Source organism: Mytilus galloprovincialis, chromosome 2 (genome assembly GCF_965363235.1).
Source record: "Mytilus galloprovincialis chromosome 2, xbMytGall1.hap1.1, whole genome shotgun sequence".
NCBI lineage: Eukaryota > Metazoa > Mollusca > Bivalvia > Mytilida > Mytilidae > Mytilus > Mytilus galloprovincialis.
This window is the reverse complement of record NC_134839.1, coordinates 23248114-23392292: the sequence shown is the minus strand read 5'-3', so window position 1 is coordinate 23392292 and position 144179 is coordinate 23248114. Positions and strand designations below refer to the sequence as shown.

Below are 144179 nucleotides of genomic sequence, written 5' to 3'. Positions count from 1 at the left end.
ACCATTTTTTAAAGGGACTCCTTTTTTTCAAATTTTTCAAATTTCGAATTTTGAAAAGTTTCAAGAAGAAATCTTCAATTGCACAGTATTTTGCAATAGATTTGTTAGATCTTTGACTACATTAATTTTGTGACAAAAACCTATATTATGTCAAAAATTTGATCACAATCCAAATTAAGCCAGTATCAAGATTGAATATTGTGACCAAATTTGCCCCAACTGTTCAGGGTTCAACCACTGGGGTCGTATAAAGCTGCGCCCTGCGGAGCACCTGGTTAAACTTTTAAATTGATAAAGATGTGTAGAATTGAGAGACAGAAATGTCAAGAAAATGCTTGAAACTACACATTTTCGTCTGGATACAGAACGATACGCAATTATATACAAAATTACAAATATTCTTTAATTACCGATATGTAATGACATTTGATACAGGAATTATAATTTCCAATCGAGTTGAATGATGCGGATATTTACAATAAATATATGAAATATCATTTCTTCTCACATGAAAAATTACAAAGACATCTGCTTGCATAATGTAAAAGAGGGAAGAAAGGTACTTGAGGGACAGTCAAACTCATAGATCGAAAATAATCTTTACGCCATGGTTGAAAAATAAAAAGACAAACAGACAAATAACAGTACGGAAGACACAACAAAGAAAACAAAAAACTAAGCAACACGAACCCCATCTAAAACTGACGGCGATATCAGGTGCTCCAGAAGGGTAAGCAGAGTCTGCTCCACATGTAACATTTATTTTTTTGCAATGTTTCAATCATGTTTTATGAAGAAGAAAAAAGCAAGTATAATAAATGGCTCTCGGTGAATGTGTTTCACAGACAGAGAGTGTTTATTTAACTATATGACTATCAGTATACACATTGTTGACATTACAATAACAATCATAGCAAATGATATAACAATAAACATTTTGTCTAATATTTTAGACATCTGTTTACCAGAAATGTCATCTTTATATACAAAAGGTCGTCTATCAGCTACTTTTAAAACTAATTTATAACAATAAGATATTTTCACTTCCTCTTCATAGTAAAATGCAGCTGACATTATCAGAAGTATAATAATGATTCCACTGACAAATATGATAGCGATCATTGCCACTAACAAGTAACAAATTGGATTTGATGTCGCTGGTATCGTCGATGACATTATGGTCAGGAAAATTGCATATGATAACAAAATTGAAATCGCTAGAGACATACGTTCACCTGATTCTGTTGGTAGTAAAAAGACAAGAGGATTTAGAATACAGAACAACATCATAGGCAATATAATCATTATAACATAGTAAAAAGAATTTCGTTTGATGGTTATCGTAACCCAGTAGCCGCCTCCATCATTAGCGTATGTCTCAGTGTTTATCAACTTCCAATCAGGATTGTCTACATAATATTCAGTTCCAGCAGAATTAAAATGATTTAACAAAATCAAAATATCAGGTGCTATTCCCCAAGTTACAAAATTTAGACTACATGTTTGAACATCAAAGGGGAACCGAGAGACATCTGTATCACATTTTGTATTCATTACACCTCCAGGCGAGTAAGAAACGGTTCCATCGTGAAATATTAAAATAACATACTCAATGTCCTCTCCAACAGATTTTATTTCACCTGGTGTATATAGCAGATACAATAGTGGCGTCCATATTTGATCGGACGAAATGTATAGTCTATCTTTGCCACCATATAAATCAGGATCCCATGACAACGACGGATCTTTCCATAGTATTTGTAGTGCCGCTGTTACAAATATTCTTCCTTCAACCTCATTAAATGAATCAATTGAAAATAAATGAAAAAAAATATGAAGATTCAAAGAATCAGTTTCATTTTGTATGGGAAAGATGTCCTTCACATATCCGTCTAAAAGATGTAAACGCAATTTTTTAGCATCAGTTATTTGCCAAGCTTTATAATGAAAACCACACAAGATAAACATAAAGCATAAAAATTTGAACGCGTCTTTACACATTTTCGAAATAATATCAATGATAACTGGAAGTTCCAAACATTTCTTTTCAAAAAGTGTAAATGTTTATTAACTAGCACCATTTGATTGGATATTTCAAAATTCAATTGTTCTTTCTGTGTCATATCATTTGGTTAAAATTATGGTTTCCTGTTTAAATGGTTGTATTGTTTTACTCGTTGGTCAATTGTCGTTTCCATTCAAGGTGAAAAATTAATAGCAAAAAAGCATTTGCAGTTGGTGAAGAAATTAGTCCTGTTCGGTTTGTTTCCGGAAATATCTAAACATGAAACATTTAGTCGGCATTTATAATATATATTTTTTTTATTTTAAATTGTAAGAAACAAAGTCATACATTGTCATTAAACTTTACTTTAAAATCTATTTATAAGCTTGCTCTTAGAAATATCTACGGTCCACAATCGTAAAGACTTATTTTAGTTATTCTAATACTTGTAGGACACAATGAACACTAAATAGAACATTATTAATTCTACCCACTTTTTTTTATTGAAGTTAACCGACGACGACAAGTAGCTTGCAAATAAATTTACTATGAATGAAGTGAGATGTAGTCTTAGCGTGAATGATGCATATCAATACGACATCACAAATAAAAATTTGTACACACAAAGTGACGAGTTCTAATTCAATCTAATTCAATCCGACAAAAGGGTTCTGGCCAAATAAAATAAAGTAATCACCGATCTAGCATTAAAAAAAATAAAAGATACATAACAAAACATTTTGTCTAAGTGATAAAAGACAAGCACTAAAGAATGGAACATGCACATTTCATATACTTAACCTGTTCCTTTTAAAGTAGGATTAGTTAAAAAAATCTTACAAAGCAACATGAAATAAAAATCTGTAAAGCAAAAGTAGAACAACAAAAAATAGAGTTTAGTTGAGAAGAGAAATGGGGAATGTGCAAAAGAGACAACAATACGACCAAAAATCAGAAAGCAGTCCAAAGCCACCAGTGGGTCTTCAACACAGAAAACAAATTTCGTACCTAGAGGCGGCCTTCGGCTGGCCTTTAAACAAACATGTTAACTAGTTCAAATAAAATTACGTGTTACAGTGTTGGATCTTGAATAAGCATTGTACCCCTTTTTTGACTATTTGACCTATTATGTTTGTTTGTTTTCTTCACATATCGTTGTCCATATAATGGAAAAGTATGTGACTACCATACGAGTGCATGGTTTGACTTGCTATCAAACCAGGTTTAGTTAATCATTTTCAAAACTAGGAAATTCCTTTACCAAATCAGGAATATGACAGTTGTTTTCCATTCGTTTGATGATGTGTTTCAGCTTTTGATTTTGTCTTTTGACTTTGCAGTTTAATTTTCCTTAGAGTGCGGTATTTTTGTTGCTTTACTGTTTATAGATATAGAAAGATGTTGTATGAGTGCCAATGACAACAACTTTCCATCCAAGTCAGAATTTTTAATAAGTAAGGCCTTCAACATTGAGCCGGGGCTCAAGCACAATCCCTAATAGTATCCTCTTCATGGGATATATGAGAAAAACAGAAATAAAGGCAGTAGTAGTATACCGCTGATCAATCAATAGTCGATTTAACTGGAACAAATCTAGATCACAAACCAAAACTGAGGGAAACACATCAACTATAAAAGGAAACAAAACAGAACAACATAAACACTGGACTGTTACGAAAACAAACGCCAACATGTATAAAAAATGAACAATGTGATAACAACTGCCATATTCCTGACTTGGTACAGATCATTTAAAGAAAAGTGGGGGATTGAATGTAAAAAACAAGAAGATATGCTATGATTGCCACTGCGACAACTATCCACAAATGACAAAAGGACACAGAAATTATCAGCTATAGGTCATGGAACGTCCTTCAACTATGAGCGGAGTCCATACTGCATAATCAGCTATACAAGGCCCTGAAAGTCAAACGAGAGATCCTGGTTTTGTGCTCGTATGACTGCAATAGTTGCAATTGGTGTAGTTGGTATCGACTATGACATAAAGGTTAGCAAAATGAGTTTAAAGATTGAAAGAATGAGTATCATTTCGTGTGGGGAAAACTTCTTTCACGTATCCATTTAAAAAGTGTGAATGCTATTATTTTTGTGCTTATCATTTTATAATTAAAACCATGTATGATAAACATAGTAATGTAACCCAATGTCAAAACTTGTACACATTTTTTAAATTTAGTATTAACTGTCGACTTGAAGTTCTAAGTAAATAGTTTGATTTTTTTTAAGTGGTCAAGTAATACTTCTAACTTTTTAATTGACAATTCTGTTATTTTGCATTGTATTGGATAGAAATTTTAAATCCTGTTTAAATGGATGTATTGTAATAGTAGTTAAATTTACGAACTTGTCGTTGTTATTCAAAATACAAAATTTATTAAAATATGTATTTGCAATTCCTTAAAATCAATGTTTTTCATTTGCAACACAGATTTGACTTAACCCAAACCTTAAGCCAGCTATAATTGTATATTTTCTTGAAATAATAGGCAGTTTGAAAGACTATTCGATAGTGAAGCTTTTAAATCTATTTACTTACTCTTAGACTAGTCAATACATCATATCATCAAATAACATAACCTTAATGACAATAACTATTGTCATTTTAATACCGATACATTGTACAATTGGTATCTCCCTTTATGGAATTTTAATATGAGTTAATAGAGTGCTGATTTGACATAAATGATACAAACAGCACAAGCACAGTAAGAAAAAAAAACCAAAGTATGTCTGGGGTTAAAATTCATCATTGTTTAATAAATCAAACATAAGATTTTTCAGAAGTAACTTCATACTGTTGTTCACATTGCAGTGACAAAATCAAAACCATCAGCACAGCTATTGTCAACTATAAATAAATCTAAATGCATTATACTATGGATGTATAACCACTTGAATAGATAACAGCAACAATATTTGTCTAAACCTTCGAATGCTTTAACTTAGCTACAACAAATATATTTGTAGGCAATTTTTTTACATGACCACTTACGTTACTTGTTTTTATAACAAATCTATCGATCTAACAATGAAACCTTCGGTAAGTTTGATCCTAAATGCTCTTCAATTTCGAACTTGATATCGACTTTATGGAGTCTAGCGTAACTGGTGAATCTTTTGAAAATGCTTATTGTATTAATTTAGTTAAGTTCCTTTTTGAAACAATGTTCGGGCGTTAGTTTTTATATCCGTTGAGTCCTATCTTATTAATTGTTCAAATGAACATAACAGTTAACGTATGTCCACTTTTTTGTGTCAATGCGAAATAGGTGTAATAAATATTTTAAATATAAAAAAAATCTGTTACTGATCAAACTAGTTTTGTAGTCGACTTCATGATTCTGCGTATGACATTCAAGGTAGATCCAGGTGTATCATTCAACCAAGTAGAACGGAAGTGTAGTGCAAATACTGATCTACAGGTGACGTTAAGACGTTAGAGTACAGTAAATAACAAGTAGATAAGTGTTCGATTTGTTTGAATTCAAATAAGAAATCGCTCTGAGGTTTCTCGGTCTTCTTCGGTCGTCTCATTGTCAGATCAATAAATTTGGTATAAAAACAAGTAACGTTAGTGGTCGTATGGACAACTTGCTTACAAATATATGTGTTGTAACTATGTTAAGGCATTCTTCTCTAATGCAAAAGGTAAATATGCTAGATATACTTATTAGAGGTGTGATCACGTGATTGAAGCTCTTAGGGTTTTCATTGATAACATTTATGTACGTTTCGACAGGTTGTGGGTATTGATTCCTATGGGCACCAATTTTGTCCCTTTAATAGCAGACTTGTTATTGTACTGTTATGAAAGAGGGACGAAAGATACCAAAGGGACAGTCAAACTCATAAATCTAAAACAAACTGACAACGCCATGGCTAAAAATAAAAAAGACAAACAGAAAAACAATAGTACACATGACACAACATAGAAAACTAAAGAATAAACAACACGAACCCCACCACAAAGTGTGAAGTTTAAATGTGAAGGACCGTCAGCATCAAGTTGATAAATTAATCATTATACCGATATTTTTTCGTTGAATCATTAAGAATATTTTGAAATAACTGCTGAATTTACACAAAGAAAAAATAACGGGATAGACTGTGGTTTCCTAGATTACGATATTTCATTTCACGGGAAACTATACACAAAAATTTAGGACAAAGGGAAAGACTTTAGTGTTAATGTTATTTCTTTTCTTTTCTGAACGGAGATGTCTTTGATACCATTTTATAGTCATTAATATATCACTATTCTTTCGATGTCTGTAGCCGCGGTTTTTTTTCATTTCAGTTAACATTATCTATGTATTATTGGTAAATTATTAATTTAGGGATTTTGGTACAAATTACTTAAAATATTCACTGATAGTTACAAAGATTTGGTTTAGAAGTTTGGCTGTAACTGTAAAAACTAATTTCAAACAATATTGGACATTCTAATGTTAGTGTAGATGTTGTTTACCGATCCCGGATATTTAAATACAAACGAATAAACTTATCGATCTTTCAAATAAACTCATTGTAAAAGGTTACCATTTCAACATTGTAACTGTTTCATTGAATATTGTATTTATTGGTATAAATATTGATTTTTTTTATCAGTAAATTAATATCAAACTTTATATCATTGTTATATATACATATGTACAGTCACGGCTCTACAATCTGTCGATATCTCCGTATTACCTGTCATTTCGGTGTGTTTTCTAGCTTACGTATGGATTCAATCAAATCAAATAATGGTAATTACGCCATTCGTCTTTGTATATCTCTACCCCCCTTACAGGCTGTTTGAAACTAAATTATTCTTCAAAACAATTTTCATTTCAAACTACATAACACCATTACAAACAGAATTCCATTTTAGTATGCTAATGATTGTAAGAAAATACACAAAATCACACCATTTCAAACTCGATACTAATTAAATAGTCTTCTTTGTGTCAATATAACAATTAAAATATATTTTATTTTTAGAAATTCGTCTGTATTTACATAAACGTCTCAAAAAATACGCAACTTCTTGTATCGTTGATCACTTCCTGTGACACGCAGTTTATACTTTGTTTGTTGTGTCCTGTCGTAAATTAGCTAGAGATATCTGTTATTATTATTCTGCTGTTTACATGTTGTAATTAACTATTATATTACTAGTATGTATTTACTTATTTCTCTGTGCTGATTGTTCTTGCATTTGTTTTTTTGTATTCTTGTCGAGTAGTTTTTATATTTTAACGGTAGAATTAACATTGTCATATACTTATTTCCTTTTTGTTGTCAAAACACACAAACAAATTACCACCACAGTGGAACATTACAAGACTATACGAGAAATACAAATATACAGATTCCACCTCAAACATTAAACAAATTCATGCACCTAGGGTGTACCTCTACTAACTTGGGGTTTAAAAATTGCTTGAAACATTCATAAACAAAGAATTGTGTTGGGAATCTATGCAAATATATTCTTCTAGAAGCCAGTCAATAATTTTAAACGGGATATCACATCCTCATTTTACGGAGATGTCGTTAAAAGTGTCCTGAAATTCAGCAACGATCCTGGTAAACTTGTCGATCCTTTAAATTAACTTATTCTAAAAGGTTATCATTCAACACTGTCATTAGATCTTTGAATATTGTTTTTATTGGTATTAATATTGATAGTGTTATCAGCAAATGAAAAGCAAACTAAATATTATTGTTATATGCATATGCACCTTCATGGATCTATAATCTGTAGATTCCTGTATCTTGGCATTGCACAAGGTCATGTTTTTTCTGAAGGTTTATGACGTCGTTACACTAAATCCAGTGGATGTTGGATGTATATACTAATTGATAATTTAATCGCAGATGCATGATTTGTTGTATCAGATTGGCTTTGAACGAGCTGTCAGTAACTTCGAGTACTCTCAGATTTGTACTTATTGTCTTTTTTATGTTGTAATGTAAAAGTTGCCGGACACGTCCACTCTGTGTAATTGTTAAATATATTTCTATTTGTATCCATCTGATAAGTTAAGCCTTTTTCAACTGATTTTTATAGTTCATTCTTATGTTGTTTTGTTACACCACTGTCCCAGGTTAGGGGAGGGTTTGGATCCCGCTCATATGTTTAACCCTGCTATATTATGTATGTATGTGCCTGTCCCATGTCAGAAGCCTGTAGTTCAATAGTTGTCGTTTGCTGCTGTGTTACATATTAGTTTTTCGTTCATTTTTTTGTGCACCAATTAGGCCATTAGTTTTCTCGTTTGAATTGTTTAACATGATTATATTTGTGATTTCGGGGCCTTTTATAGCTGGTTATGACATATGGGCTTTGCTCATTGTTGAATGCAGTTCGGTGACCTATAGTTTAACTATGAGAGTTTCTTAAAAAGGACAATTGCATACTTAAAAGGTGGATGTCAAACTGGCTATTAGATTTGTGTTATGACATTTTGTGTTTTAGAAAAAAGGAATCGCATATTTTATCGTATATGCCTATATGGGTTAACCAATATTTCTTTAATTTAGATTTGAGCTCAAACACAATCCGGTCAATGAAGTCCGTTTATTATGAACATGAACTTTCTCATTTATTGAAATATGATAACATGTGCACCATTTAAGGAAACAGCTGGTTTGTTTCTGCTGCTAAAAGGAAAGTCAATATTGGAAAGATGTCTTCTTGATAATCATAGGTTCAAGTCCTGAGTCGTTCATTTTAGTCAATTTTGAGTACTAGATCAAAATATGTATCAGACCTTCTAGTCAGCAATATCCCCGATGTCAATGTAAAGTAAACATATCGTGCATGATTACAAATAAGACAACTCTTAACCAGAGACCAATTGATGTTTGGATAAACAAATATAGTTCAACGTTCTGCTTTCAGCAATTATCAATACACATTCCGCATAGCAAACGATAAAAAAAACCCCCAAAATTATGAAAAACCCAAACGAGAAAATAAACGATCTAACTGATTTATGTAAGAAACAATGCCCAAGTCAGAATCATGCAATTCAGTGGTTGTCGCTTGTTGTGCCAAAAGTCAGGTCGTGACTTTTTTTTTTTTTTTGGTGTTTGAATTATTTTACATATGTCTCTTTGATGCCATGTATAGCTGACTATGTGGTATGGGCTCTGCTCATTGTTGAAAGCCGTACGTTGACCTATATATTTTAATTTCTGTGTCATTTTTCTCTTGGGAGAGTTGTCTCATTGGCAATCAAACCACATTTTCTTTTTATACCATCATTGAAATAAATAACAACTAACTACTGAAATACAGGTACCTGACTTGGATTAGGCAGATAAGGATGTGGCGGGATTACATACCTCAAAGCATAACAAAAAACAAACTATAAAAAGCTAGGTTTTGAAGGACTAACTAAATGCAATAGAGCAAAACAAAGTCAAAACAACCCCTATACAGACACCAAGTGCAGATCTAAACATGATCGTAGTAACTCAAAGCTAGTTAAAGCCAATGACAAATGATACAAAAATCATGAATTTTAAGACTGGAATATCGTTCAGTACACATCCAGCTAGACACAATTACCAGACAGAGAAAAACACAATATTGTGCAATGCTATAATATTGTTTTAACAAGAATGCAGAACTGTGTATGATCATATGTTTATAGCAATACTACCTAGTTGGTTTTATGTTTACTGTGATTATATGAGAGTTAAGAACTTAATGAAATGGGAGTTATTGAGTGAAAGAACATCATCACAATACATTTTCATTATAAAGAGTCCATCACGTTTATGATATTTGGGTAAATTTGTTGTTGGAATTATTTCGGTTCCTCATAAGAGAATTATTTTTCTCTGATTCCCATTTTTGATATAAAAAAAAACAAACTCTTTTATTTAAGACATTTTAAAAGTCGAATTTAATTTTTATTGGTACATCTGGTAGAAAAAGGAATGGGGGTTATCATGTTAACAGGTCCTCAATCCTCCTCCTCACCTTGGACAATGGTGTATCAGTATATAATAATCAGTTGAACAGGGCTAAACTTTTTATGCTTTTTTTTATTACAAAGTTTTTGATCTTTATATATATATTTAATCTTATTTCATTTCTTTCTTTTCTAACTAAATCAATATTACTAAATGGATGATTCTATGGTTAAAAAATTATTCAAAAGTGTTAACTTCTATTTGTGCCAGATTTTAAACGATATTTTATAGGTTACCTCTTGTGAAACATGTTTAAACATTGATAGTGTGGTTATTATCATATCTCGAAAAATTAAAAACGAATACTGTGAAAGACTTGGATGAGTGACATATCTGATCTTGATGTTGTTAAACTTTTAAATTTATAAAGATATGTAGAATTGAGAAACAGAAATGTCAAGAAAATGCTTGAAACTACACATTTTAGACTGGATACAGAACGATACGCAATTATATACAAAATTATAAGTATTCCTTTATAACCGATATGTAATGACATTTGATATAGGAATTATAATTTCAAATGGAGTTGAATGATGCGGATATTTACAATAAATATATGAAATATCATTTCTTCTCACATGAAAAATTACAAAGACATCTGCTTGCAACATGTAAAAGAGGGAAGAAAGGTACTTGAGGGACAGCCAAACTCATAGATCGAAAATAATCTTTACCCCATGGTTAAAAAATAAAAAGACAAACAGACAACCCCGCCACATTATTTATGTATGTGCCTGTCCCAAGTCAGGAGCCTGTAATTCAGTGGCTGTCGTTTGTTTATGTGTTACATATTTGTTTTTCGTTCATTTTTTTTTTTTATTTACATAAATAAGGCCGTTAGTTTTCTCGTTTGAATAGTTTTACATTGTCTTATCGGGGCCTTTTATAGCTGACTATGCGGTATGGGCTTTGCTCATTGTTAAAGGCCGTACGGTGACCTATAGTTGTATAATGCGTCATTTTGGTCTATTGTGGATAGTTGTCTCATTGGCAATCATACCACATTTTCTTTTTTTATAAATAACAGTACGGAAGAGACAACAAAGAACACAAAAAACTAAGCAACACGAATCCCACCCAAAACTGGTGGCGATATCAGGTGCTCCAGAAGGGTTAACAGAGTCTGCTCCACATGTAACATTTATTCTTTTTCAATGTTTCAATCATGTTCTATGAAGAAGAAAAAAGCAAGTATAATAAATGGCTCTCGGTGAATGTGTTTCACAGACAGAGAGTGTTTATTTATCTATATAACTATCAGTATACAAATTGTTGACATGACAATAGCAAGCATAGCAAATGATATAACAATAAACATTTTGTCCAATATTTTAGACATTTGTTTACCAGAAATGTCATCTTTATATACAAAAGATCGTCTACTAGCTACTTTTAAAACTAATTTATAACAATTAGATATTTTAACTTTCTCTTCATAGTAAAATGCAGATGATATTATCAGAAGTATAATGATGATACCACTGACAAATATGATAGCGATCATTGCAACTAACAAGTAACAAATTGGATTTGATGTCGCTGGTATCGTCGATGACGTTATGGTCAGGAAAATTGCATAAGATAACAAAATTGAAATAGCAAGAGACATACGTTCACCTGATTCTGTTGGTAGTAAAAATACAAGAGGATTTAGAATAGAGAACAACATCATAGGCAATATAATCATTATAACATAGTAAAATGAATTTCGTTTGATGGTTATCTCAACACGGTAGCCGACTCCATCGTAAGCGTATGTCTCAGTGTTTATCAACTTCCAATCAGGATTGTCTATATAATATTCAGTTCCAGCAGAATTAAAATGATTTAGCAAAATCAAAATGTCAGGTGCTATTCCCCAATTTACAAAATTTAGACTACATGTTTGAACATCAAAGGGGAACCGAGACACATCTGTATCACATTTTGTATTCATTACACCTCCAGGCGAGTAAGAAACGGTTCCATCGTGAAATATTAAAATTACATACTCAATGTCCTCTCCAACAGATTTCATTTCACCTGGTGTATATAGCAGATATAATAATGGCGTCCATATTTGATCGGACGAAATGTATAGTCTATCTTTGCCGCCATATAAATCAGGATCCCATGACAACGACGGATCTTTCCATATTATTTGTAGTGCCGCTGTTACAATTATTCTTCCTTCAACCTCATTAAATGAATCAATTGAAAGTAAATGAAAAAAAATATTAAGATTCAAAGAATCAGTTTCATTTTGTATGGGAAAGATGTCCTTCACATATCCGTCTAAAAGATGTGAACGCAATTTTTTAGCATCAGTTATTTGCCAAGCTTTATAATGAAAACCACACAAGATAAACATAAAGCATAAAAGTTTGAACGCGTCTTTACACATTTTCGAAATAATATCAATGATAACTGGAAGTTTCAAATATTTCTATTTAAAAAGTGTAACTGTTTATTAACTAGCACCATTTGAATGGACATTTCAAAATTCAATTGTTTCTTTCTGCGTCATATCATTTGGTTAAAAGTATGGTTTCCTGTTTAAATGGTTGTATTGTTTTACTCTTTGGTCAATTGTCGTTTCCATTCAAGATGAAAAAAATTGCAGTTGGTGAAGAAATTAATCATTTTCAGTTTGTTTTAAGAAATATCTAAACATGAAACATTTAGTAGGCATTTACTTTTTTTATAAATTGTTATTTGGATGAAGAGTTGTCTCATTGGCACTCACACCACATCTTCCTATATCTGTTTATAATAGATATTTTTTTTATTTTAAATTGTAAGAACAAAGTCATACATTGTCATTAAACTTTGCTTTAAAATCTTTTTATAAGCTTGCTCTTAGATATATCTACGGTCCACAATCGTAAAGGCTTATTTTAGTTATTTTAATACTTGTAGGATACAATGAACACTAAACAGAACATTATTTATTCTACCCACTTTTTTTTAGTGAATTCCACCGACGACGACAAGTGGCTTGCAAATAAATTTACTATGAATGAAGTGAGATGTAGTCTTTGCGTTGATGATGCACATCAATACGACATCTCAAATAAACATTTGTTTAAGGGTCAGCTGAAGGACGCCTCTGGGTGCGGGAATTTCTAGCTGCATTGAAGACCTGTTGGTGACCTTCTGCTGTTGTCTTTTCTATGGTCGGGTTGTTGTCTCTTTGGCACATTCCACATTTCCATTCTCAATTTGATTTGTACACACAAAGTGACGAGTTCTAATGCAATCTAATTCAATCCGACAAAAGGGTTCTGGTCAAATAAAATAAAGTAAATCACAGATCTAGCATTAAAACTAAAAATAACAGATATTTCGTTAAAGTGATAAAAGACAACCACTTGAGAATGGAACATGCACATTTCATATACTTAATCTGTTTCTTTTGAAGTAGGATTAGTTAAAAAAAATCAAACAAAGCAACATACAATAAAAATCAGTAAAGCAAAAGTAAAGCAAAAGTAGATAAATAAATAAAGTTAAGTTTAGAAGGGAAATGGGGAATGTGCAAAAGAGACAACAACACGACCAAAAATTAGAAAGCAGTCGAAAGCCACCAATGGGTCTTCAACACAGCAAACAAATTTCATACCTAGAGGCGGGCTTCGGCTGGCCCTTAATCAAAAATGTTAACTAGTACTAATTAATTACGTGTTACAGTGTTGGATATTGAATAAGCGTTGTACCCCTTTTTTACAATTTGACCTATTATGTTTGTTTGTTTAATTCGCATATCGTTGTCCAAATGGAAATGAGTGTGACTACCATATGAGTGCATAGTTTGACTTGCTATCAAACCAGGTTTGGTTAATCATTTTCTAAACTAGAAAATTCCTGTACCAAATCAGGAATATGAAAGTTGTTTTCCATTCGTTTGATGATGTGTTTCAGCTTTTGATTTTGACTTTTAAGGTGGTACCTAACACTACAGGGAGATAACTCTGTAAAATCAGCAGAACGTTTAAATGACGTTGTGTTGTTAAGGGAATATTAAGCTTCTCAATGATCAAAATAAGTGTTTGTCAAACTGCTATATAACCAGTGTAATTTTTCTGATTAAACGGTTGGTTCAATTTTTTTGAATTTTTTATATTTTTGTCCAAGAGTCAAATTAAATACTTTGTCAAAAATTTAAGAAAATTAAACGAGCCAAATTAATTTTAGTTAAGGTGTTGGGTACCACCTTAATATGAGACTTTCCAATTTAATTTTCCTTTGAGTGCGGTATTTTTGTTGGTTTACTGTTTATAGATATAGAAAGATGTGGTATGAGTACCAATGACAACAACTTTCCGTCCAAGTTAGAATTTGTAATAAAAAGGGCCTTCAACAATGAGCCGGGGCTCAAGCACAATCCCTAATAATATCCTCTTTATGGGATATATAAGAAAAACAGAAATAAAGGCAATAATATTATACCGCTGATCAATCAATAGTCGATTTAATTGAAACAAATCCGGATCAGAAACCAAAACTGAGGGAAACACCTCAACTATAAAAGGAAACAAAACAGAACAACATAAACACTGGACTGTTACGAAAACAAAGGCCACCATGTTTAAAAAATGAACAATGTGATAACAACTGCCATATTCCTGACTTGGTTCAGATCATTTAAAGAAAAGTGGGGGATTAAATGTAAAAAACAAGAAGATATGCTATGATTGCCACTGCTACAACTATCCACAAGTGACAAAAGGACACAGAAATTTTCAGATATAGGTCATGGTACGTCCTTCAACTGTGAGGGGAGTCCAAACTGCATTATCAGCTATACAAGGCCCTGGAAGTCAAACGAGAGAACCTGGTTTTGTGCTCGTATCATGCCAACAACTTAGTTTTATAATAAATGTGATTATTTCTGATGTAGACACCATATAAGTTCATCAGTTTTAATACCTAATTATGCCATCTTCAATGAAATGGAAACAGTATCGTAAATATAAGACTTCTGAATATGTTTGTTTGTATAGAATATTATCATAAAACATTGGATGTGAAATACCTGAACGATTTTGTTCAAATTGTTCATTCATTTGATCTCTTGAGATTGTAGTCAAAATCATTGTGAACCAAACAATAAGTAAAACTCAACATATATGACTGCAATAGTTGCAGTTGAGAAGTAATATTTTCGGTTTGATGAAGTTGGTATCGACTATGACATAAAGATTAGCAAAATGAGTTTGAAAATTGAAAGAATGAGTATCATTTCGTGTGGGAAAACTTCTTTCACGTATTCATTTAAAAAGTGTGAATACTATTATTTTCGCGTTTATCATTTTATAATCAAAACCATATATGACAAACATATTAATGAAACCCAATGTCAAAACTTGTACACATTTTTGAAATTTAGTATTAACTGTCGACGTGAAGTTCTAAGTAAATAGTTTGATTTTTTTTAAGTGGTCAAGTAATACTTCTAACTTTTAAATTGACAATTCTGTTATTTTGCATTGTGTTGGATAAAATTTTTAAATCCTGTTTAAATGGATGTATTGAAATAGTAGATAAATTTAAGAACTTGTCGTTGTTATTCAAAATACAGAATCTATTAAAATATGTATTAGCAATTCCTTAAAATCAATGTTTTTCATTTGCAACACAGATTATACGTAACCTAAACCTTAAGCAAGCTATAATTGCATATTTTCTTAAATAATGGGCAGTTTGAAAGACTATCCGATAGTGAAGCTTTTAAATCTATTTACTTACTCTTAGACTAGTCAATACATTATATCATCAAATAACATAACCTTAATGACAATTACTATTGTAATTTTATTTAATACTGATGCATTGTACAATTGTTATCTCTCTTTAATGAATTTTAATATGGGTTAATAGAGTGCTGATTTGACATAAATGATACAAACAGCACAAGCACAGTACAGCCAACAAACCAAAGTATGTCTAGGGTTAAAATTCATCATCTTTTAATAAATCAAACATAAGCTTTTTCAGTTCTCAGTAGCTTCATATTGTTATTCACGTTGCAGTAAAAAAATCAAAACCATCAACACAGCTATTGTCAACTATAAATAAATCTAAATGCATTATACTATGGATGTATAACCACTTGAATAGATAACAGCAACAATATTTGTCTAAACCTTCGAATGCTTTAACTTAGCTACAACAAATATATTTGTAGGCAATTTTTTTACATGACCACTTACGTTACTTGTTTTTATAACAAATCTATCGATCTAACAATGAAACCTTCGGTAAATTGGATGCTAAATGATCTTAAATTTCGAACTTGATATCGACTTTTGGATTCTTTATACGTAACTGGTGAATCTTTTGAAGATGCTTATTGTATTAATTTAGTTAAGTTCCTCTTTGAAACAATGTTCGGGCGTACAAAATTGCATTTTTGTAAGTTTTGAAATCCGCTGAATCATATCTTTTTAATTGTTCAAATGAACATTACAGTTAAAGTATGTTCACTTTTTTGTGTCAATGCGAAATAGGTGTAATAAATATTTTAAATACCAAAAAAAAATGGGAATTGGTGAAACTAGTTTTGTAGTCAACTTTATGATTCTGCGGATGACATTCAAGGTAGATCCAGGTGTATCATTCAACCAAGTAGAACGGAAGTGTAGTGCAAATACTGATCTACAGGAGACGTTAAGACGTTAGAGTACAGTAAATAAAAAGTAGATAAGTGTTCGATTTGTTTGAAATCAAATAAGAAATCGCTCTGAGGTTTCTCGGTCTTTTTCGGTCGCCTCATTGTCAGATCAATAAATTTGGTATAAAACAAGTAATTTCAGTGGTCGTATGGACAATTTGTTTACACATATATGTGTTGTAACTAAGTTAAAGCATTAATAATATGCTATATATACTTATTAGAGGTATGATAACATGGTTGAAGCTCCAAAGTTTTCCTTGGTAACATTTGTGTACGTTTCGACAATACAGTTTATCGACAGGTTGTAGGTATTGATTCCTATGGGCACCACTTTCGTCCATTTGATAGCAGACTTGTTATTGTTCTGTTATGAAGTGTGAAGTTAAAATATGAAGAACAGTCTAAATAGCATTTAGTTTATACATTCATCACTTATCGATATTTTTTCGTTGAATTATTAAGAATATTTTGAATTATCTGCTGAATTTACACAAAGAAAAAATAACGGGATAAACTGTGATTTCCTATATTTGCGATATTCCATTAAACGGGAAACTATACACAAAAATATAGGACAAAGGGGACATTTTTTCATTCCTTTGTATTAATTTTTCTTTTTTGAACGGAGATGTTCCTTTGGAACCATTTTACAGTGTTTATATAACACTACTCGTTCGGTATGTCTGTGTCTGTAGCCGCTTTTTGTTTGTGGGTTTGTTTTTTTGGGAGGGATTCAGTTACCGTTATCTATACATTACTGCTAAATTATAAAGTCAGGGATTTTGGTACAAATTACTTAAAACATTCACTGACAGTTATAAAGATTTGGTTAAGAACTTTGGTTGAAACTGTGAAAACCAATTTCAAACAAGATTAGACATCCTAATGTTAACGTAAATATTTTGTTTACCGGTCCCGGATATTCAAATACGAACGAATAAACGTATCGTTCTTTCAAATAAATCCATGGTAAGAGGTTGCCATTTCAACACTGTAACTGGATCATTGAATATTGTAAATTATTGGTATAAATATTGACTTTTTTCCCTCATTAAATTAATATCAAACTTTATATTATTGTTTTATATACATATGTACAATCACGGTTCTACAATTTGTCGATACATCCGTCTTACCTGTCATTTTGGGGTGTTTTATAGCTTACTATAGGTATGGGTTCATTCAAATCAAACAGTGGTAATTACGCCATTTGTCTTTTTATATCTCTATCCACATTATGTTCTTGTACTTATGATATTGTTAATTGTGTACTTATGATATTGTTAATTGTGTGTTGAATGATTGGAATGAAAGACAGTCCAGATTGGGGGGAAAGATAAACAGAGAGTGTTGAATGCTGTGCACAGATTACAAAAAGGGGGAACAATAAAATGTATAAATGGGAGGATGACAAGAATATAAAAAATGTATCTCTATATTTTTATTTTGTCGCAGATCTTATTTTATCACAATGACATAAGTGAACATTATATGAAAGGAATCAACACTTAAGTTTAAGATCTATGCTTCCAAATACTTGAACATTTGACACACATTTAAACCTCTACAGTTTATACTGTAATGGAATATCAAATTTACAGCTTTTTTTCTTTTCTTTTGTGCTTAATATATGCAAGCAGTTAAATGTAAAGGCCATATTTTTTTTGAATGATAAAAAGGAACATTTTAATAGTATGTTTTCTATGAAATAGGTTTCAGGGTTAAATAATTTACATGTGAATGTCTAAACAGATATAGTTTGGATATTCAGTATCAAAACAAGATGGTGATTTATGATATGCATGTGCGTAGTGTGAGTGATTTGAAAAAAATGAGTACTTTAGTACTATATAGTACCCGAATTTGTACTATTTCAACTTGCCTGGTACATGAAATTAATTGTTTAGTTCGAATGTACATATTCACTGGAGTATGTTGAATGCATGGTTCAGCTTGGCTAATATGAGGAAAAGTTTTTAACTGTAATTTTTTTTTTAATTTTATGCAAATTGAAGACATGTTTTAGAATTGCTGTACATTATTTAATTTTTTTTTAAAAAGTCAATTTATTTATATAACTGTAATAGTATAAAATACAAATGAAGCCTTACAAAATTTACATGGCTTTTAAAGTTCTTATTACTGTAATTTCAGAAATTATTGCAAGCATGCGTTATTGTGATTTTTTTTTAATTGAACTAAAATGCAAGATTAATCATTGCGATTTCTGCAAAAAATATTGTACCAGATATCAGAAATGGGAGTTCTCATTTATGCAACCTTCATTCATTCACAATAATTTCTGAATTTACAGTATTCATTCTGCTAACAATGTATGAGTAAGTAAAGAACATCAGATATTCTAAATATAATGACTACAGTTTTAGAAATGGTGATTTTGGTTGTAAGTGAATGGAAGTGACATTAACTATAGTGTACCATGTTGGATGGAAGTTTCATTTTTAAGTGTATGCATGTTTATGGTTTGGTGTAAAATGTGTGTATCAATGTGCTTTATATGTACAATCTTGTGTAATTTAGATATAAATTCACTTTGGTTTGAAACTATACCAATAAAACAAATCTAACCTTATGTTGTCCTTGTTATATATTACAAAAGTAAGGTCTGTAATTATCTTGAAAAAAACCCATCTCATTTGACAGTAGTAAAAATAAGATAATATTGTCCAGTTTTAGACATGACTGTATTGGTACAAAATGATGTGGCATCATTTCTTTGTTTAAGCTAGTGTTCATACTATTGGTAACTGAAATGTGTGATATAAGGTCTATATACATGTATAGACAAAGTTTGATGTTTGTTGCAAGGTTAAACTGAAATATGTGATATAAGGTCTATATACATGTAAAGACAAAGTTGGATGTTTGTTTTAAGGTTAAACTGAAATATGTGATATAAGGTCTATATACATGTAAAGACAAAGTTGGATGTTTGTTTTAAGGTTAAACTGAAATGTGTGATATAAGGTCTATATACATGTAAAGACAAAGTTGGATGTTTGTTGCAAGGTTAAACTGGTTTTTCCCAACCACTTTAACCAAGTCAGGAAATCTAGACATGTGTTGTAAGTCTATCTTTGTAATTCTTTTTGAGGAGAAGTTTGGTGGTTGGTTTGGCCTGTTATACTGGTCAATATTTTTGATGTTATCTCTTATGTAATATTCACAGGAAAGTAGTTATCAAAGGTACCAAGCGTATAATTTGTTACGCCCAACATGCATTTTGTCTACATAAGACTCATCAGTGACGCTCAGATCAAAATAGTTAAAAAACCAAACAAGTATAAAGTTGAGCATTGAGGACCCAAAACTCTAAAAAGTTGTATCAAATAGGGCTACGGTAATATATTCCTGGGATAGATTTAAAAAAAATTTATAGTTGTGCTAAATAGTTTTGGTGGCTGTTGATTCTATTTAGATTGTTGTTGCAATTTACCTGAACCAGGCAGATTTTTTTCTGCTATTAGATTTTATTAATACAAATCTTAATTGTTCTGATGAAGTAGCTTGTGTGAGAGGACATTAAGTTTTAAGTAGCTTTGTCCTATTTATACCTTAGATTTTATCAGCTTGGTTGAAAGATATGTTTTACTTTATATACTAGTATTCAAGCCAGAAAACCACTGATCATTATTCAAACTGTAGACAAATAAATTTTTTTTTATCATTTCAGAATATAATTTTTTTTTTTTTTTGGATATTTTTTTATATCTTTGTGAAAACTTAAGCTAGTATAACTAACATCTTATTTAAAAACGAAATTTAATTCCGTAATTTTTACATGTAAGCTGTATACCAATTAGAAATCCGTTTAAATGGTTCAAATACAGTCATTTGAGATAAATATCAAAAATTTAATCATCTACATGTGAAACCATGTGCTCTTATCAAGTGGATAAACATGCATCGCCTTAAAGCCAAGCCAATCATATATTGTGATAGATACATGCATTATCTTTGTGGTCAAAAAGGATGATAATGGACATGGTAGTTTTGTGTCAAGAATTAGGTGTCTCAAGTTCAATTAAAGATACAATGCATTGTACCGATGCGCCAATTCAGGTGAGAAGATGCCATATAAGCAGCCAAAAAAACAAGAGGCTCTCAAGAGCCTGAATCGCTCACCTTGATTCTTTTGGTTAAATCTCTCATCAATGATTATTTTGGCTTTTCAATTTATTTAAATGTTTTTTGGATCGTCCTATTTTCTTCAAAAGCCAAAAAAAATAATCATTTTCTCCTATGTTCTATTTTAGCCATAGGAGCTATGTTTCTTGACATACAAGGAAATAAAATATAAAATTTATACTAGATACTCTGAAACTCATTTAGCCTAAGTTTGGCTGAAATTGATACAGCAGTTTCAAAGAAAAGATTTTTTAAAGTAAGTCAACATGATGAACAAATTGTGAAAAAAGTCTTTAAAGGGCAATAACTCCTTAAGTGGTCAATTGACAATTTTGGTCAATTTGACTTAATTGAAGATCTTACTTTGCTGAACATTATTGCTGTTTACAGTTTATTTCTATCTATAATTATATTCAAGATAATAAACAAAAACAGCAAAATTTCCTTAAAATTATCAATTCAGGGGCAGCAACCCAACAACAGGTTGTCTGATTCATCTGAAAATTTCAGGGCAGATAGATCTTGACCTGATAAACAATATTACCCAACGTCAGATTTGCTCTAAATGCTTTGGTTTTTGAGTTATAAGCCAAAAACTTCATTTGACCCCTATGTTCTATTTTTAGCAATGGCGACCATGTTTGTTGATAGATCATAACTTCGGATACAATTTACAAACTAGATACCCTAAGGAACATTCAGTTAAAGTTTGGAAGTATTTGGCCCAGTAGTTTCAGAGGAGAAGATTTTTGTAAAAGATTACCTAGATTTACGAAAAATGGTTAAAAATTGACTATAAAGGGCAATAACTCCTAAAGGGGTCAACTGACCATTTCCGTCATGTTGACTTATTTGTAAATCTTACTTTGCTCAACATTATTGCTGTTTACAGTTTATCTCTATCTATAATAATATTCAAGATAATAACCAAAAACAGCAAAATTTCTTTAAAATTACCAATTCAGGGGCAGTAACACAACAACAGGTTGTCTGATTCATCTGAAAATTTCAGGGCAGATAGATCTTGACCTGATAAACAATATTATTCCATGTCAGATTTGCTCTAAATGCTTTGGTTTTTGAGTTATAAGCCAAAAACTTCATTTGACCCCTATGTTCTATTTTTAGCAATGGCGACCATGTTTGTTGATAGATCACAACTTCGGATACAATTTACAAACTAGATACCCTAAGGAACATTCAGTTAAAGTTTGGAAGTATTTGGCCCAGTCGTTTCAGAGGAGAAGATTTTTGTAAAAGATTACTAAGATTTACGAAAAATGGTTAAAAATTGACTATAAAGGGCAATAACTCCTAAAGGGGTCAACTGACCATTTCCGTCATGTTGACTTATTTGTACATCTTACTTTGCTGAACATTATTCCTGTTTACAGTTTATCTCTATCTATAATAATATTCAAGATAATAACCAAAAACAGCAAAATTTCTTTAAAATTACCAATTCAGAGGCAGCAACCCAACAACGGGTTGTCTGATTCATCTGAAAATTTCAGGGCAGATAGATCTTGACCTGATAAACAATATTACCCCATGTCAGATTTGCTCTAAATGCTTTGGTTTTTGAGTTATAAGCCAAAATCTGCATTTGACCCCTATGTTCTATTTTTAGCAATGGCGACCATGTTTGTTGATAGATCAAAACTTCGGATACAATTTATAAATTAGATACCCTAAGGAACATTCAGTTAAAGTTTGAAAGTATTTGGCCCAGTAGTTTCAGAGGAGAAGATTCTTGAAATAGTTTACGACGACGACAGACGACGACAGACGACGGACGACGACGGACGCCAAGTGATGGCATAAGCTCACTTGTCCCTTCGGGACAGGTGAGCTAAAAATGTAAGTTAAAGAAAAGATAACTCTGTACCATCACCAAAAGAGAAAAGTCTTGCGATCACCTGACAGCTCTCAAAACACTACAGCAAAATGAAGATTGAGTATTACAAACCACCAAAAGATTTCCATGATGTCAAAGTGGGGTTATGAACTAATGCAGACTGGTAAATATCTCCTATCAATCCTTAAAGAGGCACTAGCTAAGAGATTAATTAAAATTAGAATTTGTTTTTGTTTTTGTTCAATCGTTAATGAAAGTGACATAGTGAAATAATATTCACTTTTAGCAGCCAGTATGGTTCAATTTTGTAAAAATAAGATCAGAAACATTGATGATGGAAACATTGATGATGAATTTGCAAGTGAATAATTCGTATTCATCTAAACTTCAATTTAACCCCTTAGCTAGAGATAAATAACGCATGCATAGTGCGTGTACAGTTATTTAAAGGAAAAGAATCTCAACATTGAAAGTGAAATAAAGGTGAGTCATATGATTGAAATATTAGATCCACAAAATATCATTTGTATACAGGTTATAAACGATGATTTACATATATTTTAAATCTATAAAATGAAATTTAACAGACCTAGAAAAATCCAATTGCACGATTTCGATATCTATTTATATCTATATTTATGTTTGTATCGCTTGTGTGGTCATCAGAGGTCGTCAGAGGTCAACTAATTAGTTAATTAGATGGCTTCTAGACTAAAATACACACGAAACGAAGCTAAATATAACTGAGCCCATGTTCTGTAAATTGTTTATTTTATACTTTTATAATTTGGATAAATGTTTCAACATTGTTATAAATCAAATATAAGAATTTGAGTAAAATCGGTGAACACGAATTTGATAGCTAGTGACCCTTTAAGACATTGCTGTGTTAATTATTCATTGATACATTTGTGAATGCGTGTACCAAGTTAGGAATATGACGTGTTTTCTTTTCGTTTGATGTGTTTCAGGTTTGGAGTTTGACATTTGATAAAAGACTTTTCGTTTGACTTTTCCTTGATGTTCGGTATATTTATTATTTAACTTTTTACAGATAAACTCTATCCCTAACACATGATTGTGAAAAGTTTGAAAATGAAAACAAAATTTGGGAACGTATCTATATATATGAAAACAAGGAGATTTAGTACGACTGCCAATAAGACAATTAAGCACCAAAATTTTACAGTCATAAGAAACTTCAAATTAAAAAAAATCATGCATATGTTTTTTATAACTAAATGGATAGTTTTCATTATACAACTTATGTACATATACTTGTTTCCGAAGAAAATTCTTTAATTTGTCCACATTTAGAAGAAGTTTACTTATTTTTAATTGCTTGCTTCCAGGAAGCAATTCGCCGACATATTTTCCGTATGCATAGTGACCTGAGCGTAACCCTCCTCGTAAAAATCCGGTGATCGCAATACGCATGGATCTGTCATTAAAATAAACAATTATCTGATTGTACCTGTTAAACACGTGCTCAATACACATGATTTTTGTTATGTGTTTACTTTAACTATGTGAGTTCGTGGTCTAGTGGTTAAGACCGATGTCTACAGTGCTGAACGTCCCGAGTTCGATTCTCACTGGGGTGCTAAATATATCAGTACATCAGAAGGGCAATTTTCACCCTCTCACACACATCTCTGGTACCCAGACTTGAGTTTAAACTAGAATGGGTACTTTGTGGGCCTCGGTTGGTCAAAGTTGTCCCTTACTTTGATCTGGAGATCAATCTTCTGATATCTCTCTGGTTTGTCTGTTTCCACCGAGTGGCCCGGTGGTTCTCTCCGAGTACTTCGGCTTCCTCCACCATAATAACAGACTTCCCGGTGTCCTACACGCTCCCTTGGGCGGTGTTGGGTGGGGATTGTTCTGGTGGTGGGAAAATATTGTAAAGGACACATCTCCATTAATCCTTAGGGAGTGTACATGGATCCACTGTACCCTTGCAGTCAGTCAGGGGGTGCGTCTATATTGGCGGAATCTCGAAGTACATACATATAAGGTGACAATCGGTAAATTCGGCTTTAAAACACGGCATTTAATGAGCAGCCATATTTGTTAAATCATAACAAACAGAGAGAAACAAAAATTGACGATTATACTATATATTTGCGTAAAAAATGACAAAATCGTGCACAGAGTTCTAAGTTTATGATATATACATGAATTGGTTCAAGAATTGGATAAACATTATTTCTCACCACTCACTAGTTTCATATGACTTTAAACGAAGTGGAAGTTGGCGGCCACTAAAGTCAACCATACGGCTTCAATAACAAAAAACGCTGTGAAGTCATCTATAAAAGCCCCGACATGAAAATTGTGACATAATTCAATAAAAAAAAACCTAACAGCATATTTTAAAGCAAACAATCAACGAAACAACAACTGAACTACATGCTCATGAATCACATAAAAAATGTGGGATCTTAAAAAGATGTTTGTGAGACTTACCATCCCCTCAGCTCGGATAGTGGTGTTGCAGCACAACATAAGAACATACCAAACATCCCAAGCAATTGGCCTTACTCAAAAGATCGATAAACTGGAAAACTCAACTCAAAGCACCGATGTAAGAGTCCTCGCTGTTTTCGAAAGCTAACTGTTATTCAATTAGAACTGATAAATTATTTGTCCTTTATACACTAAAGTAGCAATCAGTATGCATTCAACGGATTTTAGGGTAAAAACGCCAGAAACATATTGAGAAATGCACAGTACGTATAAAAAAAAGGATCAAAACAAATATTGCCTTGTCATTGACAGTTGTAGAAAATTAATCCTACATTTCATTGCAATACAAATATTCTGAGTCATAAAAATATACCTTGGGTATTTCAAATCACCATGTTTTATTTTTTTGGTGCTTCTGTAGATAATTTTGGAAACAGGAGTACGTGGTTACTCAGTAAAGCTTACAAACAGGAGGAAATGGGGCTGCACATTTGATTGGTTATCTTGTAATGTAGTACTGGACAGGGCAATTCTCTACTCGTGCCTGGTTTTTCTGTGTTTGAAACAATGGTAGAAAGACGGAAACAATCGGCGGTATTGCACCTTTTTAGGAATTTCGGTGACCACATAATGTATCTTCATACCTATTCCTTTTACAATTTGGAGATTCCATAATAGATAGATAATAATAATAATTAATGAACGCAAAGATATTACGGACAATTTGATATACAGGTAGATAAATCTGGCTGAAATCGTCAACTGATCGCTTATATAAGTTATTGTCCTTTTGCCTATAACTGCATTTTTTGCCGAATCCATAATTTTGTACTTTTCCGAAATTATGATAATAGAGAAACATTCTCTTTTTGAACGAGCTTAACTTTTGTTCGTACATTAACATTGCAAAATCAGGTTGCAAAATCAGATCGGGAGAGATTGTACCTTATCTATATCACTATCAGTATAAACAATGTTAACATGACAACAGTAAGTAATGAATAGGAAATCCTAATAAATATTTTGTCCAGTATTTTAGAAATCTGTTTCCCTGGCAAGTACTCATTATTTGACATGTGTCGTCTACCAGCATATTTTAGAACTAATTTATAGCAATTAGATATTTTCACTTTCTCTTCATAGTAAAATGCAGCTGATATAATGAGAAGTATAATTATGATACCGCTGACAAATATGATAGCGATCATTGCAACTAACAAGTAACATATTGGATTTGATGTCGCTGGTATCGTCGATGACATTATGGTCAGGAAAATTGCATATGATAACAAAATTGAAATCGCTAGCGACATACGTTCACCTGATTCTGTTGGTAGTAAAAAGACAAGAGGATTTAGAATACAGAACAACATCATAGGCAATATAATCATTATAACATAGTAAAAAGAATTTCGTTTGATGGTTATCGTAACACGGTAGCGGCCTCCATCATTAGCGTATGTTTCAGTGTTTATCAACTTCCAATCAGGATTGTCTATATAATATTCAGTTCCCGCAGAATTAAACTGACTAGACAAACTCAAAACGTTTTGTTCTATTCCCCATGTTGTAAAATACAAAACGCAATTTTGAATATCAAAGGGGAATTTCGAGACGTCAGTTTCACATTTTGTATTCATTACACCGCCAGGCGAATATACAACGGTCCCATCGTGAAGTATTAAAATAACATACTCAATGTCCTCTCCAACAGATTTTATTTCACCTGGTGTATATAGCAGATATATAAGCGGTCTCCATATTTGATCGGACGAAATGGATAGTTTATCTTTGCCTCCATACAAATCAGGATCCCATGACAACGACGGATCTTTCCATATTATTTGTAGTGCCACTGTTACAATTATTCTTCTTTCAACTTCGTTAAATGAATCAATTGAAAATAAAATAAAATTAATATCAAGATTCAAAGAATCAGTTTCATTTTTTATGGGAAAGATGTCCTTCACATATCCTTCTAATAGATGTGAACGCAATTTTTTAGCATCAGTTATTTGCCAAGCTTTATAATGAAAACCACACACGATAAACATAAAGTATATAAATTTGAAAACGTCTCTACACATTTTCGAAATAATTTCAACTGATAACTGGAAGTTCCGAATGCTTTTATTTCAAGAAGTTTAGTTTAGGATCCCTCTATGTATAATCACCTTGATATATGATGTAATATGAACATTCATCTAGACAGGAGAACCAGTCTAGTTTAAGGTTAATTCATTCACATCATTTGATTGGATTTTCTAAAGTTTTAATTGTTACATTTGTTAAATGCATTCACTGAATCATATAAATCTATAACTTCCTGTTGTAATAATTTGTATTCTATCACACGTGACATTTGAAGAACTGTCGTTACGATTAAACAGAAAAACTATCTAGAGAAAACAAAGTAACGATTGAAGAGGAAATCAATGTTTTTTTTTATTTGCATAATCTCTAAAAAAAACACATTAAGCAGGCATTTATAATATATATTTGTGCCGGTCGATTCTCCTCTACAAACACTCCTGTACCAAGTGGCTATTGTTATATAATAGTTCGTTACTGAGGGTGTTGCATTTAAGTGTTTCTGTTGTGTCGTTGTTCTCCTCTTATATTGATGTGTTTCCCTCAGTTTTAGTTTGTAACCCGGATTTGTTTTTTCTCAATCGATTTATGAATTTCGAACAGCGGTATACTACTGTTGCCTTTATTTATATAAAACAGAAACGTAAAGATGTTATAGAGATTGGCGAGTTCTCTTTTTTTTGTGCTATGACGGGAACAATAGTTTGAACAAGTCAAATTAAGTAGCAAACAAACGACTGACACGGAAACAAATTTGTTAACAAAATAATTGATAGATTGTTGATTAGTAAATTACGCCACTTTCAGTCCTTTTTGGCAATTTCGTGGCGGTAAGTTTTTATTAGTCCAGGAGGTCAAAAAACCCGGAGAGACGACATAAATTTTGCAGTAAAACTGACAATCCTAGTAAATCAGATTAGAGTTACGCACACTTGCCACATGGGGATTCCGAAAAAGTAAAATCCCCGAAATATTGAACTCAGAGGAATATTCAAAACGGAAAGTTCTTAATCAAATGGCAAAATCAAATGACAAAACAGATCAAATGAATGGATAACAACTGGCATATTCCTCACTTTGTACATGCATTTTCTGGTGTATAAATGGTGAATTAAACCTGGTTTTATAGCGACCTAAGCCTCTCACTTGATTGACAGTCGCATAAAATTCCATTATCTCAACTACCATCAACCTAAACAAATATATACACAAACATTTACCACGGCACAACAACACAATGACGGGATATATAAGTGCAGAGCCACGTCATACGTAACAAAAAAACAGACAAAGCATATTAGCAAAAATGAAAGATAAGAATACAAAAATTGTCATAGAACAATGAAGGGATGTATAAGTACAAAACAACGTCATTGTAATAAAGAAACACTACAAGACATATAGACAAAGCACAGTAGCAAAATGGTAAACAAGAATACAAAAATTATATTAGAACTACTCAATGACAGGATGTTTAAGTACAGAGCCACGTCAAACGGATACTGCTGCAATGGATTGCTGTAAATTACAGACATTTAAAAAGGTATCTTAACTATATCCTCACACTCAATACAAACACAGTTTTTTCTTCACAAAATAATGTAACAACCTTCTAGAAGATGCGAGCGATAATGTGTAAGGGTTTATCACTGTTTTTTAAGAGATATCTCAATTTCTCCAACGTTGCTCAAACTAATATCCAACGACATTGGAATAAAGAACAAGTAAAGTTCTCTTTATATCTTAATTGATATTTAAAAATGGACAATGAGGGTAACTTTCTATGTAGCAATATTCCAGCAACGCCTGCTTACGGAGAATATACTTCCCAGTTGACACGATATCCCAGGGCTTGAATTTCCTATCATAATTTCCTTAAGGATGTACTTAGGTGAGGTTAGGTGAAAATTTATAAATCAAGAAATTAAAATTGATACTTGAAGCCGGTAGAGCATTCGTTAAGGATAAAAATAAGCTAAAAATATTGATAGGTCATGGACATATTTTTTCGAGATATTTGAGATTTAAAATATGGTGGGAAAAGGCTGACTCGGACTTTTACCTTATGTTTGCATTGGTATTATTTGGGTCTCTAAACAAAACAAAGAAAATCCAGAATCTTCTAAAATTCTGTTAAATGACCTTTCATGAGCTATTAAGTCGTATATGAAAAAATAAATGGGTGTTATGGAGCAAAATATTTTACCTTGTTTTGTAAGGAAAAACACTAAGGAGTCCGAACATTTGACACAAATTCCAAAACCTCACATCCTAAGTACATCCTTAATAAAGGATTGCTGTTCACAAGGAAGCTTACAAACCAAGAGTTCCAAGTAGTGAAGTTGAAATCCACCCTTAGTACATTTTTCTGTCCTCATCATGAGTTGTGTGAACGTTGTGTTAAATTCGTTTCACAGATGGAGAATGTGTCAAAGAGATAAAAAAAAAAACCCGACCATAGAGCAGAATATGTTCCAATTTTCGTAAATTGGACTTATCACTGGGTTTTCATTAACAGGAACAACAAGATAGGTTTCACATCTGGAGCAGGATCTGCTTACCTTTTTGGAGCATCTGAGATAACCCCACTTTAAGTTGGGTTCTTTAACCTTTAGAATCTATGTTGTGTTGTTTGTATTATTGTTGTCTGATTGTCGTTTTCAGTGTTAGCCATGGCGTTGTCAGTTTATTTTCGATTTATCAGGTCGAATATCCGTTCGTTATCTTTCGTCTAATGATTTCATAAAAATTAAAATGAGAAAATTGAAATTAAGCCTATGAGAGTTTCTTAAAAAGGACAATTGCCTTTACAAGAGCATACTGAAAAAGGGGACGTCTAACTGGCTGTTAAATTTGTTTTATGACATTTTGGGTTTTAGAAAAAAGGATTCGCATATTTCAACGTATATGCCTATATGGGTTAACCAATATTTCTTTAATTTAGATTTGAGTTCAAACACTATCCGGTCAATGAAGTCCGTTTATTATGAACATGAACTTTCTCATTTATTGAAATATGTTTACATGTGCACTGCACCATTTAATGAAACAGCTGGTTTGTTTCTGCTGCCTAAAGGAAAGTCAATATTGGAAAGATGTCTTCTCGATAGTCATAGGTTCAAGTCCTGAGTCGTCCATTTTAGTCAATTTTGAGTACTAGATCAAAATATGTATCAGACCTTCTAGTTTGCAATATCCCCGATGTCAATGTAAAATAAACATAAATGGTATAATTACTAACGAGACAACTCTTAACCTGACACCAAATAATGTTTAGATTAGCAAATATAGGTCAACGTTCTGCTTTCAATAATTATCAATACACATTCCGCATAGCAAGCGATAAAAAACACAAATTATGAAAAAATCAAACAATTAAGAAAACGCCATGGTTAAAAAATAAAAAGACAAACAGACAAATAACAGTACGGAAGACACAACAAAGAAAACAAAAAACTAAGCAACACGAACCCCACCTAAAACTGGTGGCGATATCAGGTGCTCCAGAAGGGTAAGCAGAGTCTGCTCCACATGTAATATTTATTCTTTTGCAATGTTTCAATCATGTTCAATGAAGAAGAAAAAATCAAGTATAATAAATGGCTCTCGGTGAATGAGTTTCACAGACAGAGAGTGTTTATTTATCTATATAACTATCAGTACACACATTGTTGACATTACAACAGCAATCATAGCAAATGATATAACAATAAACATTTTGTCCAATATTTTAGACATTTGTTTACCAGAAATGTCCTCTTTATATACAAAAGGTCGTCTATCAGCTACTTTTAAAACTAATTTATAACAATTAGATATTTTCACTTTCTCTTCATAGTAAAATGCAGCTGATATTATCAGAAGTATAATACTGATTCCACTGACAAATATGATAGCGATCATTGCAACTAACAAGTAACAAATTGGATTTGATGTCGCTGGTATCGTCGATGACATTATGGTCAGGAAAATTGCATATGATAACAAAATTGAAATCGCTAGAGACATACGTTCACCTGATTCTGTTGGTAGTAAAAAGACAAGAGAGGATTTAGAATACAGAACAACATCATAGGCAATATAATCATTATAACATAGTAAAAAGAATTTCGTTTGATAGTTATCGTAACCCAGTAGCCGCCTCCATCATTAGCGTATGTCTCAGTGTTTATCAACTTCCAATCAGGATTGTCTACATAATATTCAGTTCCAGCAGAATTAAAATGATTTAACGAAATCAAAATATCAGGTGCTATTCCCCAAGTTACAAAATTTAGACTACATGTTTGAACATCAAAGGGGAACCGAGAGACATCTGTATCACATTTTGTATTCATTACAACTCCAGGCGAGTAAGAAACGGTTCCATCGTGAAATATTAAAACAACATACTCAATGTCCTCTCCAACAGATTTCATTTCACCTGGTGTATATAGCAGATATAATAGTGGCGTCCATATTTGATCGGACGAAATGTATAGTCTATCTTTGTCGCCATATAAATCAGGATCCCATGACAACGACGGATCTTTCCATAGTATTTGTAGTGCCGCTGTTACAAATATTTTTCCTTCAACCTCATTAAATGAATCAATTGAAAATAAATGAAAAAAAAAATTAAGATTCAAAGAATCAGTTTCATTTTGTATGGGAAAGATGTCCTTCACATATCCGTCTAAAAGATGTGACCGCAATTCTTTGGCATCAGTTATTTGCCACGCTTTATAATGAAAACCACACACGATAAACATAAAGTACATGAATTTGAAAACGTATTTACACATATTCGAATTGATTTCAACTGATAACTGGAAGTTCCAAATGCTTTTATTTCAAGTAGTTTAAAGTTTAGTTTATGATCCCGCTATGTATAAGGTGGCAGGTACCAGTTTTGGTGTACCAGAACATGTGTCCCACGCAGAAATTTTGTTATAGTTAAGTATTGAGGTATATAATTGCATCATGTGGACTGAAAAAATAAATGAATGTAAATTCTAGGCTATTGTACTACACAAGTAAGTAGTTGCATACACAGGTTGGGGATTTCCTTCACATATAGGTCCAATCAGATGTCAAAATTGTGGTCTCCTCACTTGACGGCATCCAATCAAAGTGGGGGAAAAATTCAGTTTTATGTAAACAAAAATATCTTGAGATTTTGATGGTAAGGATAGGTTCGGACAAGGCTCTAATTCACTGAATATCCTTTCTCTCTTGAATTTTGGCTAAAATTCTTGTCGGCTTTTAGCAGGATTTCGCAGGTGAGGATTAGATTGGTATCAGAGCATCACATTTTTTGCCTTATTTGCAATGCATTTATAAATTTTTAAATTTCCATGCTGGACAGACACCCAAATTTAAAGGTTTTCTATATATTAACATAAGCACGCACACATCTTAGTTCCTTGAAACCATACATTTTATTTGTATATAAGCTTGAATGAATTTTCAAGAAAATAAAATCATAAATCCATGAAATTCTAAAGATTTATTGTAAAATAACTGGTTTCTGCCACCTTAAGCCTAAACATGATTTTAACATATCACAAAATGTGCCTTTTTAAGAGTTCTACAGGTGTGTGGTAATATATTTCTTTTATTCACAGTCAATGTATAGGTCTGTTTGCAAGCAAATAGTTTTTACATGGATTTTAAGAATTATCAAATATCAAGACAGATAACTCTGTATCCCAATACAAACAATGACATTCAATTGATTAGTTTTAAAATGATTATGTTCACCAAACAATGATTTTATATCATAAATTATATAGAAATAGCAATTACAAAGAGAGAAAAAAGTAAAATAAGCCTCAGCATAGTACAAGAAAAAGCTGATTATACTGTATATTACCTGTTATAATGATTTATTTCATATGATATGGACATTTTCTTATTTATTTACTTTTTAACTATGAATATATGAATTCTTCTTTTTTTATAGGTCTACTACATAGTTGATACTGTAGGACAGGCTATAGAAATAAGAAAACTGGTCTCTCTCATCAGCAATAGTGTGGCAATTCTAAAATTTCAACATGCGGCCTACACAGCTAGCTCATGTGGAGAAGAGATATGAGACTGATTGCGAATAAATGTACACTTAGTTTAGTGCATCATGGATCTACAAAGTGAAACATATGTACCAAAAATATTAGTTTATTCATAACTAAGCCTTTTTCAGCACTGCAGTCAACAGAACAATGATAGTGACAAGAATTGAGACTATTTAATACCTCAAACAATGGGAAAATACTTCTTGAGATCAGTTGTAAGTGGTTTTATATCATGCATGAAACAATAAACTTAAGTCGTTTTAAAAACTGTTGGATAATTCATACACTGTACCAGACAACTCACACAATAAAATTTATTAAATATGAACACAATCATTTTTTTCTAATTTTTTTGCATTCAAAGCAGTTTGACGGCAAAAGACGCAAATAATGCTTTAATAAATTTGGTCTTACAAAGCCTATTAATGTTTTCTTTTGTGCTGTAACCATATAAAATGCATGTATTTTTAATGGTAAAGGACTATAGAACTCAATCAGACTAAAAAAATGGAATTATATTGTTTTCAATGAGTGGTTAAAGGTGGCAGGTACCAGTTTTGGTGTACCAGAACATGTGTCCCACGCAGAAATTTTGTTATAGTTAAGTATTGAGGTATATAATTGCATCATGTGGACTGAAAAAATAAATGAATGTAAATTCTAGGCTATTGTACTACACAAGTAAGTAGTTGCATACACAGGTTGGGGATTTCCTTCACATATAGGTCCAATCAGATGTCAAAATTGTGGTCTCCTCACTTGACGGCATCCAATCAAAGTGGGGGAAAAATTCAGTTTTATGTAAACAAAAATATCTTGAGATTTTGATGGTAAGGATAGGTTCGGACAAGGCTCTAATTCACTGAATATCCTTTCTCTCTTGAATTTTGGCTAAAATTCTTGTCGGCTTTTAGCAGGATTTTGCAGGTGAGGATTAGATTGGTATCAGAGCATCACATTTTTTGCCTTATTTGCAATGCATTTATAAATTTTTAAATTTCCATGCTGGACAGACACCCAAATTTAAAGGTTTTCTATATATTAACATAAGCACGCACACATCTTAGTTCCTTGAAACCATACATTTTATTTGTATATAAGCTTGAATGAATTTTCAAGAAAATAAAATCATAAATCCATGAAATTCTAAAGATTTATTGTAAAATAACTGGTTTCTGCCACCTTATAATCACCTTGATATATGATGTAATATGAACATTTATCTCGACAGGTGAATCAGTCTAGTTTAAGGTTAATTCATTCACACCATTTGATTGGATGTTCTAAATTTTTAATTGTTACATTTGTTAAATGCATTCACTTCATTATATCAATCTATAACTTCCTGTTGTAATGATTTGTATTCTATCACAATTGACATTTGATGAACTGATGTTACAATTAAACACAAAAACTAGAAAAAAAACCTTTACGATTGAAGAGGAAATCAATCTTTTTTCCATTTGCTTCACATAATTTCTAAAAAATAAACATTAAGCCGGCATTTATAATATATATTTCTGCCGGTCGATTTTCACATGATTTTGACATGAATATCAATCATGTGGTCATTTTTATAAATTTCCTGTTTGCAAAACTTATATTTGGCACAACTTTTTGGAATTTTGGATCCTCAATGCTCTTCAACTTTGTACTTGTTTGGCTTTATAAATATTTCGATATGAGCGTCACTGATGAGTCTTATGTAGACGAAACGCGCGCGTCTGGCGTACTGAATTATAATCCTGGTACTTTTGATAACTAATTAAACCACTGGGTCGATGCCACTGCTGGTGGACGTGTCGTCCCCGAGGGTATCACTAGCCCAGTAGTCAACACTTTGGTGTTGACATGAATATAAATCATGTGGTCATTTTTATAAATTTCCTGTTTACAAAACTTAGAATTTTTTCGAAAAACTAAGGATTTTCTTATTCCAGGCATAGATTACCTTAGCCATATTTGGCACAACTTTTTGGAATTTTGGATCCTCAATGCTCTTTAACTTTGTACTTGTTTGGCTTTATAAATTTTTCGATATGAGCGTCACTGATGAGTCTTATGTAGACGAAACGCGCGTCTGGCGTACTAAATTATAATTTTTAGTTTTTTATAAACAAACATTTACCACGGCACAACAACACAATTAAGGGATATATAAGTGCAGAGTCACGGCATACGTAACAAAAAACAGACAAAGCATATTAACAAAAATGAAAGATAAAAATACAAAAATTATCATAGAACAATGAAGGGATGTATAAGTACAGAACAACGTCATTGTATGAAGAAACACTACAAGGCATATAGACGAAGCACAGTAGCAAAAATGAAAGACAAGAACACAAAAATTATATTAGATAGTTATCAAAGGTACCAGGATTAGAACTACACAATGACAGGATGTATAAGTACAGAGCCACGTCAAACGGATACTGCTGTAATGCATTGCTGTAAATTACAGACATTTAAAAGGTATCTTAACTATATCCCTCACACTCAATACAAACACAGTTTTTTCTTCACAAAATAATGTAACATCCTCCTAGAAGATGCGAGCGATAATGTGTATGGGGTTTATCACTGTTTTCTTTTAAAGAGATATCTCAATTTCTCCAACGTTGCTCAAATTAATATCCAACGACATTGGAATAAAGAACAAGTAAAGTTCGCTTTATATCTTAAGTGATATTTAAAAATGGACAATGAGGGTAACTTTCTATGTAACAATATGCCAACAACGCCTGCTTACGGAGAATATATATCCCAGTTGACACGATATATCAGGGCTTGAATTTCCTATTATAATTTCCTTAATAGAGGATTGCTGCTCACAAGGAAGCTTACAAACCAAGAGTTCCAAGTAGTGAAGTTGAAATCCACCATTAGTACATTTTACTGTCCTCATCATGAGTTGTGTGAACGTTGTGTAAAATTCGTTTCACAGATGACAATGATAAAATTGAGAATGGAAATGGGGATTGTGTCAAAGAGATAAAAACCCGACCATAGAGCAGAATATGTTCCAATTGTCGTAAATTGGACTTATCATTGGGTTTTTACAAACAGGAACAATAGGTTTCGCATCTGGAGCAGGAGCGGCTTACCTTTTTGGGGCATCTGAGATAACCCTTTTTAGTTGGGTTCTTTAGCCTTTAAAATTTGTTTTGTTGTCTGTATTATTGTTGTCTGATTGTCGTTTTCAGTGTTAGCCATGGCGTTGTCAGTTTTTTATTTTTTTATTTTTCAGGTCGAATATCCGTTCGTTATCTTTCGTCTAATGATTTCGTAAAAATCAAAATGAGAAAACTGAAATTAAAACTATGACAGTTTCTTAAAAAGGACAATTGCCTTTACAAGAGCATACTGTAAAGGGTGATGTCAAACTGGCTGTTTTATGACATTTTGGGTTTTAGAAAAAAGGTTTTGCATATTTCAACGTACATGCCTATATGGGTTAACTAATATTTCTTTAATCTAAATTTGAGTTTAAACACAATTTGGTCAATGAAGTCCGTTTATTATGAACATGAACTTTCTCATTTATTGAAATATGTTTACATGTGCACCATTTAATGAAACAGCTGGTTTGCTTCTGCTGCCTAAAGGAAAGTCAATATTGGAAAGATGTCTTCTCGATAGTCATAGGTTCAAGTCCTGAGTCGTCCATTTTAGTCAATTTTGAGTACTAGATCAAAATATGTGTCAGACCTTCTAGTTTGCAATATCCCCGATGTCAATGTAAAATAAACATATCTGGTATGATTACAAATGAGACAACTCTTAACAAGAGACCAATTGATGTTAAGATAAACAAATATAGTTCAACGTTCTGCTTTCAACAATTATCAATACACATTCCACATAGCAAGCGATAAAAAAAACCACACATTATGAAAAACCCAAACGAGAAAATAAATGATCTAATTGATTTATGTAAGAAACAATGCCCAAGTCAGGAGCATGAAATTCAGTGGTTGTCGTTTTGTTGTGCCAAAAGTCAGGTCGTGAGTTGTTTTTTCTTGGTGTTTGAATTATTTTACATATGTCTCTATGATGCCATGTATAGCTGGCTATGGGGCATGGGCTCTGCTCAATTTTGAAAGCCGTACGTTTACCTTTATATTTTAATTTTTTTTAGTGTTGTGTCGTTGTTCTCCTCTTATATTTAATGCGTTTCCCTCGGTTTTAGTTTGTTACCCCGATTTTGTTTTTTTGTCCATGGATTTATGAGTTTTGAACAGCGGTATACTACTGTTGCCTTTATTTAATTTATGTGTCATTTTTTTCTCTTGGGAGAGTTGTCTCATTGGCAATCAAACCACATCTTCTTTTTATACCATCATTGAAATAAATAACAACTAACTACTGAAATACAGGTACCTGACTTGGAGCAGGCAGATAAGGATGTGGCGGGATTACATATCTCAAAGCATAACTATAAAAAGCTAGGCTTTGAAGGACTAATTGAATACATCAGAGCGAAACAAAGTCAAAACAACACCACTACAGACACCAAGTACAGAGCTGAACATGATCGTAGTAACTCAAAGCTAGCTAAAAGACAATAAAAAATGATAAAAAATAAATCATGAATTTATGACTTGAATATCGTTCAGTACACATCCAGCTAGACGCAATTACCAGACAGAGAAAAACACAATATTGTGCAATGCTGTAATATGGGTTTCACCAGAATGCAGAACTGTGTATGATCATATGTTTATAGCAATAATACCTAGTTGGTTTAATGTTTACTGTGATTATATGAAATTTAAGAATTTAATGAAATGGGAGTTATTGAATGACAGGACATCATCACAATACATTTATATAAAGAGTCTATCACTTGTATGATATTTTGGTGAATTTGTTGTTGGAATTATTTCGGTTCCTCATAAAAGAAACATTTTTCTATGACTCCCATTTTTGTTAAAAAAAAACTACCTCTTTTTTATTAAAGACATTTTAAAAGTCGAATTAAATTCTTATTGGCATATCTGGTGGAAAAAAAGAATGGGGTTATCATGTTAGCAGGTGCTCAACCCTCCTCCTCACCTTGGACAATTATGTATTAGTATATAATATGAACAATTATAATAATCAGTTGAAAAGGGCTAAACTTTTCATGCTTTTTTCTATTACAAAGTTGTTGATCTTTCTATATATATTTAATCTCATTTCATTTCTTTCTTTTCTAATTAAATCAATATTTCTAAATGGATGATTCTATGATTAAAAAAATTATCCAAAAGTGTTAACTTCTATTTGTGCCAGATTTTAAACGATATTTCATAGGTTACCTCCTGTGAATCATGTTTAAACATTGATAGTGTGGTTATTATCGTATTTCGAACAAATTAAAAACGGATAGTGTGAAAGACTTGGATGAGTGAAATATCTGATCTTAATGTTGTTATACGACCCAAAAAAAAATTGGGATCGTATAATGGTATGATGTAGTCGTCTGCGTCGTCTACGTCGTCGTCGTCCGAAGACACATTGGTTTCCGGATAATAACTTTAGTTTGAGTAAATAGATCTTTATGATTTTTTTTTCAGAAGGTTTAATACCACAAAAGGAAGGTTGGGATTGATTTTAGGGGTGATGGTCCCAACCGTTTAGGAATTAGGGGCCCAAAAGGGGCCCAAAACAAGCATTTTTCTAGTTTCAGGATAATAACTTGTGTACAAATAATTTAATTGCTCTGAAATTATACTGCAATGTTTGAAACCACAAGTAGAAGGTTTGGAATCATTTAAGGGGTTATGGGCCAAAGTTTAGGAAATATGGGCCAAAAAGAGGCCAAAACAAGAATTTTTCTAGTTTCCAGATAATAACTTGTGTGTAATTGTATGGATCTCTCTGAAATTGTACCACAATGTACCATTTAACAAGGGAAGGCTGGAATTAGTTTTTGGGTTAATTGCCCAAAATATGTAGGAATTAGGGGCCAAAAAAGGGTCAAAAAGAAGCATATTTCTAGTTTCCAAACAATGATGACAATAACTTGTGTTTAAGTGTATGGATCTCTCTGAAATTGTACTACAAGGTTCAATACTACAAAGGAAAAGGAAAGCAAGGGATTGAGTTTAAGGGTTATTGCTCCAAGGGAGGTTTCAAAACATTGGGGGGGGGGGGGGGTATTTTTTGTTTACCATTTTTTAAAGGGACTCCTTTTTTTCAAATTTTTCAAATTTCGAATTTTGAAAAGTTTCAAGAAGAAATCTTCAATTGCACAGTATTTTGCAATAGATTTGTTAGATCTTTGACTACATTAATTTTGTGACAAAAACCTATATTATGTCAAAAATTTGATCACAATCCAAATTAAGCCAGTATCAAGATTGAATATTGTGACCAAATTTGCCCCAACTGTTCAGGGTTCAACCACTGGGGTCGTATAAAGCTGCGCCCTGCGGAGCACCTGGTTAAACTTTTAAATTGATAAAGATGTGTAGAATTGAGAGACAGAAATGTCAAGAAAATGCTTGAAACTACACATTTTCGTCTGGATACAGAACGATACGCAATTATATACAAAATTACAAATATTCTTTAATTACCGATATGTAATGACATTTGATACAGGAATTATAATTTCCAATCGAGTTGAATGATGCGGATATTTACAATAAATATATGAAATATCATTTCTTCTCACATGAAAAATTACAAAGACATCTGCTTGCAACATGTAAAAGAGGGAAGAAAGGTACTTGAGGGACAGTCAAACTCATAGATCGAAAATAATCTTTACGCCATGGTTGAAAAATAAAAAGACAAACAGACAAATAACAGTACGGAAGACACAACAAAGAAAACAAAAAACTAAGCAACACGAACCCCATCTAAAACTGACGGCGATATCAGGTGCTCCAGAAGGGTAAGCAGAGTCTGCTCCACATGTAACATTTATTTTTTTGCAATGTTTCAATCATGTTTTATGAAGAAGAAAAAAGCAAGTATAATAAATGGCTCTCGGTGAATGTGTTTCACAGACAGAGAGTGTTTATTTAACTATATGACTATCAGTATACACATTGTTGACATTACAATAACAATCATAGCAAATGATATAACAATAAACATTTTGTCTAATATTTTAGACATCTGTTTACCAGAAATGTCATCTTTATATACAAAAGGTCGTCTATCAGCTACTTTTAAAACTATTTTATAACAATAAGATATTTTCACTTCCTCTTCATAGTAAAATGCAGCTGACATTATCAGAAGTATAATAATGATTCCACTGACAAATATGATAGCGATCATTGCCACTAACAAGTAACAAATTGGATTTGATGTCGCTGGTATCGTCGATGACATTATGGTCAGGAAAATTGCATATGATAACAAAATTGAAATCGCTAGAGACATACGTTCACCTGATTCTGTTGGTAGTAAAAAGACAAGAGGATTTAGAATACAGAACAACATCATAGGCAATATAATCATTATAACATAGTAAAAAGAATTTCGTTTGATGGTTATCGTAACCCAGTAGCCGCCTCCATCATTAGCGTATGTCTCAGTGTTTATCAACTTCCAATCAGGATTGTCTACATAATATTCAGTTCCAGCAGAATTAAAATGATTTAACAAAATCAAAATATCAGGTGCTATTCCCCAAGTTACAAAATTTAGACTACATGTTTGAACATCAAAGGGGAACCGAGAGACATCTGTATCACATTTTGTATTCATTACACCTCCAGGCGAGTAAGAAACGGTTCCATCGTGAAATATTAAAATAACATACTCAATGTCCTCTCCAACAGATTTTATTTCACCTGGTGTATATAGCAGATACAATAGTGGCGTCCATATTTGATCGGACGAAATGTATAGTCTATCTTTGCCACCATATAAATCAGGATCCCATGACAACGACGGATCTTTCCATAGTATTTGTAGTGCCGCTGTTACAATTATTCTTCCTTCAACCTCATTAAATGAATCAATTGAAAATAAATGAAAAAAAATATGAAGATTCAAAGAATCAGTTTCATTTTGTATGGGAAAGATGTCCTTCACATATCCGTCTAAAAGATGTAAACGCAATTTTTTAGCATCAGTTATTTGCCAAGCTTTATAATGAAAACCACACAAGATAAACATAAAGCATAAAAATTTGAACGCGTCTTTACACATTTTCGAAACAATATCAATGATAACTGGAAGTTCCAAACATTTCTATTCAAAAAGTGTAAATGTTTATTAACTAGCACCATTTGATTGGATATTTCAAAATTCAATTGTTCTTTCTGTGTCATATCATTTGGTTAAAATTATGGTTTCCTGTTTAAATGGTTGTATTGTTTTACTCGTTGGTCAATTGTCGTTTCCATTCAAGGTGAAAAATTGATAGCAAAAAAGCATTTGCAGTTGGTGAAGAAATTAGTCCTTTTCGGTTTGTTTCCGGAAATATCTAAACATGAAACATTTAGTCGGCATTTATAATATATATTTTTTTATTTTAAATTGTAAGAAACAAAGTCATACATTGTCATTAAACTTTACTTTAAAATCTATTTATAAGCTTGCTTTTAGAAATATCTACGGTCCACAATCGTAAAGACTTATTTTAGTTATTCTAATACTTGTAGGACACAATGAACACTAAATAGAACATTATTAATTCTACCCACTTTTTTTTATTGAAGTTAACCGACGACGACAAGTAGCTTGCAAATAAATTTACTATGAATGAAGTGAGATGTAGTCTTAGCGTGAATGATGCATATCAATACGACATCACAAATAAAAATTTGTACACACAAAGTGACGAGTTCTAATTCAATCTAATTCAATCCGACAAAAGGGTTCTGGCCAAATAAAATAAAGTAATCACCGATCTAGCATTAAAAAAAATAAAAGATACATAACAAAACAGTTTGTCTAAGTGATAAAAGACAACCGCTAAAGAATGGAACATGCACATTTCATATACTTAACCTGTTCCTTTTAAAGTAGGATTAGTTAAAAAAAATCTTACAAAACAACATAAAATAAAAATCTGTAAAGCAAAAGTAGAACAACAAAAAATAGAGTTTAGTTGAGAAGAGAAATGGGGAATGTGCAAAAGAGACAACAATACGACCAAAAATCAGAAAGCAGTCCAAAGCCACCAGTGGGTCTTCAACACAGAAAACAAATTTCGTACCTAGAGGCGGGCTTCGGCTGGCCTTTAAACAAACATGTTAACTAGTTCAAATAAAATTACGTGTTACAGTGTTGGATCTTGAATAAGCATTGTACCCCTTTTTTGACTATTTGACCTATTATGTTTGTTTGTTTTATTCACATATCGTTGTCCATATAATGGAAATGTATGTGACTACCATACGAGTGCATGGTTTGACTTGCTATCAAACCAGGTTTAGTTAATCATTTTCAAAAAAAATTCCTTTACCAAATCAGGAATATGACAGTTGTTTTCCATTCGTTTGATGATGTGTTTCAGCTTTTGATTTTGTCTTTTGACTTTGCAGTTTAATTTTCCTTAGAGTGCGGTATTTTTGTTGCTTTACTGTTTATAGATATAGAAAGATGTTGTATGAGTGCCAATGACAACAACTTTCCATCCAAGTCAGAATTTTTAATAAGTAGGGCCTTCAACATTGAGCCGGGGCTCAAGCACAATCCCTAATAGTATCCTCTTCATGGGATATATGAGAAAAACAGAAATAAAGGCAGTAGAAGTATACCGCTGATCAATCAATAGTCGATTTAACTGGAACAAATCTAGATCACAAACCAAAACTGAGGGAAACACATCAACTATAAAAGGAAACAAAACAGAACAACATAAACACTGGACTGTTACGAAAACAAACGCCAACATGTATAAAAAATGAACAATGTGATAACAACTGCCATATTCCTGACTTGGTACAGATCATTTAAAGAAAAGTGGGGGATTGAATGTAAAAAACAAGAAGATATGCTATGATTGCCACTGCGACAACTATCCACAAATGACAAAAGGACACAGAAATTATCAGCTATAGGTCATGGAACGTTCTTCAACTATGAGCGGAGTCCATACTGCATAATCAGCTATACAAGGCCCTGAAAGTCAAACGAGAGATCCTGGTTTTGTGCTCGTATGACTGCAATAGTTGCAATTGGTGTAGTTGGTATCGACTATGACATAAAGGTTAGCAAAATGAGTTTAAAGATTGAAAGAATGAGTATCATTTCGTGTGGGGAAAACTTCTTTCACGTATCCATTTAAAAAGTGTGAATGCTATTATTTTTGTGCTTATCATTTTATAATTAAAACCATGTATGATAAACATAGTAATGTAACCCAATGTCAAAACTTGTACACATTTTTTAAATTTAGTATTAACTGTCGACTTGAAGTTCTAAGTAAATAGTTTGATTTTTTTTAAGTGGTCAAGTAATACTTCTAACTTTTTAATTGACAATTCTGTTATTTTGCATTGTATTGGATAGAAATTTTAAATCCTGTTTAAATGGATGTATTGTAATAGTAGTTAAATTTACGAACTTGTCGTTGTTATTCAAAATACAAAATTTATTAAAATATGTATTTGCAATTCCTTAAAATCAATGTTTTTCATTTGCAACACAGATTTGACTTAACCCAAACCTTAAGCCAGCTATAATTGTATATTTTCTTGAAATAATAGGCAGTTTGAAAGACTATTCGATAGTGAAGCTTTTAAATCTATTTACTTACTCTTAGACTAGTCAATACATCATATCATCAAATAACATAACCTTAATGACAATAACTATTGTCATTTTAATACCGATACATTGTACAATTGGTATCTCCCTTTATGGAATTTTAATATGAGTTAATAGAGTGCTGATTTGACATAAATGATACAAACAGCACAAGCACAGTAAGAAAAAAAAACCAAAGTATGTCTGGGGTTAAAATTCATCATTGTTTAATAAATCAAACATAAGATTTTTCAGAAGTAACTTCATACTGTTGTTCACATTGCAGTGACAAAATCAAAACCATCAGCACAGCTATTGTCAACTATAAATAAATCTAAATGCATTATACTATGGATGTATAACCACTTGAATAGATAACAGCAACAATATTTGTCTAAACCTTCGAATGCTTTAACTTAGCTACAACAAATATATTTGTAGGCAATTTTTTTACATGACCACTTACGTTACTTGTTTTTATAACAAATCTATCGATCTAACAATGAAACCTTCGGTAAGTTTGATCCTAAATGCTCTTCAATTTCGAACTTGATATCGACTTTATGGAGTCTAGCGTAACTGGTGAATCTTTTGAAAATGCTTATTGTATTAATTTAGTTAAGTTCCTTTTTGAAACAATGTTCGGGCGTTAGTTTTTATATCCGTTGAGTCATATCTTATTAATTGTTCAAATGAACATAACAGTTAAAGTATGTTCACTTTTTGTGTCAATGCAAAATAAGTGTAATAAATAATTTAAAATATCAAAAAATCTGTTACTGGTCAAAATATTTTTGTAGCCGACTTCATGATTCTGCGATTGTCATTCAACAGGGCCGTAACTACCTATGAGGCAGGGGAGGCAACTGCCTCCCCTGAATTTTCTACACCAATTTTTTGTTTTTGAAGTAATAAAAGGGAAGTGACAATATGTACACGAAGAACTTGAATTTGTATTATGAACAACACACGTTTACAGTTTTAACAGTGTTATCATGATACGTGATATATATCTGTCATTTTCAGGATTTTTTTTTATTGAAAGTGAACCATTTCAGTATTTGTTTTTTGGTTTTTTTTTCGTGTGGCCATCCATCTGTTATTCAATATTTCCTATGTCGTACGAGAACGCATATGAAACTTTGTTTTCGGCAATTTTGATTAAAAGTTAACTAATCACATTTATTTACCATGTTTAGGAGCTCAATTAAGCAGAGGAAGTTCCTTTTGTATTGTCAAGATTCAAAGTTTTATTTAGAGTCGAAATTCAATAAACTACATAAACACAAGCTCTAGTGAGCTTTTCAAATCGACTTTTGTGAATCTTTTATGATATCGGAAATTCGTTACCGGCTGAATCAGCTTTTGGATAATTTTTTTAACGTGTCTAGTCAGACAGTACGTCTCCCGATCGTACGAGAACATTATGGTCATTGACGCAATGCCTTAATTAGTAGTTAAACACTCCCATTCGTTGTAGTTCTATATATGTCTATTCAGCTTTCAAACTATGATATTGAAATTCAAGGTCCTCGATAAAAAAAAAATATTCTTGCGTTCTATTATCTTACTTGATATGTTTTTTTAACTTACCAGTTTGATTTCTAACAAAAATATCTTTAAATACAGATAATAATTGTTTGCAAAACAAATTGCTCCCGAGGTTCAAGCATTACTGATGAGTCGTAAAGTAAGGAAATCGAAGGAAAACAGGTGGTTTTTTTTCGCCATTTCATTGAGATAAAAAAATCGGCGGTCACAATGTATTTAATGTTAATAATTATAGTTAAAAGTACGACCTTCAAGACGGAGCCTTGGCTCACCCCGAACAGCAATCTCAGTTTGTTTTTGCAAAAAAATTGCTTCCAGGTTCAAGCAATACTGATGAGTCTTAAAGTAACGAAATCGAAGGAAAACGGGTCATTTTAAGCCATTTTACTGAGGGGAAAAAATCGGCGGGAGGCTGCACCCCAAAACCCCCCTCTCTAAGGGCCTTAATCGGCGGTCCCAAACCCCTGCCTCCCCTGAAATCGATCCCTAGTTACGGCCCTGTTCAACCAAGTAGAACAGTAGTGTAGTGCAAATAATATTCAACAGGGGACGCTATGACGTAAGAGTATGTACAGTCAATGAAAAGAAGATAAGTGCCCGATTTATTTTAATTCAATTCGGTCTTTTTCTGTCGCCTCATTATCAGATCAATAAATTTTGTATAAAAACATGTAACTTTAGTGGTCGTATGGACAACTTGCTTACAAATATATGTGTTGTAACTAAGTTAAGGCATTCTTCTCTAATGCAAAAGGTAAAATTGATTCCTATGGGCACCAATTTCGTCCCTTTAATAGCAGACTTGTTATTGTACTGTTATGAAGTGTGAAGTTTAAATGTGAAGAACCGTCAGCATCAAGTTGATAAATTAATCATTACCGATATTTTTTCGTTGAATCATTAAGAATATTTTGAAATAACTGCTGAATTTACACAAAGAAAAAATAACGGGATAGACTGTGGTTTCCTAGATTGCGATATTTCATTTCATAGGAAACTATACACAAAAATTTAGGACAAAGGGAATGACTTTAATGTTAATGTTTTTTTCTTTCTTTTTGAACGGAGATGTCCCTTTGGTACCATTTTATAGTCATTAATATATCACTAGTCGTTCGATGTCTGTAGCCGCGGTTTTTTTTTTTTTTTTCATTCATTGGTAAATTATTAATTCAGGGATTTTGGTACAAATTACTTAAAATAATCACTGATAGTTACAAAGATTTGGTTTAGAAGTTTGGCTGTAACTGTAAAAACTAATTTCAAACAATATTGGACATTCTAATGTTAATGTAGATGTTGTTTACCAATCCCGGATATTTAAATACAAACGAATAAACTTATCGATCTTTCAAATAAACTCATTGTAAAAGGTTACCATTTCAACATTGTGACTGTTTCATTGAATATTGTATTTATAGGTAAAAATATTGATTTTTTTATCAGTAAATTAATATCAAACTTTATATCATTGTTATATGCATATGTACAGTTACGGTTTTACAATCTGTCGATACCTCCGTATTACCTGTCATTTCGGGGTGTTTTCTAGCTTACGTATGGATTCAATCAAATCAAAAAATGGTAATTACGCCATTCGTCTTTTTCTATCTCTATCCACCTTACAGGCTGTTTGAAAGTTCAACTAAATTATTCTTCAAAACAATTTTCCTGTCAAACTACATAACACCATTACAAACACAATTCCATTTTAATATGCTAATGATGGTAAGAAAATACACAAAATCACACCATTTCAAACTCAATACTAATTTAATAGTCTTCTATGTGTCAATATAACAATTAAAATATATATTATTTTTAGAAATTCGTCTGTATTTATATAAACGTCACAAAAAATACGCAACTTGTTGTGTCGTTGATCACTTTCTGTGACACACAGTTTATACTTTGTTTGTTGTGTCCTGTCTTAAATTAGCTAGAGGTATCTGTTATAATTCTGCTGTTTACATGTTGTAATTAACTATTATATTACTAGTATGTATTTACTTATTTCTCTGTGTTGATTGTTCTTGCATTTGTTTTTTTGTATTCTTGTCGAGTAGTTTTTACATTTTAACGGTAGAATTAACATTGTCATATACTTATTTCCTTTTTGTTGTCAAAACACACAAACAAATTACCACCACAGTGGAACATTACAAGACTATACGAGAAATACCAATATACAGATTCCACCTCACACATTAAACAAATTCACGCACCTAGGGTGTACCTCTACTAACTTGGGGTTTAAAAAATGCTTGAAACATTCATAAACAAAGAATTGTGTTGGGAATCTATACAAATATCTTCCTCTCGAAACCAGTCAATTATTTTAAACGGGATATCACATCCTCATTTTACGGAGATGTCGTTTAAAGTGTCCTGAAATTCAGCAACGATCCTGGTAAACTTGTCGATCCTTTAAATTAACTTATTCTAAAAGGTTACCATTCAACACTGTCATTAGATCTTTGAATATTGTTTTTATTGGTATTAATATTGATATTGTTATCAGCAAATTAAAAGCAAACTAAATATTATTGTTATATGCATATGCACCTTCATGGATCTATAATCTGTAGATTCCTGTATCTTGGCATTGCACAAGGTCATGTTTTTTCTGAAGGTTTATGACGTCGTTACACTAAATCAATTGGATGTTGGATGCATATACTAATTGATAATTTAATCGCAGATGCTTGATTTGTTTTATCAGATTGGCTTTGAACGAGCTGTCAGTAACTTCGAGTACTCTCAGATCTGTACTTATTGTCTTTTTTATGTTGTAATGTAAAAGTTACCGGACACGTCCTCTCTGTGTAATTGTTAAATATATTTCTATTTGTATCCATCTGATAAGTTCTGCCTTTTTTAACTGATTTTTATAGTTCATTCTTATGTTGTTTTGTTACACCACTGTCCCAGGTTAGGGGAGGGTTTGGATCCCGTTCATATGTTTAACCCTGCTATATTATGTATGTATGTGCCTGTCCCAAGTCAGAAGCCTGTAGTTCAATAGTTGTCGTTTGTTGCTGTGTTACATATTTGTTTTTCGTTCATTTTTTTGTGCACCAATTAGGCCATTAGTTTTCTCGTTTGAATTGTTTAACATGATAATATTTGTGATTTCGGGGCCTTTTATAGCTGGTTATGACATATGGGCTTTGCTCATTGTTGAATGCCGTTCGGTGACCTATAGCTGTTAATTTCTGTGTCATTTTGGTCTGTTGTGGAGAGTTGGCTCATTGGCAACCATACCACATCTTCTTTATATATAAACATTATAAAAACATATTGAATACATAACCTAGGATAATTTTGAAGTTTTTTCTACTTACTTAAAACCAAAATGACTGTTAACGTAGAACACAGTTTACCATAGAACTTTACGAGAAAGAATATAAAGACTTTTAGAATATCCGGAAGGGCACCATTTTTAATTAAGTTTCTGGCAAAAACGCTGTCCACACCGACACTAATCAAATAATTATTAACTTAATTATTAGTAGTATTAAAAGAAAACTGTGTCCCCATATATCCATACGTTATATAATGAATTTGATACTTTTTTCTCGTTTCGAATTTCTTCCTCTGTCAGCTTATTTAATAGATAAGTTATATAAAAACAAGTACATTTGCACTGCGTTAGCGTTGATACTCATTAGTCGTATTACATGCTATTTTCAGTATGCATATTGATAACATTTCAAATGTTATCAATATGCATACTGAGAAAATAGCAATTTTCGCCAACAGGAAATTATCCACCTGTTTAGAACTATTTGAATGTCTGGAAACAGGAACGCACCATTTATAAACGATGTATATTAAATCAAATCGGTGCCAGTGGTCATTTTCTACAAAATGAGCGCAAAACAGAACTTCACGGTATTTGAAAACGATACGTATTGCGCTAGTAATTGTATCAAAGTAAATAATACATTTTTCATTGTCGTTTTATACGTTTTCGGATCTTTAATTGTTATTTTAAATGTTCCATCTTTAGTTATGGTGATAGTAACATTCATAAGGAAACTTAAACTAAAATACATTCATTTACTAAGTTTAAGTTTTACTGAGTCTCTTGGTTGTTGATAACGAACACACTTAGAGGAACAAAGATGTCTTTCGCTGACTGTGCTATCAGAGCTTACCTGCTTTGTGTGACGTTTATGGCATCGATGTTTCAGGTGTTAGGAATTTGCATTGAACGAAATATGGTAATTTGTTTACAGTCAAGGTTTTTCATGAGTCCAAAGAAAAACAAAATGTTCATCATAATAATGTCATGGGGACTAGCTATTCTACTAAGTAGCATCGTGTCGGCGGTTACTGTCAGAAGTTACAATGACGCCCGCGTGTGCTCATTTGATAGTTTGTTTCAAGCTCAAAAATATACAGCATATGGTACACTTGGAATCATTTTTGCCATTACCCAGGTTGGAGTTGTGGTTGCTATGACAATTTTATTAGTATTTCTTAGTCAACATCAAAAGAAAAAGAAAAAATTAAAAGTTCACAAAATAAAAAATTCCAACATTAAACTGTGCACAACAATTGGTATCAAAGCTGTTTTATTCTTTGCTGTAAAAATTCCTCTAACTGTAGTGTATTTACTGGATGGGTTTTATACTGGTGTGTCATCATCTAGAATTATAAGGAATGCGTCCTTTTTGTTTGCAGGAATAAATTCAATGATAAATCCATTCATATACCTTTTCAAGATTAAATACTTACAAGATTTAATCCGAAACAGTGTAAATAAAATTTGTTCATGTATATCTGCAAATCAAGAAAATACTTCATCGGGATCTTAAAAGAATGGCTTCAACGATCCAGTATTCATTTGAAACGCTATGGAGATTGACGCATGTTTTTAGGAACACTTATACGTGCATACTGTCCCCGTGCTTGTGGTCTATGTCATTATGTTTTATGGAAGGCCGAACGTTGACCTATAAAGTTTTACATTTTACACATTGTGCTGTGTTGTCTCATTTGCACTCATACCACATCTCTTTGTTCCTATATACATTGCACCTGAAAATGCAAAGGTTAAGAGTAGCAATAGAAGCGCTGTTTTATTTTTTTTTTATTCAATTAGTAGTTATTCTAGTATTTTATCTATTATAGAAAATACATATATTTGCGAAAAGAGACGATTTTATGATAAAAATTAAATACAAACTTCTGTCATTTATTTGATATGAACAGAACCGAATTTACTGTTAAAATATTGTTTTGAATTTTGTCCCTTTAATATTTTTGTGTTTTGAAAGACGTGTGTTGCTGGTTATCAAAGATGGTTTTGCATTTTACATTTTTTTCTGAGGATTTAAATTCTCATTTTTTACCATTTCAATGGTAATTTTGGATGTTAGATCTCTTGTGTATATACCGTGTGTGAACTTTAATCGAAGCAAGCGCATTAATTGTGTAACATTAAGTTGTACATTTCTGCTTGTAAATACATGTACATGTAATGTAATTATTGATATATATGAATAAAAATAATTACATCTTTTTGTCGGACGGCTCCTTTCAAAATATTCAACCAATAATACCGGATTGAATCCATATTCACTTCTTTAGACAAGATATATTGAAAATGAATTTTATAAAAATTACTTTTTCTGAATAAGCTAATCACTGATACCGGGATTAAAAGTGTATGCCAGACTTGCGTTCGACGTGAGCGTTTAATTTTCAGAAGACTCATCGGGGACGCTTGAATCAAAAAATTCCGAAAGGTTTTGTCAAATACAGCTAAGCTTATATTTCTTTGGGGAGAAAAAACTAAGTATATCAAAAGCATTCAATATTTGTAAACACTTCAAGCTATGACCATATTAATTACCAATCATGTCAACACAGATAGACCAGTAGGATAGATAGACTTTTTAGTAGTTATTATTTATATGTATACATCAGCATTATTCTAAATTTTCTGAAAAGCTACTGAACAGTACGGAAGCGGCTGTAAAAATTAAAATAACAAAAATACTAAAAACCCAGGAAAATTCTAAACGGAAAATCCCTTAGCAAATGTCAAAATCGGGAGCTCAAACACATCAAACGAATGGATAACAACTGTCATATTCCTGACTTGGTATAGGCATTTTCCATGTGAAAAAATGGTAGATTAAACCCGATTGTATAGCTAGCTAAACCTCTCACTTGTAAGACAGACGCATAACATTTCAATATATTGACAACGATGTGTGAACAAAACAACAGACATAATAGGTAAAGATGTCAAAAATAAGGGTAGAAAAGTCAACATTGTGTTATTATCTTAATCACTATAGAAAACAAACAAATATTTCAATCAATAAAAACCAAAAGGCACATAGAAAAGGAAAGCAACAAAAACACAAAAACACAAAAATGTACCACAACACAACAACACAATGACGGAATGTACAAGTACCGAGCCATGCCAAATGGACATCACGTTATTAATATGATAAATAATGTCAGTACCGAGAATCTATGCTTCAAGATCATCGTGTAATATTTGTGAAGTTGATGCGGACTATTTATCAACAAGGTGTTAGAATATTCCGATGATTTTTTTGAGAAAAAGGATGAGACGTTCTCTGATATAATCCTGAATCATCAATTTTTTTGGTACCGAGATGACTGTAAAAAGTAAAATAACAAAAATACTGAACTCTTAGGTAAATTCAAAACGGAATGTCCCTAATGAAATGGCAAAATCAAAAGCTCAAACAAATCAAACGAATGGACAACAACTGTCATATTCCTGACTTGGTACAAACATTTTCTCAAATAGAAAATGGTGGATTAAACATGGTTTTATAGGTAGCTAAACCTCTCACTTGTATAACAGTCGCATAATCCCATTATATTTACAACGATATATGAACAAAAAAACAGACATAATAGAAAAGTCAAAAATAGGGGAACAGCAGTCAACATTGTGTTAGTATCTTGATCACTATAAAAACAAACAAATATGTAAATAAACATTGGCACAATAACACAACGACGGGATTTATACTTTCAGAGCCACGTCATGTGTATCAAAAAAACACAAAAAGGCATATAGACAGAGCATAAAAGCAAAAATGAAAGACAAGAATACAAAATTTATCAATGAACAATAACACAATGAAGGGATGCATAAGAACAGAGCCACATCATATGTAAAAAAAAACACAAAAAGGAATATAGATAAAGCATATAAGCAAAAATGAAAGACAAGAATACAAAAATTATCATAAAACAATAACACAATGACAGGATGTATAAGTACAGAGCCACGTCATATTTTAATAAAGAAACAAAGCGGTGTGTTTGCACAGTACTGAATTTACAACGGTGGACAAGGTTGAAAATTGACTAAAAGACTCAACGTGACTGAAATATTAAATGTTTTTAAGATGATGTTAAGATCAAGATGACTATTTCAGGTCAAAATTAGGTATATTAGTGATATAGCTGGTTGCTAGTTGGTAATCATTAACTTCTTTCTTTTATTATCTATCACTGAATGATGAATGGTAGACTCATATCCTACTGGAGGGTATTGAGGCAATAGTGTTGTCACGTTTAATATAAATACTTAGGAAGAACGGAAAGGATCTGTGATTTTTTATATTCTGTCTTTCTCGAAGTGGTAGAAAACGAAACTGTCTGTTCTGATTTTGCTTTTAAATGAACTTGCCAACATTTTGCCTTCTAATAATGTTAATACATTTTTCAAAATAAGCTTATTTGCCTTCAACGAAAAATATCCAAAACTTAAATTTACCACCCCAAAATATGTCAGAAACATCCTCATCAATATTATTGTTTAATTGTATATTATCCATTTAACATGATTAAACAATCTTATCCTAATGTTTGATTTTTTTACTTCTTAATCGAGTTATCCGTTTTGGGTTGATTGTATGGCTTATTTTCTCCGGTAGTATGATGTTTACTCTACATTAACATTAATTTAAAAAGCAACTTATGTGCTGTGAAAGGAGCTCGTGAAAGTGAGAGTTACTTTGCTTTACTTAAATTAAAGAAATATTGGAAGAGTTAATAACCATGAAACGTCTCTTTGTTTTAAGAAAAGCATTTAACTAGTCGTCATCTTTAAATACAGAGTTAATAAAGTTGTCAGTGTTTCGATATTTAATAATCTGTTCTTAAATTCTCCTTTCATAAAACGCAAATATATAAAGAAAATATAGCTTCAACTACCTCAGACAAAATCGACTAAGTTGAATTTGGTTATTTTTTAAACCGTTTTGGTTTCATATCTACATATCTACATGTTTTGTTTATTAATATATATATATATATATATATATATATTGTTTATAGTTTTTCAATTTTTACGATTGAGTACGATTGATACGATCATGAACCTTAAAATGCGAATGATATAGTTGATGGAGTTGATGAACTCTTGTTTACTCGTGACCATTGGATACAATTAAAAAAAAAATAAATGGATCTATTGAATAGATTAACTGAATTGACTTCAAACGATAGTAATTAATCGACAACAATTGATCATATAGCAGAAGTCAATTGAATCGACTATACATTTGTACTATAATAGATAGTAGCTTTTGACAACAGTCTCTGACAGTGTCGAGTCAATCGATTGTCACAAGACTTATGTCAGTCTACATTTATTCTAGATTTTTTTTAATTTAGTCAAATCCAGTTGCTCTTCCTTGTCATAAAATGATCGATGTTTTCATTATATAAAAATTAAAGATGCCTGATAAGGTAAAGATAAAAATTAAAAGTTAAATTTATATTGAAGTCGGGATGCGATATTTATTTTATTTTACACAGCGACATCTGTGGCAACTCTCACTTCCGGTAATGCTTTGGCGGTACAAAAAATATTTCAAAATACTATTTAGAAAACACAGAAAGAATGCAATCTAATAGAAACACTTAATACTAAGGTAGCTTCATCATTTTGTCAGAAAATTGTCTTGTTCCACACGTAATACAACAAGAAGCATACGAAACGTAAAGATACGGGAACAGTGCATGCAGAATTTTGATGTGTTTTTACAAGAAAAAAATTCTGACATGTCACTAGTTTTCAAAACAATAGAAGAAAATAGATGATAAAGATACAACTGTGCATGTCAATTAAATATATCTGTTAAACTCTAAGTCTACAATTTTAAACATCTGAAAATCGACACAACTTTAATTGGACATAGGAAGATGTGCTGAGAGTGCCAATGAGAAAACTTTCAATCCATATAACAATTTTAAAAAAGTAAATCATTATAGGTCAATGTACGGCCTTCAACACATACTTTTAAGCATAGATGACTATAAACACATGTAACAACTCGGTCAACCGTTTATGTAGTCATAATTACAATATCAAGATTTGGTCAGTGTTGGTATTATGTCTCATTACTGTTGGAGCCTAATTATATCATGCGCATTTAAAATGTTTGAAACAAATTCATTTAATACCCCTTATCGCCATTTTTCCGCCTTTACTGGACATCACAAAGTTTCGCGTATAAATCAGGGATCTCCATGGATGAAAATTGAACGATGGAGGAACTTTCACCATCATAAACCGTATCTACGCTGTACAGTTTAGTGCGATCGAAAGTGTTTCATCCCTCCACATAAGGATAGGTGAACATGCTAATTCATTGCTTATTTTAATTATATTTCTTTGAATTTCATTATAAATACTATATAGAAGTATATATATTTTTAATAATTGCCGTTTGTAACCCTTCAAAGGCCAAGCCTTCATGCCCCCTCCCTTTCCCTTAGTCGAGAATGACCAATAGCTATCACGAAGGTCCCCATGTAGTATTCTTGCTATATTTGGTAATTATTATGGGGGTTAAAAATCATGTGGAGTTTATTTTTTACGGACACTGTCAAATTCAGAAGTCATGAACCAATTACGGTATGGCTGGTTTGCAGCAACGACAAAAAGAGTCGTATAGGTTATGTAAAAGGTTAAACAGATTTGTAAAGCAAACGTTGTCAAATGAAAAGTTTTTTAATGACTATCTAGCAAATCGATGCTATGCAACATGCATCTTTCGAGTCTGAATAGAAACCGGAAACGCGGATGTATCAATTTGATCGTAAACTACGAAATGAAATAGGAATTACAATACAATATTTCTTTACTTTTTAACTTTGAAAGTAATTTTATATTATCGTTACAATACAGCAGTACTCAAGTTATTTGCGATGAAATAATAACTACTGTTTTACGTCTTATTTCATACTTCTTAAAAAGAGGGATGCTGATTGCGTAAGTCAAAATAAGAACATGTGTTAACTTTGTTAAACTTTGTTACTGGATTATTAATTTATTTATTTAATCTGAATTATCATAAGCATTTGCGGAAACTTAGTTAAATAATTTGACAAATGAATCCTCAGATAATATTCTCCTGTCTGGTTTGTTGATCTACCTGTACAAGCTCAGGAACAAGTGATTAGCGATTTTAATCCGGATATCCCTCAGGCGTTAGAACTGTATTGGATTATACTATAAAAAAAACCTGAGGGTTATGCAATTACATGCAATTGATTATAATTGCTAAAAAATGGCGTCAGGCTATAAAAACGATCACAGCTTTGAATGATGGCGGAAGACAATTGAACGATGGCGCGGGTCATTTGACGATGGCGCAAGACATTTGAAAGATGGCGGGTTGCCATCGTTAAACAGGCCATGGAGATCCCTGTAAATTACATGAATTATGACGTCATAATAGAAAAGATCTGAAACCGAAATGGAAAAGTGATTGTTGTATGGCTTTAAAAGGTAAAGCAGAACAGATTCTCAGGTGAAGTGGGACATATTTCCAAATACTTGAAATAGCAATAAGGTGTATATTAAGAAGAAGATGTGGTTTACAACTATAGTCAGCTTTAAAAGGCACCTAAATGACAAATGTAAAACAATTCAAACGAGAAAACTAATTTATGTACTAAAAATGATCTGAAAACAAATAACATGTAACAGCAACAAACGATAGCCACTGAATTACAGGCTCCTGGCATGGGACAGGCACATACATGCAGAATCATTTACTAGCATTCAATTATGATCATTGAACACCCAAAAGCCCGTTTATATTTCTAGAATATGTTATTTTTTTAAATGATCACAGGGCTCGACATTAACGCTTGTCTGATTGTCCGGGACAAGTGCACACAGGTGTCGGGCAAGTAGATTCACCATACTACTTGTCCGATGGGACAAGTGAAAAATCAAGGTCAGATAAAAATAGATCAAATTCAAGACTTATACATTCCCAAAAATATGAATGATTGTTTTATTGATCATACTTAATGAAATAATTATTCATTGATTGAACCAGAGACATATAAAACTTGTATAATATGTCTCTGATTTGGAGTATTGAACATGCTGGCAGCCATTGACCAGGGGGATATAAGTAAGCAGACTATGCGAATGAATTTTATTTTTACAGGATTTTCGGTCTGGTAAGCATCCTAGCTTTACCAGACCGAATGAAATTTTACCAGACCAATTTTTTTTTACATCTAATTGTATATTATCCGACAAAAAACAACAAACATATGTATGACTTTGTTGTGCCCTACTCCTCCCCGAAATGCAAAAATTAAAACAAAATGATGTAACAAGAGGGGATATTGTTATGAAAGTTGTGCACAATTGCTTGAATGCATTTCAGTGAAGAGTAATGTCCCATTTTATTGGATTTTGACAATGTTTGTGAACTAAACATAATTTAGAGTTTCTGTATAAAATATTATTTCCTGTTTCTTCTTTCTTTTTCATATATCTTTTGGTTTTCAATTCTTGTGGTTATATTTCATAGCTAAATTTTGTGATCTGCTTGGATTTTTATTCATTTATTGTATTTAAATCGGCAAACCCGAAATTATCCTTATCCGTTCCCAGAATCTGATCCGGTTTTATTTACATTTCCGGTTGTGCCAATGATGGCATCCATTGTTGTTTTTGACAGTCAGATATGTTTTTACCCGGATTTACACATTACTGGTTGTCGATGTTCGGCATAAAGCTAGCGGTTGAACAAAACAAACATCGCTGTGGTGAATAATAAAGATGAAAATGAATTTGAGATCGTTTGGCAATTTTGCTAGAATGTTCCATAAAAAAAAACACCGGACATTCGGACCGGAATTCAACAAAATTTTACCAGACCGATCCATTATTCACCGGATTTGTCCGACGGTCCGACGTATTTCGCATAGTCTGAAGTAAGGGGAAAGAAACCAATGTTAATGTATCTTCTTAGTATAAGCATCCTTGAATTAGGATCACCTCCATATGGAGTTTTACCTAAACTTTAAAATATTAAGAAATTAAAGTATGTTTCATTTGATTTTGCTTTTATGCATAACAATACATTAAAAGAGGTTTTATTTGATAAGATCTATGACATGTGATATAAAAATTTAAGATGAAAAAAAAAAAAAAAAAAAAAATCTTAAAAGGCAGATTTTTTAGTGAAATGTGTATGTACTTCATGATCATACAATTGTATATCAATGTATATACAAATCAAAATAAACTGTAAAAGCTTGTTTTGACATCAATAAATTAAAAAGGTTTACTCATATACATGTTCAAGGTGGCCAGGTGTATTTACATCCTTGGTTTAACCCATACCACTACTAAAGAATGAATAGGTCCATAGGGGAACGTAGTGGTTTGGGAAGAAATGATGATTTAATGATTGACAAATGATAGTGACATTGAGTCAGAGAACACAGTCTTGCAAAAAAAATTTCATTCTGAAATAATGAAATGTATTTTGATGCGGTATTCATATAACATTACAAAATGCTCCTTTTATTAGGTACAATCAAAGACCAAGTGTTATTATTGCATAAATCATCAATATGTTAGATTTTCAATTATGAATTCGGACAAGTGAGTTAAGAGTTCGGACAAGCTGATTTTCTTGCCACTTGTCCGAAGGGACAAGTTAGAAAAAATGTTAATGTAGAGGCCTGGATCAACCACTGACACAATGACTAATAATACATCATGTACATGCACTGATCAAAAAGACTATGTACTTGAGATGTATGTGATTTAAACAAAATAGGTGCCTAAATCAATTTATTTATGGGACAGAAGTTTACTTGAATCTAATTTCCTGCTGCCTTATTGAATAATTATTTCGTCCAAATTATTATTATTTATGGATATTCATGCAAACAGGACACAGAAATCAAATTTCTGAACATTTAACATGTTTAATGAAAAATTAAATGTGATGTAGTTAGTAATCAAAGGTACCAGGATTATAATTTAATACGCCATACGCGCGTTTCGTCTACATAAGACTCATCAGTGACGCTCAGATGAAAACAGTTAAAAAGCCCAGAGAAGCAACTAATCGTCAGACCTGAGGGGCAGAATCTATGCAGGTCCTACAAAACTCGTTGCTGTGCAGGACCTGATGGCCGATAATATTTGAGTATGCTTGGGTCCGCCAAAACTTAATTCCCTGTTGGTCCCGGCAGAGTATTTTGTTTATTAAATTTGTGATCATCTTTAATAAAAGTAAATTTCCTTTTCCCTCACTTTTTCTTACTTCGGGAACCAGTATTTCCGCCCAGTGACAGTTTTTTTGTACCATGTCCATCTTGCCCCAAACCATTCCGTGTATTTTCGTCATGTTTCTGGTTTTAAAAATTCGCTCTTCAGGAAGGAGGTATTTTTAAGCATAGTTGATAAGTTCAGAAAATATGTCATGGCCGATAAAATTTGTAAGTGGGTCGAAACTCAGTAAAAGGCCAAACCAGTCACCTGTTCAAGTTGATAAAGCTGTTAAGCGGTCCTTGTACGAAAGGAGAAACGACCTGAAAGGTCATTCTACCCAAGATGGCAAAAGGGGCGATCATGGTTACTTTATAACAATGACATGCACAATTTGCATTTTGCATGGGAAACGTAGCAGTACCAGCGATAATATATATGTAATGAATTATAATATATTCACAGTATTCAATAAACTACAATTGTTATGAATCACAGGTTATAATATAAAACAAAATCAAAATTAACGTTTGTTCAATAGCATCTCATTTGAATTTTGAGTGAAAATATAGGTCTGGTAGAAATGTGATGGGTCTGGCAAAACTTAGTACCCTGTAGGCCCCAATGTCTGACAGGAAAAAAAACTGTTTGCATCTCTGAAAGCCAAACAAATACAAAGTTGAAGAGCATTGAGGACCCGAAATTCAAAAAAAGTTGTGCTTCGGCTAAGGTAATCTATTCCTGGGTGTAAGAAAATCCTTAGTTTTTCGAAAAATTCAAACTTTTATAAACAGGAAATTTATAGAAATGACCATATAATTGATATTCATGCCAACACTGGAGTGCTGACTACTGGACTGGTGATACCCTCGGGGACGAAACGTGTGTGTTAATAAAAATATACAATAAACATTGTATATCTCCCAAGTACGGGGCAGTATACTATAGACTTTATTGTCTATAATATACATTTACAGATATTTTGACTTTAGTAAACCTTTCTCTTTCTTTACAGTGGTCCTCACCATGTTATTTATAAGAGTCCAACAGTGTAAACCTATATTAAAGATGTCATAGAAAGTGATGGATCTAAAAGACAGTATCAGTATAGAGGATTTGTCAGCTGTTGCTGAAGAAGGGCAGTCAACCAATATAGACAATGAATACTCCTTCAGCCGGAACAAACCTCTGGCTATGTCTACTGTTGCTAGGGGAAACGGGTAAGGAGCAGGTCAAACTCATTTAAAAAATACAAACTTGGTTATATAAGTATGTCAACAATGTGGAAAGTCATTACCTTAGATTAAAGAATGAGAAAGATAGAATAAAGATGAGTGGTGTAGATGTCAATGAGCCAGCAAATGCTTGACAAGAAGGTGTTTTATGTGCTGTTTTACCACTTGCCTAGGTTAGATTAACATTTATTGATTGATTTTGTTGATTGCATTATGCTGTATTAGCACAAAAAGGCGAGCTTAGAGGTAAAGGGGACTTGGAACACCTACGTCCTACAATGATGTACCAAGTACATATTGTAACACCACTAAGGATGAATGAACAAATTCTACTCACCACTACTATCTTATCAATTTCAAAAAAGAAGCCAATATTTATCATTCAATCTTCAAATTTGGACATTGGTTACTTTTTATCAATCTTAACTTATACATCTTATCTATTGTAGAAATAAGGCACGAATTGGAGATGATGTCAAAAGTGGTTCATTTATTAATAACAATTCTGTCTCTACGCCCCCTGGTGGAGAAAGTAATCCATCCATACATCAGTTGAGATTATCCTTCAGTGCATTTGACCAGTCAAACCAGTTATTGAAGCCCAGAGAAGTGACTGGTAGTAAATCAGAACAGCTCCTTTCACAACAGGATGACAGTTTATTGTCTCAGAATGACTGGGGTCAGCCTCCATATGGAATAGGGTAAATTTACTTAGAAAATGAATAATTCATGAACAAACAGATTACATCAATCACATACACCCTACTCCTGAAAAATGGGATGCACCAACAATAAACAACATATGGTCCAGATAGTCTGACTTGGTACATGCACAAAATGTTGTGGAGATAAAACAATTTTATGTGTACACAAATTTCCCCTGTATCTTTTCTAGCTCATATGCTGTTAAACTAAAATGCACAATAAAAAATGTACCCAGTGCAGCTATAAACATGATGAGCACTAACTTGACCAGAAAAATAAGATAAAAACACATAAATTGGAAAACAGAGTCTTTTACAGTACGCCCAAGGAGTTTGTAATCCCAAACTCCATACTCCGATATTTTTCCTGGTGTAACACCAGGAAACTCCGACATCCCTCCCAAAATTCTCGGAGAAATTTGGGAGTATTCCCTCCGACTTCCGCGTAAATCCGCTACCTTTTGTTTATTGTATTAGCGACATCTCTCCCAGTCTGGTGTGACGCGGTGTGACACCAGGTAATTAATTGCCCTAATCCGTCTGATCTATGCCGGCACGCGACAGTCAAGGTATGTGAGATTTCTAATGTAATTAAACAATTGTATTTCCTGTCTATTGATTATCAGGTTATATCTGATTGCTTGAAACAAATGAAAGATTAAAATAAAAAGCAAAACGTTGTTGTTAATTCTTTCAATTACTCTGTACATTTTAATCAAGTTTTTAAACAACTATATTTGATTTTGACTTCCGTTTTTTTATCAGTAAATAAATATTTAATTTACTGAAAGAGATATAATTGTGCAACAATAAACGGAGACTAACGCTGAATAAATGAGGGCAGTTTAAAGAAAAATTACACGTCTCAAAGTTTTTTATACTACAAGTAAAAAAGAAAATATTATTCCTTATCTGTTATGCTAATAATTCTACGCCATTTCCATTTTACGATTACAAAATAAAAGTTTTAAAATCCAAAACGTTGTTGTTAATGCTTTCAATTGCATTAAAGTTTTATAAAAAAAATCTATACTTGATTATGACCTCGTTTTTTATTTATCGGTAATTGATATAACTTACGAAAAAGAGACATACTTGCGTGAAAATAAACGGAAACTAACGCTGAAGGTATAAAATGTGAGCAGTGAGTTTAAAGAAAATTACGTGTCTTAAAACTTGTATATGCAAGTAAAAAAGAAAATACTATTCACCATTCGTTATGCTTAATAAGTCTACGGCATTTTCTCTTCACGATTAGCATTGCTTTAGGATATAATACATTTCGGCTACAACAGGAATACTTCTATAGCTGCATCAACTCGTCGTTGCATAATATTCATTTACGCACAATGAATGTAAACCTTTGTGTTGTATTTAGAACAGTTATCGTTAGATATTTTTAAAACAATTAATTGCCGTGGGAAGACGACACGCATCTCAGTGATCAACAGTGCGTGGTTGAACTTGAACTTGACTTCGCTCACAATATTGAATGCTAAAAAAAGTGACATCAATTTTGTCCACGAGATTTTTATTTGGCGGGAAATAGTATCATGTAACAGTAAACTCAGGTGACCTTTCTGGATAACCGTGGGAAAATTCATGTAATGATTGACATTTGTGTGCGTTAAGATTGAGGCTCTAGAAGGTCCTTTTACAATTGATTACAGCTATTACATTAATGCTAGCAAGACAAAACTTTGTTTGGCTTGCTTGCTTTGCTTGTATCAACGTTTGCTCAAGCATGACAATTAAGATAGGCGGGGCTTCAGCTTGTGTACATCATACTTAAATCTTATTGGCCGTTAAGGACACTCAATTTTAAAACATCACATGACTAATATTATTCTCACAGTTTCCTTGCAATCAACACAAGGGCGGAGTTTCAGCTTGTGTATAGTATACACAGGATGTGATTGGACACTGAGTGACCTCGTTAAATACTACTAGAACAATACACAATCTTTGTAATCTTTGTGGAGTTATAAATGAATGGAGGGAAAGTCCCTTCACATATTTACCTTTAACGTATTAGAACGAATTCGGTAAAATAATTATTTGGATAATAGTTGTCTGATTATAAATGAATACATATGTTTGATAGCACTAAAATACTAAATATATTTTTGAAAATAAAATTAACAAGAAATTAAATTAAAGTGAATTCATGGTACAACTAATAGATGCAAGAATTGATTATAGAACGCCGGACTGGACATATCTTCAACAGTTAAAGTGCATTAAATTATTAAAATGAAACACAAGTTATAATCAAAATTCTTTACTGTGAAAAGAAATTTCCTAAATTCATTAAGTTTCGTCAATGTACAGTTCAAAGTATATATCCACAATGCTTGGCAAATCCAAAACATTCGTTTCTTGATATTTCATTTATAGCGTCACAAATTGCTAGTTCAGGATACATCATAATATAAGTTTCATGTCGTCTGAGATAATATTTCATTTTTGAAAAACTGCTCACATGTGTTAAGTTCAGGGTGATAAGGTGGGAGGAATGCCAGTGTTATTCCATATTGTTGTAGCAAGTTTCGTAAATGTGTTTCTGCTAATTGACCATGATGGAAACCACAATTGTCCAGTACAATTACATCTCCCGGACTAAGTTTACTATTCCCATAGATATCCGTTTCATTTAAGGCTTCGACAAAAAAGTTAACTAGTTGTAATCCATTTGAAGGTCCATCTATAATATTAAAGTAATCTACACCTAATGGACTTTGGAGAAGATTTACAGTAAAGGTTGCATTTGAAGCATACTTTTGAATTTCGAAAGCTCTTTGGCCTAATTCCGAATAACCGTAATGTCTGTTACCTGTTGTCATAATGACGGACGATTCGTCAAAGCAATGAATTTTTAATGGATTAATGTCCTCAATACTATCCAAAAAATGGTCAAATTTTACTTGAACTTGGTCTGTCAATCCTTCTTTGGCTTTCACAGTAAGCTTTTTCCGTGTATATCCTAATCTATCTTTTATAATCTTGTGAATGTACGAAACACTTGGAACATTATTTTGGAGACAGATCCCATCAGATAATAACCTTTTTTGAATTTCCTGTAGATACATTGATGGTTTTAGGTGTAAATAATATTCTATAGCAAGTATTACTGTTTCATTTGCGATACGCGTTTTTGAACCGTGAGCTTTTCCTGAATAGTCTAAGTCACCTGTCGACATGTATTCTTCTAACGTTTTCTTAACTGTTCTTGTATCTAAGTTAGTTTCATTAGCAATAGTATGAACATTTTTCCCTTCTCCATATTGATCTACAATTGCACGTCTTAATTCAATTTGTAGTTTTTTTCCAGATTGGTAAAAACGTCCAGCCTTTGACCTCTTCATTTCTAACTTTTATTTCACTTTAATGTAATAATAAACTTTTTGAATTTGATTTTGCTTGATTGATATACAGGTACAACTTGCTGTATTAAAAACTTCAGAGGTGCAATTTAGTATATTTTTCCATATCTTCATGACAAATTTATGATGGAAATACTGATTTTAAGAAAAACTTATATAGTATGGATTAGTATACATCATCACCGAAGACAGTTCTAAAATTACATACACTTATACAGCTTGTATATATATATATATATATATATATACTTATATAATATGGTTTAGATATACACCCCTTTGTTACCCTCCGTTGATAAATGTAACTTGGGTACTGGCCAAGTCCATGGCATGAGTTAATGCTGCAAATGAAACAACTAACTTCTATTGTTTGGTATAGCCCTTTTTTGATTGGCTAAAACATTTATCAACACAAAAGTATTTTTTTCAAAAGTATACTGAATAGTAGAAAGAAATCAGATAGTTTAATATTAAAAATGTCAAGATTGAAACCGTCATTCTTTAGTGCTTGTCAATTATATTTCAGCCATTTTATGTTTTTATTTTTCATTAGGCATGCATCGTTTATGCATTGCCGAATGTGTACAGATTAATTAAAGATTACATTTAATAACGTTCATTTTCAAACCAAATATGGAGATGCTTGTCAATTTAGTTTATTTAAAAAAAAAAAAGAAAAAAAAAGCAACGACTGCATTGTGTATATTGAATAAATGAAAATCAGGCGTCAATGTTTATGATAAGCTTATGATACGTAAAATAAGATTATAATAAACATTGACGCCTGATTTTCATTTTTTTATTACACAATGCAGTCGTTTTCTTTTTTCTTCAGAGTCATGGATCTGGAGCTGGCATGTCAGTAACTGCTAGTAGTCCTTTGTTTATTTATGTACAATTGTCATTTAATCTGGGAACAGTATATCTAACTTCAATATATATGTTCCTGATTATATCTAACTTCAATATATATGTTCCTGATTTAATTTAGTTTCTTTTGTTACCTATTCTGACATCAACTTCGGACCTCTTTGAACTGATTTTCAATATTGGCTAGAGGCATCGGGGAGGGTTGAGATAAAAAATAAAAAAATAAATAAAAAAAAAAACATGTTTAACCCTGTCGCACTTTTGTGTCCGTCCTAAGTCAAGACCCTCTGGCCTGTAGGGGACAGCCGAAGCCCAACTCCGAGTGTATGAATTTCTTGAGCTGCGCTAAAGACCAAATGGTGGCCTTTCGCTGTTGTCTGCTCTTTGGTGGGTTTGATGTTTTCTTTGGAACATTCCTCATTTCAATTCTCAATTTTATTGTGTTCAAATTTCATAATAGTACACAAAGGCTGGCACAAGTTATTCGTGTCTAAAATAGCCTTAACCCGAAACCAAATCTGCATATTTTTTACCAAAACACTTTATCAATATATATAAAATGGATACAAAAAAATAACATATTTTTTAAATTTTGCTCTGGATGCTGTATTCTTTTGTCATAATCAAACCTCTGTTCATTAATTATGTAAATTCCATGAAGATTTGACAAAGTTAGTAATGTACAGTGACCTGTAGTTGTAAATTTCTGTGTCAATTTTTGGTCACTTGTGGTGAGTTGTCTAATTGACAATCATGCTACATCTTCATTTTTATATAAAAAAAACTTTTAGACATAGACTGAACCTCTAAATGTTGACGGCGCCGCCAAGGCCGTTGTCGCCGTGGCCGACACCGCCGACAGGATCTCCAATCGATATTTCTCATTTCGCGTATTAAACTTGCAGGGCTCGGCATTACATCAGTCGTCTTAGCAAAACTAGAGGGAAAGATGATAATTAACGCAAACATGATTTTCGGTTGTATGAAAGTTCTTTCAATAAAATAACAAGGTGTAACCATCTGACACGTGCATGAAATATTTGCAACTGGACTTAAATCAACTAATACTAAACCAATCATGACGAAAAAAGTCTTGTGTTTCTACTTTTGTTCAGTATATTTACTCTTAAAGGTGTTTTCATTGGCTAAAACGTAAAATAACATTTTCCCATGCTTTGAGGCACATTGTTTTTAGATTTCAAATAATTTCTTGAAAATGGATGATTTAAGTGTCGAGGAATTTTAAATGCAAATAGGGAGTGGTTTTACCGAGTTTGCAAGTGTATTTCGAAGCAATGGTTTTGACACAATTGGAAGTTTGAGGTGCATTGATGTTGATGAAGACCTAAACCAAATGTTCCAGCAAGCCAATATTCAACTGTTACTTGGGAGAAGAAGGCAACTGCAAAATGCCTTAAAAAATTTGAAGGACATTTCACCGAATAACTCTCAAATGGGGCTTCAGAAACCAAGTTTAAACAACATTGTTGAGTCCTCAAAAGAATCAGTGAAAAAGATTCAGAGAAAGTTAACCTTGGCAGAGGCAGAATACTCTACAATTATTCTTTCTGAGAGGGAAAAGGATGGAAGGAGGTGCACCAACTGCCACAAAACTGGGCACAAAGCCGACAATAATAAGAACAACAAATCTTGTACCAACTATCCCTGTGCCAGCATTCACCTATGTGGCCAAGCAGACAAGCATCCCGAGTATCTGCAAGAAAAGAAAACTAAACAGAGAGAAATTTTGCAGCTAAAGCAAAAGATCCGAAAGCTTGACGAAGAAAAAAACCAACTTGAATCCTTCATGGGTGTAAAGAAAACAGATTTTATGTCCTCAATGAGGAGCAGACTGAGACAGACAAACCCAACAAAATATCAAGACGGAGCAAAACTAATGAAAGACCTTCACAGTCTCAAGATAGGATATAATGGAGTTGTACCTGAAGATCGCGGCAACGATTATGTAGATTTTAAAGACAAACTGGACGAAATGGCAAATAGATCCAAGGAAGTACGCCCTTGTTTTACAACTAAAAGAAAAGTTGAAGATGAAGCAGATGAAGATGACAAAAAGTTTCCTGTCATTCATCAGATGAGATTTCCATTTCAGCAATTTTATCCGCAAATGATGCCATATTTCCCAAGTTATCCGTGGCAATACCCACCGCCATTTCAATCTATGAGCACACATACTAGTACTCCGACGTCACCGGCACCTACAAGTGTTTTTGGGAACGATATTTCCGTAAAAAGGGAACCTTCAGCACCAGTCCACACACATCCCAAGTCGTCTATGGATCTTCTTGCTGATGCAGCTTTGAAATGTGCTACCGGCATAGAGAGCTTCGACACTGATTGTGATGCTGATGATGAAAGTGACTAAAAAACATGTTTATACTCAGATTTTTATGCCCCACCTACGATAGTAGAGGGGCATTATGTTTTCTGGTCTGTGCGTCCGTTCGTCCGTTCGTTCGTCCGTTCGTCCGTTCGTCCGTCTGTCCCGCTTCAGGTTAAAGTTTTTGGTCGAGGTAGTTTTTGATGAAGTGTAAGTCCAATCGACTTCAAACTTAGTACACATGTTCCTTATGATATGATCTTTCTAATTTAAATGCCAAATTAGAGTTTTGACCCCAATTTTACGGTTCACTGATAGAAAATGATAGTGCAAATTTCAGGTTAAAGTTTTTGGCTTCAGGTTAAAGTTTTTGGTCAAGGTAGTTTTTGATGAAGTTGAAGTCCAATCAACTTGAAACTTAGTATACATGTGCCCTATGATATGATCTTTCTAATTTAAATGCCAAATTAGAGTTTTGACCCCAATTTTACGGTTCACTGAACATAGAAACTGATAGTGCAAATTTCAGGTTAAAGTTTTTGGCTTCAGGTTAAAGTTTTTGGTCAAGGTAGTTTTTGATGAAGTTGAAGTCCAATCAACTTGAAACTTAGTATACATGTGCCCTATGATATGATCTTTCTAATTTAAATGCCAAATTAGAGTTTTGACCCCAATTTTACGGTTCACTGAACATAGAAACTGATAGTGCAAATTTCAGGTTAAAGTTTTTGGCTTCAGGTTAAAGTTTTTGGTCAAGGTAGTTTTTGATGAAGTTGAAGTCCAATCAACTTGAAACTTAGTATACATGTGCCCTATGATATGATCTTTCTAATTTAAATGCCAAATTAGAGTTTTGACCCCAATTTTACGGTTCACTGAACATAGAAAATGATAGTGCAAATTTCAGGTTAAAGTTTTTGGTCAAGGTAGTTTTTGATGAAGTTGAAGTCCAATCAACTTGAAACTTAGTATACATGTGCCCTATGATATGATCTTTCTAATTTAAATGCCAAATTAGAGTTTTGACCCCAATTTTACGGTTCACTGAACATAGAAAATGATAGTGCAAATTTCAGGTTAAAGTTTTTGGTCAAGGTAGTTTTTGATAAAGTAGAAGTCCAATCAACTTGAAACTTAGTATACATGTTCCCTTTGATAAGATCATTCTAATTTTAATGCCAAATTAGAGAATTTATTCCAATTTCACAGTCCTTTAAACATAGAAAATGATAGTGTGAGTGGGGCATCCGTGTACTGTGGACACATTCTTGTTTTAGTTTGGGCTAATTAAAGTTTTGATCACACTTTTTGTCACCTTTAATAAATAAAGTTTCCATTTAAATTCTATAGAATTTGATATTGCTTCTTTAAAACCGAGATCTTATTTGTTGAATAAGATAAATGCATAACAACATTCAATTTGGTTATCGTTTACGTAACGTGGAAGATCTTATTTCACCTGCACCCACTTTCTTTCTACAAATGATAGACTTAAAAGAAAAGTTACGCGTTTAATTTTTCATGACATACTGTGCAGTGTGGAGAAGCTTCGTTCATGGTAACAGCTAATTTCATAATGCATGCAGGGTAAGACTTTGGTTAGCTTGTTTGTTTTGTATATTGACAATTGTAATTGGGATAACGTTTAAAATTCAATTCAAATATAATATATACTTGTTTAATAATGCCTGTCTATATTGTTTGCAAATGCCGTTCTGTTGTTTTTTTATTTGGTCGGGTTGTTGTCTCTTTGACACATTCCCCATTTCCATTCTCAATTTTATCTTAATTACAATGTTTAAGCTAACCTTTATACAAACAAAGCAAGCAAGCCAGCTAAAGTTGTACTCTACAAGCTGTAGGAAATAAGCTGTAATGCATTTATAACAATTATTTTGTTTTTGTCATTTCTACATTAGTAATTGTTCCAATCGACTTTTTCAAAAACCTTTGATATGCAAATGTTAGTTTACATATCAAAATTTTATCACATGCGCTAAACAGAACAAAAAACTAACAAATGCGCAAAACCCAATGAAATACTAACAAAACAAAACAGGCAATAAATAAAGAAAAAAAACCCACAAAAGTCGGTTGTTGTTTTGTTGTTCTCTGTTGTATTGTCCTCTTAAAGTTTAAGTGTCTAACTTATGGACGGTGTATTAATTTATTGAATCATTATCACGAAGAATGGCCTGGAAACTACCTTTAGTACTTCATTGGTTTATTTGACAGCTAGTTCTTAAATTGTTGTATTGAGAGAAATTGATATTCAAAATATAGTAAAAAAACACAAGGACTAATAAAAATAAGAAGATGTGATATAATGGCAAACCCCACAAGAAACCAAATGATTAATAAGGTTGCAATAAAAGGCCAACTTCCCGCTTTCAACATCCGGCAAAGTAATTCAAACGAGTAAACAAGAGCTCTAACTGCCTGATTCATATTCAGATCGAGTAAAAGAGAAAAAAATATGATACCGTGACAACAACAAACAACAAGTATTAAATAACAGATTAGCTAACTGGGAGTGGCACATGCAAACAAAATATATTTACTGTATACAAACAAGGAGGTTATATGAGACCTTCTCATATAACCTCCTTGAACGTAAATAAGTTAACTCTTCAAAACAATTACATTAAAACTATAATGAAGTAACTTTAATGTGCTCAAACTTGCAGACATAAATCTGATTTTTGATGTCGAAACTTAAGTGTACTGATAAACATGGATAACAGATATCCTAGACTGTAAATATTACCATGAAATAAAAACTTGAGGAGAATCAATCTAATTAGCTCATCGGGATACCTTGATTAACAAATGTTGTTGTTGTTTATGTGGATATCTTGATTTACAAATGTTGTTGCTGCTGTTCATTGGGATATCTTGACTGGCAAATGTTGTTGTTGTTGTTCATGGGGATATCTTGATTTACAAATGATGTTGTTGTTCTTCATTAGGATATTTTGATTGACAAATGTTGTTGTTGTTCATGATGATATATTGATTGACAAATTTTGTTGTTGTTATGGTTCATTAAGTAAGATATCTTGATTGGAAAATGTTGTTGTTGTTTTAGTTCACCGGGATGTCTTGTTTTACAAATGTTGTTGTTTTTGTTGTTGTTGTTTCTTTTTGTAAATAAATTGGGGTGTAAAAGCGTTGACCGAAGTACATTTTGTATGAAGCGCGGAAGCGCTTCATAAATGTGCGCACAGTCAACGCTTTTACAACCCTATAAAGTTACAAAAAGAAGCATTCAATACTTATAATTAAATTTTTGTCTATGATCATGAAAATAAGAATTTTATAATTTTTGTATTTTATTCACCAGTGCAGTTTTTTGTTGGACCACGTGTTATGAACGAAAAGTTTTATTGAGTGATGCAATTGCCTACGGAATAACACGTGATGTGTATTCAGCCAATCAAAATAAAGTATTATAATGAAACATACATCATCTAATGTAATTATATAACTATAAAAAGGGAAATGTAGTTAAACTTTGTCAATGAGAAAACTGTTCTATCTATTATCACTAATATTGTGGTTCTATCCTAGTCCGCGGTTATTCTGTTTGACGGCCCCCTTAATTTATTAGGATTTCTGATTCCAACAAGTCCTTTAAAGCAGTCAGAGGACCGATTAATCTAGGATATTTTGAGAATGCGTTTGATTCCTTATTTTGTCGCCGAGGATTGCAGCTACATTTTTGAAGGTTGGTTGTTCTCGTCGGACATCAGGATTTTAAAGTATTCCGGTATTGAATTAACAAAACAATACACGAAAAAATTACTCGATATTAAATTATTTAGGAATACAGCATGTATTTTTGCAATAATTTAATATCATCCCCAGACCTACAACAAAGTGCACACCAGCAGAGATTTTTGTAAAATTTGAATGAACAGCTGCACCATGAGCGTATGCCACATCCTTCGCTTATTCAAAGAATTATATTGAATGACTTCTCAATCATATAACTGACATTTATGAAAAAACTAAAGGGGTATCATATTAATAGGTATAATATAAAAAAGAAGATGAGGTATGATTGCCAATTAGACAACTATCCACAAAAGACCAAAATGACACATTAACAACTATAGGTCGCCGTACGGCATTCAACAATGAGCAAAGCCCATACCGCATAGTCACCTATAAAAGACCCCGATAAGACAATGTAAAACAATTCAAACGAGAAAATTAACGGCCTTGTTTATGTAAAAAAATGAACAAAAAACAAATATAATTATGTAACACACAAACAAACGACAACCACTGAATATACAGGCTCCTGACTTGAGACAGGCACATACATAAACAATGTGGCGGGGTTAAAAATCTGTGAAAATGTGTCGATCGTAAAAATCCGATCCACATTTTTTTTTACATATTTCTTTCTTGTACGATATAATTTCATTTTAATATTCTATAGTATAAATTGTTGAAATACTTCTTTTTATATTTCGCCGAGGACTTTTAACAGCAGTAAAATACGGATTGCGCCAATCCAATTTTATTTTAAATAATAAAAGATCAATAACAGATCATAACAGATAAAAAACACATGATTTTATTTCTTCATATAATTAAATAAGGTTGTGATTATTGTGTTGTGTCTGGGCGGGGAATTATCTCAGTATTTATGAATATAGTTTACAGTTTCTTTTTTAAATTCAAATATTTCAAGTCGGTAATCTACCGAGGTAGTGAAACATAATATTTTACATTTCAAAATAAATTGAAAGTAACAGAGTTCACTTGTTGGTCCGATAAATTAACTCTAGGGTTTGATTTAGATTGGACAAATTACCGTAAAAACAAAATTTTGTTTTAAGCCAGTTGATATTAATTATATAATGTTGATTTATTAATGAACCGGATATTCACTGAGTAGGTCATAAAAGGTTCTAATTGTGGTAAAATCATCTTTGTTGAAACTTTGTTGAAAAAACAAAAATTATGACCTGATCGGACTATAATGAAAATACTAAATAAGTGTTTTATTCGTATTTTTATTCGTTTTTACGTTTTATTTAATATGACAATGACATGGGCATATATACATACAAGAATAATTATCTTATTTTAAATAAAAATGTCACACTTTTATCTGACAATGAATGGACATTTAAATAACGTATTTTAAAGCACACAGGTGCAATCAAGATCGATTAAATGTACAAAGGTAATAAATCTGGCTAATCCGATTATGTTGTCACGCGTCATTAATTTTCAGTTCATCCGATGGGCAATAAACCAATTAACAGCCATGCGGTGTTGGGAGAGAATCTTTGGAGGAAATTGGGAGTAGAATCCGTGATTCGCGGTGTCACACCGCTACACCCGGAAATCGGTGATAAAAGTTCGCGATTACAAACTCTCTGGGCGTACTGTAAATGCCACCTACACAACTACAACTGACTATTTAAGATGTTGCTAAGGTACATATGGATAAAAGAAATCATGTATATATCTGTATAGAATTTGTAAGAGGGGTGTTTTTGTTACGTGTGACTTTCACAACAAGTTTTGCCAAGATTTTAATAAAGGCCTTTCTAGCTTTCAACCCTTTGGTCCTATTTAAATGTCTAAATTTGCTTATTTTGGTTTTAGGTCAGGAGGATATGAAGCCAGTAGAAATTCTTCATTGGGTTTAATTCAGGTGGATGCAATGAGTGGTAAGTAAATATATTTTTAAACAGACTCTTAAGGAGGGTGGGTATGCTGTCTTCCATCCATGAGTCTGTCAATCTGTCACCCACCAATGAAGTTGGCATCAAGCTTCTAGTGAGAATACTATACTGTTTGATGCATTTCACATCCTTTACTCAAACTTTCTGGTTTTATACATTATTACTTTTACATGTTTAGGCCATTGAACATTTTTTTGTCCCATTCTTCTCAAGAACTACAAAGTAGAGCTTACTGAAAATTTGTATCGTGCATCATGTTAGCATGCTTCCTTTGATACTTTTCCACGTCCAATGTGCATCAACTTTCTGTTTACTGATTCTGCATAATTGAATTTATATCAGGACCTACAAACTTGCTGTGATACTTTGAAACAGCAACCCAACAATACAACAAACTAAAAGGACATGTTGAGGTCAGCACACAATCTACAGATCTCTATACAGTTTGCCTCTTCATCGCACTGAGTAACTGTTGGGACAGAATCATGAACTTATGACATGCTTAACTTTAGTCTAGTTTTCTCATATGTGTTACGGCCTGAGCTCAATCAACTTTAACAAAACAAATCAAACACATTGAGCATCAATGTCATATCAGTTGAATTTATGTTTGAATTTTTAAATGTAATATTTGCTGCTTATATAAACCAAACATTTAATTACAGTTTATGTACCAAGTAAACTATTTTTTCCCAGATTTAACTGGTAGTGAATTTAATTTATACATGCCTGGTATGGATCAGACAAAGTCTGGAAATAGATCAGTTCAAGGATCCAGTAGCACAGAAAATAAGACTGGTACCACTTTGCAAAGTTCCAGTCAAGGAAACAGCTTGGGAAACAGTCAGCACATCAGTGATAATCAGCCAGCCTTTTTCAGGTTTGGTAACATGCTGTTTTTTCTTGTTATATCAAACTAATATCAGCAATTTCTGAAATATCAATTATATATATCTTTGTATTGTAAGCACTCTCACATGTACTTTTCTTGTCAAACCCTTATCAGAGGTAATATATCAGCAATATTGGGTCTAGTTGCAATCAATGGCAACCAACTATTTTAAAAGAGTTTTGCCCTTGGAAATAATAATTATATGAAAAATTCTATTGTAAGCTTTTTAGCTCACTTGGCCCCTTTGGGCCAAGTCTGCTTTTCCCATCACTTGGCATCCGTCGTTTGTCATCGCTAACTTTTACAAAAATCTTCTCCTCTGAAACTAATGGGCCAAATTTAACCAAACTTGACCACAATCATCATTGGGGTATCTATTTTAAAAAATGTGTCCGGTGACCCGGCCAACCAACCAAGATGGCCGTCATGGCTTCAAAAAATCTGACAGGGTAAATTTGTTTATCAGGTCAAGATCTATCTTCCCTGAAATTTTCAGATGAATCGGACAACCAGTTGTTGGGTTGCTGCCCCTGAATTGGTAATTTTAAGGAAATTTTGCTGTTTTGGTTATTTTCTTGAATATTATTATAGATAGAGATAAACTGTAAACAGCAATAATGTTCAGCAAAGTAAGATCTACAAATAAGTCAACATGACCAAAATGGTCAGTTGACCTCTTAAGGAGTTGTTGCCCTTTATAGTAATTTTTACCAATTTTTCGTAAGTTTTTGTTATCTTTTACAAAAACCTTTTCCTCTGAAACTACTTAGTCATATTTAACCAAATTTAGCCACAATCATTATTAGGGTATCTTGTATTAAAAATGTGTCTGATTACCCAGCCAACCAAACCAAGATGGCCGCCATGGCTAGAAATAGAACATAGGAGTGAAATGTAGATTTTGGCTTATAACTTTTGAAACCAAAGCATTTAGAGCAAATCTGACAATGGGTTTAATTGTTTATCAAGTCAATATCTATCTGCTCTGAAAGTTTCAGATGAATCAGACAACCGGTTGTTGGGTTGCTTCCCCCAATTGGTATTTTTTAAAGAAATTTTGCTGTTTTTGGTTATTATCTTGAATACTATTATAGATAGAGATAAACTGTAAACAGTAATAATGTTCAGCAAATTAAGATTTAAAAATAAGTCAACATGAACAAACTGGTCAGTTGACCCCTTAAGGAGTAATTGCTCTTTATAGTAAATTTTTCACAAGTTGTTAATGTTTTTTAACTTCTTTCATTAATTTGGTAAATTTTTGTAAATTTTCACAAAATATTTTCCTCTTTATCTAAAGGGCCAAGTTTATTATAGATAGAGAAAATTGTAAGTAGCAAGAATGTTCAGTAAAATAAGATCTACAAACACATCACAATCACCAAAACACAATTTTGTCATGAATCCATCTGTGTCCTAAATGTTGACCAAGGTGAGCGACACAGGCTCTTTAGAGCCTCTAGTTCCAATTTATTATAATATATGCAAAACAGGGGACATTGGAACTTGATTAGCTTTAACTATTCAAATTTATGCAGTCCTTAAATAATAAAATAAAAATAGTTTACAAGTATGGATATTTAATTTTATCGTGTTGTATTAGTCTGCTTTCAAGCCTACATAAAAGGAGTAGGTTCAGTAAGACCCCTTTTTGGCCCCAAAATATTGCAGTTTTACAAAATTGTAAAAAAGTAAACTTTTAGTTATTTATTGGAAAGTAAAATTGAGAAAGGAAATGGTGAATATGTCAAAGCGACAACCACCCGACCATAGAGCAAACAACAGCCGAAGGCAACCAATGGGTCTTCAATGTAGCGAGAATTCCCGTACCCGTAGGTGTCCTTCAGCTGGCCCCTAAAATATGCATAATAGTACAGTGATAATGGACGTCATACTAAACTCCGAATTATACACAAGAAACTAAAATTTAAAATCATACAAGACTAACAAAGGCCAGAGGCTCCTGACTTGGGACAGGCGCAAAATTGCGGCGGGGTTAAACATGTTTATGAATGTTTCTGCTACATAAATATGGGCTGTTTTTGACAATACAATGCACATATATCGAGTACTTGCATCATTAAGTCATGATAATTTACTGAAATCTTCACAATTTTAGCATTTTAGTTTAATTTTAGACGGTTTCCTTCTTAAATGAAAGTGGCAGTATTTGTGTTCATTCTTAATATTGAAATGTAAGTTGTATTTGATGATAATACATAACATATGTAAAGGTTGAGGATGAACACGGATGCGGCCTCTTTCATTCTTGACAATAACCATCTGAAAAGTGAATTGTTTTGGCATATTTGATAGATTTTTCATATTTAACCTTGAATCAGAGCGTTATTAATGTCTGAATCAGTTAAAATTATTCACATAAACTAATTGAATTAATTGAAATAGTCACGTAAGTGTTTAAAAAGTGTCCAAAATCTTTCGTTAGATGAACCTGAAATTTGAGGCCAAAATCAGCCCTTTACGGACCTACACCTTTGTTATTCGTTGAACATTTAAAAAGTGGTTAACCTGTACGCACTAAACCCACAAAAAGGTAACCGACAAATAGTAATGCCTAAGCAAGTGGTAACCCACAAATAATAATGAATCCACTGTATTTGCATACTTGTATATATGCATTAAAACAAAATGAATATAAAAATTCTTTGATAACATGTCCATGACTCAAAACACTAAAATTCTGTCTAAAATGATCATGGTAAGTTTGTATTCCTGATAACCAGCTATGGAATAAAGGAATCAATCAATTATTGTACAGTTAAGGGCGTTCTGTCTCTCCCACACATCTAGTTCTTTCATCTACATCATTTCTAATATCTGATGTTTTCAGACATGATGTAGATACAGTTAAAAAGAAGCCTTCAGATAAACCAGCACCAGTCCCTGAAGGACCTGTCAGACAGTCACTGGTGTTTCAGGAAATGTTCAGCAATCAGCATGATGGGGATGTGACCGTACCAGAGGTCAACATAGACGAGGAGCTGATGCAGTTAGATGATGATTTCAGTGACTTTGATGACACTGGTATAGAGGATGTAGAGTGTGATAAGAAAGGTAGATAATTATACAATAAGATCTAGTCACTTTGGTCTGTAATAAGAAAGGTAGATCCTCATACAATAATATCTAGTCACTTTGATTTGTGATAAGAAAGGTAGATCCTCATACAAAAAGATCTAGTCACTTTGATTTGTGATAAGAAAGGTAGATAATCATACAATAAGATCTAGTCACTTTGATTTGTGATAAGAAAGGTAGATCCTCATACAAAAAGATCTAGTCACTTTGATTTGTGATAAGAAAGGTAGATAATCATACAATAAGATCTAGTCACTTTGATTTGTGATAAGAAAGGTAGATCCTCATACAATAAGACCTAGGCACTTTGATTTGTGATAAGAAAGGTAGATCCTCATACAATAATATCTAGTCACTTTGATTTGTGATAAGAATGGTAGATCCTCATACAAAAAGATCTAGTCACTTTGATTTGTGATAAGAAAGGTAGATAATCATACAATAAGATCTAGTCACTTTGATTTGTGATAAGAAAGGTAGATCCTCATACAAAAAGATCTAGTCACTTTGATTTGTGATAAGAAAGCACTTTGATTTGTGATAAGAAAGGTAGATCCTCATACAAAAAGATCTAGTCACTTTGATTTGTGATAAGAAAGGTAGATAATCATACAATAAGATCTAGTCACTTTGATTTGTGATAAGAAAAGTAGATCCTCATACAATAAGACCTAGTCACTTTGATTTGTGATAAGAAAGGTAGATCCTCATACAATAAGATCTAGTCACTTTGATTTGTGATAAGAAAGGTAGATCCTCATACAATAAGATCTAGTCACTTTGATATGTGATAAGAAAGGTAGATCCTCATACAATAAGATCTAGTCACTTTGATTTGTGATAAGAAAGGTAGATCCTCAGACAATAATATCTAGTCACTTTGATTTGTGATAAGAATGGTAGATCCTCATACAATAATATCTAGTCACTTTGATTTGTGATAAGAAAGGTAGATCCTCAGACAATAATATCTAGTCACTTTGATTTGTGATAAGAATGGTAGATAATTATACAATAATATCTAGTCACTTTGATTTGTGATAAGAAAGGTAGATCCTCAGACAATAATATCTAGTCACTTTGATTTGTGATAAGAATGGTAGATAATTATACAATAATATCTAGTCACTTTGATTTGTGATAAGAAAGGTAGATCCTCAGACAATAATATCTAGTCACTTTGATTTGTGATAAGAATGGTAGATAATTATACAATAATATCTAGTCACTTTGATTTGTGATAAGAAAGGTAGATCCTCATACAATAAGATCTAGTCACTTTGATTTGTGATAAGAAAGGTAGATCCTCATACAATAAGATCTAGTTTATATCAAAATCTGTACTTACCTGTCTGAAAAACATTTGCAATTACCCCTTGGTAACCCCTTGCAATCGCTAACTTTTAAATTATCTCCCTTTCACGATCTCCCGAATAGAAGATCACTTTACCTTCAGCGAAAATGGCTACAGCCTGATTGTATTTGGTTTAAAAGCAATCGTTATTATTATATTAGGTAAGAATAGACATCGAGTGAGTTGGAAGCGATGGAAGACAAGTATAAGAACTGTGTAAAGTGTACCTCACGTATGAACGTGTTAGATACGCATGAGGAATGCTATAGACATCGTATTTGTCACAAGGCTTTCCCGTGCAATATTTGCCGGGAATGGGATGACGAGAAGCGATCGCTAGTTGATAAAATGTTGGAGAAAGCGAGGTCAAAATTTTCTCTTTCTTCAAGTGCCGTTAACCCTTCTGTGCAGGAGGCAGGCAGGAAACTTGAAACGGCAAAGCTGAGTGAATTGGCGTCGCCGGCAAAGCATGACAAACTATCAAAAGTTCGAACTGATCATAGTGCAGATGATCGTGAAACTCAAGGTACGGGAGTACATTTTGAAGCAGTTGAATTTAACAAATTTATAGCAGATCAAGTGCAAATGCAATTGAAAAAGTTGTTACCACAACAAGGCCTTATTGCAAGTGATGCAATGCATGCTTCCATTGACTCGAAATGTGAAATTTCGGAGAGTCAATCTTTGTCTAGGCCAAGGGCCCACTATAGTAAATTTATGCCATCTGATGATCAGATTTCTGTTGTTTCCCATGAAATCGAGGATGAAATAAGTATGGGTGGTTCAGCTATTTCTGATGAAAATAATAATGATGCCCACTCTCAGTCACAACATTCTCATGAAAAAGACTTTTCTCTGTTTAGTGAAGGAGCACCAGGATCTACCGATCCAGTTCAATGGAATAATTTTCTCCATAAATTGACAACCAAATTAAAAATAGATTGTTCAGAGGAGACTGAAGTAGATTCAGTCAGAACTTCCTATTTGCCTTCAAGACTAAATCCTGGCAATTCAAGTAAATCAACTAATTTAAAATTACCTTTAGAGGGTACTACAGTTGAAGTTTTCAAGAATGTTGAAAAGGAAGCTATGTCTGGTAGACTTAAAATAGATCAGTTCGTCTAAGAGATGATAAGGCTTTTATGGTGTCGAAAAAAGATTTCACAGAATTTTGTTCCCCTCCAAGGCTTGATGATAATATTGAGAAGGGTTTGTCATCTACTATGGGCAATAAGAAAAAAGGTTTTGTAGACCGTAAAAAGTTTTCACACTCTTTACCTTCCTTCCATAAGGAAATGGATGCTGAATTTAAAAAGGTTGACAACTCAGCTAGGACATTGTTAAGAAGTGTTTCATATGGCTCTTTGATAGCAAGCTATATTGATGTTGCTGATTCAGAGGAAGACAGGGTAGAAGCATGTTCAGCTTTAGTAGCATGTTTCAAGTCTATGGCAGATATGACTTCACGTATAGTTGCTAATTCTGTTATAAACAGAAGAAAAATTTTCTTAAAAAATGTTGATTTTACTAGCAAAGCCACATCAGCTAAATTGTTGAATTTACCTTTGAATGGCGCACAACTTTTGATTTGTGAATAATATTCATGATTCATTTTTCAATTTTTAAGTTTTCCTATTATAGGTAGTGAGATCTTGGTCTAAAAAATCTCAGAATATTAGGTAGTGGTAAACGGAATGAATAAACTTAATGATTTGCACGATAAAAATAAGGAGATGTGCTATGATTGCCAATGAGACGAACTATCCACCAAAGATCAACTAAAGTAGATGTAAGCAATTATAGGCAACAGTGCAACCTTCAACAATGAGTAAAACCCATACTGTATAGTCCCCTGAATAAGGCTAGTTTTTGAAGTGTATTGTACCCTTTTAAAGGATTTTCTTATTTTAACTGTTACAGATGAAATTCTGATAATAGTGCTTTATATTACTTGACTATTACAGATGTGACACAAGATAATGGTGTTTTAGATTCTATCTATCTTAAAATGATGTCTAGCGGTGGAGATGGAGCAGAACTAACACAGAATACCAAGTTATTTCCCAGTCTTAGTAAAGTCACTCTTTTTGATGGTATGTTGTTTTGAAATATTATGTTAAAAATCATTATTAGGCCAACTAAAATTAATTAGTAGATTTTCATCCAAATTTTTGAAAAAAATGGGGCGGGTGGAAGGATTTTATTTTTTAAATTTTATTTCATATGATACCCTCGTCACGAGTTCTTCATACCGCGGGGTATATGCTAGTGGAAAACAAGCTTGTATAATGTATATACATGCTGTATAAGGAATTCTACACTATTTTTAAACTCTTAAATAAAAATCCCTGATTGGCAACCACTGTTATACATGTAATTGCCGCTTTAGAAACCTATTTATAGTATACATCAAAAAGAAGAGAAATGCTCTCTTCAGTTGGACTATACCTACACCAAATTTATTTTGCTTTATAAGCAATGGTTTGTAGTCCCCATAAAATCAATAAAATGTATTGGTACAATTGTATGCAACACAAGTACAAACTGTATTGTGAGTACAGAATAAAATGTAAACTCAGTGTTGAAAGTAATTATGATGTAAAACATGAACTTAACCAAAAAGTAGTTGTTGTTTAATGACTAAATTGAAGGTATTGGGACAGTTACAGAGGGTGTTTGCTGTTGGTCAACAAAATAACAACAGCCAAGGGCTTGTTATAATTAAAATGCGTGTTTGTCGACTTTTTTTTCAATATACGGTCATAAATCAAATAAGTTCGTGCTTGTGTCAATTTGTTTAATCCAGTCATGTTTTTTTACCAATTTGTTCTACGATTCTTGCGCTTTGGATATCATTCACAGTCCACATTTCCTGTCACAAAGTCATTGTATAAATAAAGAAAAAAACACGGTTTTCGATTCACTTGTGACTACCGCAATTTGCGTTTCAGCGTAACACGAATATTTCATGCTCTTCTCGTTATCAATCACTATTCTCGGAAGATGATGTTGTCATCATAGAGCAGCAGAATATGTCGACTTAATCATTTTCGTTTGATTACTCGAAGAAATACAAAAACGAAATTTGAAACAGGAAGTTTTGAATGAAACGAAATTATCGATGGTTCCCGGTAACGGACATGAACAAAATCCGGAAATCGTATTTTTGTTAAATAAAAAAAATCGGGGCGGGACGATTTCAGAGGGGCGGGCGGGGATGAAAATCTAGCAATTAATTTTAATTGGCCTTAGACAGAGAAAATCTGTAAGCAAGAAATTTTATATAGAAGCAAATTTTGACCTACAAAACTATTTCATCAGTTTTCCTCACATTCTCATCAACTTTGAATTATAGTTGACATATTAAGGAAGGAAGTCTTTGATTTTGATGCTGTGTGCCTAGTTTTTAGCTTGATTAATATAAAATTTGATAAAAAAAAAAATACTCAAAAATAATATCACAAATTACTGAAATTTTAAGACTTTAAAAATAATTATGGTACTGTAAAAAAAAAATATTTCCACAAAAAGCAGATCAAGTTTAAATGAGGACACATCATTTTTACCGTTATTGAGTTATGACTCTTTATATCGCTATATGCTAAAGGGGGAAGTCATTATTTGTGTTCCATGGACATCTATCTTAATTATCATCATATGGTTCGATTTTGTCAAATTACGCTTAAAAACAGTGATGATGAGTTAGGTAAACGTCCACTGGATACAGATTTTTAAAAAGGGGGGGGGTCACCATCTGTGTCCCATGGACATCTACCTCATTATTTATCTCATTTATTTATTTCATTGTCCCATATATATCCCAGTATACTTCCTGTAATTACTATATAACGTATACAGTAAAAAGCCACATTCTTCACCATTTTTAAAGGACGCCATTTACCTGTGAAAGGTAAGTTAAAGGTTGAATAGTAGATGAAATATTTCTTTTCTAACATTAACATATAGAATTTTGAATGTTTTTTAAGTTAACCAACCATTTAATGCATTGAATGAGTTAGTGTAGATTTGTTATTGGAAACAAGTTTTTATGTGCTGTACATTGGTGTAATAAAATATGTTGCTTAGTTTGCTTATTAAATATGATATGTATATTACAGCATTATGTAAAATTAATATTTTATTATACCCTTACTCTAAAAATGGAGACTATATTGCTATCACCTTGTCCATCCATTTGTCTTAACACATTTGCTGACACACTTGATCTCAGGTACTTATGAACAGAATGATTTAATATTTGATCAGCAGATTGACAGTGACGAGTTGAGCAATTTCTATACTCCACTACAGAAAATGTTTTTCTGTCTGTGCCTCCATCTGCCCGCTTCAGGTTAATGTCTATGGTCAAGGTAGTTTTTGATGGAGTCTAATCAACTTGAAACTTAGTACATATGTTCCTTCTGATATGGTCTTTGTAATTTTAATGCCAAGTAAGAAATTTTGAACTCAATTTCACGGTCCATTGAACATAAAAAATTATAGTATCTACTTAATAATCATCTCCTGCAGATTAACAAATTAACACTGGTGGGCATTTGGTATAAGGCAGTGTTAACAGTGTCTATGGAAATTTAGCCTTAAAGACGCAATAACATTCTACCAATCCATACTTTAATGACAATCAAACAGACTTTAAAAGCACGTCATGTTTGTTTTTTCTTGACCAGGGATAGTGACAGACATAAAGCATAAACAGATAGAGTAAAAAAGAAAAAAAATATATTTGTTAAGATAAAATATTTAAAAAAAGAAGATAATGCACAACATTAATTAATTTATTTTTATTTGTTTTGTTCTGTAGAAATAGGCAGTAATGATGATTTAAGGGATGTGGAGGGAAAGCAGACTGGACAAAGTAGTGAGATAGATACAGAAGATGAACTTGAAATGGCTAGACAGGTAAAACATTGTCCATTAACTGGACTTCAGACAGGTAAAACATTGTCCATTAACTGGACTTCAGACAGGTAAAACATTGTCCATTTACTGGACTTCAGACAGGTAAAAACATTGTCCATTAACTGGACTTCAGACAGGTAAAACATTGTCAATTTACTTGAATTCAGACAGGTAAAACATTGACCATTAACTGGACTTCAGACAGGTAAAACATTGTCTATTTACTTGAATTCAGACAGGTAAAACATTGTCTATTTACTTAACTTCAGGCAGGTAAAACATTGTCAATTTACTTGACTTCAGTTAGGGAAAACATTGTTACTTTTCATGACTTCAGGAAATACTTTTGCAGTTGGATATATGTAAACCCATAAAACATTATTTATTCACGTGGTTAAATTTTGTTTCATTTAATTTCACAATCAAATGATTCTTATTGAACAACATATTAAATGACTGAATTTTTTTTTCAGTCTATGGGTTTAGAAAGAGAAGTAGGAGCGGGTCAGTGTTCAGATAACCGTGCCTCTATACCCAGGCCAGGTTTGTTTACATTCATTGCTACACAAACAGAAAAAAAAACTCATAATGTGTTTTGTCAATAAATTCTGTTATGAAATAGCATTGACAATAAGTGAGAAGATTTCATGAACAAAAAATAAATAACGTTATTGATTTAAATGATAGAAATTATTGATAAATTATAAGTTGATGTGTTTCTATCAGTCCTCAGTATTTATCTATAGTAACTACCAGATTTCAGAAGTTAAAAGTAATATTTTTTAGAATTAGGAAATATATAGATCTCTTACAGACAAAGTTAATTTCAATTATCTTTAAATAAGGTGTGGAAGGAACCAGTCAGCAGGAATCATCTGGTACACAGATGTCAATAGCCATGAGACAATCAGCTGAAGGAGATGTAGTTACCTCCCCTGTTCCTGGTGATGGTGGTGGAGGTGGGGATGGCAGCAGTGGATCAGACAAGTGAGTTATCTCCCTTACCAATGAAAACAGTAATAAGTTGTTGTCTTGCATGTTATACACTACAACCAGAAATAGTCAGTAAAGATTTCAAACACACAATAAAAATATTTCGTAAGGCCACTTTTTTTTTATTAGTTGGTTTACGGGATTCTTCTTAAAATTTAAGGAAGGGTAGGAGGTCGAAAAAAAAAACAAAATAAAAATAATGAAAAAATATAGGGTAGGAGGTCGAAAAAAAAATTAAATATAAAAATTGGAATTAATACTGTTTTTAGCTCACCTGGCCCGAAGGGCCAAGTGAGCTTTTCCCATCACTTGGCGTCCGTCGTCCGTCGTCGTTAACTTTTACAAAAATCTTCTCCTCTGAAACTACTGGGCCAAATTAAACCAAACTTGGCCACAATCATCATTGGGGTATCTAGTTTTAAAAATGTGTGGCGTGACCCGGCCAACCAACCAAGATGGCCGCCATGGCTAAAAATAGAACATAGGGGTAAAATGCAGTTTTTGGCTTATAACTCAAAAACCAAAGCAGTTAGAGCAAATTTGACATGGGGTAAAATTGTTTATCAGGTCAAGATCTATCTGCCCTCAAATTTTCAGATGAATCGGACAACCTGTTATTGGGTTGCTGCCCCTGAACTGGTAATTTTAGGGAATTTTTGCTGTTTTTGGCTATTATCTTGAATATTATTATAGATAGAGATAAACTGTAAACAGCAATAATGTTCAGCAAAGTAAGATTTACAAATAAGTCAACATGACCAAAATGGTCAGTTGACCCCTTTAGGAGTTATTGACCTTTATATTCAATTTTTAACCATTTTTCGTAAATCTTAGTAATCTTTTACAAAAATCTTCTCCTCTGAAACTACTGGGCCAAATTAATCCAAACTTGGCCACAATCATTTTTGGGATATCTAGTTTAAAAAATGTGTGGCGGGACCCTGCCAACCTACCAAGATGGCCGCCATAGCTAAAAATAGAACATAGGGGTAAAATGCAGTTTTTGGCTTATAACTCAAAAACCAAAGCGTTTAGAGCAAATCTGACATGGGGGTTAAATTGTTTATCAGGTCAAGATCTATCTGCCCCGAAATTTTCAGATGAATCGGACAACCCGTTGTTCGGTTGCTGCCCCTGAATTGGTATTTTTAAGGAAATTTTGCTGTTTTTGGTTATTATCTTGAATATTATTATAGATAGAGATAAACTGTAAACAGCAATAATGTTCAGCAAAGTAAGATTTACAAAAAAGTTAGCATGACCAAAATGGTCAGTTGACCCCTTTAGGAGTTATTGCCCTTTATAGTCAATTTTTAACCATTTTTTCTTTTACAAAAATCTTCTCCTCTGAAACTACTGGGCCAAATTGAACTAAACTTGGCCACAATCATCATTGGGGTAACTTGTTTAAAAAATGTGTGGCGTGACCTGGCCAATCAACCAAAATGGCTGCCACGGCTAATAATAGAACATAGGGGTAAAATGCAGTTTTTGGCTTATAACTCAAAAACCGAAGCATTAAGAGAAAGTCTGACAGGGTTTAATTGTTTATCAGGTCAAGATCTATCTGCCCTGATGTTTTCACATGGATCGGACAACCCGTTGTTAGGTTACTGTCCTGAATTGGTAATTTTAAGGAAATTTTGCCGTTTTTTGTAATTATCTTGAATATTATTATAGATAGAGATAAACTGTATACAGCAATAACGTTCAGCAAAATAAGATCTACAAATAAGATTGCATGACCAAAATAGTCAATTGACCCCTTAAGGAATTATTGCCCTTTATATTTAATTTTTAACATTTTTCATAAATTTTTGTAAATTTTTAGAAAATATTTTCCACTGTAATTACTGGGCCAAGTTCATTATAGATAGAGATAATTGTAGCAACAAGAATGTTCAGTAAAGTAAGATCTACAAACACATCACTATCACCAAAACACAATTATGTCATGCATTTATCCGTGTCCATTGTTTAATATGCACAAGACCAAGGTGAGCGACACAGGCTCTTTAGAGCCTCTAGTTTTTTTTTTTACCAAAAATGGAGAGAAACAAACAATGACGTTACTCTATATAATAGTATTATACTAACCATGTATGCAGATCGTTTCATAATTTGGTATTAATTCTTGCTGTTTTAATTTAAATTAAATGTGTTACAAGGAGTTCAATGTCAATGTAGATTGATGAAAGCAGATAAATATATGTCCCTGATGAAAGGGAAGTGTCTTTTCCAATTGCATTTCTCTTTGTTCTGTGTATTTATTTATCAAATTTAGATCAGGGAGTGACAAAATTCCTCATAACACAATACAATCTTATTGAGGAAATACCTTATGCGCTTTGCATGTCATATGCCTTCATATGTGGTACATGAAAACATGTCCTTTTTAGGCTTTTTATGCTATTTTACACTGCTAAGTAATAGCTTTATCTCGAAGTGTCCTGTGATTGTCCCTTTTTGTCGAGCCTGCAACTTTTGTTGCAGAAAGCTTGACATAGGGATAGTGATCTGTCGGCGGCGGCGTTAGCTCACTTCTTAAAAGCTTTAAATTTTAGAAGGTGGAAGACCTGGATGCTTCATACTTTGTATATAGATGCTTCATGTTACGAAGTTTCCGTCAGTCACATGTCCAGTGTCCTTGACCTCATTTTCATGGTTCAGTGACCACTTGAAAAAAAAGTTCAAATTTTTTGTAATGTTGAATTATCTCTTATTATAAGTAATAGGATAACTATATTTGATATGTGCGTACCTTGCAAGGTCCTCGTGTCAGACAGTTTTCACTTGACCTCGACCTCATTTCATGGATCAGTGAACAAGGTTAAGTTTTGGTGGTCAAGTCCATATCTCAGATACTATAAGCAATAGGGCTAGTATATTCGGTGTATGGAAGGACTGTAAGGTGTACATGTCCAACTGGCAGGTGTCATCTGACCTTGACCTCATTTTCATGGTTCAGTGGTTATAGTTAATTTTTTGTGTTTTGGTCTGTTTTTCTCATACCATATGCAATAGGTCTACTATATTTGTTGTATGGAATGATTGTTAAGTGTACATGTCTAGCTGGCACATGTCATGTGACCTTGACCTCATTTTCATGGTTCAGTGGTCAAAGTTAAGTTTTTGAGTTTTGGTCTTTTTATCTAATGCTATATGCCATAGGTCAACTATATTTGGTGTATGGAAATATTTTATGATCTTTACGTCAGTCGAGCAGGTTTTATTTAACCGTGACCTCATTTTCACGGTTCATTGCACAGTGTTAAGTTTTTGTGTTTTGGTCTATTTTTCTTAAACTATAAGTAATGTGTCAACTACAGTGGTCTCGCTAGCCCAAAATAGAAGGGTGCCGCGCCCTGGGTGCCCTCAGCCGCGCCCTGTTTGCCTTCATTCGCGCCCTTCTGCCCTGACGTCTTTTTCCAAAATTATCTTGTGCCGTTTTGGTAAAATTTTGTTTCATCGATTTCTGATCTCCAAGTTAATTACATATATGACACCTGTGTGATTGCCCCCAGGTTAATCATGTCATTACAATCAATTACAATGATAAAGACTTCAAAGGTGTTAATAACTAGGTAATTTAATTAGGACAATGTATCTTTTTGTCATACTTTTGATGAATGTGTCAGCGAGTGTGTTTAGCTTGGGTCGGCATTTTCGATCTCCAAGTCACAATGGAAGAGCGTATATAAATGAAGACTTTCATGACTTTAGAGTTGAATTTAAGTCATCAAAATAAAACTATGCCTTTACAGAAATGTCTTCCATCTCAACTTGTTAGCGACAATAGTGCGGTGACAGAAGTGTAAAAAGTCGTCTAGATCGTGAGTTTAATCTCCCCAAATAACACACGGCTAAAAATGGTCTTAACTTAAGGACAAATATGTATTCTTTAGTTTTTGCCCTGTCGTCAGAATTTCGTACGGTCACTTTTTTCTAAAAAGTCGTTTTAATGACTGGTAGTATATTGGAGAGTTTCAACCCCCCTTTTTCAAAATGAAAAAAATGTGTATGTTTGCTTACATTTAATTGAAATGGTTTTTCCTGAAGCTATTTTTATATGTCAAAATATTCCATTCAGTATTTTATTTTCTTCTAATCTATAAAATTTGCGAAGTTTAGACTATTTAAAATTGAGGTAATTTTAATTGCAAATTCAGACTCAAACTTTAGTTTCCTCTTCATAGTAGTAATAAGAATTATCCCATAATATTTTAAGCATATAATATTTAATAAAACTAATTAGTGATAAAAATTTCGGAACCAAAATATGAAAAAAATCTTAAGAAATCAATGGAAAGAGAATGGAGTAAATATCTTCAATTTCAACACGGAACTCAATCACTTGCCTTCCGTCACATTTTGTGTATTAGTCAATAATTTGCTCTCAAATGATATATGAAATTACTACCTTTTTCGCTATTATATACACATATTTTCAATTAAAGTGCACTGATATATGCCACATACTTTGTTTGTATATGTTTATATTCTATGTTTTTTCGTTATAAAACATCAAATATACTTTGTCAGAAAAGTCTTATTGTAAAATCAAAATAATTGACGGATAGTTTCAGTAAATATTCCGTGATATGTCAAGTCCTTTGCAACTTGCTCCATTAAGTTCAAAGAAAAGACAAAAGTCGTTACATTTTATGCAGTGCATAATATGCCAAAAAAAAACCTCGATTGAAATTTTGAGTCAATTTACCAGTTTAGGGAAGTCGATTTTTGTATCTGCATTGCATAAAAGATTGAATGAGGTGAACATCAAGCTGTTTCATGCAATAGCTGTTAATTTGAAGAACTCCGTGCAGGCAGTTTATCATCGTTCATGCTACAAAACTTACACAAGTAAACATATTTGTTCCCCCTTTTAGAGCGAGGAAGCTTCTAGTCTAATATTTAATGACGACATACAATTATCTGACTGTTGTCCCTCGGTTTCGGGTATTTGTACACGTTCTAGAATGCAGTCGTTAAACTGGAGCGATTGTATATTTTGTTGCAACAAAACATTTTAGAAAGGTAAAACATTACTCAAGTTTGAATTAGATGAGCGTATTAAAAATGTTTTATCCGTGTCAGATAAAGTTAAAGTTGAAATAGTTTCCCGTCCATCTTTTAAACTTCAATCACTCTGTCATTTTGGTTGCATTACAAATTATTTGCTAAAAACGTAAAAAAAAGAAAAAAAATGCAAACCCGTGGAAGCAGATATCTCAAAACACGATACTGCTTTTAGTAATTTTATTTTGGCTATTGACAACGATTTAATGGTCATTTCTCATGACACCGTTACTCGGTAAATTTAGATAATTTCTTCCGGCTGATTCTAATTTAAAATATTCTACATGTAAAATGCAGTCTAAACTAATTTATTTCTATAGAAATTCAGTTGTCAAACAACTTCAACAAGTTCAAGGCAAATATAACATAATATTTAGTAGCAAAATAACTATTTAAGATGCCATATAAGCTTCTAGTCAATTGAAAACTGACCTCAAAATCTCAATGTCAACTGAAATAGACACAAATAACAGACAGATACTTCATTCCGCTGCAAGTTTACTTAGAAAAGACATCGAAACTCTAAAGAAGACTACCCAACTTCGGATGAATTGTCTCTTCCTTCTTAATTCAGCCAATGCCTTCGTATTTATTGCAATTCATTCTATGGTTACTCAATGAAAATGCACACAGCCAAGACTATTATCAGGAAATGGCACCAGAGAAATTGTGGAAATGCTAAGCGATTGTTGCGGCAATCGCTTTTTGTTTTACTCCTTTTCATTTAGGATTGGCTTTACAAATGTACCATGAGTTCATAACACCTTGTTGAAACATTGAATGCCAATTTTATGCTACTTTAAGTAAAGTGCGACGCTATCTAATGTGTTGCCAACCATGAAATTGAGCGAATTCAAGATAGTGTGTACGTCTCGTATAATGTTTCCCCAGCATCTTTGCAGACAAGCATATGGATGTCATCACACCTTCCTAAACCCCCTTTTAGATCTCTTTTACAATCTTGGATGACTTGATAGGGATGGTTTGAAGCTGGTATTTTTTAGGAACAAATGTCTTCGGACTTCCTACAATACCTTGTCTGTACTTGTAAAGAAAAACTCAAAATAACGTGTTTGCTTTGAGCAGAACCTTTCATTTGCAGACCTGTGGCAATGAGTGAAATGTGTAGAAATATTAAAACATGTCTTGTGACGGTTGATTAAAATGAAGATGATGGAGATAACGGTTGATTTGGTATAAAGCTTGTTGCACTGGTACACACGGTTCCAGTCCCGAGGTTAGTGGAGTTTTGGCGTGCCCTTAAAAAGTTAAACCCCGCCTATATCTGTATGTGTCTGTTTCAAGTCACGAGACGGTAATGCAGTGTTTGTCGTTTGTTTCTATATTCTATATTTGTTTCTTTCTTAATTATTTTGTACATTAATCAGGTCGTTACATTTTTTGTTTGTTTTACATTATTCATTTCGGGAATTGAAGACTATGCAGTATGAACTTTACTCATTGTTGAAGCCCGTACGGGACCTATAATTGTTTTATGTCTCATTTGGTCTCATTTGGAGAGTTGTCTCATTTGCATTCATATCACATCTTCTTTTTTTATATGGAATACTTTTGAAGTTTGGGGTATGTTGCAAGGAATAAAAGGGGGGATATAGTTACAAAACCTATAATGTAATAGATATTAACCAGAGTTAAATACACAACAAAAGATAATACTATGGTAGCAGTAATAATTGTGAAAAGAAACAAAAGCAACCAGTAGTCTATAAAAAAAACTGAAGTATCCGCAAATTCAATTTGAGGTCATATTTGACTGTAGTGTTCTATGGCTTTGGTTTGATGACTCACCCACTATGATAGTTTAAAAAATAATTTTAAAGTATTGTCCTACATGATACTTGATTTTTACCTGAAATTGATATTTTTCATAAGGTTAAGGTGCTCTAAACATTTTATAGGTTGAAAACTTGATTTTTGAAGTTTTGTTTATAAAACGTCGTTTTAGGATTTTTTTTGATAAAAAAATCTCAATGATTAAGGTTTATGTATAAAAACAAACATTACTAAAGCCAAAACAGTATCATTTATATATAGGTAGAGTTTAGAAATAGAGAAAAATGTCAAAATTGAAACCCTCCCAAACTTTCACAGATTTTTACATATGACCTTTGACCTCAATTTTAAAAAAATGTGACCATATCAAGTCCTGACGACAGGCATATTATTATAGTACACGATCTTCTCTTTCCAATGATATATTATGTAGGTGTGTGTTCGGTGGGGAGATTAAATTCCAAAAAATCTGCCTTCAGTCACCGCACTACAAGCACAGTTTTTAATTAATCAAAACGTGGTGGAAATTGATTTTGGAGTTACTTCCCCTGTTTTAGCTTATTACAAATTTGTGCTCTAAAAATATTATCTAGTATAAAAAAAAGGAATAAATTACCAATTGAATATATAATAACATAATAATGTTACCTTAAAGATATTAACTGTCTTTGAACATATTAAAAAATATATATTGCAATTTCTACTTGATAATTATACTTTTAGCAATCCATGTTCTAAACATTGATAAATTAGTAATGCTCTCAGTTTCTGATTATATGAAGTATTAAAAGCTATAATTCCTATATAGATAAAAACAAATAAACACATATTCTTTGATAATGGGTAGAGTTAAGTTAAACTGTAAAAACATAATATGTTGATGAAGATGTACTATATCATTCATAACTACACAAACAATGAAATAAAGACAATAGTTGAAAAGCATCTTTATTTAAAAAAAACCAACATATACAGTAAAAAAAAAAAAAGAGATTCGTTAACTCGTGATACACACAGAAACGTAGACAAATAAATAAGCAGTGCCTTTTCTTATCATAAAAAGTGCCCTGCCCTCCACTGGCACCCTGCCCCTTTTGATTTCTAGCTAGAGCACTGAACTATATATGTTGTATAGAAGCATTGTTAGCTGTACCTGTCTGCCTGATATGGTTCATCTGACCTGGACCTCTTTTTCAAGGTTCATTGGTCTTTGTTTAGTTATCTTGGTTAATGTTAAGTTTATGTGACAGTTGTAATAAAGCTTAGCTTTATACTTAGGACTATCAACATAATATCAATGATTAGTATAGAAGGCGAGACATTTCAGCGTGTGCACTCTTGTTATAAATGTCGAAGTGATTTTAATTGTCAGGCATTCTATGACAGTAATACATGTTCTGATTTTGTGTTGGGATCTCAGGGTTCTCGTTAAGACGCGTATACGCGTCCTGGACGCATGGGAATCGAGCTGGACGCATCATTTTTTAAACCCGTGAGTCCCTGGGACGCGTCCTGATTGTATTCCCTGAGTCTCAGAAACATCATTTTGCCTAGAAGATTTATGATATGACATTGTTTTGAGCCGTTGTTTTGACAAGAAACTAAACCGGAAGTCGATGTCAAAACATCGATGTGATGCGTAGATCAATATTTTTGACAGCTGATAGATTTATAATTTACATAATTTACATTATCTGCATGGTTGAACAAGCCAATGAACGGCGATTATGAGACATTTGTCAAAAGTAAAATTGTTTGCAAACTATTTTTTAAATACAAATGCTTGACTGTACCTTAAATGGAATGAATATAAATCCAAACTAAATTATTAAAAGCAAAAAAATCCAGAAATTAAATGAATTCCTTCACCAAATGTTTTCTTTTGTTGACAAACATGTCACATGATCATTTTAGGCGGGGAAAATACTTGGGGAAACACCTAAGTAACAGACAACTCTGTCTGGATATTTATAGACATTTAAAATAAACAGCTGATATGGTAGTGCCATGAAAGTATTTAAACTTGGTGTATTTAATTCAATCTACACTTATTTAATTGGGAAAAGGGTGTAGAGGGGAAGGGGTTAATTTGTAAAGTTATTTTTTTTTGTATTTTTAATAAATTTTGGTAACTAAAAATGACCACACAAGTTCTTTAACTGAGTTTATTATGAAATAGTCCATTCATATTAAAAAAAAAACCAACTAAAACCCTACCTATCGCCCTGATCTTTTTTTATGGAACTCTGGCTTTGACAAACCAACATTTTTTTCAATGTGGCCCAACATCAAGAATATGATAGACCCAGTTAGAAGTCTGTTACATGTATATATTTTGAGCAATAACTATTAAGAGGGCATAATTTTTTTTAATTTAATAAAAACAGAGACATATAATACATTGTATTATATATGTCTCTGATAAAAACAACCAACCCAACACGCATCGTTTCAGTTGTATTTCGTCATATTTCATTATATTATGACACAAAAAAAATACATGCATCCTGGACTCATCAAAATCTTTTGGGACTCACCATTTCTAAAAGTGATGAGTCCCAGGACTCACCATGAAAAATTCCTAGTGAGAACCCTGGGGATCTTGTTCACCATATCCCATCTCTGTTCCATTAAATCTTAATGGGTACCGTGGGATGGTATTTAGGTATTTATATAATAAAGCCAATTAATCAGACACCCATCCCTTGCAGCAAGTTAAAAGATCCTTCCCTTTAGTGACGTCTGGCAAGGCTACTTAAAAACAAATCTAGGATGCCAGGAAGCCTTGCCAGACGTAATAATTATTTGGACTAGTACCTCATATGTGTAATGGAACTAAAACAGCCCCTTTCGACGGGTTTCAGACTTTCTGATCAACACTTGAACCAAAGTTGACCCGCTGTCAACCTCACTGATTGTCTTAAACAGGGGTTCAAATTAGCGGTGGTCCGACCTTTTAAACCAAAATTCCCAAATGATCTCAAAAATAATTTTCATTTTTATTATTCATGACTGCGATGTTCTTTTTGTTCAACCACTAGATTTACACCGAAAATCTCGAACAATTAAGTAAGTAAAATCGTATCTGGTCCTCCATTTTCAACTGGTTCCTTTTCACCGCATTAGATCATGATGAAACATTGACTGAACAGGGAACCGCCTTTCAACTGGTTCCTTTTCACCACATTAGATCATGATGAAACGTTGACTGAACAGGAAACCGCACGGGATTTTCGAATCCACTCTGAGGGTATTCCGATTGGAAGAAGAAAGACCGATCTTTTTATATCATTCATGTTTTTATTTTTATTTGTACTTCTTCAAACAGAAAAGGGTCGGCAGAATTAAAAAAAAAATTCAAAATCGTTTTTATTTTTATTTTAAAATCGTGAAAAACAGGGTCGGCGGATCCGTAAACCAACAAATAAAAAAAAAGTGGCCTAATAACCATGAAAAACTGCAAACATTTATGAGGTCATCAGTGAAAAATTGTTTTAAATTAGAAATGAAATAAGTTTTTGACATTTTTTTTTAATTTTGTATGAAGTATATTGCATATTTTTCAAAGTTAGAAACACCTTTGATTTCTGACTGTAGATTCTTTAATACCATCAATCAGAACAGGTATCTATTGATAGCCACCATAACTCACAGTCACCATATATATTTCTGTTCTGGTAGCTTATAATGAATGTCTTTTGTATCTTTGTCCAAGCTGATCAAATTAATCATTAACATTCATGAATTTACAGTGAAGACACAAGACGATCAACTGATGCCAAAAATTTTCTTGATACCTTCCGATCAAACTTCAAACCTGTGATGCCTCCACCATCAGGAAGTCTGGATATTGAGGTAGCTTCATATGATTTTTTTTAATAGGGTTTAATTGTTCTTTAGAATTAAAATTTATTGCATTTTCTGTTTATGGTGTCTAGTCAAGCTTTATATTGAAAATATCATAATTTATTTGAATGCGTTGTAGATTAATCTTCTGTGTAAAACTTAGCAATTAATCAACATTGTTTTATATAGAATTCAAATTGTCTGGAGTAAAGGTTTTAGTTAGGATCATTATCTGATTTTGATTTATGTTAATGATCCTTGCATTTATTTTGATTAGCAATATGTAGTATCAGTAAGTAAATTATGTGTGACTGCACTAGGGTTAGATATTATTCTATCTGAAGGCTAGATAGTCAACTGTTATTAATGGGTGTAGGACATACTACAGTTTTCTCTCTTATTATATTACTATGTTGTACAATATATTGTTAATTATGATGAGGTAAATAAATTAAAAATGCAATCCAAATTGATTTCCATATCACTGATACATGTGTTTATTTGATTATTAGCCATTAAAGTTATTAGAAACAATTCATCAATCCATTTTATATTTTGAGTTATACAAATGTCAAAATCCTAAAACTCTGCGTACTGTATCAACACCAAAAATTTGTTTTTTTTAAATTTTAAATCATTCCTGATATCAGTATTATGATTAGCAGAAATTATTTTGATTAGATCTTGACTTGAGTACATGTATTTTGTATCAGTATTCAGTGATATGTTAATTTCTAGAGAAGGTAAAGGATATATTGACAATACAAATTAATTTCACTATAGCTCTCTTCATGCAAGCTTTATATTTCATCTTTAATTGGTGTTTGGCACCTGTTTTTCATCTCTTATTTCTGTTTCAATATCATTATCAACTTGATACTTGAGTTTCTTCTTCTGATTTGATAGAAATACATCAATCATGGTTTACAAAAGAAAAAATGAGCCTGCAGGAAATTTTCTATGTTCCCATGATTCATCAAAAATGTGACAGTTTTTGTAACCTTGACAACAATACAATGTGTATATTAGAATTCTGACAAGGATTAAATTTAAATTGATTATTTAGAATATGAGTTTATATTGAAATAGAAACTGATAGTAGTAAGAATGTTAAGAATGTTGAGCTCTACCAATTGTACATATATGTACAAACCGACAGACAACTTCTTATAGGAGTTATTGCACTTAAATGAATAATATGATCACTGGTTATAGCTTATCTGCAAGGAGATATAGATTTGGCTAAGAAATCATGTAAATAAAGTACAGTTAATGCTACATGTAAGTAGATGTCTAGGCAAAACTGGTATACCGAAACTTTATTCTCTCAAATTTGATTGGTATTGCTGATTATGCTCTGATTTTCAAATGTATTTTTATGGTAACAACAATATTTAATGTAAATTTTTATAGGAACAAAGAGTGAAGCCAATGGGAGATGATCTTTTAACAGAAAAGGGCATGGACAGATATTCTAATTATCAGGTATTCATATACAATATAAATAAATACAGTCTTGTGCATTTGAGCTCACTGAAAGCAAATCTACACTCAGAAATTTTACATGGGTCCTTGGCAGTTGTCTACAGGAATAATTTTAGTTCATACTGTTTATGTTAAACATTTGGATTCCTTAAACTTATTGTTTGGTTTTCTTTTTATTGAATTTTTGAATAAATTCCCTGTTGAATTATACAAATATAAGATTTGAGTATGCCTATAAATTAATAACAGATTTTAGATTCAGCTACTATTAAATGTAATGATCAATTTACACTGTTTTGGAAATGTGCAACACCCTCAGGCATTGACATTTCTTAAGATAAATATAGCATGTATTGTGTAAGGTTTGTTTCGTTAAAACATTCATAGTACACAGAAAAGGCTCTTTGAAAACAGGATAACAATCTATAGAGGAAATGATTTTAGAATTTCTCAAACACTTTTACTGAACAAATTCACCCACGCATAGATGAGATTTTAAATCACCTCCCTGAGCTCCATGTATTTTTTATTGAACAGCCCATTACAAAAATTGAATATTCAAACAATCATATGTTACAGGCACACACCATGGAAGAAGAGTCACTATTACAGTCCAGGTATTTAGCACCCACTCCAATGTTTAATGCTACTGAGAATACCTCCCAATTAAGATGGAGTGTAGACAACACAGCAGAATACCAGACAGACCCTGGAAACAGACTGGAAGCCTCTGGTTTTAATGCTGAAGATGTGTTTTCTGTATGTCATACATTTATTATAATAATATCTTTTGCTTATTTTTGTCCAAACTTTTAATTCTCATAAGAAAAAAATAATTGCCTACATTTGAAAGCAGAAGTTTATACTAGTGCCCTACAAGGTATTCTATTTTATCTTCCTTTATAATTTTCATTCAAAATTTGAAATGTAGTTTTTAATGAAATTTCTTGCTTTTCTGAAGTAACTTTAACATATTTTCTAACTTAAGTTAAATGTAGTTATAATTTAATTGAAGCTTTTTGCGATAGAATTGACATGTAATTAGTTACTTTTGATTTGAAATTGGCCTATTGTCTGTCTGTAACCAAAAGTTATTGTGGAAATCCATATAAATGTGATGATGGTAATTTGTATGTTTGACAGAATCAGCAGGATGATAACCCTTTTGGAGAAGTGAATAACTCCTTTGGATCATTTGGAGCCAGCCCTCCTCCTAGACAAAGTCATGATATGACTCCACCTGGAGATATGACTCTGGAACCACCTGTTAGTCCTCGGACAAGTGTAGACAGTAAATCTTATCGTAGCAGTAGTAGTCCTCCTAAGTTTGACCAACCAAAGTTCTCTACAGCTTCCCCTCAGACAAGACAGTCTTTGAGGAATAGTCAGAAATCATTACAGGAGGCTAAACTAGCAGGTAAAGAAGAATTTTATATTTGTGGCTCAAACAAAAAAAATCTGACTTTAGACGTGTCAGTTTCTTTTCAATAATAAAAAAGGATCTAGAATTATACCAGGACCCAGAAAACTTTAATATGCAATTAAAACTATGTTGAATTTTTCAGCACAAGTCAGGATAAGATATAGTTTAGACATGAAATGACAGCCACTTTATTTAAACTTGAGACAAAAGTAGCCATTAATGCTTAACATTGGAGAATATAAACTAGAAAGCAATTGGGCAATGAGTTAGTTGGTTTATACTTTGAGGTAACTGTTTAATTTTTTTCCAGAGAAAACTGGAGTAGATTTGGCTTATGTAAGTTCTCTGTCAACTGAGGCTGCTGAACAGAAAGCTCTAGTAGATGAAATGGTAGCACAGGGAAACCTTGGTGTTAATTTTACTGTTCATGAGGATTTTATGTCAGCAGGTTATTTTATTTTTACTGAAAATAATATTGATGAAAACTAATTTGATTGAATTTAGAAATATTATAATTTTCCCCTTTTGAAATGTTGTGCTGGAGACATAGAAATACTGGGTATTCCTAAGACTGGTTTTGTATGACTTCATCTAGAGAAATGACTATGTAACCACTGGACAAGTGTGGACAGTAATTTTGTATCTTAGCAGGTGTATTTCACTACAGTTCTTTGCCAGATTTTAATTTTATGTATGGAAAGATTTTAATGTGTTCTATTCTAATCATTCATGCAGTTGAAAGAGAATTATTTTGTGACACGATTTCAAAGAATGACCTGTTCACTTATCTATTTGACAGTTGGCGGAATAATTGGTCCTTAAAATTAATGCCTTAAACGTAGTGCTATTAAAAGTCAAAAGAATGCGGCACGATAGTGTAGATTAAATGAAAAATGAATTGAGTAATGATTTTGGTTCATGAAGTTAAAACATATTGCATAGAAAATTTATTACAACTGAACTATTTATTTCAGATCGGGCAAAAGACTTTTTAGACACAGATGAAAAAGAATTTGAAAAAGAAAATATTTTCAGAGAGGTATGATTTAACTTTAAATATACAACTAAATTAGATATTCTCAAATTAGTGTTTAACCTTTATGACATATTAGGCCATAGTATCAACTATTCTTCATATTACTCATGTCTCTCAGATTATATGGAAACCACGTTCTTAGTATAAATTCAATTTATATGACCAACCAACAGCAGGTTTTTTGGGGACATTTTGGGGGTATTTTTGCTTGTCCAAACTATTGATATGATTGCAGGAATAAGACTTGTTTAAACTTAGCAACCAAAAAATAGTGGTTTATATTTTCATAAATCGATTCTTTTCTTTAAGAATTTAGCATATTGATGTGTTCGCTTCATATATTTTTGTTTGTACCAATTTTCATGGATTGAAGAGAAGTTGTATTTTCGTGGATATTTGATTTGATGGATTTCCAGTTCTCAAACCTGCCTATCAAAAAAATGTGTACTTGGTCATTGTTGGTTGAACATTAAGAATTCACAGTTCAACTTTACCCATGAAATCTATGAAATTTGGCAACCCATGAATATTAATAATTCCACAGTAGGCTTTTCAAATATAAAATGCCTTTTATATATGATATAGGATGATAAGATGGACAGTGATGTTTTCCCTGAATGTGACTCCTGGTCATACAAGAGTAAGATAGCTGACGGTGGTGAGGATGATCTGTGTAGGATATCTGTTGGTCAGTTTATGAAGAGTCGTTCAGGTCAACTGGGGTCTCTTGATGGAGATGGTCCAAGGGTAAGATAAGAACTAAATAGTTAAAATTTAGAATGAAAATGGGGAATGAGTCAAAGAGACAACAACCCGACCATAGAGCAGACAAAACAGCTGAAGACCACCAATGGGTCTTCAATGCAGCAAGAAACTCCAGCAGCAAGAGGAGTCCTTAAGCTGGCCACTTAATAAATATGTTACTAATTCAGTGATAATGGATGTCATGCTAATCTCTTGTATTTCTGGGACATCATAAATTATGAAGATCAATGGATTTTGTAAAGAACAATTCTCATGAGTCGACTTTCTGTCTTAAAAATGTTAAATGAAGTTTATGATTTTGTCATCAATTTAGCCAGTGACGACTTGGTTTGTGTTATCACTTTTGTGATCTCTCTGACAACTTCATCTTGTTTGATTTGCCCAAACTTGATGAGATGTAAAAAGAATCGATTCAGACATTTATCAGCCAATGAGATATGGTGTAATACCACCAAATCATAGTTCATCATATCTAGGTGCAAACAAAAAAGGGTTGAAATAAAATATTCCTTTCAATTTGACAGTTGTAGGAAATTAATCCAAATGATGAAAATGACAATTTGAGGACAATCTGACATATTTGTTCAAATTGCAATGGAAATCCTAATTTATGTTATTTTGCCCTTTCAGCCTGATTTTGGAATGATAATTAAAACCCCTCCCAGTGATAGAAAGATTTACCCATTGATTGAGACAACTGTCACAGAACCAGATCAGACGTCCAGCATTGAGGAAGATGGTACGGGTTTATTGTTTTATATTAATGTAAAGCGGGTTATTTTTTTCGCAGGGTGTAAATTTTCGTATATTTTTGCGGATAGAACAAAATCGCTAGAATAAATCTGCCAATTTAAAAGAAGTACATGCAAAGGTATTGATAAAAGTTTTGAATCAGCCAAAATATTTTGTATACCTTATTCAATGAAAATCGTGAAATTTTACACCGGCTAAAAATAACCCGCTATACTGTATCAACTTCAATGATGCAACACTTATTTTTATCTTTTTTTTAAAATATTCTCAATATAATTAAATGCTGTACTAAAATAACAATTTGTATGTCAAATTTGTCCAATTTTAATTCCATTATTTGTTCTAAATGAATTTGTTTAAATATCATAAGCAACTCCAGTGATTTCTACATATGAAGGGTTACATTACTTTTAGTCCATTAAAACAGTTTCACCTACTTAAATGTTATCATATTATCAGAAAGAGTTCATGTTTAAATGTCAACCATCTAGACTTTGTCCTAAGATTTTAATTTAAAGAGCTAACAAATTACAGCTGTTTCTATGAAATTTTGAGTGTCAAAGATTCCCAAAGAGTGATAAGGTCTTGCATTTTCTTTTCCATATTTCAACACTTAATGTATTGTCAGTTATTCTGTTGCTAACTTATTGTAGGTACACTACATATGAGTGATGGAACACTACACATGAGTGACATATCTAGATTCATGTCGTCTGTGTCCATGTCTAAAGATCCTAAAGAGATAGCCAATATGGTCATGGCATGGTCACAGAAACAGAGTACACATAAATCATCAAAGTTACCAGTCAGAAAGGGAACCAGTTTGAAATTTCGGGACAAAAAATTGTCCTCTGAAGATATGAGTTTATCTGAAATCCCTGAACTGCAGAATTCTATTGATGGTGAAAAGACTAAAGATATTCGAAGAAGTATTGATAAATCTGCGAGTGTTTTACAGGAGAAACCATTAAATACGTTTTCCTATGAGAATAAAACAAACCCCGATGGGGAAGAATCTGATAATGAGGAAAATAACAAACCCAGACATAGTGTTATAACGCCACCTAAACTTTCCTCAGAAAACTTTGTTGTAGATGGTTATTCACCGAGACTTAGCATTTCTAGGACAAAATCTCCTGTCAGGTGCGGTAGATTGGATCAATCTTCAGATAGATTTATTAACCCTCAAAGAGATAATGAAGTGCCCCAAGTGACAAGTGCTCGTCAGACTGAAGGAGCATCCTTTAGTTTGGGTACATCAGCATCTTTGTCTGCAAGAAGTAGTATGAATGATGATATAGTAAAAGATGGAAGAAGTCCGAGGGTAAACACATCTGGTTGGGCAGGTCATCATATTCCCGATGGTACAGAGTACAGTAAATCGTCTGAACTCCATCACGTGATGTCACGACAGGAGCTAGTGGGGACAGAAGATATACAGTTAGTGGATTCAAGGGAGTTTGATGCTATTTCAGATAAACATTCATTGCCTCAACAAATACCTATTCAGAAAAGACATTCTGATTTTGATCCAAAGAAACATCACGCCATGTTAAAAACCCAAGGAAATAAACATAAACACAGTCATTCTGCAGAAAGTTTAGCTCTAAATAGACATAATGACAATTTGACTTCAACGCCAGTGAAAAAGTATGATCTCATTGGTGAATTCAAATCTTTAGATGCACTCAGTAAGACTTCTCCCAACCGTCACCAGTCTGATCCCAATTATCATAAATCTGAGTCAGGAGATCAACAATTTTCTCATACCTTCCCTGAAACTCAGCCACATACCAGCAGTGATGTCAAATCCTTCTATACTACACAGACCACCAGTGGTCAAACTCATTCACAAAATACTGGAGATCATGTTGCTCAAAATAGAGCTTTCAATTCAACATCATCTAGTCATGAACACTCTACAATGTCTACAAATCAGAGGGCAATAGATGACAAAAGTTTAATGCCGCCACCACAAATACCAAGCTTTCGACATGATCTCTTACCAAGACAACCACCACAAGATAAACCAACATTGCTTACCTCAGAGTCCATGTTGTCGCGAGATTTTGCAAAGGATTATTTGGTCCGTGATAATCCAGGAAGATTAATTAATCGTAACGTTCATCCCAAACCACTTGAACATCCGATAGACTCTGATGATATGTTGCCACATAGGGATTCAGATATTCCACTGCCGACTCATTACGATTTCATGGGGGATAATATGAATATATCCAGTCGGTTACCAGTATATCAGAGTACGCCATATAACAACAGGAATGACACAACTATTATCACCCCTAGTAGCATGCACACAATGATGTCAACTGGTATGATGCATGAACTGCAGGCAGAAAATCTTACAGTTATGGAAGATGGTAAGTATTATCTGTATGTATAAAAGGAGATGTGAATTTTCGTCAAAGCAAATAGTTTTTTTTTAAACCTAATAGCAAATAATGAGTCTGATAAGAATACACAGTGAAATATCAAAAATAACCAGACACCCAACTAAAAATAAATTACAAACATGGAAGAAAATCTAAACTTTTTGTGCAAATTCTACTGGCTGTGTGTATGTTAAATGGCTTGATCATGTTGATTTTTATACACACACACATGCTAATTGTTTTACAGATGTCAGTCACATGGTTGTTAAGAAATTGGGAAACTTTTTAAGTAAACCAATTATTTCTGTCTAACAAGTTTCATGAATGTTTTGTATTGAGGGTTTGTATACGTTAAATTCAGAAATTTTACTGCATTTTTAACCCTTTCGCCGATGAGTCCCGGTTTACCGGGATTCACGCTTCAGACAGCTGACGATGAGTCCCGTTTTACCGGGATCGGAATACCTCTTTTATGTTTCCCGCTTAAAACAGTGCAAACATGAGTTATCTTTCTTTGATGAATACCCGGATGAAAGTGTAAACATGACGCTTCCGTTTGTTGAAAACCGTGTCAAAATCAGAGGAAATTTACGGAATTTACGAGAATTTCAAATGAGGGAACATTTTTTTTGAAAGAATATGGAAGAATTGAAGCCAAACTAGTATACTTTTTTGACATAAAATGTCGTTTTAAGTACAAAACACTTGCAATGTGTGAGGAATTTGTACAGCCTTATAAAAATTTTCAAAATTTTGCAGTTTTGGGTTAAAAAATTACGATTTGGGGTCAAAGAGCAGAATTTTGAGAATTTCACCTAGAAAATGCCGAAAATTTGAAAATTTGAATATTTTAAGAAGAAAAAATTATTAAAACATGAATAAAACTGTGAACATGGTGTTAGTGAATGAAATAAATACACAAATAACTACAAACAAGTTTTTATTGACATTTATTATGAAGATCTCCCACTTGAGTAATAGTAGCCAGGGAAGCCATCGTCTCAGAGTAGCTTCTGTCTGGGCAGCAATCGGTGAAAGGGTTAAATAAAGGGCTATTGTTTTAACCTGTATTCTATACATACCCTTTTGACATATGGTAATGCTATCTTTTATACAGAATGTTCTCATACAAGAACCTCACCAAGATCAGATGGCCACCAACTTAGAACTCCACCAAGATTGTCGGCTGTTACAGCATCAAGAATGTTACATTTTGATGATGTTTGTTGTGTAGGCATATCTATAGAGAGGAAATTAGAGCTGACCAACCCGACCAATAGCTGGCTAGAATGTTACCTGCTGGTACAGGAATGGACTATTGATGGTCGGGAAGTCAATATAATGAATTACCTACCATTTGAGATGAAGAGGAAGGTCATTATAGAACCACATACAACAGAAAATGTTACAGTAAGTTACCCGTCTTTTGGAACAATTTAAATTAGCATTAAAACTGGGAGACAATTTTAAATAACATTCCTATATTTCTATTTTTAATTTCTAGCAGAAGAATTTAGACTCCTTTAAAATAAATTTAAATTTCTTGTTGTTAATTCATACCATGCATCTTTTGTTCTTTGGCTCTCCTCTTATTTTAATTATTTTCCATTATCAAACTTTCAAATTAAAAAAAAGTGAAATGCACATACAGGAAAATGCCTTCCTTTTTGCTAAAAAATATTTTATAATTTTGAATATGTTACACATTGTTACAGTAGTCATGGAAGTGAGATAAAACTTTTTTTTAAAAGTATTTAACCTATTTTAACCATTCTCATCTCACAATGTCCTTTTCAGGTACATGGCCTATTGTATCATCTTCTCAATTAATGAAAAAGACAATAATGTGCTTCTGTATACATGTATGGTACTGAGTTGTTTGAGAGCTTGTTTCTGGGTCCTATTAATTATTCAAATGTATAAATATATTCATACCAAATCGTATATATTATTTGAGTGGTATTTAAATAATGATATATATTGATACCAATCAAAGTTTGTTTGCTATTAGGAAGAAGAAAAAAAAATTTGCAATATTTTTTTACACAAAAAAATTATTTGAATATTAACTACTAAATGATTTTTGATTTGTAGGTTATATTTATACCCAAACTAGCTGGTGCATATGTAGCTTCTTTGAATGTAACGTCTAGTTTATTTCTACAAGACAACAGCGTACACATACAGAAGATACCAACAGTTGTCACATTACAGGCCATTGCTGAAGATCCACAGATACAGGTTAGTTACATGTGGGACTTTATCTTCCAAAACAATCATTGGTTCACTAAATATTCAGGAACTTTTATGATCATTTACTGTGATGATTGAATTTTACAAAGCTGTCTATTGAATGATTTTTTTTTAAATTCTTCATACAAATAATGTTTATATCAGAATTTGTAATGAAAGTTTTTATATATTTATTAAAACTATCCCTGGCAACTTTTGCAGTATTAAAACTGCACAAAATTTATTGAATTTACAATAATAGGTGTGTAAGGATATGACCGAATGGTAGAGGGTAAATATTGTGATTAACCTTAGGACAGCTTAATTTTATGTTAGTTATTGTGGATTCATTCATTTCCTTGATTGAGGAAACATGGCATTTTCATGGATATTCTATTTTGTTGTTTTGCCAAAGTCTGCATACAGCCTTATAGAAAATTTGTTATTCCTTGAAAATTACAAGTTTTGTGGTTCACCAGTACCCAGGAAATCAATGGAAATTGGTATCCAACAAATCATTATAGATTTTCGTTGATCATCTCAACGAGATTTCTGCTTGAGCTGGTACGGCGAAAGAGAAAAAAGCAATCGAGTTGAGATGACCAATGATAATCTGTTTATCGCTATTTTACCTATGACGACGTTGTCAATTTCATAAAATTGAGAATGGAAATGGGGAATGTGCCAAAGAGACAACAACCCGACCATAGAAAAAAACAACAGCAGAAGGTCACCAACAGGTCTTCAATGTAGCGAGAAATTCCCACACCCGGAAGCGTCCTTCAACTGGCCCCTAAACAAATATATACTAGTTCAGTGATAATGAACGCCATACTAATTTCCAAATTGTACACAAGAAACTAAAATTAACATAATACAAGACTAACAAAGGCCAGAGGCTCCTGACTTGGGACAGGGGCAAAAATGCGACGGGGTTAAACATGTTTGTGAGATCATGTCAATTTCTTTAGCAACGCCACGTGTATCCTTAGTTTCTAGCGATTATTATCCATATCAGGGTAGTAGCATGATATGAAAATTATCACAATAAAAGATCAAAGGAAAAATGCACAAAATAGCGATAATGATGAATCCAAGGTAATTTGCCACTGGAAAATGGAAGCACCTGACAATCATGTTGGCAAAAACCTTATTTGAATAAAAATAAAGTATAATTTAAATTCAGTTGGTTTGTTTTTTAAATCCCTCATGACAATGTTTTTCTGGTGAAATTCATATAATAGTATTTTGATAAATTGTGTAAATGAAGTCATTTTGATATCTATAAAAATTATTGAAAAAAAAGATAGCTTTTTTTTAGCTCACCTGACCTGAAAGGTCAAGTGAGCTTTTCTCATCACTTGGCGTCCGTCGTCTGTCGTCCGTAAACTTTTACAAAAATCTTCTTCTCTGAAACTACTGGGCCAAATTTAACCAAACATGGCCACAATCATCCTTGGGGTATCTAGTTTAAAAAATGTGTCCGATGACCTGGCCATCCAATCAAGATGGCCGCCATGGCTAAAAATAGAACACAGGGGTAAAATGTATATTTTGGCTTATATCTTTGAAACCAAAGCATTTACAGCAAATCTGACAGGGATAAAATTGTTGAACAGGTCAAGATCTATCTGCCCTGAAATTTTCAGACGAATCGGACAACCTGTTGTTGGGTTGCTGCCCCTGAATTGGTAATTTTAAGGAAATTTTGCAGTTTTTGGTTATTATCTTGAATACTATTATAGATAGAGATAAACTGTAAACAGCAATAATGTTCACCAAAGTAAGACCTACAAATAAGTCAACATGACCAAAATTGTCAGTCAACCCCTTAAGGAGTTATTGCCCTTTATAGTCAATTTTTAACAACTTTTCGTCATTTTTTGTAACTTGTACAAAAATCTTCTCTGAAACTACTGGGCCAAATTTAACCAAACTTGGCCACAATTATCATTGTGGTATATAGTTTAAAAAATGTGTCCGATGACCCCGCCTACCAAACAAAATGGCCGACATGGCTAAAATTAGAACATAGTGGTAAAATGCAGTTTCTGCTTTATATCTTTAAAAGTAAGACATTTAGGGCAAATCTTTCAAGATTTGAATGTCCATCAGAATAAGATCTATCCCCTCTCAAAATTTCAGATAAATCTGACAACCCGTTGTTGGGTTGCTGCCGTAAAATTGGTAATTTTAAGGAAATTTTGCAGTTTTTGGTTATTATCTTGAATACTATTATAAATAGAGATAAACTGTAAACAGCAATAATGTTCAGCAAAGTAAGATCTGCAAATAAGTCAAAATTATCAAAATTATTAGAGGACCCCTTAAGGAGTTATTGCCCTTTATAGTCAATATTGAACAACTTTTCGTCATTTTTGTAATTTGTACAAAAATCTTCTTTTCTATAACTATGGGCCAAATTTAACCAAACTTGGCAACAATCATTACTAGGGTATTTATTTAAAAAAAAGTGTCTTATGACCCCGCCTACCACCCAAGATGGCCGACATCAGTAAATACAGTAACAGGTGAGCGACACAGGCTCTTGAGAGCCTCTAGTTTTAATCCCAAGCATTTTTAAGGTTAACATTTTTACATTGTCAATGGAAATGGAAATGTGTTTTAATAATAAAAATTTCAGAATATTTTTATCATTGTTTATCATTTGGATGTATTATAAAATAATCAAGTTATTATTGTGTAGTTATTAATAAAAATTTATTGAAATTCTATTAAAAGAAGAATTTGTGTACAATTTCTTTAGTTCTTTGTTAATAAGGTAAGCGATGAACTTTCCCTGAATTATCTTTATGCATTCCACAGGTCATTTGTTTGAACCATAGATGACATTTTGTAATTTAGCTTTGTATAATATGTGTATCACAGAGTGTTTTACTGATCACTTTTTCTCTACCCTATGTCTTTAAGGCTTATGGTTATTTTTAAATTACAATAAATATTTATTAGTTATTATTAGAACATATTTAACTTATTTGTAAGTGTTTAAAAATGTGTTTTTGTTCTTGTAAAATCACACAGTTTCTTCTTGGGGTGAAAAATTATTAAATTTATCCCAGTTTAAATTGCATAAAGAGGATATGTCATTATTCACTGGGGCTTAAATTTTCCACCCAACAAAGAAAACTCTGCTGGTGGGTGGTTTTAAAAAGAAACAACTACATATCTGTATTTGAGTTTTCCAGCATTTTTTTAGAATTTGAGATTCCTAATTTGCATGTCACCTGTTTTAAAACACAGAATAAACCAGTTGTTTTGGATTAAGAGTATGATAAAATTTCTATTATACTTAAACAATTTATAATATATATGATACTGTAAAATTATTTGAAAACTAATGTTTATATTTGGGTCTTTATTGGAATGTAGGCAATTATTACAGGGCTAACTATCCAGCTTGATTTGAAAAAAAAATTATGTTAATTAGACAAATGAATATCTGAACTTTTAAAGAGTCAGGTATATTTTAAATGACTGAAAGATGTTTTTTTTAAAATAAACTACTTATTATAAACTAATTATTTATTATAAATGACACCTCATGCCAAAGCCTTAAAGATATGTATATCTTATATCTTAGAAATGATTTAACAATTTTTTTCAGAGTTTTTCTTTACTTGTGATTTGTTAGAACTGAGATCACAAAGTTTTTGAGTAAAATAATTCTACTTTCCTGTTACTTAAACACTTTACTTTCATGTTAATAACACCTCTACTCAGTAATACATCTTTCAATTCAAATAAAATGACATTTTATGTAGAACACCAAAAGTACACACAATTCGATCAGTATTAATTGTACACTGAAATTATTTATTTTTTTTTGGCTCAATGAAATAGTTATATGAGTACCCGTATCATTTTTCTCTTTGTATATTGAAGTGGGGTTTGATTAAGTGTAAAAAAATCCTGATTAACTTAAACATAATTTCTTATAAATTCTTATTCAAGTTATTGGGAAAGTGATTAGGCTTGGATGCAAAATAATATAAACAGAAATATGGTTATATAGGCAAAGTTCTTTATGCTTATGGTGTATGTAATTTCTAGTGTAGGTGATCTCTTATACATAATTAATCTTGTTATTACAAGTTCTAAATATTAAAACAGTTACATATATATTAATTATGATAATAGTTTGTAAAAATATATAAATACATGTAATTAATGCACACATACTTTTTTGGAAACAACATATTCTTATTTAGTATTCATTTTAGTATTGTTTAGGCTTTTGGGGAGGGTTAAAAGAGTATTTTTTGTTGTTAAGAAATAATATTAGATGGTAAAAAAGGAAGTAGAATTAATGGGGGAGAGGGGAAGGAGAAATTTGAAATAACTTTTATGAGTCATCGAGTCCTAAGAGAAGTACAACAGATAAGTGACGTTTGAGCTAAGGACAATCAATTTAGAAATGTAAATAAAATATATACTAACATTTATTGAATCTTGAAAACTTTTTAATTATTTTTTTTTTAATTTAAATTGAAAGTAGACTTCAGTCATCCAGCATCAAGAGACATTAACATTAAATGATTTATGTATAGGTGAGGACAGAGAGTAATAACAAGTGTATGAACTTTGGAGAGGTTGCCTGGGGATCCTGTCATGAATTATCACTACAGATCATCAACAGAGGACGAGCCACCATTCCTTTACGACTTTCTATATTGTTGGTAAGTTGAAGTCTCTCTGAAACTCATTTCACAAAAAATCTTATGAAAAAGTCATGAACATTTCAGTATAACTGTCAATTCAAATGTCTTCAGAGATCATTACTTATTTAGCATCAATTTCGAAAATAACTCCTCTTGCAAAGTTTGATCTTTAGAAAGATCACAATCAAGGTCAAGATAAACAAGAAAATAAAAACATAGGAATAGGTTTGGTATAAGAAACTTATATATCACCTTACAGGATGTTTGTACTTTACAGAAGATGGTCTGAAAAAAAAATCATCTGAAAGCTTATTTCATTCAGATCACACATTTCTTTAATGATACATAAAATCTGTTTGAACTCCTTATAACCAAAATACTAGTAGCATTAGTTAAGTACATATTTGTCTTCTTCCATAGAGTCAAGGATCCTGGCATGCATTTTCCTTCGATACCAAGTTAGCTGATGTTTCTGTTATATCCCGTAGTAGTCGGCCTCAGTCAGCAGCAATGGGGAAGACAGTTATGCCCCTCAGTGTTGAAGGCAGGACGGTTGATTCTGATCCTACTGTTTATGACATCAAAATCTACTGCAGACCACCTGAGAAACAGTATAGTAGAGGTATGGCCTGTATTAAAGAATTGAATGCTTCTTTTTGTAAATTCATTGGGGTGTAAAAGCGTTGACCAAAGTACATTTTGTATGAAGCGTGGAAGTGCTTCATTCTTAAAATGTTTTAGAACCCTATGAAATTACAAAAAGAAGCATTCAGTACTTATAATTACATTTTTTAGCTAAGATCATTATAACACAATTTCTATCAAGTTTTTCTTTAATTTACCTGTGCACTTTATTGTGGGACCTCGTGTCATCATGAATGTTACATTTCATTGTGAAATGAATGTTAATTTCAGAAGGATGTGAGATTGCTATTAGCCTATCAAAATCACTTATCATAATGAAACAAAAATGCAATCTAATTATTGAATTGTGAATTTACATATTGAGACCAGTGTCTCTAAAACCTAACTATGAAGTCTTTTTTAAATTTTAATTTAAAAAAAAATATCTCCCTTTTTCAATAAATTGTCTTTTAAAGTTTTGTTTGTTATATTCATTTGATTAACTTGGTCCAAAAGTAGAAAGGTGGTTATATTCACAGGTATGTGAATTGTGTTTGTTCGTCTGTCCTGTCAGATATAAAGTTTGGGTTCAGGGTATTCCAAGTTTAACTTGAAGTTGTGGTTATACCAACTCAACTTTGTACACATATTGATAATGATGCTATAATTCTATAAGTATTTGTGCCAAAACAGGATTTTGACCTACTGAACACATACATTTATCAGTGTAAAGGTTTAGGATACAGTAGTATTCCATGAATTTGTGGTCACATTAATCTGAAACTTAGTTCTCAACCTCATTATGGTGTGAACTTTTTAAGATATATGACATTAGAGTTTGGACCAAGATTTGGCAGTTCACTGAAAATGGTGATTTAAAAATGTAAGCTTGTCATGGTGTCCTGTTGGCACATATTGTTTTATAAATATTTGGGATGTTTATGCCTCACTAAGGGGCATAATGTTTTTCGGTCTGTGCGTCCATTTGTTTGTCTGTCTGTCCTGCTTCAGGTTAAAACTTTTAGTCAGTATTATTTGATGAGGTTGAAGTCCAATCAACTTGAAACTATGTACACATGTTCACTATGATATGATCTCTCTAGATTGTTATGCCAAATTAGAGTTTCAATCCCAATTTTAGGGTTCACTGAACATAGAAAATTATTGTGGGAGTGGAGCATTCATGTACTATGGACACATTCTTGTTTAAAATTATTAATATTATTCAGTTTTATTTTTATTCAAGACACACCTTTCATTGCATTTTATGAAGAACATGTTCAATTTATTTCAGCAATGTCACAGTACCCACCCACTGAAATGTATGCCAGAATAGAAGTGGAAGTAGACACACCATCACATCTACCTTTAATCAGCTCTATAGATCTGAAGTCGGTAGTGGGTGTCGCCAAACTACATTTATCTAGACAGCTGGAGGTAAAGTGTACATAACAGTGGGAAATTTTAAATCCCATTTGGAATGAATTATTACTAATTTGACTAAAACTTTAGTCGTGCTCCATAGAACTTTTTATTCATATCAACTTTTAATTCAGTTTTCTGTAAGCAAAATTAGATTTGAAAGAAAGATATTAAGTAGAATAGCTTCACAAATTACTTTCTTGTACTGATGAAGAGATTAAATATTGCAAGAATGTTAATTTAAAACATTGATATATTATTTTGACCATTGGTAATTGATGAACATCTATGTTTTGGGGTGTCCCATTTAACAATAGATAGGGAACGCATCTATCTCTTTGAAATTTAACTATGGATGGGTATCAAGTTCAGTGAATTTATAGGTTTGTTTCTATATATATATAGGGTTGCTAATTTTGAAGCCTTGCCTGGGTACCATGTTATTGTAACTGAAATTCCCCTTACTTTATAAAACAATGTATTGGGATTATGATATAGTATAGATAAGGTTTACTAAGATCATCCAATTACCACTGGAAAAACAATATTCAATAACCATAATACATTTGTATTTTTCAGATGCTCCAATTTAAAACCTCCGTTAATCAGAGAGCAAATCAGACATTTAATTTGAGAAATGCTGGTAATATTCATATGGAACTGTTGCTAGGGGTGACAGAGTACCCTGAGTTTTTTACAGTAAATCCATCACAGTTTACCATTCCACCGGGACAAGAAAAGCCAGTTACAGTTACTATTTTACCAAGTACAGGAATATCATTTGAAACGTAAGTGAAGAGTTGGTTTAATCAAACAGGTCATAAAGTAAATGAAAAAATTATGGCAAATGTTTAAGATTGGTACACAGACAATGTCTCTTATTTGTACGGCCTGCTTTGAATGTGAGGATTATTATAAAATATTGAAGGACAAAGTTCACTGTTTTTTCCAAATATGATCTTGAATTTCAACCTGGTCATCTCAAATGAATTTCTTTCAAACACTTTAAGCCGAAGTAAAACAAATCTGTTCTTAGAAGTACATTATAGGCTCCAAAGTCAGCCAATTTTAAACAAAGCATTTCCGGAATGGTGGCCAAAGTAAATTATGCTATATACTGTTATAAATTATGGACCAAAATTAAAGTTAGAAACAACACAAATGAAGCTTATCACACATTGTCAAGCAGTAGTTTTTGAGGTGTTTCAAATGAAAAAAAAAAATAATTGCTTTGAACAAAATTCATTTAATATATTTTATGGAAAACTTTCACAGTGATCGGGAAGGACCTGCACCCTGCGCCTATAGCGCATATCGATCAGAAATGGTGCATAGAGTGACAAATGTAAGCGCCCACGTGGCGCACAATATTTTTCACTTCATTTCGAAACGTTTAGATATCGTCAAATGGATTTCTGATCGTGTTCCGTACCGCCATGTGTGTATACACAACTATGTAATGTTTCTCCAATGATAGGAGCACCTATATATTTTTGGAACGTCTCGGGTGTTTTCGTATGGTAATAATAGAACCATGCGGTTTAACTGATTACCCAAAAAACGTAATTAACCATCATTCTTGATATAATTTTTTATAAACAACTTTAAATTTTTGAAATTTGGCTAGTAAAGACGAGATTTATCTCTAATTATAATCTTTTAAGTTAGTTTAGCTTGCTATTATGTCGATTGAAAAACCCCAAAGCCTTTTAATGAATATAGTTTTTGTCTCCATAAAAGGCGCTTAACTGTCCTTGTCATTTTTGTCGAGCCTGCAACTTTTGTTGCAGAAAGCTCGACATAGGGATAGTGATCCGGCGGCTGCGGCTCTGGCGGCGGCGGCGGTGTTAGCTAACTTCTTAAAAGCTTTATATTTTAGAAGGTGGAAGACCTGGATGCTTCATACTTTGTATATAGATGCCTCATGTTACGAAGTTTCCGTCAGTCACATGTCCAATGTCCTTGACCTCATTTTCATGGTTCAGTGACCACTTGAAAAAAAAGTTCAAATTTTTTGTAATGTTGAATTCTCTCTTATTATAAGTAATAGGACAACTATATTTTGATATGTGCGTACCTTGCAAGGTCCTCGACCTCATTTCATGGATCAGTGAACAAGGTTAAGTTTTGGTGGTCAAGTCCATATCTCAGATACTATAAGCAATAGGGCTAGTATATTCAGTGTATGGAAGGACTGTAAGGTGTACATCTCCAACTGGCAGGTGTCATCTGACCTTGACCTCATTTTCATGGTTCAGTGGTTATAGTTAAATTTTTGCGTTTTGGTCTGTTTTTCTCATACTGTATGCAATAGGTCTACTATATTTGTTGTATGGAACGATTGTAAGGTGTACATGTCTATCGGGCAGATGTCCTGTGACCTTGACCTCACTTTCATGGTTCAGTGGTCAAAGTTAAATTTTTGTGTTTTGGTCGGTTTTTCTCATACTATATGCAATAGGTCTACTATATTTGTTGTATTGAACGATTGTAAGGTGTACATGTCTAACGGGCAGATGTCATGTGACCTTGACCTCATTTTCATGGTTCAGTGGTCAAAGTTAAGTTTTTTAGTTTTGGTCTTTTTATCTAATACTATATGCCATAGGTCAACTGTATTTGGTGTATGTAAATATTTTATGATCTTTATGTTAGTCGCACAGGTTTTATTTGACCGTGACCTCATTTTCACGGTTCATTGCACAGTGTTAAGGTTTTGTGTTTTGGTCTATTTTTCTTAAACTATAAGTAATCGGTCAACTATATATGTTGTATAGAAGCATTGTTAGCTGTACATGTCTGCCTGGCATGGTTCATCTGACCTTGACCTCATTTTCAAGGTTCATTGGTCTATGTTTAGTTATCTTGGTTAATGTTAAGTTTATGTGACAATTGTTATAAAGCTTAGCTTTATACTTAGGACTATCAACATAATATCAATGATTAGTATAGAAGGCGAGACATTTCAGCGTGTGCACTCTTGTTTGGTCTTTGGCTCGTTTTGACATTTTGTAAACATGACTTCAGCGAATTGTCGTTTTGTTCTATCAATTAATGATACTCTCTACTGTTAGTCTTGTCATTGTCATGAAGTAATAATACAAGAAGTGCAGAGGAAATGCCAGAAATGTCCTCTGTTACGGAACGTCTGGAATAAGTATGGTTTCGACGAAGACCCAAATTTAATGTACAAAAAAAAAAACCATGAACATGTACAAGGCAACAAAACCAGTTTGAATATATTGTAAATAAAGGTTATCTTAAATATTGTCCGGTTTGGAGGAAGTTAAAATAACTTATTGTATATTCATTGAAATTGAAATTACAAAATCACAGGAACAATATCCATGATATAATTTAAAATCATAAAGGTAACTACCATCATTGACTACTGAAAAAAAAAGTATCAGTATATTTGTGCAAAGAGGTGACTCTTTGCACAAATATACTGATATTTTTTTTTTTTTTTTTTTTTTACAGTAGTCAATTTAAATGGCCCACTCATTTGACAACATGGCCCATTATTTTTGGGGGGCCCTGGGCCCATAGTGAAAAAATCCTTCCAGATCACTGCTTTCATCTGTTTTATTTGCATTTAGAATCCTGCTGATGAGAATTTTACCACAAGGTCCAGATTATGACCTTCCAATTCAAGTAGAAGTTCAGAAAGAGGTTCAAAGGATACAAGGTCCTGTTCTACTTGGTGACAGACAGTTCATAGATTTTGGTGGTGTACAAGTTGGCCAGTCTTTGTAAGTGTGATGAAATATCAGATTTATTTTGTCAAACAGTCTGATTTTTGTATTTTTTTAAATTGTATTATAAAGCCTTTTTAGCTCACCGTTCCGAAGGAATGGTGAGCTTTAGCCATCACTTGGCGTCCATTGTCGTCCGTCTGGTGTAAACTATTTCTAACATCTTCTCCTCTGAAACTACTGAACCAATTCCAACCAACTTAAGCTGAATGATCCTTAGGGTATCTAAAGTAAAGTTTGTGTTTTATTTCTGTTTCGTCAAAAAACATGGCCGCCATGGCTAAAAATAAAACATAGGGGTAAAATCCAGTTTTTGGCTTACATCTCAAAAACCAAAGCAGCTAGAGCAAATCTGACTTGGGGTTGAAGTGTTCATAAGGTAAAGTTCTATCAGCCCTGAAATTTTCAGAATCTAATAAGCCATTGTTGGGTTGATGTCACTAAATTGGTAATTTTAAGGAAATTTTGCAGTTTTTGGTTATTATCTTGAATAGTATTAATGATAAAGATTAACTGTAAACAGCAAATATGTTCAGCAAAGTAAGATTTTTAATTAAATTATTTTACCAAAATTGTCAATTGACCCCTTACAGAGTTATTGCCCTTTAAGGACAATTTAACACAATTTGTTTATCATGTTTTCTAACTTTAAAAAATCTTCTTCTCTGAAACCACTGAACCAATTCAAACCAAACTTATGCTGAATGATCCTTAGGGTGTCGAGAATAAAGTTAGTGTTTTATTTTCTGTTTTGCCAAAAAACATGGCCACCATGCCTAAAAATAGAACATAGGGGTAAAATCCCTTTTTTGTCTTATATTTCAAAAACCAAAGCAGTAAGAGCAAATCTGACATGAGATAAAAGTGTTCATAAGGTAACTGAATATTTCAGATGAATCTAATAACCCATTGTTGGGTTGCTGCCACTAAATTGGTAATTTTAAGGAAATTTTGCAGTTTTGGGTTATTATCTTGAATAGTATTAATGATAAAGATAAACTGTAAACAGCAAGTATGTTCAGCAAAGTAAGATCTCAAAAATTAAAATTAAACTTTGTTTGATTTCATCAAAAATTTAATTCTTAAGGTTCTTTGATATGCTGAATCTAACCAAAAAAACAAACTACTATGAAATTTGACACTTAAACTCTTAAACGAAAGATAAATGCCAAAAAATCAAGGTGAGCGATTCAGGCTCTCGAGAGCCTCTTGTTTTATCAAGTGCTTTCTTTATTGGTATAATTTTTAATCATCTTTTGTAATTTATATTATAGCTTTTGCAAATGCTTTGTTTTAAATTTTATTAATTTAATCTCGGGTTTACCGGTAATTGATAGGGATATCTTGAACATTGTAAGGAATAACAGACCTATAATGAAATTCTTTAAAATCAAATAAGTTGTAAAGAAAAGATTATTTGAATCTTATTTTTAAATGATCTTTCATTGTAGTTATTGATATATGTATTTTTCAGGATAAAAAGATACACCTTAAAAAATGTAACTCGTTCACAGCTAAAACTATCTTTGGAAATCAGATCTGACACAGATAGCTTCCAGGTAAGTGTACCTGTTTAGTTACCATGGAGATTGAATTTTGTAACAAAGTTGTTGACAATGCTTTTATTCATTACTATAATTTTTTTAGAAAGGCTAGTGGTAGTTAGGCTATGTTTTTTTTACACTAGTAACCAAATGAATGGATGTTAGCAACTATTGGTCACTGTACCGGCTTCAGCAATGATAAGATATAAAAATCAGATTTGGTATAATTGCCAATATTGTATAGTAAGTTATACAAGGCCGTCATATTAAGGATTAAAATGTATAACAACAGCAAGACATGAAGAGGGTGACCTGAAAAGACAGGTTTTCTTAATACAGGTGTCAAAATTTGCACTGTTAGGCACTGGTCCAATACCCCAGTAAAATTTTATTTGGACTAGCAAGTATTTGAAAAACTTTGTTCAGAAAAATGTCCAAATATTGGTCTTCAGACAAGTAGTTGTGAAAGATTATGGTCCAGACTAATGCAGTCACCTTTTAGGCAGGTTTTAACATGTGAAAAATCTGGATTTCTCTGTAGAAAGTTTAATGTTATTTAACAATATTAAAAATTGATGTTTTGTTATAGTTACTGTGGAACGATAGAAGATCTTATACCAGAGAATTAATGGTCAATGGTGGTGACAAGTTTCTGGTTAATGTTGAATATCGTCCTTCAGCTGTCAGGCAACACCATGCAAAATTAGTGGTTAAACCAGTAGGAATGACTGTCAAATATTCTGTAAGTAGTGTTGGTAATGTTCAAGCAAGAACTTTTAAATATTTTAAAATTTTACAATTCACACATTAAAGTATCAATTAAAAATATTGATTTGTGTTTTACTGTTAACACTATTGCTCTTTTTGGTGGGGGTTAGTTTTTATTGGTGGAGGGGAGTGCATGGGGAGAACCACTGACTTTTGGTGGGAAAACTGACAATCATAGTCAATTAAGATTGGAGTTGAACACACCTGCCACATACAGGATTAGAACTCACAACCTCAAATATCATTTACAAGGATGAAACGTTGTTACATTGATAAGGTGATTTCTTGATTTATGTTCAAACATTGTAACACATATGATTTATATTGGAAATACGTTACACACTCCTGGACTATGATCATATGATATTTGATTATAGATTCCATTGGAAGGTTATGGAGGGTCAAGTCTTTTAGTGATAGAAGGAGCCAGTGTGATTGAAGGTGCTAGTCTGTCGGATCAGAAATATTTACTCAGCTTCAGTGGAATAGAGCCCAGTAAATGTCAGATACAGAAGATAGTTATAAGAAATGTTGGACCCAGAGCTGCTTATGTTAAATCTCTGTGCTTCACAGGTAAATAAATAAGACTTGTCTGTGGTCTGTCAAAAAAAATGCTACTGCAATTGATTGATTGTTATTTGTGATAATGTATTGGGTCAAATATTTCTTCAGTACTAGATTTTACAAGTATAGGTTTGAGTCCATTTGACTATATAATTTGTCCAAACCAGTTATTGTAGTGTCCATTAAAGTACAATTTTTCATCATTATTTAAAATTGATATAAATCTAGAATTATTTGTTTTGCTTTTTAATTGTTTATAATTAAACTTCAAGTCAATTCTTCAAACCATTGCCATATCTATGGATATAAAATAAAATGCCTGAATTACAGAAAAAGTATTCAAATATCATTTACTTACAAGTTATCTCTTAATTTCGATATGGAAACATAGCCAAAATGTTTCATACTATTTTTCCTCTTGTCAACTTAATTTCAATTCAATAGTACATATAGAATAACTCTGATACTTTCTTTAATTTTATAGATCCTAGTTGCAAACATTTAGTACGACCTCCTAAAGTTCTTATTGAACCCTGTGAGTTTGTTGTGAAAGAAAAGAGTACCAGGGTATGTTTTGAATGTTATACAGTAGCATGACCATTATTGTAATTACCGGCTGTAACTATCATTTGACATGTTGTCCATCCCCCTGTCTCAATTCTTGCTGTTTTCTTATGTTTAATAGTGGTATAACGTAAAATTAAATATCTATCTCAACGAAACAAACCTTACAGAATTATTTTTTTAAAGTTTAAAAAAAGAAAAAAATATTTAAAATCACTTATCCATCCTTATAGTGTTCCACAATAATATGAAAAAATCTGTTTGATCCTTGAAAGGTTCCACTGTAATATAAAAATCTGTTTGATCCTTGAAAGGTTCCACTGTAATCTGTAAATTCTGTTTGATCCTTGAAAGGTTCCACTGTAATCTGTAAACCATTTTACCTTTGCAGAGTGTGACAGTTGTTTTTAACCCCACAGAAAGAGAATGTGCCTTGTGTAGTGAAGGAAGGGAGATAATAGCAGCTGTAGCCTTCTTGTTTGGTGATGAAGTCAGTAGACAGAGAATGAGAAGGTAATTTAAGAAGTCCTCAAAATGATATATTGAAAAAAAAAAAAAATAGTTTTAAAAATTGAAAGGATGACAGTTTCTAATGATAAAAAGTCAGTAGAAATTCCTTAACCTTATTACAATGCCTTCAACTGTTTGGAAAAAAAATATAGTTTATTTTTCATGTGAAAAACCTATTATGAGTAATATGATAACTTTTTTGTTTAATGTCTGTCAGGCAGGGTTTACTTGACCTTCACATTAAAGGTGTACATGTCTGTCTGGCAAGTTTCATCTTACCTTGAACTCATTGTTATGGTTCAGTCAAAAATTTCATGCTTTTGTAGTTTGGTCTATTTCTCAGATACAGTAAGCAAATTAGTGTCACTATGTTTTGTGTATGGAATGATTTTAAAGTACATAATTGACTTTAATTTTGTTAGACAATTGCATTAATGATGGAAGTTTTTATTTTCAGAGTTCTACATATGAAGCAAGGTAGTAGAAGGATCAGTAGATCTCTATGTGATGACAATATTTTATACTCTATAAACTTTAACACACAATATATAGATGAAGATGCCGTAGCTGATCTACCATCTGCCATAATGGATGTAGGACCAACGAAAGACATTGACCTGTTCTATAAGAATATGTCCAAGGTTACACTGACGTTGGTTGCTTCGGCCGCACCTACAGGAATATATTCTAGTAATCATGGGAAATTTGCGTCCACTTTGCAAAATGGAGAATTTGCTACACCCCAGAATTTACGAAATCATGGTAATCTTGCATCCACTATGCCATCTGACTATCTGTGTGACAAATTACCTTCAAGGAATATGCCAGCAAGATCTCTGCCTTCCTGCTCTCGCAGTGATATGACTTCTTCAATGCCTTTAAGCCACATGCTAGACAAAAATTACTCAGCCAGCACATCAAGTAACACTTCCCAGACATCTAGTCACTTTACAGGAACCATGCCAACAGATGCTCATGTCAGTGATGTTTCAATGATACCAGTCAAATCTATAAACAGGCAAGTACCATTTTGTATTAGCAATTTATATGTAGTCTTCACGATGAACTGTTTAATCTACATGCCCGGAGCTCAATTTTTGAAAATTTTTAGTTAGATTCTGTTGGCCTGTAGATATGATTTTTACAGGCCCGAGAGAAATTTTACCAGCCTGGGCTGTGGTTCAGCGTGAAGACGGTATATGTAAAAAAATGTGAAACTAAATGAATTTAGAAAGTTTGTTGTCTTCATGAGCTCTCCTGAATAAATTTCATTTCTCCACAAGACAGAAATAGATTGATTAAACATTCATTGAATATATTTCTGTAAAATTTTATACTTGCACACAACATCTTCATTCTATTCACAAACATTGATAGAATAGTAAAATTGAAAAACTTTCAAATTTAAATTTGATTTTAAATAAATTTAACAGTGGTACCTACTTCACCTTTATATTGGTCTATTGTTTGGCACTTGATTCTATTAAAATGCTCAATTGTCCTAATTGCAACACCTGTATATATGTGAATTTGTCTCATTTCAAACTCCACAAGAGTACAAATTCGTCTCATTTCAAACTCTACAAGAGTACAAATTTGAAACCTATCATTTTCTACTAGCTTTATAATTTTTTTTAGATTGTTTTAAAATGTCCTTCATCTGCAAATTATATTTGTTTGTCAATGTATTGATAGACTTTGATTATTTTTCAGTATGAAGGAGTCCGTGTCCCAAACTATGCCAAGTCCCTTCATTGGCCCACTGTTTACAAGATCTGTACTGACAGACCATGAAGATAAGTCTGATTGGGTAATAAAACCAGAACAGCTTATACTTCATGCTCCAACTAAAGGTAACATTCTATACTGATGGTTATTCACATATACACAAAGTAGGCTAGTGAAGATTACACACATTGTGTACTACAAGGCCATTATATTTTTATGCCCCACCTACGATAGTAGCGGGCTTTATTTTTTCAGGTCTGTGGGTTCGTTCGTCCATCCGTTCATTTGTCTGTTTGTCCGTCCGTTCATCCCGCTTCAGGTTAAAGTTTTTAGTCAAGGTAGTTTTTGATTAAGATGAAGTCCAATTCACTTGAAACTTAGTACACATGTTCCCTATGATATGATCTTCCTAATTTTAATGCCAATTTGAGTTTTCACCCTAATTTCACGGGATCATTTATATTTAATTGTATTAAGTATAACACAGCTCAAAATTTGATATGGAATAGAAAAAAGGTGAAAGATATCAAAGTCATAATCAAAGTCATAAGTTAAATATAAACCAGAAAAAAATAAACAACAATAATACAAACAAAAGTCTACAAAACACTATGTACATATAGAAAACAAAAGTCTACAAAACACTATGTACATATAGAAAACAAAAGTCTACAAAACACTATGTACATATAGAAAACAAAGTCTACAAAACACTATGTACATATAGAAAACAAAGTCTACAAAACACTATAATGTACATATAGAAAACAAAAGTCTACAAAACACTATGTACATATAGAAAACAAAAGTCTACAAAACACTATGTACATATAGATAACAAAAGTCTACAAAACACTATGTACATATAGAAAACAAAAGTCTACAAAACACTATGTACATATAGAAAACAATAGTCTACAAAACACTATGTACATATAGAAAACAAAAGTCTACAAAACACTATGTACATATAGAAAACAAAGTCTACAAAACACTATGTACATATAGAAAATATGGAATAGAAAAAAGGTGAAAGATATCAAAGTCATAATCAAAGTCATAAGTTAAATATAAACCAGAAAAAAATAAACAACAATAATACAAACAAAAGTCTACAAAACACTATGTACATATAGAAAACAAAAGTCTACAAAACACTATGTACATATAGAAAACAAAAGTCTACAAAACACTATGTACATATAGAAAACAAAGTCTACAAAACACTATGTACATATAGAAAACAAAGTCTACAAAACACTATAATGTACATATAGAAAACAAAAGTCTACAAAACACTATGTACATATAGAAAACAAAAGTCTACAAAACACTATGTACATATAGATAACAAAAGTCTACAAAACACTGTACATATAGAAAACAAAAGTCTACAAAACACTATGTACATATAGAAAACAATAGTCTACAAAACACTATGTACATATAGAAAACAAAAGTCTACAATACACCATGTACATATAGAAAAAAAAGTCTACAAAACACTATGTACATATAGAAAACAAAGTCTACAAAACACTAATGTACATATAGAAAACAAAAGTCTACAAAACACTATGTACATATTGAAAACTAAAGTCTCTACAAAACACTATGTACATATAGAAAACAAGTCTACAAAACACTATGTACATATAGAAAACAAAAGTCTCTACAAAACACTATGTACATATAGAAAAAAAAGAGTACAAAACACTATGTACATATAGAAAACAAAAGTCTACAAAACACTATGTACATATAGAAAACAAAAGTCTACAAAACACTATGTACATATAGAAAACAAAAGTCTACAAAACACTATGTACATATAGAAAACAAAAGTCTACAATACACCATGTACATATAGAAAAAAAAAGTCTACAAAACACTCTTATGTACATATAGAAAACAAAAGTCTACAAAACACTATAATGTACATATAGAAAACAAAAGCCTACAAAACACTATGTACATATAGAAAACAAAAGTCTACAAAACACTATGTACATATAGAAAACAATAGTCTACAAAACACTATGTACATAAAGAAAACTATAGATTGAGCAACATGACCTCCATCAAAACCAACTGTGCAAGGGCTGTATAGCCAGTCAAGGTCGTTAAAAACTTCCATATATATCCATCAAAAACTGGGTGGATCTCATGTGCTGAGGTGACTCTGATTAAATTTTGCAGGCAGTCTCTGATGAATGGCTCTGAATATTTAGCTTTGTAAAATTAATCCATAAGCAATGTTGGTAATAAGGTCCCAAATTTTGTTTGACTACCATATATCATCATAGATTTCAAAGTATATTATTTCAACCATGTTGTTGTCACGATAAACCCTTTTTGCACAGATTTTAAGCAATCATTAACCATTCTCCCCATAACAATCTTCTTATATAGATAAAGATATTTTTTTCACCATTTCAAGATTGATTCATTATTTTCATTGTCTTGTCAGAAGCTCTAAATCAGGACTTTTTTTATTGGTTTTAATGTTAGGTCATTACTTAAGTACCTAGACGCATTCAAGTTCATGTTATAAAGTACAGAGACACATTCAAGTTCATGTTATAAAGTACCGAGACACATTCAAGTTCATGTTATAAAGTACCGAGACACATTCAAGTTCATGTTATAAAGTACCGAGACACATTCAAGTTCATGTTATAAAGTACAGAGACACATTCAAGTTCATGTTCAAGTTCATGTTATAAAGTACAGACACATTCAAGTTCATGTTATAAAGTACCGAGACACATTCAAGTTCATGTTATAAAGTACAGAGACACATTCAAGTTCATGTTATAAAGTACAGAGACACATTCAAGTTCATGTTAAAAAGTACAGAGACACATTCAAGTTCATGTTATAAAGTACAGAGACACATTCAAGTTCATGTTATAAAGTACTGAGACACATTCAAGTTCATGTTATAAAGTACAGAGACACATTTAAGTTCATGTTATAAAGTACCGAGAACATTTAAGTTCATGTTATAAAGTACCGAGACACATTCAAGTTCATGTTATAAAGTACCGAGACACATTCAAGTTCATGTTATAAAGTACAGAGACACATTCAAGTTCATGTTCAAGTTCATGTTATAAAGTACCGAGACACATTCAAGTTCATGTTCAAGTTCATGTTATAAAGTACCGAGACACATTCAAGTTCATGTTATAAAGTACCGAGACACATTCAAGTTCATGTTATAAAGTACAGAGACACATTCAAGTTCATGTTATAAAGTACCGAGACACATTCAAGTTCATGTTATAAAGTTCTCTGTAGACTATCCCTATATTTAACTTATTTAAGATAAAATATATTTTACAGTTGACGATCGACCTGATGTTTCCAAGTTCCAGATTATCAACTTCCTTAATAGAGAACTTGCGTAAGTCTGATGTATATGGGAATAGAATGGACTTGTACAAACATCTTTGTGTAAAAGAAAGCCTCTTGCTTTTATTTGAAATGAAGAAAAAACAAACAAATAGAGTGTTTTGGTGTTGATTATCTTACCATAATAAAGCCTTTATGTTCTAAAGTGGCAAGAAGTAAACAATCATTTAATCAATTATAAAACTTACTACAATATAGGAATGGAGAACATTAATATTATTATTTACCTTCTAAAGTAGATATTGTATAATAAAAAAGAAGGGATATGTGGTATTGATTTATGACAAAAGCAAAGGAATAGCTCATTATCCCAAAGTCACAGTAAGACATGCAACATGGAGCATTAGTTTTTCATCTTACTGCAACTTAAGGTAGTTCGCTTCTCAATTTCAAAGTAATTAACTTTTCAAAATACTAGTTTATATTGATAGGGGATTAATAAAGGAATCCAAAGAGCAAACAAAATATATAGGTCACCGTGCTTGTTTTCGAGATATTAGCCATTGAAATTTTGGCGGGAAAATATTCTCTCTTGACTTTTCATAGCTTTATCATTGACAAGTTGAAGTCCATAAAAACTGTTAAAATGTAATTAAAATTTTATAAGACTTTTACAGATGGCTTATAATTATACATGTAAAAGATTTACAAAAAGAAAAATGGGGGTCACCGGGCAAATTTTTTCAAGGCATTCAAATGGATAAAACCAGAGGATTCCGAAAATCTGACAAAAAATCTAAAACATGACAAGCCAGCTTCCTTAAGAATTTGATTTAAAAGAATTCTATGCTTGATGTCTTTTATGCTGTAATGTACATAAAACTATACATGTATCAACAAATTGAAGATTTTAACAGACACAGAAATCTAACAGTGCTATAATTCCCTGTGCCTACTTGAAAAAAACAAAAATATTATAAATATTTAGATGACCATAGGCATATCAAGGAAAATATCTTAAAATAGCACAATTAAAGGTAAACTACTCTGTAACCTGTATGCTTTATATGTTCATACATCTTTTACTGTTAGTGATTATTTTTACCTAATACACTTTATTTTTCAGGTTTAAAATGTCATGGCTTGGACAGTGGGTGAAGATTACACCTGAAACAGTAACCATTTCACCAAAGTAAGAAATCAGTATAATTATTTGAGTAAATAGGCATGTTTGTAAAAGTGAAAGTTTTACAAATTTGAAAACTGTAAACCAACTTATTTTTAATTCGCATTTGACCCTTTGTAGTCCACTTTCCAGCTATTTGATTTCACTATTTTCCAGTCTACTTGGTGTAAAGATCAAAGTTTTACATATTCGCTACGATTTATTTTCACGTTATTTTTTTCTATTCTTGGGAAATAAGTTGGTTTACAGTATTAAAATGTCTATCATGTATGTTTGACTGTACAGGGTGTCATGAATTTGAATCCAAAATATCAAATCCACATTTGTAAACTGTAACAAACAAGAATTACGGGAAAATTATTGAAAGGCCACTACCTAACATTGTGATCATATATACAAATGCTTAAAGACGGATATTCATGAAATAATGTCTTTGGTGGATGAACTTTTTGAACTTTTTTGAAAAAGTTAATTAAAACGTTTTAAACCAATTTATTCGTCTCCTTGGCACTCATACCACATCTTCCTATATCTATTTACAAGATTTAATTGTACATTAAAAATATGTTTTATTACAGAAGCACAACATCTATATGCATAAGTCCGAGTGCCAGAGTATTACAGAATATGGAAACATTACCATGGCAGGGAACAGTTCATATATCCTGTGAACATCAGTACAAGGTATGATGGTACAGTCCTGTTGTTGGGGGTGTCAGGTTGTTTTACAAGAACTGACATTGACTTTTGTGACCCTGTCTCATAATATATTTTATTGGTTTTTTTTATTAAACATCAGATTTAGAACCTCTTAGTATCTATAATTAGTATAAACAGTAGCATGGAGTTCATTTGGTCATGGTCTCTCGACTTTGAAACTCTCGAAATGGAGATTATATAGCCCTGCTCCAATAGTTATAGCCTATTAACAGAAGAACTTTTTCAAAGTTTACTTGTTCAAGAAAGTAACTAGAACAGTTTAAGGAGAACCAATATAGATGGTAAGTCAGTGATATTTGGTACGCTGTTGTATTAGCATTTGTATATGTTATTTTATAGATTATTTTCCCTGCATCTGTAGTTTAGGCTCATCAACTTTCAGTGTTTTGTATAGTTTATGTGTTCCAGTAACACCATTTGAATTTCAACATATGCAGTATACTATAACGATTACATATAGGTATGATTATTCTTCAAATGATGAAAATTTGAACTCATTCTAGATTTTTTTACTTCTGATTGCAAATGTACACAAAACATTTAGTAATATGGATTGTTTTTTATTCTAGATTCTAAATGTGCAGATAAGAAAAGATGTAGTTGAAGGAAATGCCAACAAGAATTTGATGCCACTGTTTAAACAGGTGTCTGCTGCACCATCTATCTGTATACCTGCTGATACAGACAATCCAAGTCTACAGACTACACAAGTCAACTTCTCTCCAACTAAAATAGGGGATATGTCAGGTGGGTTCCATTGTACAGACTACACAAGTCAACTTCTCTCCAATTAAAATTGGGGATATGTCAGGTGGGTTCCATTGTACAGACTACACAAGTCAACTTCTCTCCAACTAAAATTGGGGATATGTCAGGTGGGTTCCATTGTACAGACTACACAAGTCAACTTCTCTCCAATTAAAATTGGGGATATGTCAGGTGGGTTCCATTGTACAGACTACACAAGTCAACTTCTCTCCAACTAAAATTGGGGATATGTCAGGTGGGTTCCATTGTACAGACTACACAAGTCAACTTCTCTCCAATTAAAATTGGGGATATGTCAGGTGGGTTCCATTGTACAGACTACACAAGTCAACTTCTCTCCAACTAAAATTGGGGATATGTCAGGTGGGTTCCATTGTACAGACTACACAAGTCAACTTCTCTCCAACTAAAATAGGGGATATGTCAGGTGGGTTCCATTGTACAGACTACACAAGTCAACTTCTCTCCAATTAAAATTGGGGATATGTCAGGTGGGTTCCATTGTACAGACTACACAAGTCAACTTCTCTCCAATTAAAATTGGGGATATGTCAGGTGGGTTCCATTGTACAGACTACACAAGTCAACTTCTCTCCAACTAAAATTGGGGATATGTCAGGTGGGTTCCATTGTACAGACTACACAAGTCAACTTCTCTCCAATTAAAATTGGGGATATGTCAGGTGGGTTCCATTGTACAGACTACACAAGTCAACTTCTCTCCAACTAAAATTGGGGATATGTCAGGTGGGTTCCATTGTACAGACTACACAAGTCAACTTCTCTCTAACTAAAATAGGGGATATGTCAGGTGGGTTCCATTGTACAGACTACACAAGTCAACTTCTCTCCAACTAAAATAGGGGATATGTCAGGTGGGTTCCATTGTACAGACTACACAAGTCAACTTCTCTCCAACTAAAATAGGGGATATGTCAGGTGGGTTCCATTGTACAGACTACACAAGTCAACTTCTCTCCAATTAAAATTGGGGATATGTCAGGTGGGTTCCATTGTACAGACTACACAAGTCAACTTCTCTCCAACTAAAATAGGGGATATGTCAGGTGGGTTCCATTGTACAGACTACACAAGTCAACTTCTCTCCAACTAAAATAGGGGATATGTCAGGTGGGTTCCATTGTACAGACTACACAAGTCAACTTCTCTCCAACTAAAATTGGGGATATGTCAGGTGGGTTCCATTGTACAGACTACACAAGTCAACTTCTCTCCAACTAAAATTGGGGATATGTCAGGTATGTCTCAGTATAGACTTTACAAGTCAAAGGCAATGTGAAAACACTCAAAACAGACAACCAATGATCTAATCTATATAAAAAACTAGAAACAAGAAACACTTACGAATCACATATAAAAACAACAACCACTGAACAACATGTTACTGACCCAGGACAGGTACAAACAATGAATCCAGTTTAAATGTTTTAACAGTCGCCAACCTTCACCTTAACCTGAAACAATACTGCAACACCACAACATAGAAAGACACACTATAAAATATCCAATATACAGATTACACAAATCAACTTCTCAACTAAAATAGAGGATATGTCAAGTAAGTTCCAATGTACAGATGAACTGTCTAATAAAATAATGTTGTAACCATTTATTTTTATTCCCCCTTTATGGGCATTATTTTTTCTGGTCTGTGCCTCTGTTCGTTTGTCCGTCTGTCTGTCCCACTTCAGGTTAAAGTTTTTTTTGAAGTACAATCAACTTGAAACTTAGTTCACATGTTCCCTATGATATGAACTTTCTAATTTTAATGCCAAATTAGTGTTTTTACCCATTTTCACGGACAACTGAACATAGAAAATGATAGTGCAGATGGCAGCTCCATGTACTAGGAACACTTTTTTGTTATATTAAACATGTATATTGATTATACTGAAAGATACACAAATATATTTAGACTAAAAGTGTCCTGATTTGAATTATTGCAGAAACCTACATTGACCTTTCTAATGTGTCTACTGAGACTTTACGATGGACAATATCAGTGTTTGCTCCACCATATGTCAAGGTAAGACATCTCAATGAAGTACTGTAAATTCAGAAATTAATGCGAGGGTTTTATTATTGCGAAAATTGCGACAGAGTTGTAAACGCAATAAATTAAACTCGCATTTTGAAATATTTTATTTGAATTTAACAGGAATTTTCTCAAAATCGTAAAAATTAAAATCGCATTTAAGTCTAAAATGACAAAATCGCAATATTAAATGCACGCAATAATTTCTGAATTTACAGTAATAAGGATTATTTTTAGTATTTAGAAAGCGATATGTAGATTTTTACTCATCCACAAATCATTTTGGTTTCTTTAGCCTACTCTTAAACTTTATATCCAATTTGTAGAACCTTCTTTGAAATAGATTGAAATTTGTGCAGGAAAGTAGTTTCCAGTTGCTTAATCAAATGCTATACATGGGATAACATATGAGCGGACAATTTCTATTTATTTCCAGGCCAATGCTTCAATAGTCAAGTAACTTTTAATATAAAACCTCACACCTGCCAACTTTTCAAAATGCCAATGGGGGCTTTACGTGCAAGAGGGCTGTTATAGTCCTAAAAAAATCTAAGGGGGCCTTCAAATGTATATTAATATATAGTTTTTTTTGGCTTCTTCATACTTTTAAAACCCTAAAGCCTTTGTAAAATTTACTGTTTTGTTTAAAATTGTGGACAAAATTTCTATTTCAAAATTTCCATTTTGGAGCTTTCATGTGGGAAATCCCCTGCAAATAGTGACAGTTGGCAGGTATGAATCCTTTAAACTTTAAAGATTGTACAGGGTGTGGGTGAATGTATGCTTGATCACTTTATAGTTCATTGATTTTAATTGTGAGTGATTTGGGCAAGTTTACAGATCAGTACTCTCCTTCAAACCAGACTTGAGCTATAGTAATGATGATACATTGAAGCATGGGCACAGCTTCCTCTCAAGAACAACCCCAAACATGTACATTTTGATTTTTTCATTGACAGGGTGCAGATAATTCAAAGGATGTATTTAGAGCTACGTACAAAGTGTTCGCATTCTCAGAAAAGTTTGGACATTTAGATGGCAAACACACCATACAAGTAAGTATCATACCATGGCAGATTTAATTTAAATCACAATTTATTTGAAAGTTGAAAATATGTTTATATAAAAATAAGGAGAGATGGTATGATTTCCAATGAGACAACTCTCCACCAGAGTTCAAATAAAGTGAAGATAAGCAATATAGGCCACCTTAAACAATGAGAAAAAACTCATTAGTTTTTGATAAATACTTTACCTAATAGGTTTTTTATTTATTTTTATTTTTTTCAATGTGTCATTTATTTGTTTGATTAACTTGAGTAAATTGACTTATTTAGATATGTGTACAGTTTATGCCGAGATCTAAAGGAACGTTTTCCCAGTTCTGGGAAGTCCAGTCTAGAGGATCAACATCTAACAGTGTTAGGATAGAGCTGAAAGGGGAGGTAAGTCAACTTACTGTATTAAAAGCATGAATTAAAGATTATTAAAATAGATGTATTAAACTTAAAACCTAGTAAGTTTTGATTTTTAAAACTATGTAATTCAGTCATTGATTAGACAAGTCTTCACAATAGTATGAATAAGGATAAAACCTAACTAGACTAAACCCACATGGGACTGATGAATTTGTTCTGACTAAAGTGGTTTAAAACTTTGACCTGATACATAAGTTCAGTATAGATAGGTTTCGGCAGGGCTGTATTTGAACACATTTCTCTGTATCTTAAAACATAACAGAGTGTAAGACTTTGTGTACTTGTATTTAAGCAACATGACTAGTGCCACATGTAGAGCAGGATCTGCTACTTACCGTTCAAGAACACCTGAAAGCATCCCAGTTTTTGGTTGTGTTCATTTTGCTCACTCTAGTTTTCTATGTGTTGTGTATTCTGTTTGTCTTTTCATATATTTCAGTTTTTGCTAAGGCATTGTCAGTTTATTATTGAATATCATTTTGATGTCTATCACTTCTCTTTTAATCATGTTTATATTATTCTAGAGTATTGAGGAGGAAAAGAAACCAAAAGAACAGGATGCAAGGAAGAGGTAAAATATTGAAATTTATTACAGTGCAAATTTTCCTAAATCTGAATATTAAAATAATTGAATGTTACACTTCTGCTTAAGTATTAAAACGGCGTTTCAACCTTAAGCTGTCATAGAAATATGAAGGTGTGGTATGATTGCCAATGAGACAACTCTTTTAAAACAGAACTTAAGATTTCTTTTTTGCTTAAAAATTAAATTTTGATTAAGAAATAATTGAAGCAAGCTATACTTTATTGTAGTTTTAACATGGGTAGGCATTATATTCGTGTTATTTTTGCCCAAGCGATGACAATTGAGGTTATTTCTATGTCCGATTTGTATAGGTGTTGAGTGTTTGTGAAGGCTCTTCCATAAACCTCCCTTTTTTGTTTGAAAACATGCAAACGTCTGGCAACATGATTTTTCAGAATGAGAAGTTTTGAACAGCCAGCACGAACAGTTGTCGTATCTAGGTCAAATATGTCAATTTCAAACTGCAACACATTGCAGTCATGAAAAATAAATTGAGAACAACAGGTGCATCATTTAAAGAGTTTGGAAGTGTTTTAAGTTAATGAAAGATATAAAATTCATTATTCTGCAGTTAAGAAATAATTGATGCAAGCTATACTTTATTGTAGTTTTAACATGGGTGGGCAGTATATTCGTGATTTTTTTTGCCCGACCGATAGTGAGGGCTAAAATAACACGAATAATGCCTACCCATGTTAAAACAACAATAAAGAATAGCTGCATCAATTATTTCGATTCTGATTCGGACAATTAAGGTAATTTCTATGTTTGATGTGTATAAGGGTAAAGTGATTGTGTAGGCTCTTCCATGAACATCCCTTTTTTGTTTGTAAAGAAGCAAACAGCTGGCACTGATTTTTCAGAGGGAGGAGTTTTGGAACAGCAAGCATGAACGGTTGTCGTATCTAGGTCAAATATGTCAATTTCGGAATGCAACACATTACAGTCATAATGAATGAATTAGTAACAACATGTACGTCATTTAAGAGTTTGGAAGTGTTTTAAGTTAATGAAATATATTAAATGCATGCCAATTTGATAAAATTCATTATTCTGCAGTAGTCAATATACGCATGTGCCAAAAAAAAAATATTGGATTTAGAGCATGGGTTTATTCATAAAGCGAAAGAAGCATGTCATATAAAAATAGTCAATATACGCATGTGCAAACAAATTTTATTGGATTTAGAGCACTGGTTTAATTACAAAGCGAAAGAAGCACGTCATATAAGAATTATAATAAAGTTTTACTTCAGTGAGGTTAAACCGTTGGCACTGGTCAGAAACTGATGACTTTTTGTTATTTTTTAGAAATGAAGCATCATTGTTTACCCTGGAGAATGAAGAAGAGACTCAGAAGTTTTCACCATGTGATATTGGACATGTACAAATGTTAAAAGTCCAGTTAAAGAATAGATCTTCTGCTCCACAAACTGTGAGTCATTGTATAAATTAATTTGCCACTATTGATTTGTTATTAGTTTTTGTCGAGCCTGCAACTTTTGTTGCAGAAAGCTCGACATAGAGATAGTGATCTGGCGGCGGCGGCGGCGGCGTTAGCTAACTTCTTAAAAGCTTTATATTTTAGAAGGTGGAAGACCTGGATGCTTCATACTTTGTATATAGATGCCTCATGTTACGAAGTTTCCGCCAGTCACATATGTCCTTGACCTCATTTTCATGGTTCAGTGACCACTTGAAAAAAAAGTTCAAATTTTTTGTAATGTTGAATTCTCTCTTATTATAAGTAATAGGATAACTATATTTGATATGTGCGTACCTTGCAAGGTCCTCATGTCTGTCAGACAGTTTTCACTTGACCTCGACCTCATTTCATGGATCAGTGAACAAGGTTAAGTTTTGGTGGTCAAGTCCATATCTCAGATACTATAAGCAATAGGGCTAGTATATTCGGTGTATGGAAGGACTGTAAGGTGTACATGTCCAACTGGCAGGTGTCATCTGACCTTGACTTCATTTTCATGGTTCAGTGGTTATAGTTAAATTTTTGTGTTTTGGTCTGTTGTTCTCATACTATATGCAATAGGTCTACTATATTTGTTGTATGGAATGATTGTAAGGTTTACATGTCTAGCGGGCAGATGTCATGTGACCTTGACCTCATTTTCATGGTTCAGTGGTCAAAGTTAAGTTTTTGAGTTTTGGTCTTTTTATCTAATACTATATGCCATAGGTCAACTATATTTGGTGTATGGAAATATTTTATGATCTTTATGTCAGTCGCGCAGGTTTTATTTGACCGTGACCTCATTTTCACGGTTCATTGCACAGTGTTAAGTTTTTGTGTTTTGGTCTATTTTTGTCGAGCCTTCAACTTTAGTCGAAAAAGCGAGACTAAGCGATCCTACATTCCGTCGTGGTCGTCGTCGGTGTCGTCGGCGGCGGCGTCCACAAATATTCACTCTGTGGTTAAAGTTTTTGAAATTTTAATAACTTTCTTAAACTATACTGAATTTCTACCAAACTTGGACAGAAGCTTGTTTATGATCATAAGAAAGTATGCAGAAGTAAATTTTGTAAAAATAAAATTCCATTTTTTCCGTATTTTACTTATAAATGGACTTAGTTTTTCTGCGAGGAAACATTACATTCACTCTGTGGTTAAAGTTTTTAAAATTTTAATAACTTTCATAAACTATCCTTGATTTGTACCAAACTTGGACAGAAGCTTGTTTATGATCATAAGATAGTATCAAGAAGAAAATTTTGTAAAAATAAATTTCCACTTTTCCGTATTTTACTTATAAATGGACTTAGTTTTTTTGCCAGAAACAAAACATTCACTCTGTGGTTTAAGTTTTTAAAATTTTTATAATGTTCTTAAACTATCCTGGATTTCTACCAAACTTAGACAAAAGCTTATTTCTGATCATAAGATATTATTCAGAAGTAAATTTTGTAAAAAAAAATATTCACTTTTTCCGTATTTTACTTATAAATGGACTTAGTTTTTCTTCCAGTTAACATTACATACAGTCTGCAGTTAAAGTTTATAAAACATTTATTAGATTCATAAACTATCCTGGATTTTTTTACCAAACTTGGAAGCTTCTTTCAATCAAAAGACAGTATCGTGAGGGAAATTTTTATTGATGTTTTTCCTCATTTTTGTTGAGTCTGCGATTAACAGAAAAAGTAGGCGAGACACCGGGTTCCGTGGAACCCTTACAAATTTTTCTTAAACTATAAGTAATAGGTCAACTATATATGTTGTATAGAAGCATTGTTAGCTGTACATGTCTGCCTGGCATGGTTCATCTGACCTGGACCTCATTTTCAAGGTTCATTGGTCTTTGTTTAGTTATCTTGGTTAATGTTAAGTTTATGGTACAGTTGTTATAAAGCTTAGCTTTTTACTTAGGACTATCAACATAATATCAATGATTAGTATAGAAGGCGAGACATTTCAGCGTGTGCACTCTTGTTTTCATTTACAAAGATATAAACTTTTAAAATTGTTTACATCTCTGTGTATGCTTTTGTGATAAATAGGAGATGTGGGTCAAACCTCAATGAGACAGCAAACGAAAGTTATTTTGCAATAAACACATGGCTTTCAATAATGGACAAACCTCCAAACTTGATTGATAGAAAACTAGATATCAAGTCAGGTTTTGACTGAATTCCACAACAACTACAAAGGGTCTTTTACACAATCAAAGTAGAGAAAATAACATAGCATTTCTGGATCAATGGAAAAATTACTTGAAAAATTCATTGAAAACCAGTCTAGGTAAAGTACTCTTTAGTACACATGTTCCCTATGATATGATCTTTCTAGTTATAATGCCAAATTAAAGTTTTGGCCCCAGTTTCACAGTCCACTGAACATGTAAACTCATAGTGGGAGTGGGGCATCTTTGTACTATGGACACATTCTTGTTTGTAAATTGTCTGGACAAAGTTTAATAACCTTAAGGTAAACAAACATTAATAAGCAGACAGTAATATTGATTGTTACCTTTTAGGTTGAAGTTATAACTCCACAGCTGCCATTTGTAGTGAAGCATTCAAGTTTTACATTAAAGTAAGTAAAATATGAAATTAAAAAGATGTGGTGTGATTGTCAATGAGTCCATAAAAAAGCATCTGACAGGGGTTTCATTATCTTTCATGTTGACTGGTACTTTCCACGTTTCTAGGTGGTACTTTTCAATTTGTTCCATGAATATCTTATATAAAAATTCCTACATTTAGGCGGTACTTGTCAATTGCATAGGAGGGTAAAAGTACCGGGTACCGCCTCCTAATGAATGGCCTGATCTGAACAGACTTCAATTATGTGCAAAACTCACTGTATAGTTATTTATGAAAGGCCCTAACATAAGTAGTATGTTTGGAGAAGTGTCACAAAGCAACAACAAAAAAAATATTATTTTGTATGCCTGAGAATGACAAATATAAAACCTTCAGATGGCATTCATTGATTGTAAGGTAGGATTTGACTTATTATTGCTTCTTTGCTGTCAGTGGCAAATATTTCATGCTAACAATGAATTTGCTTAGTAAGGAGACAATGACATTGGCAGATCCAAGGGGGGGGGGGGGGGGAACCCCCTCTTTTTTTTTTGGCCGATCAATGCATTTGAATGGGGACATATAGTTGGAACCCCCCCTTTGTCCTGGGTTGGGAACCCCCCACCCCCCCCCACCCCCCTTTTTAAAATGGCTGGATCCGCCCCTGAATGATATTATTTAATGTCCTCATTCATACTTGAAGTTGCTGTCCATATAAACCTTTTGCACAGCCAAATTGTCCCCCATTTAGCTCTACCTGATAATGTCCTGTTATATCCAATTTCTATTTATTCAACTTTTCTTTATTTTGCAGACCTAAAAGCTTCATAAGATTCCCAATAGAATTCCGACCCAGTAAGCATGGTGGATTTGATGGACTCGTTATATTTAAAGCTAACATTGGAAGTACTGTCAGCTGTAAAGTGCATGGAATATGTAAAAAGATGTAAATTGGAAGGGAGACAACTTTGAATGTTTTTATTTCTGTAACAAATAGGCTAAGAAAAAATATATGTTTAAGGCATTCCTACCTTCCTGGATTGTGCCTACCCAAACCCATTCTATTGTCATTTTGATTCATGTGCTACTAATGTCAAGGTTGTTCCCTTATATAGGTCTACAAAGTTGTTTTCAATGATAAAATGAATTTAACCTTTAACAAATTTGTATATCTTTTCTTGCCCTTACAAATACATCTTTATACAAACAATATGTTTTCGAAGAAGTACAAGTTGTATCTTAGTGTCATAAACATTCTTGTGCAAGAAAATTGACAATATATGTGTTTAAATTATAGGCTAGAAACATTATAATTGTTATTTTAAAGGTGCAAATGTAATGCTATTAAACAAGATGTTAAAAAGATCATCATTTTGGAGTGGTTTTTTTTTTAATGAATTACTTTTGATGAACAAACAAATGAATATGTGATATAGGAAATAAGCTGTGATATGAAATATGGTGCTAAATACAGTGGCCTTATTTCACATAAGTTTTCAATTGTCTCATGTATAATTTATTTTCTCATGTGGTTGTCAATTATTTTGTTCATTAGAACTCACAAATTTTTAATGTATGTCTTTCATGTATGATATTTAATATATTTCTTATGCATTTGCCACCTGTTAATGACTACTAATAGTCCAGTCATTAGATTTTTCATGTTTATAATTTAGTTTTTGAAGTAGTGTAACTGAATATATTCACCAATATATAAAAAAAGTTATACTTGTATTAAATATGTCAATGATATTCATAGAGGTGTAGAAATTGAGGGATGGACCTTTATAATGGTATGTAAAGAACTTTTGTTATTATGGATCAGATGTCCTGAAAAGACATTTGGAAAATATGTATCAAATAATGTTTACTTCAAATCTTGGCGAAAAATATATATTCCAAATTTTAAAGAAAGAAGGAGAACATTTTAATAATCTTTTGACCAGATGAGGAAACAGAATATTTTTATCCACTTTAAGAATTAATTCACCTGAATTTTTGCTCATTTAAAATTCATTATCATAATACATTTCAGAAATCAGGAATATTCAAGTCTATGTGAAAAATAATCAAATTATTCTGCACTATTTTTAGTATGGACAATTAAAATGGCCTAATATACCAATTTGTGTTCTTTGTTTGTTACCTCATGTTAAATCTATAGTCATCTATAGGATGAACAGTATGAATCTAGATCTTTAAAATTATTTAAATTTAAAGGATTACCATTATTTTGCACAAGTTTTATTTTTGCACTTAATAATGTAAATAAGGTAATACTGTATAGATTTTTTAACATGTTACTCAAGAATATCTGTTGATTGTAAATTTAAGTTATAACCAGTCAATTTACTTTTTGAAGGTATTTTCAAACATGTTGAAGAGTCTTAATAATTTTGAAGCCAGTTTATGGTTATCCAGAAATAACAGATTTAAAATGAATTAGATTCTGAAAACTTTCTCATAAACACCATTATGTATATAATACGCTGTGAAGTGTAAAAATTTTCATATTAACAATACTAGAATATCCATACGTGTAAATTCCATCATTAATTAAGATCAAGGAAATGAAAATTTGAAAACTGATAGCATAGGTTATATAAGGGGTAAATGAACCTGGAAATGGGGTCTGAAGAGGTAGTCATAGATAAAACAACCTGGATAAGAGGGGAGTAAAAATTATAGATATTCTGGAAAAGTTTCTCTGTTCTTCATTTGGGGTAGGGATAGGATTGAATTGAAAGAATTTGGAGTCGAGGAAAGGGAAATTGGGAATCAAGGACCCCTGTCTACCCACTTTAATACGATTAACCTAAGAAATGGAAAAAAATCAAACACCACTTTACAGGATCATCATCATCATTATCATATGGTTTGTCCCTGTTATCATCTACTTGTTGTATATTGAAAAATCTTCTAGGGTATTTTGTTGCATTAAGTTGAATGCAGATAGTACTTTTAACCTTAACATCCCTCAGAAGGTGGAGAAATACTGGATGTACACGGTCTATCTTTTACACTTTTTTTTTGTTGTTTTTTTTTTTTTGAAATACAAATCAGTTGTATGACATTTGTTGCCATATATCATCTGTACTGTGTGATGTTTACCAAATTCTTGTCATCTTGTTTATTAAATTTACCTATTCAAGATATCTCCCATATTTTAAATCAATTGCCACTCAGATATCTGATATTCATAATATAAACTTCTTGTGGCTGGTTTATATAAAGTTTGAAGCTAGTCTTCTGCATACTTACCAAAGATCTGAGGGTTTATTATAGTTTATTTTGTGTAATATAATATTGTCTTCGTTCAATATAAGAGAAAATGGCTACCTATACATTTTGTTTTCACAGATCATTCTGAACAAAAATAACTTACCGTTTGTCTTTCTTTGAACTTGTAAAGTTCATTGGACCCTTTTATTTATTAAATATGCATAATCTTAACTGACTATAACATTGTATAAGGTTATATTGATTTCTAATTTTTATACGCCCGTCAAAAATTTTGACGGGACGTATTATGGTATACAAATGTCCGGTGTCCGTCCGTCCGTCTGTCCGGCGTAAACATGTCGCACCGTAACTTGAGAACGACTTAACCAAATCTCATGAAACTTAAAATGGTTGTTTCTTATGATGGTCAAATGATCTGTATACTTTTTGGTGAAAATAAGATTTAAACTTTTTGAGTTACGGCACTTTGTAACTAAAACAGGGGTGTGTTTTTTTTTCACATGTCGCACCGTATCTCAAAAACTTTTCTTAATTATTGCTTAAAACTTTACACACTTCTTAGTTATATTAATCCTAATATCTGTATACTTTTTGGTGATGATTCAAAATTTCATTTTTGAGTTTTTGAGTATTTTATAAAAAAGGGGGAGGTTTTTTTTTACATGTCGCGCTGTATCTCAAAAACGATTTATGATTATTGCTTAAAACTTTACACACTTCTTTGTTATATTAATCTAAAGATCTGTATACTTTTTGGGGATGCTTCAAAATTTCATTTTTGAGTTATTGAGTATTTTGTAAAAAAGGGGGAGGGTTTTTTTACATGTCGTGCTGTATCTCAAAAACGATTTATGATTATTGCTTAAAACTTTACACACTTCTTTGTTATATTAATCTAAAGATCTGTATACTTTTTGGTGATGACTCAAAATTTTATTTTTGAGTTATTGAGTATTTTGTAAAAAAGGGGAGGTTTTTTTTTTACATGTCGCACCGATCTCAAAAACAATTTATGATTATTGCTTGAAACTGTACACACTTCTTTGTTATACTAATTTAAAGATCTGTATACTTTTTGGTTTGATTCAAAATTTTATTTTAGTGATATTTGTAAAAAAAAAAACAGGGTGGGGGGGGGGGGGGGGGGGGGTATTCACATGTCCCGCCGTGTCTCAAAAACAATAAATGGTTATTGCTTAAAACTTCCTCAGAAACCATTTATGATTATTGCATAAAACTTCCACAAAAGACGTTGGGCGTATCATGCGCTCATGGCGCAGCTGTTTATTCTTGATATTTATGTTCTTTGTATTTGTAGAAATCACTTTATTTTCGAAGCTTGAAAAAACAATCTCACACCTGAACTGTTGCGCAATGCTATGAATCAAATACAATGACAGAATTTACACAGGTATTATCATCCTACCATATGTTTTTCCAAGATATTTAATTAATAATGGTATGGCAACCTGTTATTCTTGACAAATGTACTTAAACATTTATTATTTCTTTTTTCAGTAGATTTTCATAAGTGTATATGGTATATTTGCAAATAGCCTTAATTCTCCATATCATTTTATAAATGTATAATTGACAACAATTGATATATTAGAGCATAAAGATGGTTGACAAAGTGACTTGAAATATTCTGTATAGTCTAATCATTAATTGACACACTGAATTATATATATATTTTCACATTCAGTTACTTTAATATTTACAGTGGTTTATATATGCTAGACTTTTCACTACTGTTATCAAATATGACAGCTATAAAATAAAATTATTGAATGTTGAAATCTCATTTTGTCTTGCCTGCAATTAAGTTTCTCAATTGAAGACATATAATGTAGGTATGGTAGTCCAAAGTTGGTGGTAGGTATTGCACAGATCAGTGTCTCATACACATTAACAGGTCATTCTTTAGTCACCTCATTTTTGGAAAGATTATAACTTGTTATAAATCTTTACTTAGGCACTGGCCTCCCTAACAACGTGACAGGTTAGCTACTTTTACTAAATGTATTCACACTGAAATATAGTTCCCTATAGTTCTCATGTATGTGCACATAATACACATATAAACTGAAAAAATAGGTATATTTTTGGAGCAGTTCATTTAAGCGTGTATGTCATTAAGGTGTGTTGATGTGCAGACATTTTTTAAAACATTTTGATTAGGTAATTGAGTATTGATACAATACTAGTATGATTGACAACTGTCATTATTAACAAACAATCAAAAACAAGTTAGACCTTTAATTACAATGCCCCACCTCCTTAACTGTCATTCATATTGACCACATTACCTTTCAACCTCTGTGTTACATAATTATACTTCAATATACAAATATTTGACCTCATAATTGAATACACAAAAATATATATTAGAAGTTTGATATGTATATATTAGACATTACATAAAGTGATTCTGTAAATTATGTCTGAAAGATAAATGATTAATGGATTAACAAGATCTTATAAAAAAATGAAATATGAATATAAATATGAGTATATAAAAGGTATTCAAGTAAGGCCTATTTCAAATAATCATCTGTAATTAATCAACAATTTAGATTAGTTCGTTTATTTTTTTTTAAAGGATTTGGCTTGAAACAGTTTTGAAATTTTAAAACTTTTAATTATAACTAACCATTGTTTATTAGTTTATTCCCCATCAATCATAATGTCTCCTTTAGTCATTTGAATTTTTATTAGAAGTGAATATATATTTTTGCAATCAAGAAAGAATCCACATTTCAATAAAATAAGTTTTTTAATTAATTTTGTTTACATTGAAAAAGTACAGCCTGAATGTACTGCTGTAACTATAGGGTAATACTTGAATGACAAAGAAACACAGTCTTGTCAGTGTTCACCTCTCAAGGTCGTTTTAAAAATCGGAAAATAGACGGAAAATTAACACTTTTCAGTGGGGTGGGTTCAAAATCACGGGAAAATAATTGTTTTGTTGAAAATTCGTAAAAACGGACATTTAGGCAGACCAGACTTGACAATAATAATTCCCCAGCAGAACACTCAAGTCCAATAATATACTCCCAGCTAGCCTGAATGGACTGCTGTAAGTATAGGGTAATACTTGAATGACAAAGGTCGTTTTAAAATAGGAAAATTACCATTTTTCAGTGGGGGTGGGTTGAAAACGTTCAAAACCACGAGAAAATACACTTTGTCTCTGTTTGAATTAACTAGCAATTTTCAATGTTAAGTTGTTGGCTCAAGTTAGTTTGTTTGGAACCACTTGTGATAGATCATAGATTTGCAATATAAAGTTGCATTAATTTAAGTACATAACAGTTTGTCGACTATGTTGAGGCCCCTAAGTCATGGTTCAGTAACTTTGAATTAATAAGCAATTTTGGAACAGTGCAAAGTCGCATTTGTCATCCATTCATATGATTATTCAGATTGAGTTATTTTGTGAGAAAAAAGGCATCTGGATATTGTTTCCGTCATTGGACGAATTTTTAAGTCAGATTATACTTCTGGTTTGCGTTTTTCTTTATACTTTGAAAATAGGGAAAACGGTAGTATTACATTTTCCCAGCACTAGGTTGGCCTTTTGTGTACCCAAGACAGGAGAAGGAAGTCAACTTAGGAGCGCTGTGATTGGATGTAAGGGTACAATAAATTTGTTATTTATCTATGAATAACTGCAGTGTGTAAATTTACAATATAAATTTTAAAACCTATTGAAATATTTTCTAGAGAATTATTCGAAAAGGCTTGCAAAATTTCTTAAATTTGGTGCAAAATGACGGTGGGCATGGATAACATAAACAAGCTCCTTTGGAAATTGGTCATGATACTATTTGGCTTCAATTTTTAGAATATAGTAATAAAGTACTAACACCACACATACCTGTTTTATCCAGGTTTTTATGATAAAACTGGTAAATTTAGATAATGTTAGTATTGTCGCCTATGGCAGAATAAATAGTACCGTTTTCCCCATACCCATACCACGAAAAGAGTGAATTGTATATCTGATATCATTTTCAAGTTTATTATCCACGGCGGTCTTGAAGTTTATTAAATAGAGAGGGTCTGTATAATGTATTAACGACCACAGTGGATCGAGTAGTAAACTGAGAATTGAAAGTAAAAAGCAAATACACTTTATTTATAGTAAAGAATGTTCATAATATACAGATAAGCGCTAAAGTTATTCATGTGTAATTAAAATTAATAGAAAACAAAAAAATGGGAATTTGGGGTGAAAAAAGGAGGCTACAAAACCTGTTATCCTGACCCAAAATACCTATGACTTTTAATACCTTTTCTGAAATTCTCCAGTCATTAAATTACAAAAATTCATTGATAACAAAAATAAGAAGATAATTTGATTGCCAATGAGACAGCTCTCCACAAGAGACCAAAATGATACAGAAATTAACAACTATAGGCCAACGTACGGCCTTCAACAATAAGCAAAGCCCATACCGCATAGTCAGCTATAAAATATATCTTTACGATTTTCGATCTGAGTTTGACTGTCCCTCTGATATCTTTCGCCCCTCTTTTGTATGAAGTCCAATTACTATCAAAACATATCAGTGTGGGGAATATGTTGGGGTCCTGACCCACTAGGACATGGTCTAGTGATTTTGAGAATTTATAAGCGATTTTCAATGTTAAGTTTTCTACTTGAGTTAGTTTGATAGGATCTACTTTACTTGTGACAGATCAATGATATTTTGTATGAAGTTACATTGCTGTCAGTACATATCCGTTTGAGGCCTAAGGCCATGGTTGAATGACTTGCAAATGATGAGTTAGTTTGATATGAACTACTTGCGATAGATCAGTGAAAATTTGTATAAAGTTGGATTACTATCAGTACATAGCAGTAAATACTATTTCAAGGCAATAGCAACTAGGTCATTGTCCTGTGACTTTCAATCAATAACAATTATACTGTTATGCTTTCTGATTGATTTAGTTAGATGGAAACTACTTGCAATAGACAATATTTTCTACAGTTTACTATGCCATTGGGGGTATGCATATTGTTTTATTCCTGTTTGTCTGTCTGTCTGACACTCAGGTCTGACATAGTATTATTTCCAACAGTTTTTAATTAAGAGCTGTATTTGTATGTAGGATAATACTACATACACAAGAGGTGTACATTATTATATATAAGGTTTTGTAGTTGCTTTTTGACAAAATTATAGGTTG

The 144179-nt window shown here is 32.4% G+C and overlaps 1 protein-coding gene across 6 annotated transcripts; it reads left to right on the top strand.

Annotated features, from left to right (window-relative positions):
• Nucleotides 1–54368: 54368 nt before the first annotated feature.
• LOC143063172 (uncharacterized) lies at nt 54369–138787 on the top strand. 6 transcript variants are annotated; one of them, XM_076235160.1, is made up of 47 exons: nt 54369–54389; nt 60098–60302; nt 60767–61018; nt 73244–73308; nt 74020–74203; nt 77067–77290; nt 80633–80761; nt 82558–82578; nt 83491–83588; nt 84062–84131; nt 84434–84575; nt 95207–95309; nt 95578–95592; nt 96714–96785; nt 97365–97544; nt 97929–98202; nt 98519–98656; nt 99183–99247; nt 99830–99991; nt 100640–100748; nt 101416–103143; nt 104273–104565; nt 105250–105396; nt 108155–108169; nt 109956–110084; nt 110487–110688; nt 111985–112127; nt 112692–112900; nt 115712–115864; nt 117342–117426; nt 118001–118153; nt 118557–118752; nt 119228–119310; nt 119699–119820; nt 120275–120835; nt 121531–121670; nt 124894–124954; nt 126029–126094; nt 126667–126772; nt 127378–127555; nt 129544–129623; nt 130592–130687; nt 130970–131077; nt 131635–131681; nt 133008–133131; nt 135686–135744; nt 136549–138787. In XM_076235160.1, exons 2-47 carry the CDS (start codon nt 60166–60168, stop codon nt 136682–136684), a joined length of 7860 nt encoding a protein of 2619 aa, XP_076091275.1. In that variant the 5' UTR covers nt 54369–54389; nt 60098–60165; the 3' UTR covers nt 136685–138787. The 6 variants fall into 6 exon arrangements, with proteins under 6 accessions (XP_076091275.1, XP_076091274.1, XP_076091278.1 ...); XM_076235159.1 differs by having other exon boundaries at nt 54388–54478; XM_076235163.1 differs by lacking the exon at nt 82558–82578 and having other exon boundaries at nt 54388–54478.
• Nucleotides 138788–144179: the final 5392 nt, after the last annotated feature.

What these genes read in the sequence shown, in the direction of transcription:
- LOC143063172 (XM_076235160.1), top strand. Translation starts at nt 60,166, where the DNA reads ATGGATCTAAAAGACAGTATCAGTATAGAGGATTTGTCAGCTGTTGCT. An exon ending in TAAATCTCTGTGCTTCACAG is followed by an intron (nt 118,753 to 119,227) that starts GTAAATAAATAA and finishes TTAATTTTATAG; the next exon opens with ATCCTAGTTGCAAACATTTA. An exon ending in CCAGTCAAATCTATAAACAG is followed by an intron (nt 120,836 to 121,530) that starts GCAAGTACCATT and finishes ATTATTTTTCAG; the next exon opens with TATGAAGGAGTCCGTGTCCC.